General features: G+C 42.1%; 2 protein-coding genes, 2 non-coding genes and 3 pseudogenes across 8 annotated transcripts; 4 read left to right on the top strand and 3 right to left on the bottom strand.

Moving 5' to 3' along the window:
• Positions 1–5,315: 5,315 nt before the first annotated feature.
• LOC134761662 (U6 spliceosomal RNA) lies at positions 5,316–5,422 on the bottom strand. Its single transcript, XR_010140623.1, has one exon. It is a non-coding gene; the product is annotated as a U6 spliceosomal RNA (small nuclear RNA).
• A 3,242-nt stretch (positions 5,423–8,664) lies between these two features.
• Positions 8,665–9,267, top strand: LOC100452500 (dihydrofolate reductase-like; annotated as a pseudogene).
• Positions 9,268–18,522: 9,255 nt separating this feature from the next.
• DKFZP469I0912 (protein) lies at positions 18,523–21,874 on the top strand. Of its 5 annotated transcripts, none has more exons than XM_024249068.3 (8): positions 18,523–18,667; positions 18,797–19,066; positions 19,309–19,584; positions 20,161–20,436; positions 20,541–20,657; positions 21,099–21,131; positions 21,238–21,285; positions 21,451–21,874. In XM_024249068.3, exons 1-7 carry the CDS (start codon positions 18,595–18,597, stop codon positions 21,279–21,281), a joined length of 1,089 nt encoding a protein of 362 aa, XP_024104836.1. In that variant the 5' UTR covers positions 18,523–18,594; the 3' UTR covers positions 21,282–21,285; positions 21,451–21,874. The 5 variants fall into 5 exon arrangements, with proteins under 5 accessions (XP_024104836.1, XP_024104835.1, XP_054414635.1 ...); XM_024249069.3 differs by having other exon boundaries at positions 18,554–18,667; positions 18,909–19,066; XM_024249067.3 differs by having other exon boundaries at positions 21,099–21,285.
• A 46,983-nt stretch (positions 21,875–68,857) lies between these two features.
• LOC129060200 (class I histocompatibility antigen, Non-RT1.A alpha-1 chain-like) lies at positions 68,858–70,722 on the top strand. The gene is made up of 2 exons (XM_063725438.1): positions 68,858–69,141; positions 70,069–70,722. Exons 1-2 carry the CDS (start codon positions 68,968–68,970, stop codon positions 70,144–70,146), a joined length of 252 nt encoding a protein of 83 aa, XP_063581508.1. The 5' UTR covers positions 68,858–68,967; the 3' UTR covers positions 70,147–70,722.
• Positions 70,723–75,074: 4,352 nt separating this feature from the next.
• LOC100438901 (dihydrofolate reductase-like) lies at positions 75,075–136,160 on the top strand (annotated as a pseudogene).
• On the bottom strand, positions 118,588–119,264 carry LOC129060199 (ATP synthase subunit a-like; annotated as a pseudogene).
• On the bottom strand, positions 131,577–131,679 carry LOC112133989 (U6 spliceosomal RNA). Its single transcript, XR_002915584.2, has one exon. It is a non-coding gene; the product is annotated as a U6 spliceosomal RNA (small nuclear RNA).
• Positions 136,161–144,179: the final 8,019 nt, after the last annotated feature.

The following is a 144,179-nucleotide window of genomic DNA, read 5'->3' as shown; positions in this document are numbered from 1 at the left end:
CACTAGCAGGAGGAGAGTGCCCCTTAGAAGCCTGGGGGCCACTGGAGCCCGACTGAGTGTGTGCAACTCCCAAATGGGCTTGGTGCCCATAAATCCAGCACCATTCTGGGCTGCTGACCCACCATTGCATAGTGCACCCCAGCTGAGCCAGCTGTCCTTGGCCCACCAAGCCTCAGACCATGCCCAGCCTAGCTTACTGGGGCACAGGGACACTGGAACAGAATTTTAAGAATGAATGTACTGAATTTGGTAGGGAGGTTTCTTGAATTGTTTCTCTAATCTATTTGGATTTAAAGGCACAAATGACTCTACTTCCATTAGTACAGAGAGTGTGAATACTCAGAATATCACCATTGGATAGACCTAATCAAATACTTATAAGGGTGACTATGTATTTGAGACCTTAGAAGACTTTGTTAAACTAGCTATTATAAGGTGATTAGCTAATTTTTGCCAATTGTGCTGGACAAAATGGGGAAAGAAAAAGATGAACTCAGGGCTGCAAACGTCCAGCTCATGAGTCACATAAATCACCTAAAAGTTTCTATGTTTCCTTTGAATGAAATCCTAATCTCTTGTAGCTGCAGGGCTGAAATTTCTGAAAAATAAACACAGCATCTTATTCTGTGGGTGGCTAAATTACAACACAAAACAAATCCCAAACTTAAAGACTATCTGTTATTTAAGTGAAGGCATTGATTCGGAATGAATGGGATCCTGAAAATCAGAATGGGGACATCTGGGCAGATCCTAATGAAGCTAAAGACACTGAACTCCTGAATTCCTCTGAGAATTACTTGCCAGTTTCTTTCAACCACATTTGGCGAAGTTAATCCAGCTTTCCCTAATGAAAAGGTAATGGTCTTCTCTGAGGTAGTTGCCCTCAAGACCCTGTGATTCTACTCAACATTTACCCCCAACACCCCTCTGTGATTCCAGATCTGTAAATAGCCTTGAGTCCTAGCATGCCCTGAAAGGTGAGGTGGAGTATGTCTGTATGACGATTTAGAGAAGCAATGTGACAATGTGATGAAAATAATTAAAAATGTTTAAAAGTCTGTGTCCTAATGTTTATCACTTGAGTATCCTATGAATTTTCTAAAATTCCAAACATAGAAGAATCTGTCTATATAAAGATGCTTGTTAAAACATTATTTACAACAAGACGAAATGAAAGCAGATGGATCCAAAAGAAGTTGGGTTACGTCTTCTTATCTGAAGTGGGATGTGGCTTGTAAAAGTATGTAAACTTTATTCAGAGCTTATAACATGGGAAACTACTTGTATAATAATACATTCCAAAAGCAACATCCAAGATAACCCTTAACATATTAATGCAACTTTGCAAAATGACAGCATATATAAAAATACATATATAGAAAATAACAAAATGAAACTCAGCACCACTGCACAAGACAGGTCCAGGGACCAACATTTGCACTGCAGTCTACAAAGGTTCAACAATATAATAGCAGTGATTTTTTTAAATAAAGGCCTAGGCGATGTTTCTATCTGTGCATTTTAAAGTCTTCTATGATCAAATACGGTTTCACTTTTCCAATATAAAAACATATATTTTAACATTTAAAATAAAGCATTTGAAGTAAAATAGCAATGAAATGAGGCCAGACAAGGTGGCATGCACCTGTAGTCCAGCAACCCAGGAGGCTGAGGCAGGAACATTGCTGGAGCCCAGAAGTTCAAGGATGTAGGACACTATGATCACAGCTGTGAATAGTCACTGCATTCCAGCCTGGGCAACATAGCAAGACCTTATCTCTATAATAATAATAATAATAATAGTCACAATCTTCTTTCTGCCTCAGGCTAAATCTGCTTTCTCATTTGAACCCAAAGGGCAGAAATGCCTACTGAGTGCTCCACCAGAGAAAAGAAATGAGTTCTTCCTTCACAATCCATGATCCAATTTTTGGTTATAGAGTTCAGCTGAGCAATAAAGGCAACACTAAGAACACCATCAATATATAGATTACGGATTGTCATGTATGTGTTCGTGTATAAATGTGTGTGTCTATATATATATTACATATGTATAATATATATATACAATTAACACTACACCTGAAGGAGGGAGATGGATTCCTCCATTTCATAGATGAAAATCTGAGCCCCTGTGTACTTTGAGGCTTGGTCTGGGTTCACTGAATATCAGCCTTGAGAATTTGGAGACACTCAGCCTCCTGCAGGGCCCATCTAGGCATGAGCCACACCACTGGAGACTCCTCAACAGCAGAAGAGCAGCTGAGACCCAGGAACGCCTACACTTGTAGAGGGTCCATGTCCAGTGGAATACAACTGAAGGGTGGATGAAGGGTAGAGTCTAGCTGCTTCCTTCAGCTGGGGGTGGCAGATGAGTGGGTCAGTCAGCTACCCATGAGGTGTATCAAGTTCTTAGGGTTGTCTTTCATTCCTCTGCTGAGAACTCCATCCTGCACAGACAAAAACCATATATTCACTGGTGAACAGGATCCTTTTTAGAAATGCAAACTTCCCTAACATTAAAGCCAAACATCGTCCCTCCCAGTGCATCATCTTATTTGGATAATCTCCTAACTTCCCCTGAAGTTAGTCCCAGAGTTGCATCTGACCATTTGGATCCAAGACAGAAAGTTATTTTGGGGTTTGGACCTGGCTGATCTTGGACCGTGTTCTGAAAGGAGGCTTTCTACTTGCAGAAGAGCAAGGGTGAGCTCTGAATAAGAAATGAAATCCTGAGGGGAAAAGACAGACGGGCAGATTCCCAAGCAAACCTGGAATATATTTGCCAGCCTCTTTTTTGTTGTGATAAAATACACATAAACACAAAATTTGCCATTGTAACCATTTAAGTGTACAATGCAGTAACATTTAGTAGGTGCACAACATTATGTAGCCATCATCACTAGTAAGTTCCAGAGCATTTTCACCACCCTAGAAGGAAACTCTGTACCCGTTAAGCAGTCACCTTCCACTCTCCCCTGCCACCAGCCCCTGGCACCATTAACCCAGTTTCTGTCTCTCTAGATTTACTTCTTCTGAATATTTTATTAAAACGGAATCATACAATATATGGCCTTTTGTGACTGGCTTCTTTCATTTGACATGTTTTCAAGGTTCATCCAAGTTGTAGCATGTATCAGTACATTATTCTTTTTATGGTCAAGTAATATTCCATTGTAGAATAGACTACATGTTGTTTATCCATTCATCAGTTGATGGGCATTTTCTTTTAAATTAAATAGAGAAAACAAAAGAGGAGTTACAAATTACCACCCCCCAAAAGATACTTGCTTTTCTATTTACCCATGAAGTTACTTTTAACTGTGTACTTTTTTGCTTCAGATGACTTCAAGTTGCCATCTAATGTCCTTTTATTTCAGTGTGAAGCACTCCTTTTAGCATTAATTGTGGAATAGATTTACTAGAGACAAATCCCATCAGCTTTTATTTACCTGTGCATGTCTGAATTTCTCCATTATTTCTGATGGGGAGTTTTGCCAAATATACAACTGTCAGTTGACAGGATTTATTTTTCTTTCTGAACTTTAAGTTTGTCATGCCAGTGTCTTCTGAACTCCATGGTTTCTGAAGAACACTTGGCTGTTAATCTCATGGAGGATCCTTGTACTGGACGAGTCCCTTGTCTTGTTGTTTTCAAGACACTCTGTTTGTCTTTAACTTTTGACAGTTTCATTATAATGTCTCTCAGTGTGGACATCTTTGAATTACTGCTACTTTAAATGTTTCAGTGTGTTGGATACCCAGATTCCTGTTTTTAATAAAATTTCAGAAGTTTGGGGTCATTATTTCTTCAAATACTCTTTCCCTCCCCTTCTTTCTTCTCTATTCTGGAGACTCCCAAAATGCATATGCTTGGTGTGTCTCTCATATCTCTTCTGTTCATTTTTCTTCATATTTTTTTCCCTTCTGCTCCTCAAATGGGCAATTTCAATTGGTGTTTGTTTGTGTTTACTGATTCTTCATTCTGCATACTAAAATCTGCTCTTGAAGCCCTCCAGTGAATTTTCCACTTTGCTTCCTGTATATTTCAGCTCCAGAATTTCCATTTGCTTCCTTTTCACAATTATTTATTGATTTCTGCTATTTAGTGAAACATAGTTCTCCTGATTTTCTTTAGTTATTTGTCCATGATTTCCTTTAGCTCTTTAGCTATGTTTAAGACAGCTGATTTAAAGTCTTCGTCTAATAAGTCAGTCCAGTGCTTGGCCTTCTTCAGGAACAATTTCTTTCCATTGCTTTTCCTGTGAATGAGTCATACTTTCATACATGCATAACTCAAGTTTTTTGAAGTTGAAAACTAGACATTTTTAATATTATAATGTGGCAACTCTGAAAATTACATTTTCTAAACTATTTTTGTATAGACTGTATTCTTTGTTGTGTGTGGTCACTGAAGTCTCCTAGTTGTACATGTGTGGTCTTATTTCTGAGTTCTCTATTCTGTTCCATTGGTCTATGTGTCTGTTTTTGTACCAGTACCATGCTGTTTTGGTTACTGTAGCCTTGTTGTATAGTTTGAAGTGGAGTAGCATGATGCTTCCAGCTTTTTTCTTTTTGCTTAGGATTGTCTTGGCTATACAAGCTCTTTTTGGTTCCATATGAATTTTAAAATAGTTTCTTCTAATTCTGTGAAAAATGCCAATGGTATTTTAATGAGATTAGCATTGAATCTATAAATTACCTTGGGCAGTATGGCCATTGTCACGATATTGATTCTTTCTAACCGTGAGCATGGAGTGTTTTTCCATTTGTTTGTGTTCTCTCTGACTTACTTGAGCAGAGATTTGTAGTTCTCCTTGAAAAGGTCCTTCAATTCCCTTGTGAGCTGTATTCCTAGGCATCTTATTCTGTTTGTAGCAATTGTGAATAGGAGTTTATTCACAATTTGACTCTCTGCTTGTCTATTGTTGGTGTATAGGAATTCTTGTGACTTCTGCACATTGATTTTGTATCCTGAGGCTTTACTGAAGTTGCTTATCAGCTTAAGAAGCTTTTCAGCTGAAACAATGGGGTTTTCTAGATATAGGATCATGTCATTTGCAAACAAAGACAATTTGACTTCCTCTCTTATTATTTGAATATCCTTTCTTTCTCTTACCTGATTGCCCTGGCCAGAACTTCCAATACTATGTTGAACAGGAGTGGTGAGAGAGGGCATCATTGCCTTGTGCTGGTGTTAAGGAGGGATGCTTCCAGCTTTTGCCCATTCAGTATGATACTGGTTGTGAGTTTGTCATGGATGACTTTTATTATTTTGAGGTATGTTCCTTCAATACCTAGTTTATTGAGAGTTTAAAAATATGGAATCCTTCATGAATTTGCATGCCACCCTTTTGCAGGGGCCATGCTGATCTTCTCTGTATCATTCCTATTTTAATATACGTGCTGCCAAAGTGAGTACTGATCACAAGTTCTTAGAAGTGGAGATAACTGAAGAAATGTGGGTGAGATGGAGTGTTGAATTTCATCTGCAGTAATTTCTGCATCTAATAAAATGGGATTATCTCTGTCTTTCATTCTTTAATCAAGTGGTAAAATGCATTACAGATTTAAAGTGTAAATATTCTTGTATTCTGGGGATGAATAACCTGGGCAGGATATTTAATTTGTTTATAGCTCATTGGTGGACACAATCTAGTACTATTTTTCTCAGTATTTTTACCTCTAATTGCTTAGAAGTGATTATCTTATCATGCTTTTCTCTTATGTATTCCCTAGCTGGCTTTAGAATCAATGTCATTTATGCATAAATGATAATGAGTTTACTGGCTTTCTCTATGTTTCCTCATTCTCTTGAATATTACGTGTAAGTTCAGTAACCTTCTTCGAAGTTTTGGTGGAACTTATCTGTAAAACAGTCTGGATACGCCTGAAGGGAAATAAAGTTTTACAACTGTTTTAACTTCTTTACTTGTAGTACGTCCTTCCCATTGACATAATCTTGTTCATAGTTTCAAAATTATTTAAACCTCTACTATATCTTTAGTGGCATATTTATCTACCATAATGTTATTTTATTCTTAATTACCATTGTCTGTTTTATTTCTCTGTCCAAAGAAACAGCTACTTTTAGTGAGCTGGGCCCTTAGCAGTGGTAACTGCCAGGTCAGCCTTGGTGAGTGGCGACTCAATTGCTGTGCCCATGCAGTGTCCATCCAAGCCACTGTGGCCACTTTGTGCAGGGACTCCATGAGCAAGGCCTGTGTGGCTGAGTGGCATCGTCCATCAAGCCATCTCACTCACCTGGTTACAGGGAGCCCCATCCCCTTAAAGACCCTCTGGTGGGCATCCACACAAAACCACTATCTTCACACACTCAGCCTATAGCAACAGGTCTATGCGTACCTCTCTCCTGTACCTCCCAATTTTCCAACTCTATTTTCCTCAAGTTCGTGACTGGCCAGCCAAGCCATGAGCCACTGCCCATGACTCATTCATTCATGCACTACTGGGCATCATTTCACACCCCCCAACTCCCATGGGCTTGTTTGGGTTTGCTTCCTAGTTCCTGGCTCGAGAGCCATTTCCAAAGCTGTTCTGGTGTCAACTCCCAAGCCTACTGCTCTTGTTGTAGATTTTCCTCTTTATATGTATTTATTTCCTGGAATTAAAAACAATTGCACTAATTTTTTCAATCCAGCATTTCCAAGGATGTGCTGTAGGAGCAATTCTTCTTAGCGTAGATAGAATTGCTTCAAAACATCAGCAAAGTATATTTGAGTGAAGGACAACACGCATGGAGAAAGGAGGACAACCCACAAATGGGCAGTGGAGTTTCACAAAGTGAACACTCGGGCAAACAACACCCACATCAAAGTACACCAGTCACAGCCTCCCGGAAACACCTTTGGGTCCTAATCAGTCATAAACCACCCTGCCCACCCTGGAGTAGCCACTCTTGATTTCTAACACAGATGAGTTCTACCAGTTCCAGTTGAATGGCATTATACAGTCACCATCATGCCCCTGGGTCTCATCATCTCACTGTGTGTGGTTGTCGTAGCCTATTCACTCCCATGGCTGTCCAATGCTCCACTTTATAAATAGCTCACGTTTCTTGTCCCTTCACTGTTGATAGACAACTGTGTTGTATCCAGATTTTACACATCATGCTGCTATGAATAATATTTTCATATATTTTGGCACACACATACATGCATTTTTATTGGTTGATAACTAAGAGTGCTATTGCTGGGTCATAGGTGAGTAGATGCTTGGCTTAGTCTCTCGTAAACAAGTTTCTAGTAGTAAACAAACAGTAGAGGAGGGTGAATCTCTTACTTATAAATTATTCAGATAATAAATGAGGAAGGAAAGAGAGACTGAGACTGTAATAACTCTTTTGCAACCCATCATGAATTAACAGATTTAGCCATTGAACAGCAATGGCAATTAACAACACAATAAAACAAAAAACTAATGTGAGGTTCTTCCTCTTGATGGAAGAACACAATACAGCACCATCAAACAAGTACAAGTGAGAAAGAAACCAAGCCTGAATAGAAGCTAACCTCCATAGCCAATTACCAATTTAGAGGCAATACAAATAATAAAAACACATATTAAACAATGTCTTGGGGAGCAGTCAGCAAAATGCACACTATGGGAAGCTCTACCACACAATATAAATTTCAAGAAATAATCTATAGAATAAAAGGGAATAAAAGCATATTTCTAAAGGTAAAACTAAATTATAATTTTGGATGATGAAAGTACAAAATAGAACAAAGAAATTATGATCGTAAAAGTCAGGATGTATTTTTATTTGGGGGAGGAAAGAGTTTATTGCTGAGCTGGGGCAAATGATGGGGCTTCTGGTTTTCTCCGCAAACGTCTATCCCTAGTGGTTAATGGGTGTTTACTTTTTATTCAAGGACACAAATTTTAGACCGTTTCTTTTTCCTTTTGGAGTCCTACATTTTATTTTATGACACAAAAGCTAATGAAAAAATAATTTATAGAGTACGGTTACTGTTTTGCACAAAGCCCTCTCCCCATCTTCCCTCTGAACACCCAGAACAACCAGCAGCCCCAGGACCCCCAGCAGGGGTGACCTCACTTCTAGGTGTGCATGCAGCTCACATCACCAGAGGCAATATGCAGGTCTACTCCTTGACTCCTGGAAGAACCTGATAGGACACAGCTGAGGGGAAGCCTTCCCCGCCGTCTGCAGGCTCTTGGCCATCAGTGTAGAGGGAGCGGGTCCTCACCTCTCCACAGGCGCCTTCACGGCCAGAGCCTCCTCTCTGCATGGGGAGTAAGGCCTGGCCCTTCCCCTGAACACGGTGACAGGGATCTCGCCAAAGGTGGAGATGACACCATTCCTGCCCCACCAACCTCACGCTTCTTTTACTTTACAGGAAAGTTGACTCAGGCTGGTGTTCAGTGAAGAAATCCCAAGTGCATGGAAAAGAGAGGTGGGTCTCAGGGCTGTGCGCGATCTGCAAAAGGAAGCGCATGGACCACCAGGTGACGATGCTGCGCTGCTTCTGCTCCCAGGAGGTGGATGCCCAGGACGAGCTTTGAGGTGGAGAGAGGGATGTCATTGCTCATCCTCCAGGTTCAAAGTAAAAACCTTCCCGCCAATCTTGGTCGCGCGTTCTGGTGTAGCGGGCGGGCTCAGAAGTGCTCATCGCTGCTGTCATGGTTCGTTTGCTAAACTGCATCGTCGCTGTGTCCCAGAACATGGGTAATGGCAAGAACGGGGACCTGCCCGGGCCGCCGCTCAGGAATGAATTTAGGTATTTCCAGAGAATGACACAAACTCTTCAGTAGAAGGTAAACAGAATCTGGTGTTATGTGTAGGAAGACCTCGTTCTCCAAGCCTGAGAAGAATCAACCTTTAATGGATAGAATGAATTTAGTTCTCAGCAGAGAACTCAAGGAACCTCCACAAGGAGCTCACTTTCTTGCCAAAAGTCTGGATGAGATCTTAAAACTTACTAAACAATCAGAATTAGCAAATAGAGTAGACATGATTTGGATAGTTGGTGGCAGTTCTGTTTATAAGGAAGCCATGAATCACCCAAGCCATCTTAAACTATTTGTGACAAGGATTATGCAGGACTTTGAAAGTGACACGTTTTTTCCAGAAATTGATTTGGAGAAATATGACTTCTGCCAGAATACCCAGGTGTTCTCTCTGATGTCCAGGAGGAGAAAGTCATTAAGTACAAATTCGAAGTACATGAGAAGAATGATTAATATGAAGGTGTTTTCTGGTTTAAGTTGTTCCCCCTCCCTCTGGAAAAAAAAGTATATATTTTTACATTAGAAAAAAAAGACTTTTGTTGACTTTAGATCTATGGATAATTATTTCTAAGCAATGTGTTTTTACTCCCCACTAATCTTGAATATATCACATACCATTTATGAAACATTCTTGCTATAACAAAATGCCTCTCCAAGACCCTGACTGAGTCCCCAACACCTGCTACAGTGAGCTGCCATTCCACACCCATCACATATGGGACTCTTGCCAGTCCTTGACATTGTCAGCCTTTTCAAATGTTGGTAGTATTTCTTAAAGATGAAGATGCACATACTCTTCAACTGAGCAGTTTCACTAGTGGGAAATAGCGAAAGCTTCTTACGTGTATACCCAGAGGTTTGCACACAAATGTTGCAGCCTTGTTTGTAACAGTGAAAAATTGAAAACAACCTGGAAGTCCAGTGATGGGAAAATGAATATATTTCTGTCTTTTGGGGAACCCAAAGCAGGTTCCAAGACTGCAATTTCAGTGAAAGCAGTTTATTTGGTAGGTCTTACCAGAAATCATCAAATGAGGTATGGAGAAATGGTACTGAGAAGTTAAGAAAACCAGTTTAAAGTCAGTGAGCAGGTTCTCATTGGTAACAAGCTCCATACTGCTGAGATACAGGGAAACAGAGGGGAGAAAGCTGGAGTATTGATCCCCCACTCCTTGGTTGTCAGCTCCCTGTCCTGTGTGTGGGTGGAACGTACTCCAGCTGCTCTATAGCAAGTCTCAGGTGTTTGCAGCAAGAAGCTGCTGGCATGCGTGGGAACAGTGAATGGCAAACACTTAAAGCAATTCCATGCTTATGTATATAAGCTTTTCATATCTTTTTTTTGACAGTTTCACTCTTGTTACCCTGACAGAGTGCAATGGCGTGACCTCAGCTCACTGCAACCTCTGACTTCCCAAGTTCCAGCAATTCTCCTGCCTCAGGCTCCCAAGTAGCTGGGACTACAGGCGCGCGCCACGATACCCGGCTAATTTTGTGTTTTTGGTGAAGACGGGGTTTCACCATGTTGATCAGGCTGGTCTCGAACTCCTGACCTCAAGTGATCTGCCCGCCTCAGCCTCCCAAAGGGCTAGGATTACAGGCGTGAGCCACCGCACCTGGCAGATCTTTATTCTTTTTATGTAGTTAAAAAGTATAAAGCCACACATGGTTTATTTGAAATATTTTATGTTTTAAAAAAATACAGAAGCAGGAAAACCGATTCTATGTTCAAGTGAGGGATGATGGTAGTTTGAACCAAAGGGTTGCATGTAGTAAGAAACTGTGATTTAAGATATATATATTTTAAAGTTGGAAGTAGCAGGATATTCTGATGGAGTTTGACCTGGGTTTTGGGCCCACTGAGTTTGAGATGCCTTTGAGAAATGAAGGAAGTAGAGAGAGAATAAAAGAAAAACTGGCCAGGCACAGTGGCTCACACCTGTAACACAGTGGCTGAGCATTTTGGGAGGCAGAGACAGGCAGATACCTTGAGATCACCTTGGGCAACATGGTGAAGCCCCATCTCTACAAAAAATACAAAAGTTAGCTGGGCATTTTGGTGCACACCTGTAGTCCCATCTACTCAGGGGGCTGAGATGGAAGGATCAATTGAGGCTGCAAGTTTGAGGCTGCAGTGAGTTGTGATTGTGCCACTGCACTCCAGCCTGGGTGACAGAAGAGACCCTGTCTCAAAAAAGAAGCTGCAAACAATGGAACCATGCCTTCAGAATTCTAGAAAGAAAGTTATTTTCAACTTATAAATCTATATTCAGCCAAATAATCAAGGGTGAAGGTAAAATAATACATTTTTAGGCATGCAAAGACTCAGGGGTTACCTCCATGTACCCTTTGTTGGGAAGCTATTGGAGAAAATACTCCAGCAAAATGAAGGAGTAGACAACGCAGAGAATGACATGGATCCAGCAAATAGGATCCAACACAGGAAATATTCCAGCTATGGAGCTGGCTTTAAAAAGAAACAGTAAAAATATTAATAGGTTAGCTGGGTGGAAAGGCCCATGCCTGTAGTCCAGCTACTCAGGAGGCTAAGCAAGAGGTTGGCTTGAGCCCAAGATTTCCAGACCAGCCTGGCCACCACAGTGAGATTCCCTTCTCTTAAAAATAATAATAGGTTATTGCCAGATTTGGGGCATTTGGAAAGAAGTTCATTGAAGATAAAGCAAAAGTTAGAAAAAAAAAAAAAAGGGGAAGGGTGGTTAGGCAATCATTAATTCTAGGGCAGAAGGAAGTACAGGACAGGAAGTAAGAGCATAATACTCTGTTTTTCTCAAAAATGAGCAATATGTACATACTCATAATGATGTGGTGACTACTTAGTCCCTAAATCTGGTAACTACTTTGGGACAATATGGGGGGAAAAGTGAAGGTAGTGATGGTGTAAGAGCTAAATCCTCATCTGTCATATCAAGAAGTCACTATAGAATGGATAAAATAATCAAGAAATGACTAAGCAGTTATGTGAGGAAAAAAATAGAAGACATTGCTAAAAGAGTTAAAAGTCATTGCTCTGGAGAATTAGGAGGGATGGGGCAGGGGACTGTTAGGATGCATTATAAACTGAAGAGTCTTTTTAAAAATTACATGTATTAATATATGCACCCACTTGAAAAACTAAAAAAATAATAATTTGGAAAAACCCATGAAGGCAACTACCAGGAGGAAAAACTAAGAGAATGAAAAGTGCTTGCCTCTGGAAAGGACAACTGGCAGGACCGTTGTTTTCATTGTAAGACTTTTGGAGCCATTTGATTTTACTTAACCATTTTCATGTATTTCTTTAATAAAAACAACTCTATTATAATGAAAAGTTACACTTGTTCATAGAAAACAAACAAACAAACAAAAAAACCTTCCTGCCCAGCCCATCTCATTCTCCCTGAATCCCCAGTGCTAATGGGGACTGTCTCCTTCTCACCTGCCTGGACTAGGCTTTTTAACACTGGAAAGTGGATGTGATATCTAGTTTCAGCATGTCCTGGTTTATTGTGCTGCCAGTAAAATAAAATCAAAATACACATTGAATAAATAATAAATAAAATAACCCATGGTGAGCAAAGGTTTACAACGTTTGTTGTTGTTGTTGTTTTTTGAGTCAAGATCCCACTCTGTGGTCTGGGCTGGAGTCCAGTGATGCGATCACAGCTCACTACAGACTTGAATCCATGAGCCCAAGGGATCTTCCCATCTCAGCCTCCCCAATACCTGGGAATACAAGGGCCCACCACCGTGCCCAGCTAAGCTTACTTATTTTTATATCTTTTAGAGATGAGGGTCTCACAATGTTGTTCAAGCTGGTCTCCAACTCCTGATCTCAAGCAATCCTCTTGCCGTAGTGTCCTGAATTGCTGGGATTACAGGGGTGAGCTGTCATGCCCAGCTTGTAATGTACTGACACCATCAAGGTTTCCTTCTCCACATGTGGACACAGCAGCAGACGCCCCTTGTCTCTTGGGTCAGGACACTGGGTAGAGTGGAAGAGCAAGGCAACAAAGTCACTGCAGAAAGCGTCCATGTGGAAGAGGTCCAGCAGGGAGGGCCAGCTGTCCCAGGACCACCATATTTAGGGATAACTCCTCTTTCTGGGCAGGACTGTTCTTTGATCACTTTTATATTCACGATAGTTCTGAAATCGTAGGATGATGAGACTCAAGACTGGCTAGGATTTGTTTTCAAAAAACCATCTCCGAGATTTGTTGATCTTTTGAATGGTTTTTGTGTCTCAATTTCCTTCAGAACTTAACTCATTCTTAACATTTCACAGTCTACTTTCAGTTAATAATGTACTAGTGCCCATAAATATAGAAATATTGCAACCATTTATCCTTTACAAAATGTCCATCTTTTATGGTATAGATATTATGTGTAATATATCTATATAGGTTGTAAGTCCCACGATAAAAAACTTTTTCTTATCTTTAAACAGTTCTATGTATATAAAGTAAGAATAAATGAGGGGAGCAAGATAGCCTTTTGCGCTTAGCTCAATATTTACCATTTTTGATCATCTTCATCTTTTTTGATAATCTCATTTTCCACCTGATATCATTTGCCTCTAGTCTGAAGAATTTTCTTTACCAATTGTAATTGTACAGATCTGCTGGTGACAAATTCTCTTAATTTTCTTTTACCTGAAATATCTCATTTGCCTATCCTTGAATGACATCTATGCTGGATATAGAATTCTTAGTTGATCTTTTTGTCTTCCAGCACTTTAAAGATGTTATTCTACTTTCTTTTGTTTCTATGGTTTCTAATAAAAAGTCATTGATCAGGACAAGAGGAACAGAGAAACAAAAACCGGGAAAATAACATGGTAGACGTAAAACTTATCATATCAATAATGACAAAAACCTATATGAATCAACACTCCAATGAAGGGCAGAGATTGTGTGACTTGGTTTAAAAAAACATGGAACCCAACCATATGCTCTTTCCAGACATGAACTTTCTTTTTTTTTTTTAATTTAACTTTTATTTTTAGTTAAGGGGTACATGTGCAGGTTTGTTATATAGGTAAAGTTGTGTCATGGGGTTTTGTTGTACAAATTATTTCTCTACCCATCAGTACCCACCCAAGTATTAAGATTTAGTACCCATTAGCTATTTTTCCTGATCCTCTCCCTCCTCCCACCCTCCGCCCTCAAGTGGACCCCAGTGTGTGTTGTTCCCCTCTGCATGCCCATGTATTCTCATCATTTAGCTCCCACTTATAAGTGAGAACATGTGGTATATAGTTTTCTGTTCCTGCGTTAGTTTGCTAAGAATAATGGCCTCCAACTCCATCTATGTTCCTGCAAAGAACATAATCTCATTCTTTTTTTATGGCTGTATAGTATTCTATGGTGTATATGTGCCACATTTTCTTTATCCAGTCTACCATTGATGGGCATTTAGGTTGATTCCAAGTCTTTGCTATTGTGAATAGTGCTTCAATGAACATATGTGTACATGTAAGTCATGCACTTTCTTTTTTTATTTAATTTATTTTATTTTGCTTTAAGTTCCAGATACATGTGCAGAACGTGCAGGTTTGTTACATATGTATAGTCTGCCATAGTGGTTTGCTGCACCTATTCACCCATCCTCTAAGTTCCCTCCTCTAGCCCCCGACTCCCCAACAGGCCCTGGTGTGTGTTGTTCCCCTCCCTGTGTCCATGTGTTCTCATTGTTCACCTCCCACTTAAGAGTGAGAACATGTGGTGTTAGGTTTTCTGTTCCCATGTTAGTTTGCTGAGGATGACTTTGAGCTTCATCCATGTCCCTGCAAAGGACATGAACTCATTCCTTTTTATGGCTGTGTAGTATTCCATGGTGTATATCTACCACATTTTCTTTACCCAGACTATCATTGATGGGCATGTGGGTTGGTTCCATGTTTTTGCTATTGAAAATAGTGCTGCAATAAACATACGTGTGCATGTGTTTTTATAGTAGAATGATTCATATTCCTTTGGGTATATACCCAGTAATGGGATTGCTGGGTCAAATAGTATTTCTGGTTCTAGATCTTTGAGGAATGGTCACACCATCTTCCATAATGGTTGAACTATTTTACATTCCCACCAACAGTGGAAAAGCATTCCTATTTCTCCACAGCCTCACCAGCATCTATTGTTTCCTCACTTTTTAATAATTGCCATTCTGGCTGGCAGGAGATAGTACATCATTGTGGTTTTGATTTGCTTTTCTCTAATGATCACTGATATTGAGCTTTTTTTCATATGTTTCTTCTTCTGAGAAGTGTCTGTTCATATCTTTGCCAATTTTTGATAGGTCTTTTTTTTTTCTTGTAAATTTGTTTAATTTCCTTGTAAACATACATGTGAGCTCTCATCATTCTTGTTTAAACTCCTAAGAGGCATCCAAACCAGTGCAACATGGCAAGAAAATGAAATAAGAAACCAATAGAAGGACCAGGTATGGTGGCTCATGCCTGTAATCCCTGCATTTTGGGAGGCTGAAGTGGGAGGATCACTTGAGTTCAGGAGTTTGAGTCCAGCCTGATAGTGACACCTCATCTCTACCAAATACAAATAATTTTAAAAGAAAAAAGATCAATAGATAGGAAAGGAAGAAACAAAAGTCTTTGTCACCAACTTAATTGCACATGTAGAAAACACTAGGGAATTCTGAAAAGGTCTCTGGAATTAATCATTGAATTTGCAAAATAGTTCATAAAATATATTTAATAAGTCACTTACATGAACATGAAAAGATAGCAAACTAGTCATCAAAGAAGTGCAAGTTAAAACAACAATGAGAAACCATCACACATCACCCAGAATAGGTAAAGTTAAAAAGATATTTGATAAGTCTAAATACTGTCAAGAATATGGAAAAAATAGGAATGTCTGATATTGCTGGTAGGAATGCGAAAAATGTGGCAATTTGTAAAGCGGTATGGCAATTTCTTATACAGTTACCCATCTATTACCACATGGCCCAGCAATTCCACAAATATGTATTTATCCAAAAGAAATAAAAATGTAAGGCCACACTTGTAAGCAGTTATTTATAGTGGCTTCATTAATAACAAACCCTAGCTGGAGTAATCCACATGTCTATCAACTAGAGAACAGAGAAACCAGTGAATAAACTGGGATTCCAGCAATACTCAGCAGCTGCTCAGCAACAAAAATGAATGAATGGCATCATCTCAAACATCGCTATGCTAAGGGAGAGACCAAACGAAGGACTACATAACATACGATTGCATGTCCATGAAATTCTGGAAATTTCACTATTGCAGTGACAGAAAACAGAGCGGTGGTTGAATGAAGGGAAGGGGTGAGGGTGGGAGGCAAGGATTAAATAGAAAGGGGCAGAAAGAAAAGTTTTTAGGGAAAAGAAACGGTTCTCTACAGCACCACAATTCAGGAGTAACTGGGTGGTGGGAACTAAGGGGAGAGGAGGGCGTGAGGGAAGAGGGCAGAGAGAAGGGCTGGGGAAGCAGGAGGTGAGGAAAAGGAGCAGAGGAAAGGACTCTAAAGCAGTGGAAGAGCCTAGCAGGGGATTCTTTGCATTCGGTGTTTCTCTACTGGGCAGTGTGGTAGTTACACGACTATAAATAATTACCAATATTCACCAAAAAGCGCAGCTAAAACTGGTGAATTTTATTACACATAAATGCCCTAATAAGCAAAAAAAAAAAAAAAAAAAAAAAAAAAAAAAAAAAGGTGGGCGGAGGGGAGGCAAAAATAAAGACATTTTTAGATCATCAAAGCCATAAAATTAATTTCCTAGGGATCCTGTACTACATTTAATTTTAAAGTAAGTGCTTCAGGGTGAAGGAAAATGATACTAGATGGTGACTCAGATATACAGAAAGGAACAATTAACAACAGAAATGATGCACATACACATGTCACATTTAAAAGAAAAAAGATCAATGATAGGAAAGGAAGAAACAAAAGTCTTTCTTTGTCACCAACTTCATTGCATATGTAGAAAACACTAGGGAATTCTGAAAAAGTCTCTGGAATTAATCATTGAATTTGCAAAATTGTTCATAAAATATATTTAATAAGTCACTAGATGAACATGAAAAGATAGCACTCATTTTCTTAATTTCCTGAAGACATATGGCTATTGTCTAAAACAAAAAGTATTACACTGTATCATTGAGTCTATATAATATAGATTGATGTAATATATAAAACAATAATAGTATAATGGTAGGTTAAATGAAACTACACTGTTACAAGTGTCCTTTATTTTGCTGGATGTAGTTTAATATTACCTGAACTTCACCATGAAAAGTCAAGGAATTGGGTTTCAATTCTTACAACAATAAAAAATTAGTGTAAAGAAATATAGCCAAAAGCCACTAGGAGAATTAAAACCATAAACTAAAAAATGTTTATTTGACAAATAAGAAAGTAGTAAAGGAGGAACAGAAACAAAAAGATATGAGACAAATTGAAAACATATAGCAACATGGTAGACCAAAATCCAGCCATAGTAAGTGAAGAAATGACACGAACTTGCTCACATTAGCAGGACTGCTGAGCACTGTGGGGAGAACAGACATGGGCAGGTGGCGAGGGGACAGTGTTAGTGCCACAATTCAGGAGTGACAGAGTAGCGGGGACTAAGGGCAGGGGGGTGTGAGGGATGAGGGGGCAGACAGAAGGGCTGGAGAGGCAGGAGGTGAGGAAAAGGAGCAGCGGAAAGAATTGCAAAGCAGTGGAAGAGCCTAGCAGGGGTTCTTTGCATTCGGTATTTAATACATTTTGTTGGACTTCCTAAAAACTAATTGGCTCCTTATGATTAAAAAAAAAAAAAAACAGTTACAAAAATACCAAGTGTCCAGATAAAATATGCACACCGCTTGGATGTGCAGAGTTCAGGAAAACAGGCAGTGCTTGAGCGCTGGTGAAGAGCATTGGGTCTGCATGGAGCACTCGCAACTCTGAGGTGATGACTACAGGCTCCCAGTTGTAATAGACAGTAACAAACCCTGCTTCTTTATATTCAGGAGATGTTCTGGACTCACACAGGGAAACTCGGGGTAGGGAATGAAGATAATTTTAAATGCAACAACCCAGAGTCACAGATCCATAGTCTGGGAAAGTAAAACTTCTGAGCTTTGAGAGTTTAATTGTAATGCTGTTTTGACACAGGTCTTTTACAAATTGGAATTCTAATCATTCAGAGATTGCCAATATTGCGCTACCTACTGTGTTAATAAACAGAAAGGAAACTGGTCTCCATGAGAATCTCTATGTGGTGCCTTCAGACAAAACTTCACCAGGTTTAGAGAGAAACCCCCTGTTTCTACGCCTCCACTCCCAAGGCGAGCTCACTCTGTGGCATCAAGTTCCCCATGCTCAGTTTCCCTATACAAGAGTCCAAGGGGAGAGGTAAGGAGTGGGAGGCAGGGAGTCCAGTTCAGGGACGGGGATTCCAGGAGGAGAAGTGAAGGGGAAGGGGGTGGGCGCAGCCTGGGGGTCTCTCCCTGGTTTCCACAGACAGATCCTTGTCCAGGACTCAGGCAGTGTGACAAAGAGGCTTGGTGTAGGAGAAGAGGGATCAGGACGAAGTCCCAGGTCCCGGGCGGGGCTCTCAGGGTCTCAGGCTCCGAGGGCCGTGTCTGCATTGGGGAGGCTCAGCGTTGGGGATTCCCCACTCCCCTGAGTTTCACTTCTTCTCCCAACCTGTGTCGGATCCTTCTTCCAGGATACTCGTGACGCGTCCCCACTTCCCACTCCCATTGGGTGTCGCGTGTCTAGAGAAGCCAATCAGTGTCCGAGTTCTAAAGTCCCCACGCACCCACCCGGACTCAGAGTCTCCTCAGACGCCGAGATGCGGGCCATGGCGCCCCGAACCCTCCTCCTGCTGCTCTCGGGGGCCCTGGCCCCGACCGAGACCTGGGCCGGTGAGTGCGGGGTCGGGAGGGAAAGGGCCTCTGCGGAGAGGAGCGAGCGGACCGCAGGCGGGGGCGCAGGACCCGGGGAGCCGCGCCGGGAGGAGGGTCGGGCGGGTCTCAGCCCCTCCTCGCCCCCAGGCTCCCACTCCATGAGGTATTTCAGCACCGCCGTGTCCCGGCCCGGCCGCGGGGAGCCCCGCTTCATCGCAGTGGGCTACGTGGACGACACCCAGTTCGTGCGGTTCGACAGCGACGCCGTGAGTCCGAGGGTGGAGCCGCTGGTGCCATTGATAGAGCAGGAGGGGCCGGAGTATTGGGACCAGGAGACACAGAAAGCCAAGACCCAGGCACAGAATGACCGAGTGAGCCTGCGGAACCTGCGCGGCTACTACAACCAGAGCGAGGACGGTGAGTGACCCCGGCCCGGGGCGCAGGTCACGACCCCTCATCCCCCACGGACGGCCCGGGTCGCCCCGAGTCTCCGGGTCCGAGATCCGCCCCGAGGCCGCGGGACCCGCCCAGACCTTCGACCGGAGAGAGCCCCAGGCGCCTTTACCCGGTTTCATTTTCAGTTGAGGCCAAAATCCCCGCGGGTTGGTCGGGGCGGGGCGGGGCTCGGGGGACTGGGCTGACCGCGGGGACGGGGCCAGGGTCTCACACCTGGCAGAGGATGTATGGCTGCGACGTGGGGCCCGACGGGCGCCTTCTCCGTGGGTATTGCCAGTTCGCCTACGACGGCAAGGATTACATCGCCCTGAACGAGGACCTGAGCTCTTGGACCGCCGCGGACACCGCGGCTCAGATCACCCAGCGCAAGTGGGAGGCGGCCCGTGAGGCGGAGCAGTTGAGAGCCTACCTGGAGGGCCTGTGCGTGGAGTCGCTCCGCAGATACCTGGAGAACGGGAAGGAGACATTGCAGCGCGCGGGTACCAGGGGCAGTGGGGAGCCTTCCCCATCTCCTATAGGTCTCCCGGGATGGCCTCCCACGAGGAGGGGAGGAAAAGGGGATCAGCCCTAGAATGTCGCCCTCCCTTGAATGGAGAATGGCATGAGTTTTCCTGAGTTTCCTCTGAGGGCCCCCTCTGCTCTCTAGGACAATTAAAGGATGACGTCTCTGAGGAAACGGAGGGGAAGACAGTCCCTAGAATACTGATCAGGGGTCCCCTTTGACCCCTGCAGCAGCCTTGGGCACCGTGAATTTTTCTCTCAGGCCTTGTTCTCTGCCTCACACTAAATGCGTTTGAAGGTCTGATTCCAGCTTTTCTGAGTCCCTCGGCCTCCACTCAGGTCAGGACCAGAAGTCGCTATTCCCCCCTCAGAGACTAGAACTCTCCAAGGAATAGGAGATTATCCCAGGTGCCTGTGTCCAGGCTGGTGTCTGGGTTCTGTGCCCCCTTCCCCACCCCAGGTGTCCTGTCCATTCTCAGGGTGGTCACATGGGTGCTGCTGGAGTGTCTCATGAGAGACGCAAAGCGCCTGAATTTTCTGACTCTTCCCATCAGACTGCCCAAAGACACACGTGACCCACCACCCCGTCTCTGAACATGAGACTATCCTGAGATGCTGGGCCCTGGGCTTCTACCCTGCGGAGATCACACTGACCTGGCAGCGGGATGGGGAGGACCAAACTCAGGACACCGAGCTTGTGGAGACCAGGCCAGCAGGAGATGGAACCTTCCAGAAGTGGGCAGCGGTGGTGGTGCCTTCTGGAGAAGAGCAGAGATACACATGCCATGTGCAGCACGAGGGGCTGCCGGAGCCCCTCACCCTGAGATGGGGTAAGGAGGGGGATGAGGGGTCGTGTGTCTTCTCAGGCAAAGCAGGAGCCCTTCTGGAGCCCTTCAGCAGGGTCAGGGCCCCTCATCTTCCCCTCCTTTCCCAGAGCCATCTTCCCAATCTACCATCCCCATCGTGGGCATTGTTGCTGGCCTGGCTGTCCTAGCAGTTGTGGTCATTGGAATTGTGGTCCCCGCTGTGATGTGTAGGAGGAAGAGCTCAGGTAGGGAAGGGGTGAGGGGTGGGGTCTGGGTTTTCTTGTCCCACTGGGGGTTTCAAGCCCCAGGTAGAAGTGTTCCCTGCCTCATTACTGGGAAGCAGCATCCACACAGCGGCTAATCCAGCCTGGGACCCTGTGTGCCAGCACTTACTCTTTTGTGCAGCACATGTGACAATGAAGGACGGATGTATCACCTTGATGATTACGGTGTTGGGGTCCTGATTCCAGCATTCATGAGTCAGGGGAAGGTCCCTGCTAAGGACAGACCTTAGGAGGGCAGTTGGTCCAGGACACACACCTGCTTTCCTCATGTTTCCTGATCCTGTCCTGGGTCTGTAGTCATAGTTCTGGAAATTTCTCTTGGGTCCCAGACTAGGGGGTTCCTCTAAGATCTCATGGCCCTGCTTCCTCCCAGTCCCCTCACAGGACATTTTCTTCCCACAGGTGAGAAAGGAGGGAGCTACTCTCAGGCTGCATGTAAGTGGTGGGGGTGGGAGCGTGGAGGAGCTCACCCACCCCATAATTCCTCCTGTCCCACGTCTCCTGTGGGCTCTGACCGGGTCCTGTTTTTGTTCTGCCCCAGGCAGCGACACTACCCAGGGCTCTGATGTGTCTCTCACGGCTTGAAAAGGTGAGATTCTTGGGGTCTAGAGTGGGCGGGGGATGCGGCAGAGGGGAAAGGCCTGGGTAATGGAGATTCTTTGATTAGGACGTTTCGAGTGTGTGGTGGGCTGTTCAGAGTGTCATCACTTACCATGACTGACTTGAATTTGTTCATGACTGTTGTTTTCTGTAGCCTGAGACAGCTGCCTGTGTGGGACTGAGATGCAGGATTTCTTCACGCCTCCCTTTTGTGACTTCAAGAGACTCTGGCATCTCTTTCTGCGAAGGCATCTGAATGTGTCTGCATCCCTGTTAGCATAATGTGAGGAGGTGAAGAGACAGCCCACTCCCGTGTCCACCGTGACCCCTGTTCCCATGCTGACCTGTGTTTCCTCCCCAGTCATCCTTCCTGTTCCAGAGAGATGGGGCTGGATGTCTCCATCTCTGTCTCAACTTCATGTGCACTGAGCTGCAACTTCTTACTTCCCTACTGAAAATATGAATCTGAATATAAATTTGTTTTCTCAAATATTTGCTATGAGAGGTTGACGGGTTAATTAAATAAGTCAATTCCTAGAATTTCAGAGAGCAATTAAAGACCTGAGAACCTTCCAGAATCCGCATGTTCGCTGTGCTGAGTCTGTTGCAGGTGGGGATGGAGAAGGCTGTGAGGAGGCGAGTGTAGACGGGGCCTGTGCCTAGTTGCTGTTCAGTGCTTCATGAGCTTTATGTTGTCAGTCCTCAGCTGGGTCACCTTCACTGCTCCATTGTCCTTGTCCCTTCAGTGGAAACTTGTGCAGCGGAAGCTGTGACCACAGAGGCTCAGACATCGCCCAGGGCGGCCCCTGCACATGGGGGTCTCTGTGAGTTCTGAGACAAATTTTCAGAGCCATTCACCTCCTGCCCTGCTTCTAGAGCTCCTCTTCTGCTCTGCTCGCCTGCCCTCTCTCCCTGCCCTGGTTCTAGTGATCTTGGTGCTGAATCCAATCCCAACTCATGAATCTATAAAGCAGAGTCTAATTTAGACTTACATTTGTCTGTGAAATTGGACGCATCATCAAGGACTGTTATTTCCTGAAGAGAGAACCTGATTGTGTGCTGCAGTGTGCTGGGCCAGGGGGTATGGGGAGGGGGGTTGCTGTAGAAAAAGGGATGGGGGAGGGAGGGCACACAAGCAGCACTGCTGAGAAAAACATAGGCGGCCTCTATCTCAGTGTGAGGGGACCTTGTGCTGTAGCTGCCACAAAACAGAATTTGGCCTGAGGCTATGTTAATAAAGATACTGCCTTTAGAATAGGAGGTTCTCTACAGTGATCATTCATTCAACTCACCTTTGTCATTGGCCAGACATAGGACAGAATGGTTCTGCATCTGGGGAACACCACTGAAGTTATAATCAGAAAAATCTCTGACCTTTTGTAGCGTATGTTCCAGTGGGAAGAGGCAGATGATAGATTCACTATAACCAGAGTAAGGAAGGAAAGTGCTAGAAGGTGGTAAGTGCTGTGAGGCAGGTGATCCAGGATGTGGGCAGTGGGGACAGGGAAAGTGGCTGTTGTGCTGGGTAGTCAGTGTGTGCCTTGTTGCAAAGGCGACCTCTGAGGAAAGACTGAGGGACATGAGGATGTCTGGGGAAGTTCTTTCCAGGCAGAGAACCTCTAGTCCAAATGCACTATGGCAGGAAGGTGTCTGTGTTCCCAGGAGAGCAAGGAGGCCAGGAGGGCTCGACAGAGAGAAACTGAGGTGAGGTCAGAGGTGTGACCAGAGCAGGTGGGCTTGAGAGGAGTGGGGTTGGATCTGACCTTTGCTCTGAGTGGGATGAAGAGTTAGAGGACAGTTTTGAGCAGAAGAGGGCCATGATTTAACTTCTCTTTTAAAAGGTTCTCTCTGACTGCTGTGCTGAGAACAGAATTGAGAGGTGAGGGATGAGGGAGGCAGAAGGGAAAATAGTAGGAAGCGAGTGCAGTATTCCAGCCTGGAGATGTCGGTTACCTTGACTGGGGTGTGAGCAGGGGAAATAGTGGGACGTGAGGGGATTCTGGATGCATTTGAAGATGGACTCACAGCATTTGCCAATGGATTGTATCTGTGGTGTAAGAAAGACAAATCAAGGACACCCATAGTTGTAAAATGAGTGAGTATAAGGTTGGAGCTGCTGTCAGTGGAGATGGGGAGACTCTGGCAGGAGCATACTGAGGAGGGGACATCACAGGCACTCAGTGGAGGAGATGTCTACTAGGAATGCAGGTGAGGGAGCTGGGGTGGAATTTGGACAGACAACTCCAGAGTTTAGAGGAAAGGAAAAATAGACTGGGCAGGAGAAATAGATTTAGGAGGTCACACCATATAAACGATACTTAAAACCTCAAGCATGGATGAGGGCACCAAGAGAGTGATTGATTGTGGAAAAGAATGAGTGCAAGGACTGAACCCTGGACCTCCAGTTCTAAGGGATGTGATCAGACCACACCCAGAGCAGACTGCACAGTTCTGACCCCAAGTCTAGAGGACACTCAGACAAGGAACTCTCGTGTGCACAGGGATCACCCGGACATGGTGCTGAGATCCAGGAAGTCTGGAGTTGAGCAAGAGATTCTGGATTCATGACAAGGCTGGAGCTCATGTTGCTGGTCTCCAGATCACACTTGGAGAAGCAAGAACACCAGGATCCCACATGTCTGAGCATCAGCCTCGCCTCTAGGGCTTGTTATAGAAACGATTCCTTGGTCTTGTGCATAATACTCTGAGACAGGGGTTCTGGGGAGTGGCCTGAGTATTTTCTAAGCCCCGCCAGCAATCCTGTTGCTCAGACAGATTGGGAACCACAGAGATCAGTGATCAGAGAGTTCCCAAGGTGGGTGGGTGGGTGGGGTGGCTTTTCAAACCCTGTTTAAAAGAGGATTTTTCTCACAGAAAGGAAAGGGAGGATGTATATCATCAGTATGAGATATGATATTCCCTGTTGTTCTCTCCACCATGGGGAAGAGGCCAGGTAGACAATTCAGGATGTGGCTCTCGCACAAAGAACACCTCTGAATGCCGCTCTCTGACACTCGCCCACAGACTCATTTCTCACTCACTTCTTGGAGCAAACTATGGAAACCAAATTTCTGTAATGTACACATAAAGTCGTATCTGGTATTGGGGGTTAGTTTTATTGCGGGGAAGGCCACAGAAGCAGGCTGGAAATTACACATCCAGGAACAGAATCCACAGCCCACCCTGGATCAAGTCCCTCCTAGGAACAACTGCCCCTGCTGCTGAGCACAGACAGCACTGCTCACACCTCTGACACCCTGGTCCTGGACACTGGACCCTGGACCCTGATGTCACTGCTGCACCTGGAAATTGGACATTACTACTGTCACTCAGCCATCTTTACTAAAATGCATTCTGCACAGTCCCAGCCTCTCTGTCAACTCATTCTGGCTCAGAGTCTGGCAGTGATACAGGAGTTAAGAAGAAATTATTTAGACAGGTAGTGAGGGTACGGCAGGCTTTTAATGAAAAGCAGGCTCCAAATTATTTTCTTTTCTAACGAGGAGCAGCCTGTAATATCAAGCTCCAGACATAGACAAGTAAGCTGGAAGCTTGCACAGGTGAATGTCGGCAGCTGTGCCAATAGGAATAGGACGCCTGGGACTGGGCATTTCACAATGGCGGCTCCATCTTCCCTTCTCTTTGCCAGGCACGTTTACAGTAAGGAGCAGACAACATGGTGCCGGCCAAGTGGAAAGCCCATTTGCATAATAGGATGAGGGTGGGGTGAACAGCCTTCCACACGCACTGTGTAAATATCACACCTGGTCCAACCAACCTGTGGGCCCTACATAAATCAGACACCATCTCCTCAAGCCTGCCTGTAAAATCCGATGCACTCCCATTCCAGGCCGGAATTTCCTTTTGGGTGTCCCTGTCTCTCACAAGAAGGAGCTGTTCCCCTTTGTCTTTCTTTTGCCTATTAAACCCTTTGATCCTAACTCACTCCTCGTGTGTCAGTGTCCTTCATCTTCTTGGCGTGAGATGATGAACCCTTAGTATTTACCTGAGACAACGACACCTCTTGAGCAGGTGGCCATCGGACTGGTGGAGCTTAAGACTCATGTCCATGATCAACTGCAGGGGTGACTGGAGTGTTGTCCTCTTCCAGGGAGGGAGGCGGTGTCTGTCTCCTCTCAACATTTTACATGTTGTAAACCAAAAATAAACATCAAAGCCACCCCCTCCTAAACATTTTAATCGACACCCTCAGCCAGGGCGCTCAAAAGTTAACCTTAAAGACTGGCTCAGGCCACCATGGGAAGCAGGCGTTGAGCATGCCTTATTATGCCCTCTTCCCTTTTGGAATTCAGGAAAAGCTGACCAGCATTTACCATCAACACAGACCTTAAGTCTGATCAGAAACGTTTACAATCTATTCTCTCTAAAGCCTGCCACCTGGAGGCGTCATCTGCATGAGAAAATTTTGGACTCCACAACCTCTTATCATAACCCAGACATTCCTTTCTATTGATAATAACTCAACCAATTGCCAATCAGAAAAATTAAAAATCTACTTATAACCCAGAAGCACTATCCCCCACCCTTGCTTGCTTCAAATTGTTCCAACTTTCCGGACCGAACCAATGTATAGCTTAAATGTATTTGATTGATGTCTCATATCTTCCTAAAATGTGTAAAAACAACCTGTGCCCCAATCACCTTGAGCACATGTTCTCAGGGTCTACTGAGGGCTGTGTCATGGGTGTGGTCACTCATTTTTGGCTCAGAATAAATCTCTTCAAATATGTTTCCGAGTTTGACTCTTTTCATCAACAGTGTGGAATTCTGATGTAGTAAGAGGGTTCAAGTGCTGGAGTGTGAGGGGTGGGGAAAGGTGACAAATTTTAGTTCTTGGAACAGTGATCCAGGACAAGAACTTTATCTGGTACCTGGTAGGCACGCAGAGTGGCTGAATGAACCAGTGACTAATAAATAACATATTTCCACCCATTCCCTTGAGGATAGGTTATTACATCAAGTTTTTGTCTATCCCATTTTATAGTCTAGATTATTGGAGTGGCATTCTGTGATGATGAAATGACTATGCAAACATCTTCCCTCAGCATTGTCTTTTAGTAGGATTAAAACACCCAGGTTTGTAAGATAGAGGTTCTGGGTCCACACTGATGGTTTTTGTTTGTTTGTTTGTTTTGGGTTTTTTTGTTTTTTTGAGACGGAGTCTCGCTCTGTCACCCAGGCTGGAGTGCAGTGGCGCCATCTCGGCTCACTGCAAGCTCCACCTCCCGGGTTCACGCCATTCTCCTGCCTCAGCCTCCCGAGTAGCTGGGACTACAGGCGCCCGCCACAACGCCAGGCTAATTTTTTGTATTTTTAGTAGAGACAGGGTTTCACCGTGGTCTCGATCTCCTGACCTTGTGATCCGCCCGCCTCACCCTCCCAAACTGCTGGCATTACAAGTGTAAGCGACCGCGCCCGGCCTCCCAGTGTTTTATATTAATATTTATATTTTCTTGTGTGTGGAAATATTTCTGGGAAGAGAATCTCTAACATTTATTAGTTTTTATGTGACACCCTCAAAGGCCTAAAAAATCCTAACTTCTAGGTTAGAGGTAGGACCACTCCACGTCTAGACAATGAACAGCTGGTAGCAACCTGTGTTTAGGGACATGAAATAAATGCTTTTACTTGTTTATCTTTTCCTCTGGGACCGAAGAAGGTAGAGGTTTACTTGCTTACTCTTACTGTAAGTTTCTCTCTGTGGGATGGTGATGTGGTTTTCCTCCACCCAAATAACTTTCTGATTCTCCAACAGCAGCTGGGAGTCCCACAATTCGACTCAATTCTGACACTAACTACCTGGAGTACGCCTCAGACTCCACAGGTTTACCGGCTCAGTCCTACAAGTCTGTCCTCACTTTAGATGCAAGTCACAAGTATCGGGTCCCAGGTTACCTGCACTTCTGTCTATCATGGCTGCAAAGTCAGGGATTTCTCACCTCCCAAGGTTTGAGAATTCTTAAACTAACTCAAAGAACTCAGGAAGTTGCTATAGCCGTGTAAACCAAAAAAGTCTGAGACAGGTCTCAGTCAGTTTAGAAGTTTATTTTGCCAAGCTGAAGATGCACCTTGGAAACAGAGACACAAATCATTGTAGCATCTGTGGCCCATGCTTTTTCCTACAGGGTTTTGAGGGCTTCAATATTTACATGGGAAAGAGCAGCCAGGAGAGGAAAAAAACAGTCAACTATGCATTCATCTCATGCTCAGTAAATCTGCATTTTACATAAGATAAAGTAAACGTTGGGTAGAAAAGTCAAATATGCGTTTGTCTCTGGGTGAGTGGAAGGATGATTTCTAGTCTTGTCTTTGTCCTGTACCTGTGAAGATAAGCTGTTAATTTACATTGTCAGGGGAAAATTCAACAAAACTCTGTTTTAGAGTAAACATGTTGGGGCCCACAAGGAATTATCTTGTGAGCAGTTTGTGAGGGAGGCCACCTGGGGAGATATGGGGTCTTCTATCTTTGCAGTTATTTGTTTAGGAACAAAAGAAAGGCAGTTTTTCCACCACTCAGTCTCCAGACTTAACTTTTCCCTTCGGTATAGTGAATTTGGAGTCCTGAAATTTTATTTTCCTTTCACACTCAGTACTGCAGTTCTTTATTGTTATAGCTTAAATCCCCACCTTTTTGGCACCTGGGACCGGTTTCATGGAAGACAGTTTTTCCATGGACCACTGGAGGTGGCGGAGGGCAGAGGGAAATGGTTTCGGATGAAACTGCTGTACCTCAGATGATCAGGCATTAGTGCTTCATAAGGAGCATGCAATCTAGATCTCTCGCATGCAGAGTTCACAATAGGGTTCGTGCTTCTAAGAGAATCTAATTCCGCCACTGATCTGACAGGAGGTGGAACTCTGGTGGTCATGCTCAGGCTCTCTCACCCACCGATCACCTCCTGCTGTGCGGTCTGGTTCCTACCAGGCCAGGAACCTGTATCGGTCCGCAGCCCAGGGGTTAGGGACCCCTGGTTTAAATTATGCCACTAGAGCAGAACTCCTGAGACTGGATAACTTATAACAAACAGAAATTTGTTTCGTTCATGGTGTCGAGGATGGGAATTCCCAGATCAAGGGACTGTATCTGGTAGAAAACAAAAGGACAAGAGAGGGTGAGAGGTAGGGGGAAAAGGAAGTCAAACTCACAGCCTCAGGTCCTTTTATGACGAGCCTTAATCCATTAATGAAGGCAGAGCTCTGATGGTCCAATCACCTCTCAAAAGTCCCATTTCTTAAAAATGTTGCATTTGGGATGAAATATCCAACAGATGCTTTTTTGGGGAAACATTCAAATCATAGCAGTCATAAAGGATACAAATAAGCAGCCAGATGAAGAGGTGCACAGGGGAGGCCTGGAAGGGCTCTGAGCATAGGAGCCTCTGTCCCCATGGAGATGGGGTTCGCCATCCTCCCAGCACGTGGACACACGGATGTGCTCAGCAATTGGGAAGCTCTCTGAAATCCAATCTGCAGAGGTTTCTATGGAAATTTCATTGTGGAGGCATGATTAATTAAATCACTGGCCATTGTGTGACTGAACTCAACCTTGAGCCTCTCTTTCCTTCCCAGACTTTAGGGATGGGGCTAACAGTTCCAGTCCTCTAATCACAGCTTCGTGTTTCTGGCAATCAGCCCCCATCCTGAAGCTATCTAGGAGCCCCTCACCCCATAGTCATCTCATTGCCATATTGAAGTCACGTTTATCACTGAGGAGACTGCAAATGTTTTAGAACCTGGTTGTCAGGAAACAGGGAAAAGACCAAATATTTTTATTGGACCACAGATCACACCCTGGTTTTGACCACATTATCTGTTTTTATAAGATTTATTATTTTATTTTAGAGATAATCTCTTCCTCTGTTGCCCAGGGTAGAATGCAGTGGCACAACCATAGCTCACTCTAACCTCGAATTCCTGAACTCAAGTGAGCCTTCTGCCTCAGCCCCCTGAGTAGATAGCATTACAGGTGCACACCACCATGCCCAACTAATTTTTAAATATTTTGTAGGAATGGGTCTCACTATTCTGCCCAGTCTGGTCTCAAACTCCTGGCCCTAAACAATATTCCTACCATTGCCTCCCAAACTGATGGAATTACAAGTGTGAGCCACTGTGCCTGGCCAATCACAGATCTCCTACACCAGAAGAATCATAACAGTGAAAAGATCCTGGCACATTACCACAATCCTCTTTGGTCATTAACAATGATCCCAGTGCAATCCATAAACAGGAATAGTTTCAGCAACATATGGCTGTACCCTTTCAGGCATCTGGTAAAATTGAGCTAAGAGACGATATCATCTCTTGCTTATACCTCTTTCAAGTAGTTCATGTAACATTGGATTTTACTCATTACATAACCCATTTATTCATTCATTTACCCTCAGCTACTATTTCTCCTTCTCTTCATTTATACTAAACATTTATAATTTTGGAAGGAACACTAGGTTCTGCTGCTGTGCTGGCTTAGACTGCAGGGACCAATACTGTTCTAGCAAGTGTCTCCCGTCATCCATTCCAGTTCATAGAGGGTAGGGTTATACAGGTAGAGAACTGGTTGGCTATCTGACCCCAGGCAATACAGCTGCATTCAGTGTTAGCCCCAACTTTGCCAGATGCAGTGAAGGCGCAACCTACTTCTACAGGCCCTTAGGAATTATTACATAATGGACATAAAATATACTTACAGTTTCTTGCTTAGGAATAATTCCTGTTTCTGGACTCTATTTGCATCCCTAGTCCTGGGACCACTGCATCAGGTATGAGAAAAGCAAGTTGAGGTGAATTACAGTCATCATTCCAGTGTCCTCCCACCTTGGGAAGGAACAGATGTAGATCACACCAGCACCTTCCCCTGATCCACCAGGGAAAGAGAGGATACTGTCATGTCAAGTGTGAGCACACTCATGGAGGTGTATAAACCCACCCTCTGTGCTTCTTTCCCCACTCTTACCTTTACACACCCAATTGACTATTTTAATTCTCTATGGAACTCTTCCTCTGAGGAGGATATCTCTCTGACCATTGTTGGAGATTTTGAGCAGGTGCATTTTCTGGTATAAAGAAATATGACTCGGTGGTCCACATGGTTGTAGTACCTCCCATTCAAGTTCTTTTGTAACGCTCGAGCATTTGCATCTGAGATAAAGTAGGGACCTCTCTTAGAAGCCTGCCAGGGCCTCCCAACCTGGAAATAAAGAAAAACCTTCAGTTCCTTCAAGAGAAATTCCAGGCACCTAGCTAGCCCTAAAAAGTAAGTGAGTGACCTTATAAGCAAGAAGGTAATGATAGCTTAAAACAATAGCCAAGGAAGTTAGAGTCACAAGATGTTTGATTCCCTATAGAAACTAAAAATAACATCTTAACATATGTCCCTGAGTTGTTTTTCAGAAACATGGATTCCCACCTAATAGATCCACTGACAGGGAGACCTTATAAAGGGGAAACTGAGGACTGAACTCTGACCGCCATTCTTTGTTCTAAATTTCTTCCTGAGGGGCCTGGAGAGAGTCAAGCCCACAGGCCAGGCTGAACATTCCTGTCTACTGCCCCCAGCTGTGTAAGGAAGCTGTGTAAAGAGGCTTTGCTTCCTTATCTATCACAAATCAGAGAATCTTTAAGTCTACCTAAGACCTGTAAGTGCCCTCATCAGGATAACGGCCACCTTTTAAGGCCAAAGCAGTGTATAACTTCTATGCATTGATTTATGATGTTGCCTGTAACTCTGCTTTCCCGAAATTTGCCCCTGCCTTTAAAAATTCTTGCTTGTGAGCCATCAAAAATGTTGGGTCTTAAGCGTGAGCTGCCCGATTCTCCTTGTTTGGCGCCGTACACATAAATGCCCTCCTTTGTCCTACTACAATCTCAGCGTGGATGGTGGATGTTTGCTTTTACTGCCCCAGGTGAGTGGACACCAGTTCAGTTTGGTAACACACCTACCACCAGCTGAACAAAGCCCACTCCAGGGTGAAGATCTATTCCTGCCAAGACCCATTTGCTGCTTCCTGGGGCTACTCGTATCAGTCTAACTTGCCAGCTATGTATTTTCAAGACCCTCCCATAAAAGAATCTGCCACATAGCCATATGCTATCTTTTTTTTTTTGTTAAAGAAAGCACTTCCTATGTGCATTTTGTGCCTGTGATGTGTGGAATGCAAGATGAATATGTCTTGATTCCACCTATCTCGGCATTGCTACAGCCCCAATGTCTACTTATTTCATGGACTCAGGTGATCACCACAAGCAAACGTGGATTTTTTTTGTTGTTGTTTTTGAGATGTGGTCTTGATATGTTTCCCTGGCTGGCCTCAAATATTGCTCAGGCTAAACTCTAACTCCTGGACTCAAGATATCCTTCTGCTTCAGCCGCTGTCATAGCTGGAATTACAAGTGCATCTGGGAAACACTTGGAGATAAATTCTTGTTGATTTCAATCACCTTTCAAACCTGGAAGGGAGTTATTCTGAGGGGCACTGAACAGCACTGAGGGGACGGTGCTAAACGATTCATGAGAAACTGACCTCATGATCCAACCACCTCCCTCCCTCCAGGCCCCACCTATAATGCTGGGGATCACATCTCGACATGAGATCTGCACAAGAACAACATCCAATCTATACCAGACATCAACAGATCTTACATTAATGAACCCCTCAAATTACCATAGTGATTTCCATAGGACTTGGCTCATATGGGCATTCTTTTCATAGGCAAGTTTTTCATTGCTCTCCTGATTAATTATACGGCCAGGCCATTAGTCCCTCCCTGTAAGTCAGTAAAAACTAAAACGTAGGAGCTTTATCATTGTTCAATTCTTACACCACTGCTAAGAAAACACCATGCAATTAAGTCCACAAGAGCCCTTAAGTTTTTACCTTCTTTGATCAAAGACGCGGACTTCCAAACAGGATGTTGTCCATTCATCTTGCAAATGCTATACACAAACCAACCAGCTGTTTGTGGGTCAGTTGACTGATACTGGAGTTCAAATCCCAGCGCTGTCTGCTACAGAGTTCCATCTTGCTCGAGGAAGGCCAGTGTTTTGCTTAATTTACACCTTCAATTAATTGAATGAAGCCCACCCACATTATAGACATCAATCTACTTTATTCAAAGTCTAGCTATTCATATGTTAATCTCATCCAACAAACATTCTCACAAATCATCCAGAATAATGCTTGACCACCTATCTAGGCACCATGCTTTAGCCAAGATGACCAATAATTTTTTTTATTATTATACTTTAAGTTCTAGGGTACATGTGCACAACGTGCAGGTTTGTTACATATGTACACATGTGCCATGTTGGTGTGTTGCACCCATTAACTCATCATTTACATTAGGTATATCTCCTAATGTTATCCCTTCCCACTGCTCCCACCTCACGATAGGCCCCAGTGTGTGATGTTCCCCACCCTGTGTCCAAGTGTTCTCATTGTTCAATTCCCACCTATGAGTGAGAACATGCAGTGTTTGGTTTTCTGTCCTTGTGATAGTTTGCTGAGAATGATGGTTTCCAGCTTCATCCATGTCCCTACAAAGGACATGAACTCATCCTTTTTTATGGCTGCATAGTATTCCATGGTGTATATGTACCATATTTTCTCAATTCCGTCTAGCATTGATGGACATTTGGGTTGGTTCCAAGTCTTTGCTATTGTGAATACTGCTGCAATAAACATACGTGTGCATGTGTCTTTATAGCAGCATGATTTATAATCCTTTGGGTATATACCCAGTAATGGGATCACTGGGTCAAATGGTATTTCTAGGTCTAGATCCTTGAGGAGTTGCCACACTGTCTTCCACAATGGTTGAACTAGTTTACAGTCCCACCAACAGTGTAAAAGTGTTCCTATTTCTCCACATCCTCTCCAGCACCTGTTGTTTCCTGACTTTTTAATGATTGTCATTCTAACTGGTGTGAGATGGTATCTCATTGTGGTTTTGATTTGCATTTCTCTGATGGCCAGTGATGATGAGCATTTTTTCATGTGTCTGTTGGCTACATAAATGTTTTATTTTGAGAGGTGTAGTTCATATCCTTTGCCCACTTTTTGATGGGGTTGTTTGATTTTTTCTTGTAAATTTGTTTAAGTTCTTTGTAGATTCTGGATATTAGCCCTTTGTCAGATGGGTAGATTGTAAAAATTTTCTCCTATTCTGTAGGTTGCCTCTTCACTCTGATGGTAGTTCTTTTGCGGTGCAGAAGCTCTTTAGTTTAATTAGATCCCATTTGTCAATTTTGGCTTTTGTTGCCATTGCTTTTGGTGTTTTAGTCATGAAGTACTTGCCCATGCCTATGGCCTGAATGGTATTGCCTAGGTTTTCTTCTAGGGTTTTTATGGTTTTAGGGATGACCAATAAAATTAATTATGACATTCTTCAATATAAGAATACTCTGAGGAAATTAGCCTGTGACCCTAATAAAACAAGGAGCAAACAACTGTTTCTAAAAATTTACAACCAAGAGTCAAAAAGCCCTCCCTATAGATTGTTTCTCAAGTTCACTCTGTAATTCTGGGTAAAAAAATACATGTATTTGTTGAAAACCACAGAAGAAGAGAAAATTGAAAAAGCAGAAAGTGAAAAAAATAAGAATAATAATAAAGATGACAGCAGTTATTTCATTGGAAACAATGCAAATGAGGAGACAGATGAGCAACATCTTTAGAGTCCTAAAAGGAAAATGCTGTGAAACTAGATTCTATTCCAGAAAATAATACCTTTTTCAAATATATATGTATAATTTTAATTGACGAATTATAATACATTTGTGAGATATTGTTTGATGTATTGATATATGTATACTGTGTGTAATGATTAAATTAAGCTAACACACCTTGAATATATCTATCAAAAAATAAAGGGATTTTAGGCCAGGCACAGTGGCTCACGCCTGTCATCCCAACACTTTGGGAGGCCGAGGTAGGTAGATCACAAAGTCAGGAGTTCAAGATCAGCCTGACCAACATGGTGAAACCTTGTCTCTACTGAAAATACAAAAATTAGCTAGGCATGGTGGCATGCTCTTGTAATTCCCAGCTACTCAGAAGGCTGAGGCAGGAGAATCACTTGAACATGGGAGGCGGAAGTTGCAGTGAGCCAAGATCACATCATTGCACTCCAGCCTGGGCAATAGAGTGAGACTCTGTCTCAAAAATAAACAAACAAACAAACAAATGGGTTTTAGACATATAGGGAGTGAAAAAATAACCAGCAGACCTAAACTATAATAAATGTTTCAGTCCTCTAGGCAAAAAGAAAATTAAGGGACTAGTTGGCACAGCATTTAATGATGAAGAGACAGCTTCATTTCCCCCTCCCACTGAGACAGAGAACACAGCCCCAGGGCCTGGGAATTCCTCAACTGAATCCACCACCTTGGGCACCTGTGCACTCCTCTTGGGTACCTGAGGTTGGGTGCAATCACCTTAGCTGTCACCTACCTGCAAACACCACCTATGGGCATCCCACCCAGCCTCTCACAGCTGCCGCTAACAATGCACACTGCTTGGGACCCAGAGAAGCAGCCCACCACTGCCACTGCCAAGTTAGCTGCCCAGGAGCCAAAGACCCCACCCACCCACCCAGTCAACCACTGCCACTACTGGCATCCAAGCAAGCCACCTAGAGGCCCAGGAATCAGCCCACCAGTAACCACCAACACAAGTGCCAGTATACACCACCTTGGGGAACAAAGATAGGAACACTTGGCACACCACGGCCACCACTGGAGCCTGAAGACTGTCTCATGTGGCATCCCAGTCCCCAGCACATCTTCACCACAGCCTCACTAATAACCACACCCTAATGCACAGAAGATATCACAGATACCATTAACACTGTCTACAGCCAAAGAAATTATACAGAGACCATAGTACTCTACTATGTACTACACCCAGAATCAAATTCAAAGTACCCCACACAACCACCACCATAGACTCATCTTTAGGAAAAAGTTCTCCACTATGAAACAAAATTCAAAAACAGGAAGAAGTGACTGTTATATCAGATGCAAAAATGTTAATGTTAGGACACAGAAACATGAAAAAGCAAAAAAGAAAAAAAAAGTCCCAAAGGAAGATAATAGATCTTAATCAAAAAGAAATTTTCAAGATTCCAGATAAAGCATTCAAAACATTTATTTTACAGAAGTTCAGTGAGATACAAAAGAATTCTGAAAAAAAATACAAAGAAAACATAAAAATAATTCAGGATATGAATAAGAAGTTTACAAAAGATATAGATTTTAAAAAAACAAACAGAAATTCTGGAATTAAAGTATTCGTGACATGAAATTCCAAATACATTTGAAAGCTTCAACAATATACTAGGTCAGGCAGAAGGAAGAATTCCAAAACTTGAAGACATACATTGTGAAATAATTCAATAAGACAAAGACACACACAAAAAAAGAATGAGAAAAGCCTTTTTGACACTTGGTACAATATAAACAACCAAATATTCAAATTACTGGTATCCTCAAGACCAAAGAGACAAAGAACAGATAAGAAAACCTATTTAATGAAAGAATAGATGAAAAATTCCCAAGTCCAGCAAGTGATTTAGACATTCAGATACAAAATGTTCAACAATTCTGAGAAAAATACAATGCAAAAAGTTCTTCTCCATGGCATATAATCAGACTTTCTATAGTCTAAGGTAAAACGCAAATCCTAAAAATAGCAAGAGAAAAGCGTTTAGTCACTTACAAAGGAAACCCCATCAGACTATCAGCAGATTTCTTTTTCTTTTTTTTCTGTCTTTCTTTTTTTTTTTTTTTGAGACAGAATCTTGCTATGTTGCCAGGCTGGAGTGCAGTGGCGCGATCTCGGTTCACTGCAATCTCGGCTTCCTGGGTTCAGGTGATTCTCCTGCCTCAGCCTCCCAAGTAGCTGGGATGACAGGCACACGTCACCACACCCAGCTAATTTTTCTTTTTTTTGTATTTTTAGTAGAGACGGGATTTCACAATGTTGGCCAGGATGGTCTCGATCTCTTGACCTCATGATTCGCCCACCTCAGCCTCCCAAAGTGCTGGGATTACAAGTGTGGGCCACTGTGCCCAGCTCTAACAGCAGATTTCTTAGCAGAAATCTTACAGGCCAGAAGAGAATAGGATAGTATAATCAAAGTCCTGAAAGAAAAGAACAGCCAAGCCAAAAGTAATAAGCCAAGCCAAGAGTAATAAACCAAACATAATTATTCTTCATAATTGAAAAAGAAATTATCTTTCCAAGACAAGCAAATGCTTAAAGGCTTCATTACCACTAGACAGGGCCTACAGGAAATGCTCAAGAAAGTCCTAAACCTGGAATTGAAAGGACATTTTCAACATTTCCGCATTATCACCATGAAAACATACACAAGCATAAAACTCACTGGTAAAGCAATCACACAAAAGAGGAAGAGAAAGGTCTCAAATGGTCCTACTACAGAAATTCACCAAACCATAATGACAAGCAATAAGAGAAAAAGACAGTAATAAAGGACATATAAAACAACCAGAAAACAACGTGACAGGAACAAAGCTGTTGGGAACAGGCCCCCCAAAATCTGGCCATAAACGGGCCTCAAAACTGGCCATAAACAAAATCTCTGCAGCACTGTCACATGTTCATGATGGCCATGACGCCCATACTGGGAGGTTGTGGGTTTACCAGAATGAAGGCAAGGAACACCTGGCCCACCCAGGGCAGAAAACTGCTTAAAGACATTCTTAAACCACAAACAATAGCTTGAGCGATCTGTGCCTTAAGGACATGCTCCTGCTGCAGATAACTAGCCAAACCCATCCCTTTATTTTGGCCCATCCCTTTGTTTCCCATAAAGAATACTTTTAGTTAATCTATAATCTATAGAAACAATGCTTATCACTGGCTTGAGTTAATAAATACAGGGGTAAATCTCTGTTCGAGGCTGTCAGCTCTGAAGGCTGTGAGACCCCTGATTTCCCACTTCACACCTCTATATTTCTGTGTGTGTGTCTTTAATTCCTCTAGTGCCACTGGGTTAGGGTCTCCCTGACCGAGCTGGTCTCGGCACAAAGCCTCACATATTAATAAAAATCTGGAATGTAAACAGATTAAATTCTCCACTAATAAGATTTAGAATGGCTGAATAGGTAGAAAACATGATCTAACTACATTCTGCTTACAAAAAAACTCACCGGTTATACCACTTCACCACGATCCATAGATACAGAAGGTAAAAGAATGGCAAGAGGTTATCTATGGAAACCGAAAGTGAGCAGGAGTAGCTATACTTATAGCAGATAAAATAAACTGTAAGTCAAGACAATTTTTTAAAAAGATATGGAAGGCCATCACATAATCATAAAGAGATCCTTCCAAGAAGAGAATAGAACAATTCTAAATATATATGCACTAAACACTGGAGCATCTAGACTCATAAAACAAGTATTACTACATCTAACAAGAGAGATAGACTCCAATACAATAATAGTGGAGGACTTCAACATCCAAACCTCAGCATGAGACAGATCATCTACACAGAAAATCAAGAAAGAAACATTGGATTTAAACTGAATTTTACACCAAATAAAGCTAACAGATATTTACAGAGCATTCTATCTAACACTACAGAATATACACTCTTTTCATGAACACATGGAAAATTTTATGGGAGATAGTCTATGTTAAGCCACAAAACAAGTCTCAACAAATTTTCAAAAATTGAAATCATATTAAATATCTTCTCTGGCCACAGTGGAATAAAACTAGAAATATACACCAAGAGAAATGTTGGCAACTAGACCAATACATGGAAACTAAACAACATGCTCCTGAATAACCATTGAGTCAACAGAGAAATTAAGATGTAAATCAAAAAGTTTCTTGAAACAAATGAAAATGGAAACAGAACATACCAAAACCTGTGGGATACAGCTAAACAGGGCTAAAAGGGAGGTTTATAGCAATAAATACCTACCTAAGAAAAGTAGAAACATTACAAATTAACAATGTAACAATGAACCTCAAGAAACTGGAAAAGCAAGAAAAAAACACATCGAAAATTAGCAGAAAAGAAATAATAAAGATCATAGTAGAACTAAATAAAGACTTTTAAAAACCATGTAAATGATTAACAAAATGAAAAGTTTGTTCTTCAAAAACATAAACAAAATTGATAAACCACTAGCTAAACAAACCTAGAAAAAAAGAGAGAAAATTTGTTAAGAATAAAAGTTCCTCTTCAAAGTTTTCCTTTTTGGTTTAGAATGATAAGTGTTAAGAAGATAGTTCCTCTTAGAATCTTCCTTTAAGTTTCCCTCACTCTTCGTATTAACAAATCTTCTATTTTACTAATGACTTTTATTGTGCCCCCAAGGAGTTGTTACATACAGTAAAGAAATAAACACATTCTATGTTCTTGTACTTGAACCAAGGCCTGACTCCTTTGCCCCTAGCCTGCCTGGATCTGCCTGGACATGCCCAGACATGACCCAGCTTGCAGCCTATGCTCTTTCCTTATTTGGAAACATTATTGTCTTCCTGGTTTCCCATAAGCGACCCCCTCCTTTCCCTTGTTCCCCATTGCACCTTTACCTTATTTGGGAAAGTTTAAGTTTTTGGCCAACTGGGATCAGTTTAGATTATGTGGTCCAGTTCCAGCCAATGGAGACAGGACACAATAGTAGAAACAATTTGCGTTAGGAATAAAAACCCCTGCTTTCCTTTGTTCTGGGTGCTCTCATGGCAATCAGGCTTATGGGAAGCACCCTTCTGTGGAAGTAAAAATTGCCTTGCTGAGAAATCCTTTGTTCAAGTGTTTGTTTTCTTTGTGACTCCGAGCTTTATTTCTAACAATTTTCCGGGGGCTTGTCCAGGATTCCCATTCTCCTTTGGGAAGGGGTCTTTGGTCACGCCATCTAGGGGAGGCGCACCCCACTGCCCCACTGTGGTGGCCCCAGGGACGGGAGATTGAGACTACCCATTGTGACGAATAAACCCAGGCTCTCAGCAATGTGGAAGGAGAAGGCCTGCAAGTATCGTGATAACCAGGTAACTCTGTGCACAGATCAAGGTAAAAAAAGTCTCAAAGGCAACAGTATTTCCTTGGTGGTCGCAATATTCTGAAGGTTAAACGGTGTGTAAGGTAACAAGCACTACTGCTGTGCAGAGTGAGTGAGTCCAATCTGTGATTCTGTGGTCACCTCATACAGCTTATGGTGGCCCTCTTGTAGGGATCCTGACATTGGGGTTTATACAGTACTGCTGATGCTAAGGGGAACCTAATTTCCTCTGGGAAAGAAGTCAGAGTGGATGAAGCAAAAGGAGAAGATTGCAAGGAACCTCCAGGGTAGGGGTTAAACCTCCAGGGAAGGATAGGTGAGAAATCTCTAGTTCGAGGGACTGAGCCTAACCAGTATTCAACATGGGAAATACCCTGAGTAAGACAGAAGGTAAAAAGGAAAAGGCAGACAGTGAAATCACCTCTGATAGTCCTTTAGGACTCATGTTAAAATATTGCAAGGATACGAGAGGACTAAACAGAAGAAAAAGCAACAGATGATAAAGTATTATTGTTTCATTTGGACCAAGGAACCTATTCTAAAGCCTTCAGTTTTCTGGCCAAAATTCAGATCAAATGAGGATTGGACTTGCCAGCTTTTAATAGAATATGTAAATAAGAGTCCTGTTTCCCAGGAGGAAATACATTATGCTGTGTGTTGGTGGCAAGGGCCCATCCTCCTTTGTCATCTAAAAACTAAAGGAGACAAGCCAGAAACTACTTCTCATGAAATTAATACACCTTACTCCAAGAACCCCACCAACACATGGGATCCCTTAGACCATCTTCCCCCACCAAACCTTCTTCCCCCAACCAGTAGACCAACATCACCCACCTCCCCCTCCAGTAGATATAACAGTCCCAGACCTTTCCCCTACTCAGATTTTTTTTCCCTCCTTATAACCCTGATTCTTGGGGTCATCACCAGCTTGAATGCCCTCCCTCAGGAAGACTTCAACGTGAGTTAGAACAATGTAAAAAAGATATCTAATACTTCCCTTTTCTCCCTTCTTCTAGGGGTTCGGCTACAAACCTCTTCCCATTGAGGGAAGTGCCTCTAGGAGGAGGGGACATTGGCTTTGTAAATGCTCCCCTGACCAGTTCAGAAGTCCAGAGCTTGAAAAGGGAACTCAAACCACTCTTACACAATCTCTATGGAGTGGCAGGTCAGACTGATCAATGTTTAGGACTCCAGTTGTATACTGGGCTAAGTTAATGTCCATCATAGGCATCCTTTTTTCAGGGGAAGAAAGGAGCTTGATGCATAGGGCCGCTATGACCATTTGGGAGTGTGAGCATCCTCCTGGTCAAAACGTCCCTGCAGCCAAACAGAAATTTCCTACTCAAGATCCCCAGTGGGATACTAACAACATAGCTCATAGGAGGAATATGAGAGACCTGCAAGAAATGATAATAAAAGGAATTAGAGAATCGGTACCCCACACCCAGAATATGACCAAAGCTTTTAATATACAGCAAGGAAAAGATGAGGGGCTTAGGGAATTTTTTAATAGGCTTAAGGAACAAATAAGGAAATATGCTGGTTTAGATGGAGGAGACCCACTTGGACAAGGAATGTTAAAGCTTCACTTTGTCACAAATAGCTGGCCAGACATTACCAAGAAATTACAAAAGATAGAAAATTGGAAGGACTGTCCCATAGAGGAACTCTTAAGGGAAGCCCAAATGGTGTATGTACGAAGGGATGAAGAAAAGCAAAAGGACAAGGCAAAGATTATGCTGTTCTTACAGCAGGGAACTCCCCAATAGACAGCTCAAAGAAATGTCACTGGTAAATCTGTTAGGTACCCGACTGCCAGACCCTATAATGGAGGTAAAGGAATCAAACCAGGGAACAAGGGAATTAAAAGAGGAATAGGGCAAAATAAATGCTTCAAGTGTGGGAAGGAAGGTCACTTTAAAAGAGAATGCCCTGAATGGAAAAAATAAAAAGAAATCACCCCACTTATGATCTTTGAGGAGGAATGGGGGGCCAGGGGCTCTACTCTTTTTACCTTAAGTCCCACCAAGAGCCCTTGATAAATTTAGAGGTGGGACCCAAACCTTTTTAATTGACTCAGGAGCTGCTGATTCCTCAGTTTGTTATCTTCCCCCTGGTGTAACTTGGTCACAAGAAGAACTTTTTATTTCGGGAGCAAAAGGGGATGGGTTTAAAGCAAAAGTCTTAGAGGAAACAAAAATTAAATATCAGAACCACTCAGTAAATATTAAACTTCTGTTAATCCTGGAGGCAGTAAAAAACCTATTAGGAAGAGATTTAATGCTAAAATTAAACCTAGGCCTTTATGTTAATCAAGGAAATCTCCTCTCCTTAAATTTGCTTGCTACTCTAAATGAGGGATACATCCATCCAGATGTATGGTCAAAGGAAGGAAACCGAGGAAAATTATGAATTTCCTCAATCCAAGTTAAATTGAAAAACCTGGGGGAAGCGGTAAAAAGAAAACAATATCCAAGTCCCTTAGAAGCTAAGATCAATTTAAAGCCCATAATAGAAAGCCTTCTCCATGGTGGACTCATTGAACCCTGTATGTCTCCTTATAACACTCCCATACTACCTGTGAAAAAGCCAGATGGGTCATATCGGCTAGTGCAAGATCTTCGATCTATTAACCAAATAGTTCAAACAACTCACCCTGTTGTTCCTAATCCTTATACTATTATTAGTAAAATTCCATACAACCATGAGTGGTTCACAGTAATAGATCTAAAGGATGCCTTCTGGGCTCACCCACTAGCAAAGATAGCCTGTGAATGGGAGGACCCTCACTCTGGTTGAAAATAACAGTAACGATGGACAGTTTTGCCCCAGGGATTTACAGAATCTCCAAATTTGTTTGGTCAAATACTAGAACAGATCATAGAAAAGTTTTACAAACCACCATATATATGCCTGCTCCAATACATGGATAATATCCTTATTTCAGGGGAGGATAGACAAAAAGTAGAAGGATTTTCAATAGTTTTTTTAAAAACAATTTACAACTGGAGGGGTTATGAGTGTCAAAAAAGCAAACTTCGGTTTGTAGAACCTGAAGTCAAGTATTTAGGGCACTTAACCAGTAAGGGCAAATGGAGAATTGGATTTGAATGGATTGAAGGCATCATATCCTTACCTCTGCCTGAGACAAAGAAGGAACTTAGAAAGTTTTTAGGGTTAGTAGGGTATTGTCGCTTATGCATAGACTCTTATGCTTTGGTAACCAAACCTCTATGTAAAAAAAACTTACACAGGATGAATCAGACCCTCTTATATGGTTTTTACCAGAAATACAGCAGATAAAAAAATTAAAAGAGTTACTAGTGACAGCCCATGTTCTAGCCTTACCCTCTTTAGAACTGCCCTTTCATCTTTTCGTTAATGTAGGTAATGAAGTAGCCTTAGGGGTACTTACTCAAACACATGGAGGCCATTGGCAACCCATAGCCTTCTTGTCAAAAATTCTTGACCCAGTAGTCCATGGATGGCCCGAGTGTGTCCAATCAGTGGCAGCAACAGCCTTGCTCATAGAGGAGAGCAGAAAATTAACCCTTGGGGAAATCTTATCATTAGTACTCCTCACCAAGTGAGAACAATTCTCAATCAGAAGGTGGGAAGGTGGCTTACTGATTCAAGAATTTTAAAGTATGAAGCCATCTTGTTAGAAAGAGATGATCTAACCTTAACCACTGATGACTCAATTAATCCAGCTGCTTTCTTAACAGGAAACCCCAACCCACAGACCCCTGATCTTTGCCCAGAGCACAGATGTTTAGATTTAATTAGTTATCAAACAGAAGTTAGACCTGATCTAAATGAAACACCCTTTCAGACTGGGAAACACCTGTTTGTAGATGGTTCCTCCTGAGTAATCAAAAGAAAAAGGCATAACGGGTATTCAATGATAGATGGAGATACCCTCATAGAAATAGATTCTGAAAGGTTACCAAATGACTGGTCTGCACAAACATGTGAGTTGTTCACATTAAATCAGGCCTTAAAATTTCTGCAAATCAAGAAGGAACAATCTATAGAGACTCCAGGTATGCCTTTGGAGTAGTCCATACTTTTGGAAAAATTTGAACTGAGCAGGGCCTCATTAACAGCAAAGGTCAAATTTTAGACCATAGAGACCTAATAATACAAGTACTAGAAAATTTACAGTTGCCAAAAGAAATAGCTGTTGTACATGTCCCAGGGCATCAAAGGAATCCTTCATTTGAAGGCCAGGAAAAAAATCTCACTGACCAAATAGCTAAGCAAGCTGCCTCTTCTCCAGCAGAACCCATTTTTCGACTAACCCCTTGTCTTTCATCTTCAGCTGCACTCCCTATCTTTTCTCAAGCAGATCAGGAAAAACTAAAAAAAATAGGAGCTGAGGAAAACTCAAAGGAAAGTGGGTATTACCAGATGGAAGGGAAATGTTATCCAAACCTCTTATGAGGGAAATATTGTCACAGCTTCATCAAGGATCTCACTGGGGTCCTCAAACCATGTGTGATGCAGTCCTTAGGGTTTATGGGTGCATAGGAATATACACCCTCACCAAGCAAATGGTGGAAAGTTGTATAGTGTGCAGAAAATCTAATAAGCAGACCCTAAAAAGACAACCTCCCAGAGGGAGAAATCCTGGGTTAAGGCCATTTCAAAGTGTCCAAGTTGACTATACTGAAATCCCCCCAATAGGCCGCCTTATGTATTTACCAGTAATAGTAGATCATCTTACCCACTGGGTAGAAGCCATCCCTTTTCCAAGTGCAACAGCCAGTAATGTGGTGAAAGCTCTGTTAGAACATATCATACCCAGGTTTGGAATAACAGAGAACATTGATTCAGATAATGGGACCCAATTTACCGTGCACATTATTAAAGGACTAATCCAAGTATTGGGGACTAAATGGGAATATCATCCTTCCTGGCCTCCACTTCATCAGGGAGAGTAGAAAGAATGAATCAAACTTTAAAGAGTCATCTAACCAAATTAATTTTAGAAACTCGCCTGCCATGGACAAAATCTCTTCCCATTGCTTTACTAAGAATCCAAACTTCCCCTCGGAGGGATCTTGGCCTGTCTCCTTATGAAATGCTTTATGAGTTACCTTATCTAAACACTGCTACTGACCTTCCTATGATCGAAACAAAAGATCAGTTCCTTAGAAATTATGTATTTGGTCTGTCTTCCACTCTTTGTTCCCTCAGGACTCAAGGTCTCCTAGCACAGACTCCACTCCTTGAATTCCTGGCCCACCAACATCAACCCAGAGATCACGTCCTTATCAAAGGCTGAAAAGAGGGAAAGCTTGAGCCTACCTGGGAAGGACCCTATCTGGTGCTCACAACAACTGAAACAGCAGTTCGGACCACTGAAAAAAGGTGGACCCATTATATTCGAGTCAAGAAGGTGTCACCTTCTCCAGAGACATGGACCATTATTTCGTCAACTCCCACCAGAGTAACAATAAAAAGAAAAACTTTATCTATATATTTTTCTTCTTTTCTTTCCCTTAACTGCCCCCATCTCATCATTAATGTAACTAGATCAAGTTTGCCCAAAATTATTACCTTTGATGCTTGTCTAGTCATGCCTTGTGGAAATTTACAGGACTGCCTCAGATAAATATCTTTGTCCCTGTTGGACTTCTTCAGATTGGAAAGATATAGCAAATTCTTGTAAAGATCATGATAACCCCAAAAATAGTAGTTGTATTAACTGGTGGGAATGAGACTCTTGTCCCCTTAAAACAGAGTCCATATGCTATACTTGGTCTAATGTCCTATGGAACACCAAAGGTCCAGGCTGGACTGCTCCCACCAGTCTTTGCCAGTCCTTAAAGTCGTATATCCATTTTACAAAAGGGATTGCCTCTTCTAATTGTCCATATAACCAATGTAATCCTATTCAGCTTACTATTACTATTGCAACGTCCCAAAACTCTTCCCCTTCATTAAGTCGTATTTATGGCATAGGGGCCAACATCTCAGGAAAGGATCATAGGGGAATTTTTGAAATCTGCTTTATTGCCCCTTCCACCTCTCTATCACATCTTCCTCAAACCATCACCCCACCTATATCCAGTGACAAAACCAAAGTAGCTATAGTAGAGGTAAAAGACCTGAGGCAAACTCTAGCCATTGAAACTGGGTCTCAGGATGCAACTGCCTGGCTGGAATGGATTAAATATTCCATCCACAGTCAAAATCAGAGTGATTGTTCTGCTTGGGCACACAGCAAATCAGAGGCCCAAATTGTCCCCTTTCCACTGAGATGGTCTTGTAATAGACCAGATATGGACTGGTTGGTAGCTCTGCTCCAAGACCCCACACCTGGGGTAATAAATCACGTCACTTTCTCTGCTATTCCCTGAGGTCCAGCACCCTGGGAGTCAGCCCCTGAAGGCCATTCAGCCTCCATCTTCTGGGAGCAAATTTGCTTCGTGTCTCTCACAACAGGGATAAAACTTGGCTTTCCTTGGAAACCTGACAGGATGCAGTGAGGTCAAGCACTTCCAAGGGCTAACCCATCAGTCTGCCCTTATCTATCCCCGAGCAGCTGTATGGTGGTATTGTGGTGGACCTTTGTGGGACACTCTGCCAAATAATTGGAGTGGTACTTGCGCTCTAATTCAATTGGCTATCTCTTTCACCCTGGCATTTCATTCACCAAAAAAATTAACAACCAGGCATCGTAGTACAAGAACTGTTCCTGTAAGTCTTTTGATTCCAACGTTTATATAGATGCTATTGGAGTGCCAGATGAATTTAAAGCTTGAAACCAAATAGCTGCAGGATTTAAGTCATTATTCAGGTGGGTGACTATAATAAAAATGTAGATTGGATAGCCGGGCGCAGTGGCTCACGTCTGTAATCCCAGCACTTTGGGAGGCCAAGGCAGGTGGATCATGAGATCAAGAGTTTGAGACCAGCCTGACCAACATAGTGAAACCCTGTCTCTACTAAAAATACAAAAATTAGCTGGGTGTGGTGGCACACACCTGTAATCCCAGCTACTGAGGAGAGTCACTTGAACATGGGAGTCGGAGGTTGCAGTGAGCCGAGATTGCACCACTGCACTGCAGCCTGGGTGACAGACTGAGACTCCATCTCGGAAAAAAAAACTGTAGGTTGGATAAATTATATTTACTACAATCAGCAATGATTCATTAATTGCACAAGGGATGCTATGAGGGAATAGCTGAGCAACTAGGACCCACCAGCCAGATGACTTGGGGAAATAGAACTGCACTTGACATGATACTAGCAGAAAAAGGCAGGGTTTGTGTTACCATTGGAACTCAATGTTGTATTTTTATCCCTAATAATACTGCCCCTGATGGAACTATAACAAAAGCACTTCAAGGTCTTACTGCTTTATCAAATGAACTAGCTAAAAATTCTGGAATAAATGATCCTTTCACTAGCTTAATGGAAAGGTGGTTTGGTAAGCGGAAAGGACTCATGTCCTCAATTCTCACCTCACTGGCTCTCATAATCAGTGTATTTATCCTTGTAGAATGTTGTATTATACCTTGCATTCGTGAATTAGTGCAAAGGCTTATAGAAAAGGCTCTTACCAAAACCCCTTTCAATTCTCCTCCCCCGTACTCAGATGAGTTGTTCCTTCTGACTGATTAAGAAGAGCCACAAAGTCAAGATATGTTAAGCAGATTTGAAGAGGAAGAACTGTAAAATCAAGAGGGGGAAACTGTAAAGAATAAAAGTTCCTCTCCAAAGTTTTCCTTTTTGGTTAAGAATGATAAGTGTTAAGAAGATAGTTCCTCTTAAAATCTTTCTTTACGTTTCCCTTGCTCTTCATACTAACAAATCTTCTAATTTACTAATGACTCTTTATTGTGCTCCAAGTAGTTGTTACATACAGTAAGAAATAAACACATTCTATGTTCTTGTACTTGAACCAAGGCCTAATTCTTAGTCTGCCTGGCTCTGACCAGACACGCCCAGACATGACCCAGCTTGCAGCCTATGTTCTTGCCTTATTTGGCTGTCTCCAGCCAATGGAGACAGGACATAATAGGAGAAACAACTAGCATTAAGAATAAAAACCCCTGCTTTCCCTTGTTCTGGGTGCTCTCATGGCAATCAGGCTTATGGGTAGCACCCTTCTGCAGAAGTAAAAATTGCCTTGCTGAGAAATCCTTTGTTCAAGTGCTCATTTTCTTTGTGACTTCAAGCTTTATTTCTAACAGACTCAAACAAAATCAGAAAAGAAAATAGAAACATTACAACTGATATTGCAAAAATACAAAAGACCATCAGAGACTATTATGAACAATTCTGTACTGACAAACTGGAAAACCTGGAGGAAATGGATAAATTCCTGGAAACAAACAACCTACTAAGATAAAATTAGGAAGAACAGAAAACCTGAAGCCCTAACATACATGAACCATTCTCACAGTGGTTCCAGTGGGCCCCTGACCACCCTGTGATTATTTCCTCAGTGCTGGTTTGCATAATTGAAATAGACCTACTCAGCAACAGGGAAAATCCACAGATCAGTTCCTTTTTTTTAACTTTTATTTTCAGTTCAGGGGTACAAGTGCAGGCTGTTTTACAGGTAATCTTGTGTTGTGGGAATTTGGTACACAGATTATTTAATCACCCAGGTTTTAAGCCTATTACCCGTTAGTTATTTTCCCTGATCCTCTTCTTCCTCCCACCCTCCACCGTCTGAAAGTCCCCAGTGCCCTGTGTGTGCTATTCCCCTCTATGTCTCTATGCATTCTCATCATTTAGCTCCCACTTGTAAGTGAGAACATGCAGTATTTGGTTTTCTGTTTCTGCATTAGTTTGCTAAGGTTAATGGCTTCCAGCTTCATCCATGTCCCTGCAAAGGACATGATCACATTCCTTTTTCTGGCTGCACAGTATTCCATGGTATACATGTATCACATTTTCTTTATCCAGTCTATAATTGATGGACATTTAAGTTGATTCCATATCTTTGCTATTGTGAACAGTGCTGCAATGAACATATGTGTGCCTACGTCTTTACAATAGAATGATTTATATTCCTTTGGGTATAATGGTATTTCTGTCTTTAGGTCTTTGAGAAATCACCACACTGTCTTCCACAATGGCTGACCTAATTTGCACTCCCACCAACAGTGTATAAGTATTCCTTTTTCTCCACAACTTTGCCAGCATCTGCTATTTTTTGACTTTTTAATAATAGCCATTCTGACTGGTGTGAAATGGCATCTCACTGTGGTTTTGATTTGCATTTCTCTAATCATCAATGATGTTGAGCATTTTTCATGTTTGTTGGCTGCATGTATGCCTTCTTTTGAGAAATGTCTGTTTATATGCTTTGCCCACTTTTTAATGGGGTTGTTTTGTTTTTTCTTGTAAATTTGTTTAAGTTCCTTATAGATATTAGACTTTTGTCAGATGCATAGTTTGCAAAAAATTTTCCCCCATTCTGTAGGTTGTTTTCTCTGTTGATAGTTTCTTTTGCTGTGCAGAGCTCTTTAGTTGAATTAGATCCCATTTGACAATTTTTGCTTTTGTTGCACTTGCTTTTGGCATCTTTGTCATGAAATCATTGCCCATGCCTATGGCCTAAATGAGGTATTGCCTAGGTTGTGTTAGAGTTTTTACAGTTTTGGATCTTACATTTAAGTCTTTAATCCATTTTGAGGTGATTTTGGTATATGGCATAAGAAAGGGGTTGGGTTTTAATCTTCTGCATATGGATAGCCAGTTATCCCAGAACTATTTATGAATAGGGAATCCTTTCCCCATTGCTTGTTTTTGTCAGGTTTGTCAAAGATCATAGTTGTAGGTGTGTGGTCTTCTTTCTGGGTTCTCTATTCTGTTCCATTGGTCTATATGTCTATTTTTGTACCAGTACCATGCTGTTTTGGTTACTGTAGCCTTGAAGTATAGTTGAAATCAGGTAGCATACACTGGACATGGTGGCTCATGCCTGTAATCCCAGCACTTTGGGAGGCAGAGGCAGGTGGATCATGAGGTCAGGAGTTTGAGACCAGTCTTGTCAACAAGGTGAAACCCCATCTCTACTAAAGATACAAAAAATTAGCTGGGAGTGGTGGCACGTGCCTGTAATCCCAGCTACTCAGGAGGCTGAGAAAAGGAGAATCACTTGAACCCAGAAGGTAGAGGTTGCAGTGAGCCAGGATCACACCATTGCACCCCAGCCTGGATGACAGGGTGAGCCTCTGTCTCAAAAAAAAAAAAAAAAATCACGTAGTGTAATGCCTCCAGCTTTGTTCCTTTTGTTTAGGATTGCCTTGGCTATTCAGGGTCTTTTTTGGTTCCAGGTGAATTTTAAAATAGTTTTTTCTAGTTCTGTGAAGAATGTCAGTAGTAGTGGCCGGGCGTGGTGGCTCACGACTGTAATCCCAGCACTTTGAGAGGCTGAGGCAGTGGATCAGGAGGCCAGGAGATGGAGACCATCCTGGCTAACAGGGTGAAACCTCATCTCTACTAAAAGTACAAAAAATTAGCCCAGTGTGGTGGCAGGTGCCTGTAGTCCCAGCTACTCAGGAGGCTGAGGCAGGAGAATGGCATGAACCCAGGAGGCGGAGCTTGCAGTGAGCCGAGATCACGCCACTGCACTCCAGCCTGGGTAACAGAGCAATACTCTGTCTCAAAAAAAAAAAAAAAAAAAAAAGAATGTCAGTGGCAGTTTGATAGGAATAGCATTGAATCTATACATTGCTTTGGGCGGTATGGCCATTTTCACAATATAGATTCTTCCTATCCATGAGCATAGAAAGTTTTTCCATTTGTTTGCATCATCTCTGATTTCTTTGAACAGTGGTTTATAGTTCTCCTTGTAGAGACCTTTTACCTCCCAAGTTAGCTGTGTTCCTAGGTATCGTATTCTTTTTGTGGCATTTGTGAATGGGAGTTCATTCCTGATTTGGCTCTCAGTTTGCCTGTTGTTCGTGTGTAGAAATGCTAGTAATTTTCTCACATTGATTTTGTATCCTGAGACTTTGCTGAAGTTGTTTATCAGTTTTTAAGCTTTTGGGCTGAAACTATGGGTTTTTCTATTTACAGAATCATGTAATCTGCAAACAGGAATAGTTTGATTTCCTCTCTTCCTATTTGAATACCCTTTATTTATTTCTCTTGCCTGATTGTCCTGACCAGAACCTCCAATACTATGTTGAATAGGAGTAGTGAGAGAAGGCATCCTTGTCTTCTGTCGGTTTTCAAGGGGAATGCTTCCAGCTTTTGCCCATCGGTATGATGCTCGCTGTGCGTTTCTCGTAATTGGCTTTTATTATTTTGAAGTGTATTCCTTCACTATCTAGTTTATTGAGAGTTTTTTTAAAACATGAATAAATGTTGAATTTTATCAAAAGCCCTTTCTGCATCTACTGAGATAATCATGTGGTTTTTGTCTTTAGTTCTGTTTACATAATGAGGCACATTTATTAATTTACATAGGTTGAACAAACCTTGTATACTGGGAATGAAGTCTACTTGATTGTGGTGGATAAGCTTTTTGATATGCTGCTGGATTTGGCTCACCAGCATTTTGTCAAAGATTTTTGTATCAATGTTCATCAAGAATATTGGCTTGAAGTTTTCTTTTTTGTTGTATCTCTGCCACATTTTGGTATCAGGATGATGCTGGTCTAATAGAATGAGTTAGGGAGAAGTCTCTCCTCCTAAATTTTTTTTTTTTTTTTGGGAACAGTTTCAGTAGTAATAGTACCAGCTCTTCTTTGTACACCTCATAGAATTTGCCTGTCAATCATCTGGTCCTGGGCTTTTTTTGGTTGGTAGGCTGTTTGTTACTGCCTTAATTTCAGAACTCATTATTAGTCTGTTCAGTGATTCAATTTCTTCCTAGTTCAGTCTTGGAGGGGGCAGGTGTATGTGTCCAGGAATTGATCCTTGCCTTCTAAATTTTCTAGTTTATTTGCATAGAGGTGTTCATAATATTTTCTGGTGGTTGCTTGAATTTCTGTGGGGTCAATGGTAATGTCCCTGTTACTGTTTCTAATTGTGTTTATTGGAATCTTCTTTACTAGCCTAGCTAGGGGTCTATTGATTTTATTAATTAAAAAAAAAAAAAAACTAGGCCAGGAGCAGTGGCCTCACACCTGTAATCCCAGCACTTTGGGAGGCTGAAGCAGGCAGATCACCTGAGGTCAGGAGTTCAAGACCAGCCTGACCAACACGGAGAAACCCCATCTCTATTAAAAATACAAAAAAATTAACCGGGTATGGTGACACATGCCTATAATCCCAGCTACTCGAGAGGCTGAGGCAGGAGAATCACTTGAACCCAGGAGGCAGAGGTTACAGTGAGCAGAGATCACGCCACTGCACTCCAGCCTGGGTAACAAGAGTGAAACTCCAACTCAAAAAAAAAAAATTTCTGAATTCGTTGGTCTTTTGAGTGGATTTTCATGTCTCTGCCTCCTTCAGGAGACAATGTCTTTGTTAATTTTTTTTTACTAAGTCTTGTCTTCTGCTAGCTTTGGGATATGTTTGCTCTTTGTTCTCAAATTCTTTCAGTTGTGATTTTAGGTTATTAACTTGAAATCTTTCTAAGTTTTTGATGTGGGCATTTAATGCTATAAATTTCTCTCTTAACACTGCCTTAGCTGTTTTCCAGAGATTCTGGTACATTGTATCTTTGTTCTTATTATCTTCAAAGAACTTCTTGATTTGTGCCTTAATTACATTATTTACCCAAAAGTCATTGAAGAACAGGTTATTCAATTTCTATGTAATTGTATGGTTTGAGTGAATTTCTTAGCCTTTATTTTGAATTTGATTGCACTGTGGTCCAAGAGACTATTTGTTATGATTTCAGTTCTTTTGCATTTGCTGAGTGTTTTACTTCCAATTCTGTGATCAATTTTAAAGTGCCATGTGGCAATGCAAAAAATGTATATTCTGTTGCTTTGGAGTGAAGACTTCTGTAAATATTTATCAGGTCCATTTGATCCAGGGCTGAGTTCAGGTCCTGAATATCTTTGTTAGTTTTCTGTCTTGATGATCTGTCTAATATTGTCAGTGGAGTATTAAAATATCTTACTATTATTGTGTGAGATTCTAAGTCTCTTTGAAGGTCTCTAGGAACCTACTTTATGAATCTAGGTGTTCCTGTATTGGATGCATATATATTTCAGATAGTTAGATCTCCTTGTTGAATTGAACCCTTTACCATTATGTAATGCCCTTCCTTGTCTTTTTTTATCTTTATTGGTTTAACACCTGTTTTTCAGAAACAAGGGTTGCAACCCTGGCTTTTTTTCTGCTTTCCATTTGCTTGGTAGATTTTCTTCCTTCTTTTTATTTTGCGCCTATATGTGTCATTGCATGTGAAATGGGTGTATTGAAGACAGCATACTGATAGGTCTTGGTTCTTTATCCAGCTTGCCACTCTATGTCTTTTAAATGGGGCATTTGGCCCATTTACATTTAAGATTAGTATTGATATGTATGGATTTGATCCTATCATCATGAGGTTAGCTAGTTACTTTGCAGACTTGCTTATGTGGTTGCTTTATTGTCTCACTAGTCTGTGTACTTCATTATGTTTTTGTAATGGGTGGTAACCATCTTTCCATGTTTAGTGCTTCCTTCAGGAGTTCTTGTAATGCACATCTAGTAGTAATGAATTCCCTTGGTATTTGTTTGTCTGAAAACGATCTGATTTCTCCTTTGCTTATGAAGCTTAGTTTGGTTGGATATGAAATTCTGGGTTGGAAACTCTTTTCTTTAAGAATGTTGAATATTGGCCCTCAATCTCTTCTGGCTTGTAGGATTTCCACTGAAAGATCCACTGTTAGTCTGATGGGCTTCCCTTTGTAGGTGATCTGGCCTTTCTCTCTGGATACTCTTCATATTTTTTCTTTCATTTTAACCTTGGAGCATCTGATGATTATTTGTCTTGGGGATGATCTTCTCATGGAGTAACTTACTGGGGTCCTCTGCATTTCTGAATTTGAATGTTGGCCTGTCTAGCTAGGTTGGGGAAGTTTTCATGGATGATATCCTGAAATGTTTTCCAAGTTGGTTCCGTTCTCCCCATCTCTTTCAGGTACACCAATCATTCATACATTTAGTTTCTTTACATAATCCTATGTTTTTCAGATATTTTGTTCATTCCTTTTCATTCTTTTTTCTCTAGTCTTGTCTTCTTGTCTTATTTCAGAAAACCAGTCTTCAAGCACTGAGATTCTTTTCTCCACTTGCTCTATTCTGCTATTAATACTTGTGAGTGCACTATGAAATTCTTATAGTGTGTTTTTCAGTTCTATCAGGTTGGTTATCAGATTCTTTTGCTGATTTCTTCTCATCTTTGTGGGCTTATCTACCCTCAATCTTTGAGGTTGTTGACCTTTGAGTGGATTTTTTTTCTCTTCTTTTGTTTTCTCTTTTAACAGTCTGGCCACTTTTCTGTAGGGCTGTACAGTTTGCTAGGGGCCTGCTACAGTCCCTAGTTGCCTCAGATTTTCCAGTACCTGAAGGTATCACCAGTCGAGGCTATGTAACAGCAAAGATGGCAGTCTGCCCCTTCCTCTGGGAGGTGTGTTCCAGGAAAGTATAGACCTGTTGCCAGCCTGAACACACCTGTAGGAGGTGCCGGAGACCCTGGTTGGGAGGTCTTGCCCAGTCAGGAGGAATAGGATCAGGACCTAGAGGTTTACAAAAGGAGGAATGCTCCCTCAGGAGACACAGAAATGAACCATTGAGCTGGAAGCTAAGACAGTCTCTCAGGCCCTTCAGCTCCTCATGATTCTGAATCAACAAGGAAGGAGTTACTGCACTGTCTGGGGTGATTGGTCCTGGTCATCAGGGGGAATTGGTCTGCTACTACACAATGGCAGTAAATAGGACCATGTCTGGAACACAGGAGGTCTTTTAGAGCATCTCTTAGTCATACTCTGCCCTATAATTAAAGTCAATAAAACCTACAACAACCCAAGTCAGGTAGGACTACTAATGACCCATACCTTTCAGGAATGAAGGTTTGAGTCACCCAAGCAGGAAAAGAAACCTGATTAGCTGACGGACTTGCTGAAAGCAATGGGAATATAGGATGGTTAGTGAAAAACAACAAAAAAAGTATTTATAAATACTAGTTGTGCTGGCACAGTGGCTCATGCCTGTAATCCCAGCACTATGGGAGGCTGAGGCAGGTGGATTGCTTAAGTCTAGGAATGTGAGACCAACCTGAGCAAAATGCTGAAACTCCATCTCTACTGAAAATAAACACAAAAAGTTAGTCAGACTTGATGGTGTGCTTGTAGTCCTAGCTACTTAGGAGGTTGAGGTAGGAGGATCACTTGTGCCCAGGGGGTGGCAGTTGCAGTGAGCTGAGGTAATGCCACTGCATTCCAGCCTGGGCAACAGAACAAGACCCTGTCTCAAATAAATAAGTAAGTAAATAAATAAATAAATAAATAACCAGCTGTAACCATGTGAGCACTTACAGAAATAAAGACAGTAAATGTTATCGGCATTACTTCTTTATGTTTTTATAATGATGTTTATGTCTGTGTGCATGTATCCATACATGTATTGAACAAATACCTTTCTTTTCATCTTTTCCTGATCATCTGTAATAAAACATAAGATGTGCTAACAGTAATTCCCTTTTATTAATGAAAGTTTAACTTTTATTACACATGGTATTTAGGTTACAGTATATCAAAGAGAAGAGTGCATATCATGCATTCAGTTTGAATCTTTTTCTGAGGAAAGGGTTAGTGTGTTTTTAGTTGGATGCAAGCTAATTGTATCATCTTTGGCAAATGTAAGACTTTATAGTTGTTTTTATTTGGAGACGAAGTAAGGTTTAAGGAAAATGTTAATGGGTGCCAAGTTCACAAGCATGGACTGGGATGGTGGGTCTTATGTGTCAATTTTACTAAACCATAGCACCTAGTTATTTAATCAAACTCTAAATTTATATGTTGATACGATGGTGTTTTGCAGTTGTGATTAAAATCTGATGTCAGTTGATTTCATGAAAGGGAAATTACCCTAAAAAATGTGGGTGGGACTTTTTGAATCACTTGAAGGCCTTTGGGCGAAATGTGAGTCTTCCCAGAGAAGAAAAAATTCTGCCTGAAGATGACAGTAGCAACTACACTTTAGGTTTCCAATCTGCCAGCCTGGTCTACAAATTTTAGACTGAAGGCTGCAACATTATGACTTTCCAGCCTGCCAGCCTGCCGAGGTGTAACTTGTGACATCAATAACGTAAAATGAGGGGTGGGAAAAGATGTAAAGAAGCAGAGTTTCATATTGGTTTCGATTCAAGATTGTTATAACTGTATTGTTATATATAATACCACAGTAACCACAAAGAAATATACACAACATATACACAAAAGAAAATGAGAAGGCAATTAAAACATATCACTAGAAAAAAATCGACTAAATGAAAAATGACTAAAAACAAAAGAAGGTTGGAATGAAGGAGATGAGGGACAAAACAGCTATAAGACATGCATAAAACCAACATCACAGTTACAGAAGTAAATCCTTCCTGATCAGTAATTACTTTAAATGTAAATGTAAATGGATTAAACTCCCCAATCAGAATTCAGAGATTATCACAATGGATAGAATAAAAAGAATCTGGCTGGGTACGGTGGCTCACACTTTTAATCCCAGCACTTTGGGAGACCGTGGCGGGCAGATCACGAGATCAGGAGTTCGAGACCAGCCTGGTCAACATGATGAAACCCCATCTCTACTAAAAATAGAAAAAAAATAGCCGGGTGTAGTGGCAGGTGCCTGTAATCTCAGTTACAAGGGAGGCTAAGGCAGGAGAATTGCTGGAACCGGGGAGGCAGAGGTTTCAGTGTTTCAGTGAGCCAAGATCGTACCACTGCACTCCAGCCTGGGCAACAGAGTGAGAGTCCGTCTCAAAAAAAAAAAAAAAAATCTCACTTTGGATCTAATGACACACAGAAGTTGAAATTGGAAGGATAGGGAAGGATATTCATGAAAATAGTAATTAAGTATTTTTAATGATCTCTCATAGGGTTTTATGTGTTGGCTGGGCTCAGATGATGGCCTGGGAGTGTTACATGATCCAGGGATTGAAATGGAAGGGACCAGACACAGGCAGGATGGTTAACAGCAGTGCCCAGACTGACACAGCCACACTTCTGCCATATTTTATTGGGTAACGCAGATATCAGATCTGCTCATGTTTAAGGGGATGGAGAGAACTTACTTCTTGATGAGGGAGTGGTGGATCAAACTAAAGAAAACAAAGTGTGATGGAAAATACTTCTGCAGCCATCTTTGGAAAATACATGCAATCCAAAACATCCTATCTGCCAGAAAGGAAAAACGCCATCACGCCTTACCCCTCCAGTCTAAGCCTTGTGATTCTATAGTATCCTGGGGAAGGATCATGTCTTAGGAAGCAGGTGGGGAGTCGAAGCTCTAAATAAAGCCCCATCTACAGCCACAATTTCACTTTGTTTTGATGAAATTTTGTGTCATTTTCGATAAAATGGGTGCTCACAAATCTCTCTTCAGGGATCTCTCCAGTGGCGGGGATGATATGCTTCCTTCTCCACAGTTCTACTTTATAGATAAGTGGATCTAGATCTCAGTTTCAGTTATTTAAAACACCAGAGACTTGGATGCATGCATGTCACAAAAAGGTGAAAGAATGCTCCTGTCACTTTCCCTTCTCTCACTCACTGCTCCCTGAACAAGAACCTGCTCTACCCTGACCTTTTGAATGGGGAGGAGGATCGCACTCCTGCCTAACCTTCAAGTTTCCAGAGATAAACCTGCTGCCCAAACAGCATGGTTCATTATAAAGACCAAACCCTACACCAAGAGCTCTTCCCTTATCCACCATAGCAGAAACTGAATCCCATGGAAAGGCCCAGAAAATTCTGGCTCAAAAGGACCAACGTCACGTCCCTTCCACCAAAATGAAGCCAACATATTCATCACAATATGGGGTATTGATGAGGATATCAAAATGATTACCAAAAAAATTTGACAAATATGTTCTTTTTATTATGTCAACTTTTTTTGTCCTCCAAATATAAAGAAAATAAGCCTGCACAGCAGGAGAAGTTGTTCCCCTGGGAGAGCATCCTCTTTCCAGTTGAAAATCTGGTACTGGAATCACTAGAATGGAGGAAGGCTTTCTGGTATGACACAGCACCGGGTCTTGGGGCAGCCAGAATTAGGCAGGGCTCACCCTCTGGGTGACACCAACTTTTGGCTCTCCGTGTTTTTGTTCTCATTGCAAGAACAAAACTTCAGAGTATCAAGAGCCAAAGAGATTTCCTCTATTTTATTCTTTAGAAAATGCAATCTCAAGGATAATCAGACTGTTACGGGCTAAATTGTATCCCCCTGAAATTGGCATGTTGATGTCCTAACCCCTAGTACCTGAGAGAGTGACTGCATTTGGAGAGGTCTTTAAGGAGGTCATTAAAGTAAAATGAGGTCATATGAGTGTGCCCTAATTCAATGTGACTAATGTCCTTACAAAAAGAGAAGATTAGACACAGACAGATACAGAGGAATCACCATGTGAAAACACAGAGAGAATACATCTACAAGCCAAGGAAAAAAGCGTTAGAAGAAATCAGCACTGCCGACACCATGATCTTGAGCTTCCAGCCTCCAGAACTGTGAGACAATGAATTTCTGTTGTTTAAGTCACACAGCATGTGGTACTTTGTTATGGCAGCTGTAGCAAATTAAAACAAACATATTATATTGCCCAATGGAGAGTTTTACCTGACTCCACTCTGGCTCCAATTTGATTAAGGTCTATATGCTCTGGGACCTCTCCAGCTCCTCATGAGAAATGACAAAGAATGCCATATCCAGCTCCTGGGGTCCCTGATGGCAGTAAGAGGCAGCTCCTAATGGGAGGAGCTTTGAGGTGACCAAGGCCTCATAGACTTCTTCACTGTTGGGCCACTTGGCTTCAGTCCCCTGACCACAATGGATCCATGGGCCTGGATTCACCTCTGACATTCGTGTCTTTTTTTTCTTGGACTTCCACAAGTGGTCTCTGGTAGAGATGGAGGGAAAGGACACAAGGATTCAAAATCCTGACTACCCTGGTGGCCCCCCCTCACTTCCACTCAGAGACAACACGGCCATTTCTCTAAACTCCTGAGGACACGACCAACATAAGTAACGGAGCACGGGGAGGTGCCTTGAACAGAGCTCCATGGAAGGGTGGCTGGTGGCCTCTAGACCCTTTGTCTATATGTGCTGGGCTTCCTTAGTATGAAATGTCCCAGCGACAGCCACATTCTATGCTTGGATCCTCAAACCAAAGTGTGTGAGGGTCTTAGCCCTGGCCAAATGAGCACTGAATTCAAGAGAGACCAGGAAGCCTTCTGAATATTGGGACACTTTACTCCTGAATCCTGAATCCTGGATCCTGGAAGTTGGCTTCTGGCCAGGGAGGCAGGTGTCATTATATCTGGGCTGCCTCTGTGAGGCCTCTTTTCCCTCTGCCTTTCACATCTTTCTACCCCCGTTAGTCCCAGAACAGATAGAAACATTCTGCCTTCTTAGATGCCTCTTGCTACAAATTTCAATGCCATTTGATTGAATTAATAAATGAAAGCAACTTTAATACAAGACGAGGTTTAAAGAGTGGTATTTGACATGGGTTTAGAATGAATAATGGATCAAGTAATGAATTTTGAGAAAATTCATGTAAAATTTATTTTTAACCATTTTATTAACTTGACTGTGGAATTAATAAATGATTCCAAATTAATACAAAAAAGTGCAATTACAAACATGTGAATGCACAGAAGTGTGAATGAGGGGCAATGCACACAAGAAAAAAGGTGTGTACCAGAAGAAATTCTTCATTCCAGGTTTTTACTGATCCCTCTGGTCAAGATGGGCTAAAAGTCCAAAAATCTGCTTTCCTCACATGGTCAAATGATTCAGCATAAAATACAACTGACTGAACACAATTATCAATGCTTTGAATATATTAGAAAAAAATCAATAAGGAAAAATAATCCTACCATCACTAAGATTTTAAGTTATAATAAAATAAAGCCCAGAAATGTATTGTTTGTTCCCAATTCCAGTGATTATAGGATTGCAGTGTTTGGCTTTCAAAAGACCATTTAAAACAACTCAGGGAAGTTTTCTTAACAAACTCTATAGCAGGACCACAGCTAAACCTATGAGCAGTAGTAGAAGTAAACAACGACACTGTCTTTAAAATTTTGGTTTTTTTTTTAAATTTGTTATTATTATACTTTAGGTTTTAGGGTACATGTGCACAATGTGCAGGTTAGTTACATATGTATACATGTGCCATGCTGGTGCACTGCACCCACTAACTCGTCATCTAGCATTAGGTATATCTCCCAATGCCATCCCTCCCCCCTCCCCCCACCCCACAACAGTCCCCAGAGTGTGATGATCCCCTTCCTGTGTCCATGTGTTCTCATTGTTCAATTCCCACCTATGAGTGAGAATATGCGGTGTTTGGTTTTTTGTTCTTGCGATAGTTTACTGAGAATGATGATTTCCAATTTCATCCATGTCCCTACAAAGGACATGAAGTCATCATTTTTTATGGCTGCATAGTATTCCATTCAGGACATAGGCATGGGCAAGGACTTCATGTCTAAAACACCAAAAGCAATGGCAACAAAAGCCAAAATTGACAAATGAGATCTAATTAAACTAAAGAGCTTCTGCACAGCAAAAGAAACTACCATCAGAGTGAACAGGCAACCTACACAATGGGAGAAAATTTTCGCAACCTACTCATCTGACAAAGGGCTAATATCCAGAATCTACAATGAACTCAAACAAATTTACAAGAAAAAAACAAACAACCCCATCAAAAAGTGGGCGAAGGACATGAACAGACACTTCTCAAAAGAAGACAGTTATGCAGCCAAAAAACACATGAAAAAATGCTCAACATCACTGGCCATCAGAGAAATGCAAATCAAAACCACAATGAGATACCATCTCACACCAGTTAGAATGGCGATCATTAAAAAGTCAGGAAACAACAGGTGCTGGAGAGGATGTGGAGAAATAGGAACACTTTTACACTGTTGGTGGGACTGTAAACTAGTTCAACCCTTGTGGAAGTCAGTGTGGCGATTCCTCAGGGATCTAGAACTAGAAATTCCATTTGACCCAGCCATCCCATTACTGGGTATATACCCAAAGGACTATAAATCATGCTGCTATAAAGACACATGCACACGTATGTTTATTGCGGCACTATTTATAATAGCAAGGACTTGGAACCAACCCAAATGTCCAACAATGATAGATTGGATTAAGAAGATGTGGCACATAAAATTTCATTTTGAAAAACATGTTTGAAAGTGGCTGACTGGCTCCTAATTTAACCACTACCATTTGAAGTCATATGTTAGATTGGCAAAGTCATCATAATTTTTATGTATTTTATTTTTGTAATGCAAGTGCTTCACTCTGCTATCTGATAAAAGAAAATATCAAGCCAGGCATGGTGATGCATGCCTTGTAGTCCCAGCTACTCAAGAGCCTGAGGCAGGAGGTTCCTTCAGCCCAGGAGTTCAAGGCTGCAGCAAGCTATGAGGGTGCCACTGAACTCCAGCCTGGGCAACAGAGAATACAATTTTAATGTAAAATTTTAGTGTTAGGAGTTCAACCTTGAACTGATTCTGTGAGATCCTATTTGAGAGAAGATGTTGTGTACAATGAAGTTTGGGGAATATCAACAAGAGGTAAATGCCTACCTTGTTTCTAATTTACAAACTAAAAGGTAATTCCATAAACTTTTAATGCTAAGCTAAATCATTGTAGAATGAATGACAAAAAAATTATCCTACAAAACATAACCAGTTGCAGATATATTTGAACATTAATTAGAAAAAAGATGAATGAAAGACATGTTTTAGGAATAAAAACTACAGAAGAACTGTAGAAGCTTATCACGCCCTTGGCTGGAGTTACGCAAAGTTACTACTCATCCATAAATTGGGATTAGCATGGTGGCTGCTTCTTAAAGTTGGTACAAGGATTAAATGTGTTTTAATGCATCAAAAGCATCTAGAAAAGTGCCTGAGACATAGTGAGTGCTAAAGTCTCTCTAAGTAAATAAAAAATATGTAATAGTGATGCTAAATTCAAGATCCTGATCCTCTGTACACACCCAATGTGTTCAAAATTCTGTTCATCTTCCCTTCCACATTCACAGTGAAATGTTTCTGATTAATTTAATGGGCTGTGTGAGGTGTTCATCATCTTTTACATTAAACTTGGTACATTGTACAACACTCTTACATTGTAGTAATTTACCAAGCTAACACGGGCTTACCTTGTTTTTAATCCTTTTCACACACAGCATAGAATTATATTGCTATATTTTTAAATTTCAGATGATTTGAAAAATATTTACACTATAGTAGCCAAACAGTAATAATTATAAGCAACTTGGATAAAACATTTGAAATTAGAGAACTATATTTAGAATACATTTCTCACCTTACAGAAAAATTTCCTATTGAAAACCCCTTTATTGCGCATACAACTAAGAATTCAGCATATTTTTCTATACCCAGAGAGAACAGAGATAAACAGGGTCCTTTCGTGTGGTTTGGGTATTTTATTAGATGCTGAGTTCAAGAAAGTCTTACCCCTGAGAAGCTGAAATTCCATTTTTCTTTGAAATGGGGTCTTTTCAAAGTTAGTAACAATGAAGCTGTCATTCACACGATGGATGGCTGAACCAAAAGACAGAGACAGCGCATGCTGCATTTTGTTTTTGTAATGTTGCCTTGTCCACAAGGCACTATTTACACTTAAATCAATTAAAATTATATTAATTTTAAAAGTCGGTTTTCCCAGTTTCTCACTTGTACTAGCCACATTTCAAATACTCAGAATTCATGGGTGGCTGGTGACTGACATAATGAACAGCACAGATATAGGCATTCCATCACTACAGAAGGGAACTGGACAGCAGTGTGCCAGTGTTTTAAGGACAGAATCCTGAGTAGAATTATAGGATGATGACAATTCCGAGTTCCCATTCCAATTCATGGTCTCTTCTCTGATGAGTGGTGTAGGGGGAAACCCATCTCTTTTGTGAATAAAGGTTAATTTTTCCAACTACAGATAAATAATTAGCATTACTTTTTTTTTAACCAGTTTTACACTGTTAAGTTACAACCAAAAGTGAAGGACTTGAATTACATTTACATTTTAACACATGGTTTTAAAGGGAAGATCCGTGTGAAAAAGAAAAAAACTCAGAAAAAAACCCCAGAAGTTTTCATACCAATTCCCATAGCAATAACAATCCCTTTTCTGTCATTAGAGTTCATCCTCATTCTGATTTCATAGTAATCCTGTTCATGTCTTTCTTTAAAGCTTTACCCCATGCATACATTTCTAAAACAACATAGGTTATCTCAAACTTTATATAAATTTTGAATTTTTCATACAAATGGAATCATGCTGTGTATATTCTTACAAGACTTCATTTTAGATCAAATGTATGTTTGCTAAGTTTTTATAGGTGTCTGTAGAGTATTCATGTTTATTATTTGTAACATTTCATTGAATAAATAAATCATATATTAAATTAACCCTTCTCTCGTTTATGGTCATTTCATTTGTTGTCAGATTTTTAAAATTACAAGCAATGCTGTTACAAGCCTTCTAGCACTAGTATGTTGGCACAATGGGCACATATCTGTCAAAATTATACACCTAGGAGTGGAGTTACTGGTATATGTGTATGATATCCCACTCAAAGAGATGATGCCACACTGCTAGATAAAGTGGCTGTGGCAAGCGGTGTGTGGTAGATCTTGATGGTCTGTATTCTCACCAGTGTTTGGAAAACTCAATGATTTTAACATAGAAATTCTAGTGGATTTTTAAAAATATCTTATTATGTTTTCTTCATTAAACTTTATTGAGATATAAATCACATACCACTCACCCATCTAAAGTATACAATTCAATGATTTTTCACATATTCAGAGTTTTAAATCTGCATATTTAATTTTAGAACATTTTCATCATCCCAAGATAATCCACGGCTTTATAATATGTCTCTCTATACAGTGAAGTAAATCCATAAATTTTGAGTTTTCACTTCAAGAGTGTTTTTTCTATCATTGGCAACTTTCCTAGCTTGACAGGCACTTTTCCAAGTACCTTTAAAAATTTTATTTTTAATAGAGATTTCATTCAGTAATCAGATTTGGAGAGCACTGACAAATTTTGCCACACTGAGACTTATAATACATGAACATGTAATGTTTATTTATTAAATACTCTTAAATAAAGTATTGCTGGTTTTACTTGTGCATCTTTTAGTAGATTTATTCCAAAGATCTTGAAATATTGTGCTAGTGTTCACAGTATCTCTTTCTTTGTTGAATTTCAGTGTTGGTTGTGGTATGTATAAATATAAATAATTTTATATAGTTTTAATTCAATGACTTTGCTTAAAGCTTTTATTAATTCAGGTAGTTGATATATTCTGTTGCCTGATTGCACTAGCTAGGAAATCCAGTGTAATTTTGAGTGCAATGGAGAGGGCAGGTCTGCTGGTATCTTCTCTGTGCCCTCCTGATCCACGCTCCATGTACCCTCCCTGCTCCGTGTCCCGGACACTGTGCTGCATGGCCTGCTGGACCACAAAAGGCAACCTTGCTGTCTGGCTTTTATTTGGGATCAGCTAAATGGGAGCATCATCATGGAGAGAGTGATGAGGAGCACTGGTTGGAGGGATTTCTCCCCATAGCTTTCAGTATTGACATAGGGAGAAATGAGACATGATTGGCCTGGATTCATTAATGTGGGACCTTCACCCAGTATCTTAGATTAAATGTGTTATTTTGAACACCTAAGAGTGATGTTAATAGTCAGCCAGGTTAGCTAATTAAAACCCGAATTCAACTGTGGCCTAGCACAGTGTTTCTCAAATTTGACTGCCCTTTCCATCACGTGGGAGATTTTAAATAGCCCCAGGTCTAGATCAACACGTAAAACCAGTGAAATCTAATTCATCAAAAGTAGGATCCTGGAAACAGTATTGTTCCTAAAACTCTCCAGGTTTGACTCCAATCAGCAGCCAAGTTAAAAACTAGTAGCTCAAAGCAGTGGTTCTCAATATTTGGTATGTATCAAAATCATCTGGGAATTGTAGCAAAACTACACAGGCCCAGATATTATTCTAATTTAACAGGCTAGAGCCTTGAGTTTATTAAAACAAATCATCTCTCCAGATTTTGCTATATGCAACAGTTTGTGAAAACCAGTAGCCTATATCAACAGAATCCCTATCACAGGCAAACTGCAGAGGAAAGTGTCTGAACACAGCTCAGAGAGACGGAAAAGTGGGAATGTATCCATTATGTGCAAACTACTTAACATCTCCTAACCACATCTCCCGGGAGGGCTGAGAGGATGCCCCCTCTCACCAAGGCATTAAGGTGCCACGTGACACATACAGGTATAAAAACTGCTAGGTCTGCTGAACAGTCACCAACCTTGAGTCCTGGGTATTCAGAAATTCTTATCCAGTAGCTACACCAGTTGATATGTCAGAGCCCCTCAAATAAGCAGAAGGCTAGTGCCCTTGAGAAAGGACCCTATAATTCACTCCGAGATATATTCTTTTTACAGGCCTTTCCCAGAGGAACTTTTAGTCATTTATCGCTGTCCACTGGGGAATGGAAAACCCCAAATAATCTGGGAGCTCAAGTTTAATGTCTCTAATCCTGTCAAAGGTTACCCTGGGGTTAATACTTAGTTGTAACCTGCATAAAAATCTTTCCCTACACTAAAGTGATGAAGATATTCTACTATATTATTGTAAAGAGATGAGTACAATCACATTTTTTTACAAGAGATGAGTACAATTGCATTGTTCCATATAGATAACCAATTGTTCCTAAATTATTTTCTAAATCCTTTTCCTTTACCCACTGATCTGTAACGTTGCCTCTGCTTTACATACGTTCAGGGCTTTCTATTCTATTCCAAAGTTCTAGTTTACTACCCCTGTCTCAACATTCTGACTCTCTTAATTAAAATAACTCTAACATAAGTCTTAATATCTGCTAAGGAAATTCTCTCTGCTTTGTATTCTTACTTAGAGTGTCGTAGCTACTTTTTATCTTTCATATTTTGATATAAGGCTTAAAATTGGCTTCCTATGTGTCACAAAAATGATTGATAAACATTGGATTGAGATGTATTTGAGTTCTTAGAGTACTGTAGGAAATTAATGTCATTATTATATTGAATCATCCAAGCCAGGATCCTGGTAAATTGATTCAGTTAATTCACTGTCTTCTTTAATTACTGTCTTCTATTATTACTCAGTAGGGTTTTTTAAATATCCCAATTGATATCTTGTATAGAATTTGTTAGGTTTAGTTTTAGAAGTTTATATGTACGCACTTTTGCTGAATCAATTTTTTTAAATTTTCATTTTTTATCTGTGCAAAACAGCTCTATAATTTCCTCTACCTACCAAGCAAAAATATCTTATTAACTTCTGGATCATGAGGTCAGGAGATCGAGAACATCCTGGCTAACATGGTGAAACCCTGTCTCTACTAAAAATACAAAACATTAGCTGGGCATGGTGGTGGGTGCCTGTAGTCCCAGCTACTGGGGAGGCTGAGGCAGGAGAATGGCGTAAGTAAACCTGGGAGGCGGAGCTTGCAGTGAGCCGAGATCGCGCCACTGCACTCCAGCCTGGGCGACAGAGCGAGACTCTGTCTCAAAAAAAAAAAAAAAAAAAAATATATATATATATATATATATATACACATATATATCTTATTAACTTCAAGAGTGTTCTAATCATTTGTATTTTCTGCATTCAGCATATTACCATTTGCAAATTATGAGTTCTGTTCCTTCTTTTCAAACCTTTTTATGTGTATTTCTTTTCCTCTTTATGACACTGGGAAGATCCTCAATTACAATTTTTAATAAGAGCAGTGAAAACTGCTGGACCACTCAAACAAAAATTGAGCTGCCACTCCTGAGAACTGACTGTGTTGCTCTTATGGGTCAGCCCTTTGGGTCCCATCCTAATCCCAGGGATTTACAGTGCCACATATGCACCCTCAGCCTTTAGATGTAGCCTTTATCCACCTAGCCCTCCAAGGTCTCAGACACTGCCCAGAGCAGCCAACATCACCCAAGACAAAAGCAGCCCTGCAGCTCAACTTGCTCTTCTACATTTCTGCCTTCTCCTTGTTCCTGGCCTGGAAAATCTTTGCTGCTTGGTTAGCCCCTTCATACTTTCCACCAGATTTTTCCAATATGTACTCTTTTCCCACTTGTCCAGTAGTACTCAATGGGAGGGATGATCCAAATTACATAATTAATAATTGCTCAAAACTAAAGTACAAAGTACAATTTTTATGTCAATGTCACATGCCAAGAGAGAAAATGCATAGGTATCAGTAGTGACTACTGAAGCATGTGTAACTTAGAGGTAATAAAAACAAAAATGTTAGGTAATATCTATCTATTTCAGATTAAAATCTATATCAATAAATTCAAACTTCTAGGAAAAATATCTGCATATGTAATATATGACTGTGACTCCGATAGACAAACGTGGGAATATAGTATGAAGATACTTCTCATCATCTTCACCCTATGAGGCAGTCAGTGTGAAATGAGAACCAGTGATTTGAAATGTGTTGCAAGACTACGAAAAGCACTAGAGCAAGTTCTACACAAATAAAGCAATCTCCTCATAAATGACACTGGCCTTATCTGTGAGATGCACGTCCTTATCAAAATGGAGTTAATTCTAGGTAGGTGATCTTGTTTAAATAACATGGACTCTGACTCACTAGCTGGTCCACCATCGGTTTTTCCCTTTACTAAAAGGGAGGCCCCACACTGAGCCAGCATTTCCCAACAGGAGGTCTCTTGCTGACATCAGCTTCCAACAGGGTAAATTTTCATGGGAACCCAAAGAGAAGAGGAAGAGCTCAAGAAAAAGGGCCTAAAGAAATGACAAGAATGATAACATTTTACACTTCGATTGTGCTATGTGTCAAATAGTGGTCTTAGCAATTTAAAAATGCCAATTCATTTTATTCTGACTACACATCCACGGCTTGTGCCTGTTATTTTTCCCTTTCACAGTTAATGCCATAGGAATGAAGATCACACAAAAGTAGGGATGGAGCCGGGTTTGCACCCAGACAATTCTGCCCCAGGGCCATGCTCACACCACTGCACTTTTCCAGAATGTGAGGGTGGGCGGAGAGTCCAGCTCAGGGAGAGAGATTGGAGTGAGAAAAGAAGGAGAGTGGGCTGACTGGATCACTATGATGGTCTGGATCCACGATTCCAGGAGAGAAAGACAAGGATTATGTCATTCAGGGAAAATATCCAGATAGGACGCCCTTATCAGTTGGTCTCGGGTTCTAGAGAAGCCATCAGAATCAGTGGAGGAGGAGCTTCATAAAGTGGGAGATCTCCAGGATCCTTCCTGGACTCCAAGACACCCAGAGAAGCCGGATCCTGGGTCCCGGAACCCCCTTCCTGCTCCTCTGTGGGTCCTGACCTTGTGGAGAACTGGGCTGGTGAGAACATCAGGATGAACTGGGCTGGGGAGGCAAGAGGGAAAGGGCGGCTTGGAGGGCTTAGCAGCTCCTCTCGCGGCGCCTCCGCCCCGGGCTGAGGTCTGCAGATTCCTCAGGTCACTTCTCCCAGAGCCGCCGCCCCACGCACCCTCCCCCGGTTCCCGTCCCTCTGTCCCCTCCCCAGCTCCCCCCACACAGTAAGAAGCTCCCAAGTGAGCGGCTCCGGTACCGGGCGGGACGTGGGAGGGAGCCCGGGAGGCTGTGTCCCCGCGGGGAGTCAGGGCGAGGGCGTCCGGGAGAGAGGGGGCGAGTGGGGACCCGAGGGGAGCGGGGCGGGGTCCCAGGCTCCCTGCGCCTCTCCCACCCGCAATGTGCCGGTTCCCGGAGCCCAGGCCCGCACCCTGGGTACTTGAAGGCCGCCGGGCTCCGCTTTCACCACGTGAGCCCTGAGTTCCTCAGCAGCGCCTTCGTGGGCGGCACGCGATTCCTGAGCTTCCACAGCCGCGGCGAGAATCAGAGCGTGAAGCCGCGGGCGCCGCGGGTGGAGAAGATGGGACAGGGCTGTGGGCGCCCTGAGGAAAGTTCTCGAAGACCGCAGGGAATGTGTTACTGAGGGGCCTGAGGTTCCTGGGCCGGTAGCACCACCAGGGTCAGCCGGTGAGTGACCTCAGACTCCAGGCACAGGTGTCCCCCGCCCCGATCCCAGAGTGATGGGCCCGGGTCTCCCAGGGATGGGGGGCGGGGCCTCAGCTGATCCCTCCCAGGTGGGGAAGGGCTGGGGACATTTTGCTCCAGGTTTCTCCTTCAATCTGGATCATGACTGACTTGTTCTCTGACCAATGACAGAGGGAGGAAGGAGCTGGGGTGGGCGGGGCGACCTCCCTCCCCTCCCCGGCCCCGCCTCCGGCTCGCCCTGGGGCAGGTCCAGGGCACCGCACCTGCAGATGCTGCTGCCTGGCTGGGTGGTGGCTCCGGACAGGAGCTTCCTCGGAGGACACTTTAAGTCCGCCTACGACAAGGAGATTTCATGTCCCTGAACGAGGACCTGCAGACCTGGACAGCGGTTCAAAGAGCAGCTTGGAGGATCCAGCGCACTTCGGAGAGGTTCTGGACCGGGGAGGCCACAAGGGAAGCCCCGATGTGTCACTGCACTAGATGGCTGCTCAGACACCTGGAGCATGGCAAGGAGATGATGTTGCCGGTAGGTACTGGGGTCCTCCGGGCCCCACGTCAGGACCTCTCGGAGCTGGAATTATGTTCCTTGGAGGCATCCATGTTTGAGGAAAGAGGAGACCGAACAGTCTCCTTCTCCTCCTCCTCCTCTTCCTCCTCTTCCTCCTCATCCTCCTCCGCATTTCTACTGCGGGGTTGGGGATTCTGGTCCAGGCTCCTGAGGCTCTCCCATGGATGGGTGGGGAGGGAGGACAGAGAAGGAGTGCAGGGAGGTAAATAGGAAAGGACAGTAGTTACCCTTGTCAACAATGATGTACTTGGGTCCAGCTTCACCGGGAATCTTTTTCTTTCCTGGTCCTCTGTGCCCAACAATTACATATAATCTTTAACCCAACCAGAAGATAAAACACCAGGAAACGGAATCAGCAGAGACACAGTGGATGAAAGTACCACGAAGGACTGCTAGGTTCTAATAGAAAGTAGCAGTTGTGAGTATCAAAAGTTATAAACCTTTTTGCAAATCACAAAAGAAACAGACTTTTTTTTGTTTTGTTTTTTTGAGACGGAGTCTCTCTCTGTCGCCCAGGCTGGAGTGCAGTGGCGAGATCTCAGCTCACTGCAAGCTCCGCCTCCCAGGTTCACGCCATTTTCGTGCCTCAGCCTCCGGAGTAGCTGGGACTACAGGCGCCCGCCACTACGCCCAGCTAATTTTTTGTATTTTTAGTAGAGACGGGGTTTCACTGTGTTAGCCAGGATGGTCTCGATCTGCTGACCTCATGATCCGGCCGCCTCGGCCTCCCAGAGTGCTGGGATTACAGGCGTGAGCCACCGCGCCCGGCCGAAACAGACATTTTAAGACTGAAAAGTGGTATCACCAATGTTAGAACCAAAAAATTGGACTTGAGGGTGCCTCACCCGAGGGGGTTGAGTTAAACTCTGTTCCTGTTCCTTCTAGAGCCCCGTGGAGATTCCTGCTGTGCAGCAAAGCCTGGGAGGGGCCCCTGGCTGTGGCAGGCAGGCTGAGACGTCATAGGTGAGATATGAGGAAGGGGACCTGGTGGACTCCCGGAGGCCTGGTACCCAGGGAAGGCCAGTTCCTAGGGCTGCCTCTGGACTCCAGAACCTTGATCTAAAGTCAGATTTTCCCGCTCCTCCATGAGCTTCCAGGAGCAGGGCCACATGGGGCTCAGAAAGTCCCACAGTGCCTGAAGTGGGTCTGTCTCTTGTCGGACAAAAATTCTCAGGTCTTTCTCTTTCAGATTCTTAAATTTCTTAAAAGAGATTGAATTGGAATTACCCAGGCCCCAAACTGAATCAAGGAATTGGGAGTGTGTGATGTGCGTGTGTCTGTCTGTGCACATGTGGATGTATAAACAGGTATGGGCATCTGTGTGTATGTGTGTGTTTATAAGTGCGTATATGTATGTATCTGTACATATTTATGTATATAAGTAGTTATGGGTATGTATGTGTGTGTGTGTGTGTTACTCTGTGACTTCCTCATACTTGGCACCACCCTGGGCTTTTCCTGGTTGCCCCCCACACCATAGGTTGTAAGGGACAGATCAGTGCTCCACCTGCAGGCACAGAACGGGGGGTCAGGATAAGTGTTGGGGAGAGTTGGTTTCATCACACCTGGAATAAGGAAACAAGACCTAAATGGATGGGTCCCACTCTTTTACAGAATTGTACCTTAAAAAAAGAGTCAGTCACGTTCCTAAGGGATTACATGAATTAAATCATTTAAACCTCACAAGAGCCCTATGACCTAGAGACAGCTATCAGCCCCATTTTACAGACAAGGAAACTGAGGTCACTAGGAAGTTTAGTAACTGTCAATGGGCTGACTCATGACTCTAAGGAGACAGTCTGACTGCTGAGCCCAAGTAACCGCTCTGTCATACTCACCCTCACACCCATCTACTGGCTCCCTGTGGGTCACCTCCTCCTGTGGGCTCTGACCAGCTTCCCTTTCTTCTCCAGGCACAGAGACTGGACCGAAGTGTATTGCATTTGCCACAGTCCTGACTAGGGAGTCATGGGGTTGAAGTGACCCATAGGCTGATGGAGTGTGCTTCCTGGATGCAGGGGAAAGGGAGATTTATATCTGCCCTGGAGGGAGTCAGTGGTGTTTGCATCATGGCATATGAGGTGCACTGTCTAGAATGCTGAAGGATAAAGACCAGCAGGGGCCATGCAGAGTCTATTTATCACTGTTTTACTTCACAGCCTGCATGGGCCTGAGAGCAGTGGGGTATTCACTCATCTCCTTACAATCCCTACTGGTTCCTGACCTCTCTTCTTCCAACTGGTAATACCTGCACTCAAGGTTGAACCATGAGGAGGAGTCTACCCACACCCCAGACCACCGGCACTTCCTCTTCTCTGCCTGCCACTCCCTAGTGGGGCCTCCTGGATGGTGTGAGAGGAGAGCGACGGGGATAGTAAGAGAACTTGACATTTACAATGGTAAAGAGAAAGTGGGATGTCAACCTATGAGAAAGATAAGGGCTGCCATAGGGAAGGGGATGAGAGAAGTTCTAACTGTCCCCAAGGGTCACTTAATTCAGTGAAAGCTGTGGGAGGTTTTTCAGTTAGCTATTCCTATGTAAGGAATTGCCACAAACTTAGCAGCTTACAACAACACACATGTATTATCCAACATTTCTACGGGTCAGGAATCCAGACACAGCTATGCAGTTTTCTCACATGATTTTCATCAGAGTGCCATGGCTGGGTCTTATCTGGAGGCTGAACTGGGGAAGGATCCACTTCCAAGCTCAAGCAATTGTTGGCAGGATTCATTCCTCCATGTCTGTTAGACTGACAGCCTCAGTTCCTTACTGGCTGGTGGCCAGAGGCTGACTTCAGCTCCTTGCCACACAGGCCTTTCTGCTTCATCAACACTTGGAAACAAGGCAGAAGACAGAGTCATCGAGTAATACAGAAGTGGGGCTGTCATATGACCTCATCGCAGAAGTGACATCATTTTTGCCACTTTCTAATAGTTAGAAGCAAGTTTAGGTCCCACTGGTTCTCAGCTGGATGAGATGCCAAGAGACAGGATCACGGGGCATCATCTTAGGGTCTCTACGCAGAGGCTGGACCATGACTGAACAAGATCATTACAAACCCGGGTCCTGGACTGGGCCAGATGATCTGCAGAGCTGAGCTGTGTTTATGAAATCAAAGCCCTGGAAACAAAAATCAAGAGATGCCCACTGGAAAGGCTGGTCTTGCATTCTGTGTGAAAGCTAAGATGGCGTTCTCTCCAAATGTTTTTCTCTATTACTTTTCAAGCCTCCTGCATCTGTAAAGAAGCAACACCACTAAACCTATCTGTTTTGTTTTCATTCGAGTGTCATACTGTTAGGCACATCTCCTTTCACTATTTCTTCAAGCTTGTTTTCATGCAGAATCCCACAAACTTCTGGTAATTACACTTCGTTGATTTCTTTGCCTTCACTCAGTTTATTTTTTAGTGATTTTATTTCTCTTGTATGGATAAATTAGTCCATTTAATTAGGGAATTTGTGTCTTCTAAAGAAACCGTTCTATTATTTTTTGGACCATATGGGTAAGATCCTCTTGTCAAGCCTCAGCTCACTTCCCACATGGGCACAAGACAAAATTACTGGGGGTCCTGGAAAGTCGGGGATTGGCATAGTTCTTAAGCAGGATCAGACATGTAAGTCACAAAGATGTAAGGCATATATCTTTGATTTCCTTATGACCCTGATGACAGCATACCTGGCACTCAATACCTGTCTGTAGAGGTGAACTCAACTCAACTCCTCCCTGATCACTCAATACCATGTGAGCCCAAGCGCCTCTTATGTCATGGGCCAAATTCCCTTGTTTTATGTCATTTTTCCAGATGGGGTGCTGTTCATATGGGGACCTTTCTCCTTTTCCACCTCATTTTCCATGTGTGAAACACTGGGTCTTGATCACTCAGATCTCTCAGGGTCCTTTCTACCCTTTCCTCCATCCTAATATTTTCCCTACAGTTCCAGCCAGGGTTTCCCCGAACCTCTTCTTCTCCATGTATCCAGTCTAGCATCTCTCAGTTCATTCTTCACACTTAAACCAGAGTGATTCTTCTGGAATGCAGATCTGACCAAGATTCTTCCTGACTTCAGTGCTGCCAGTGCTGCACATTGTCCTCGGATAAAAGCCAAGGTTCTCCCCAACCCCACAAGCCTTAGTCATTGAACCTGCTCACTGCTCCAAGCTAGCTTTTTGCCCCTGTGCTCCTTTCTCTCTAATCTCTACCCTGAACTGCTGACAGTTCCCCCAGACTCCCTGTGTGCTCTTTCTTCTGAGCCTTTGTTTGTGATACTGATTCCCTAAAAGATTTCTCCTGCCATTCACCTGGATTAACTGTGTTCCACATCCAGTTCTCTGTTTAGACATTGCATCCTTTTGGAAGCAGTTTTCCCGTACTAATTATAGTAGCCTGCATTTACCTGTTTTTTTAGTCCCCTTGTGGAATCTTTGATGTTTGACTCACTGAGGCCTAGGAGAGCCTGACACATAGTAACTGCCTAATAAATATTTGCTAAATAAATGTGGGGTTCACCATGAGGTACCACCTTGTACATGCAAGAATGGCATTAATTTGGCTGGGCGCAGTGGCTCAAGCCTGTAATCCAGCATTTTGGGAGGCCAAGGCAGGCAGATCACAAGGTCAGAAGATCCAGACCGTCCTGGCTAACATGGTGAAACCCTGTCACTACCAAAAATACAAAAAATTATCCGGGCGTGGTGGCACGCGCCTGTAGTCCCAGCTACTTGGGAAGCTGAGGCAGGAGAATTGCTTGAACCTGGGAGGTAGAGGTTACAGTGAGCTGAGATTGTGCCACTGCACTCCAGCCTGGGAGACAGAGCAAGACTCTGTCTCAAAAAAAAAAAAAGAAAAAAATGGCATTAATTAAAAAGTGAAAAAACAATAGATGTTGGCGTGGATGTGGTGAAGAGAGAACACTTTTACACTGCTCGTGGTGAGAATGTAAATTAGTACTAGCACTATGGAAAACAGTATGGAGATTCCTTAAAGAACTAAAACTAGATCTACCATTTGATCCAGCAATCCCACTACTGGGTATCTACCCAAAGGAAAATAAGTCATTATATGAAAAAGACACATGTACACGCACATTTATAGCAACACAATTCACAATTGCAAAGATATGGAACCAATCTAAGTGCCCACTGACCAACCAGTGGCTAAAGAAAGTGTGGTGTATATACACTATGGAATACTACTCAGCCATAAAAAGGAATGAAATAATGTCTTATACAGCAACTTGGATGGAGCTGGAGGCCATTATTCTAAGTGAAGTAACTCAGGAATGGAAAAACCAAATAATGTTCTTACTTATAAATGAGAGCTAAGCTATGAGGACACAAAAACATACAAAATGACAGAATGGACTCTAGGGGCTTGTTGGTGGAGGTTGGGAATAGGGTGAGGGATAAAAGGCAACACTGGGTACAGAGTACACTGCTCGGGTGACGGTGCCCCAAAATCTCAGAATTCACTGCTAAAGAACTCACACACATAACCAAAAACTACCTGTCCCCCAAAAACTATTGAATAAATTTTAATAAATGTGGGGTTGATTTGTAATTTAAAATTTATTTTGAATGTCCAATACAAGAACAAGATTTAAAAGATTATAATAATAAAAATGTGTATAGTGTGCAAAGCAAATTTCCTCCTCCACCCCATCCACAATTCTTCCAAATTCCTTGCCTGGACACAACCACTGTTACCAGTTTCAGCAAGAAATTAAGACAGAAATTAAAGTTCTGCTCCTCATAATAATCAGGATCAATTATCCCTGCTTATACAGTAATCCCTCCTTTTCCCAACAGCCTCCTAGCATGAGGAATCCAAATTGAACAGGTAACAAACACACCCTTAAACGTAATGTAACTTGTACTCTGTTCCATGGTAGGAACTTCCTTCTCTGGGATCTCAAACTCCTAGATCAGCTGAGTACATCGAGGGGATGGGAAGCACCAACACCCCACGTGGATTACTGGAAGTGCTGGTGAGTATAGTCATTCCTTCTTCCACCTCTGGTGGTTAGAGACTTACTCTGCCTGTTGGAGACTTGGCACCATATAACAGCTGCTGGCATAACCTTAGTGTATGCTTCATCCTGAAGGACATTACCCATCCTGATAGGATGTGATCTTCAAGATAAAACTCAGCTACACCCTCAAGAGACCATTCCACTGCTCTATCAGCTGGCAGGGTGTGTGGTGCAGTATGGGGTAGAACCAGGAGATCTCATGGTCGTGTGCCTACTACCAGACAGCCTTTGCTGTAAAGTAGGTCCCTTAGTCTGGGGCAATGTTATGTGGGTCCCCTATTAGGAGATCATACATATGTGAGCCTTTAGGTAATGTTTCTGAGTGTGGCACTTTGGGAAGAAAGAACACACTCATACCGCTAATAGAAGGCAACCTAAATCTGACAGAACCCCTGCCTTTTTCATTGTGAAAAAGTAAGAATAGAATCAATTTGCCATCAAATTGCTCATTGGCCTCCATAAGCGAAGGTAATCTGTTGGAGTTTATTTATTGCTGGAAGGTAGGTTGTGACAATAACCATGTCAGTCATGCTGAAGGGAGCCCAAGCCTTGGGACCCACCCACAGTGCGTCTCTGCCACCATAGATACTGCTTTCAAGAGCCTGTTTCATGAGCACTGGGATGGTTAAGGACAGAGGCTGGCTGATGTGTACCAAATGATTCATCCTGTACACGTGGTTGTTTAGACTACTTGTATAGAGGGTAATTTTTGCTGAGTATTAACATCTGATACAAAAGATCCAAGCACTTTGTATCTACTGTATGCCTCTTTCCAGATATTCCTGTTCCTGATCTTCCTATCTTGCTCCTTCCAGGCCCCAGACCCGCTATTTAAACCATTTGCCTTTGCCTATGAGTCTGTGCATATTCTCATCTCAGGCCACTTCTGTCTACACAAAGTGGGTGAATCAGAGCCCCACCTGCCTATTGGCAGGACCCTCTTCAACGCTGTCTCTGCTCATTCCTGAGTTGCCCACACTGCAGACCCACTCTACTGCTGCCTCACACCAACACACTAAGCTGGCATGTTTATGAAGAAGCTCAGAATTTTCTTCTTAAGTCAGCTGGTCATAGAAACTACCCATAAGGTCATTGGTGAGAGTCGAGGTCAAGGCAAATTTCCAGCGGTGTGAGGTGACATGGGGTCTGAGCAAGGTCTTTATGTAATTAACATCAGTACTCAGAACATACATACTTTAACCCAGGGGTCAGCCAGTGGTTTCAGTAAAGGCCCAGATGGTTTCCCTTTGCTGTGTGTGTGTTCATTCCCCTCTCTGAAGCTATGTGTAACCCCATAGGGATCACAGGGGTTCCCATCAACCACAGCCAGCTACATCCACAGAAGCCTTGATCCTTGTTAGCAGATGGGAGAGGGTGGCTTGGAGGATTGAAATCCCTACTTCATAAGACTCTGGATACTTACACAGTTACTTCCTCCTGTGCTTCTACATGAATCTCAGCACTGTGTTTGGGACACTGTCTGCACTCTTATTCTTCATGCAATTCTGTTTGCTCCTCAGATGGCCGCTTTTCCTTTGAAGCTCAACAGTGGCCATCACGTACTTGGGCTGAGGGTTACTGGTTAACTCTGTGGGATTCTGGGATCAGTTCCTTCCCTTTCTTAGCCATCCCTGTGCTTTACAAAACTTAGCTTCACAATTATACTCATCTCTCTCTGTGTGCACCTCTAAGAAATTACTGATAAAACACTTGAGTTTTTTTGAAATTACAAAAATATATACAAGAAAATGTTTATGGGGCCAATTGATTATCACGGAAAAGCGTAAACTTTCCTGTTTTCTGCCTCTCATTAGATTTTATCCCCCAAAATTGAACTCATTTCAAACTTCTGGCTTAACTAGGAGTTGCTGTAGCCAGCCTATTCTAGACAGCATCCTGTAAGCCCCCGGGATTGGCGGACACAAGACCACTTTTTCCATTCATATATGTGGTTCCATTCTGGCCAGATCAGTGGACTTCCAGTGCCCTTCTTGAGTCATACTGAGGTAAATTACTCAGACCACGAACTCACATTTTTAAATAAATAAAATAGCAGCATAGTTAAGAATTTATTTATCCCGTTACTGGGTATATACCCAAAGGATTATAAATCATTCTACTATAAAGACACATGCACACATGTGTTCACTGCAGCACTATTTACAATAGCAAAGACTTGGAACCAATCCAAATGCCCATCAATGATAGATGGGATAAAGAAAATGTGGCACATATACACCATGGAATGTTATGCAGCCATCAAAAAGAATGAGTTCATGTCCTTTGCAGAGACATGGATGAAGCTGGAAACAATCATTCTCAGCAAACTAACACAGAAACAGAAAACCAAACACCACATGTTCTCACTTATACTCAGGAGTTGAACAATGAGAACATGTGGACACACGTAGGGAAACATCACATACCGGGGTCTGTCGGGGGATGGGGGCAAGGGGAGGGATAGCATTAGGAGAAATACCTAATGCATGCAGGGCTTTAAACCTAGATGACGGGTTGATGGATGCAGCAAACCACAATGGCACATGTGTACCTATATAATGAACCTGTACATTCTGCACATGTATCCCAGAACTTAAAAGTATAATTAAAAAAAAAAGAATTTGTTTCATTTGTATAGTCCATTAAATTTTTTGGACGTTTTTTAAACGTGCACTTTTCATAGTTTTTGATACATCCTAGCTCCAATAAATAACTTGCTAAAATTACTAAATCTCATAGATATGCCAATGGTTTGCATCATCTTATGGCACATTTGCTTGTCAAACTGAGATCAGCCAGTCCACCTTCATTCACTGTTAGTAACTCATGTGTTGCATTGTTAAAAACCCAGTATCACCTCATCTCCCCTCTAGCATCTTCTCTGCAGAGGAGAAGCCATCCTGCGGCCCAGGAGAGATGGTGGGACAGGCCTGTACCCATCAGTGGTGGCTGCAGGTAGAGGAGCAGGCAGATGTCAGGTTCTCAATGGCTTCCCCGCTAGGCTAGAGACCCACCTGCTTTGCTTGTGCGGACTAAGATGACTGATAAGAGCTTTCTCATAGGTTCTGCAGAATACAGCAATCTCACAGCAGGATTCTGAGAACCTCCCATCCATGCTTCAAGCTGAAGTCTTCAGTGTCTGCTTCCCTGACCTCCCTACTGTAGCTTCCAGGAGCTCCAATGGTGACTGGTATTATTATAGTATCCTGCTACCGCTATAACAAACTACCACAACTATGTGGCTTAAAACAACACAAATGTATTCTCTTATAGTTCTGGAGGTAAGAAGTCAAAAATGGGTCACTACGGGCTAAAATTAACATGTCGTCAGAGCTGCATTTCTTCTGAGGCTGTAAAGGAAAATCTGTTTCCTCACCCTTTCCAGTTCCTTGGGGCTGCCTGCATTCTTTAGCTTGTGGTCTCTTCCTCCATCTTCCAAGTCAGCAGTCACATCACTTTGACCTCTGATTCTGTTGTCATAGCTCTAACTCTAATGCTGCTCTCTACTCCTTTCACTTATAAGGACTATTGTGATTACATTGAACCTGCCCAGATAATCTAGGATAATCTTCCCATCTCAAGAGCCTCAGCTTAATCACATCTGAAAAGTTCCTTTTGCCCTATTTTTATAAGTTCCAGGGATTAGGACACAGACATATTTAGGAGACCATTATTCTGCCTGTCACATGACTTCACCAATATTTGCTACCCGTGGTTTCCAAACATTAGTGTGTGCTCTTATTTCTATTTATTCCTGAAATACCAGAGTGAGTCTGTTTTTCTGAAAACAGCTCACTAAGGCCCAGAGGAGCTCAAAAATTTTCTGTCTGTTGTCTCAAAGTCTCCAAATTGTACTGATTCTTCAATGTGCAATGGCTGTAAATTCTGACTCCCCAAGAGGTTTTCACAGTATTCATGTCCACTTCCTTCATCAGTCGTCTTCTTGTCTTATATCTCCATGTTTACATTTTTCTTCTCCTACCACTGTAGTTCTGCCTTGATTCTTCAGCCATGGCCTTCCTTTTACATGCATGTGCTTCAGCCAGTTCTCTAGGAAGACATTCCAGACAGCTCATTATCATTTGTTACTATGTTTATTTGACTGCAGAGCTTTCAAGAGTTGTAACTTTCTATTTTTAAAATTTTAGTGTAAAAATAATTCATGCTCACAGTAGGAAATGAAACAATCAAAACATGCATAAATATACTTTTGAATCTCTCCTGTCACTAAATCCAAACCCACTTAACTAAGGTGATTACTGTTGTATCATCTGACTCTCTGCATGTCTACTTTCTTCACTTGCGGGCAAACCATAGTGAGTGTTTTTATCTGGTAGCTTATGTTGAGCTGTAATAACTGTAAATTTTATATGTAATTTAATCATTTTCAGGACAACTTGAGATGTAATTTAAATAGTATAAAATCCACACATTCAAAATATACAATTCAGTGGTTTTTAGAATATTCACAGTTGTGCCTCCATTACCACAATCAATTACAGATCCTTTTATCTCCTCCCAGCCCTGCAGAAAAATCCATATCCAAACCCCAGCCCTAAGAAACTACCAACCTATGTTTTAGCTCTACAGATTGACCTATTCTGAACATTTTATGTAATGAAATTATACAACATGTGGCGTTTTGTGTCTGTCTTCTTTTACTTACCAGAACGTTTTCAAAGTTTGTGTGGGTCGTAGCTTGTATCAGTACTTCACATCTTTTTCATTGCTTAATTATATTCCATTGTATGGATATATCACAATTTGTTTATTTATTAATTGGTGACGTTTTGGTCCTTCTCATTTGGATTATGATTAATAATGCTGCTATAAACATGGCATATGAGTTTTTATGTGAACTTATGTTTTCATTTGTCTTGGGTATACTGTATACATAGGAGGGGATTGCTGGGTCATGTAATAACTTAATGTTCAACAATTTGAGCTACTGCTAGCCTGCTTTCTAAAGGGGCTATGTCTCTTAAATCCCCATCAGCAAAGTGTGAGTGTTCTAGTATCTCCACATTCTCATCAACACTGATTATTATCTTTTTAATTATAGCCTTTCTAGTGGGTGGGAAATAGTATCTCATTTTTGGGTTGATGTGCATTTCCCTGATGGTTAATGGTGTTGAACATGTTTCTATGTGCTTATGGGTCTTTTGTATATTATTTGTCTTATTATTATTATTTTATTATTTATTGTGTATTATTATCTTATTATTACCAATACTATTATATTGAGTTACAACCATTCTTTATATATTCTAGATACAAGTCCTTTCCTTGCCAGATATAAGATTTGCAAAAATTTTCTCCCATTCAATGAGTTTCTTTTCACTTTCTTGGTGGTGTCCTTAGACTCACACATTTTTAATTTTGATGATGTTCGATTTATCTTTTATTTTCTCTTTTTGCTTGTGCCTTTGGTATCATTTAAGATCAGGTATTTTTACCTAATCCAGACTCATGAAGATTTATGCTTATGTTTTCTTCTAAGAGTTTTCTAATGTTAAGTCTCACATTTAGGTCTTTGATACACTTTGAGGTTATTTTTATATGTCATGTGAAGCAGGGATCCAGCTTTATTCTTTTACTTACGGATAGCCTGTTGTCTCAGCACTACTTGATGAAAGGATAATTTCTTCCCCCCACTGAATTATATTTGTACTGTTTTCTAAAACCAGTTAACCATAGAAGTGAAGAGTATTGCTGGGCCCTGAATTTTGCTCCGACTTCATTCTTTTTAGTGTTGTTGTAAGTTGTATTTTTTAATAACATTTGTATTAATGCATTGATGCTCTATAGAAGCACACTCGATTTTTGTATTTTGATCTTGTAGCCTAGCAATGTGCTAAACTCATTTAGTATTAGTGGTTTAGTAGTTGCTAAACTCATTTTTAGTGAATTCTTTTGTATTTCTATATATACATTTTATCATCTGCAATTGAGATAGTTTTACCTCTTGCTTTTTAATCTAGATGACTTTTAATTCATCTTATTGCTCACTGTAGCTTTTGAAAAATTACGTTGTATTCACAGTGCTCTACCATTTGATATTTTTATTTCTATTATATCATGAACATCCTTTGAATTTCACAGAAAAAATGGTTTAACTCATCATTTTAATGCTGTTCAATAGTATCCTATATGCACCTACTCCCCTGGGGTAAATATTTAGGTGGTTTCATTTATTTGTCACTCACTCTACAGACATCTATACACACATATTCTCACAGCTATCCCAGAGTTTTCTGGTTTCCCATAGCATCAGTGGTTAAACTCACGATCTGTCTGACCAGCTAGACACACTGACTGACTGACAATTCCATTGCTACTGTGTATAATTTAACATCAACAACTACATTTGGAACTCAGATCATCTAGGCCCAGCTACACTTAATCTTTCCTAGTCTCAGAGATTCCCTCTCTGCCTGTTAATTTCTCTATCCCTGAAACTACCCTTGTACTCCAGCCCAAGCGGTTTCCTAGCCCAATAGTCCTGGATCTGCCACTTGCTATCTAGAAGATATCATCTGCAGAAGGTACGTAAGGAATTTATCTCCATTCACTTTATATTTAGTTATCAAATCTCCATGTAGCTCAGGTAGATCGAGCTGCAAACATTCTCGTGTTTAGTAATTTAGCCACTGAGCACACCATCATTGCTCTTTTCATACCTTAGTCCTACTCAAAGATTAAAGTGACAGCTTCCCACTTATGATAAAAAAGTATAAAACATTCTGAGGGACCTGTAAACTATAAAGCTAAAATATCAGCTTCTGCATGCAACATATATGTCAAATTCTATGTCCAATACTCTTCTCATTTTTAGAATTAATTCTGCAAACTTGAAGATTGAGCTTTTTATGAACTGATTGGCATCTGCTGTGCTCACCAGATTATTCCCACTTGACTGAGAGGATGGTGGCAGCAAGAGCTCCTTCCTTTCAGAGGCTTTTAAAAATGCTTATTGGGAAGAATGTACCACATAAGGCATTTAACTAATGAAACCACAGATATAACCACTGGCAAAAAAATCAAACAAACATTTCTTTAACTGCCCTGTACCTGGTACATTCTCTGCCTCCTGCTAAGGAAGTATCTCCTCTCCCTTCACTTCACAGACTGGAATTTTCCAAATTCCTAGTCTCAACAAGACAAACTGTATTTTGAAATCACTGTTTTCCAAGAATACCCGGAGTATTACCATGACTCCAGAAGATACCTTCAACCAAGACTCATAATCTGACTGTATGAAACCTTCAGATAAGGTATTGGGAACTTCTGTAAAATTGTAGCTGGGCTGTGATTAGAGAATTTTCACAATATCAACAAATCTTACAAAAGAGCTGCTGATCCAACAGGTCCTCAGAGATCCTGTGTGGGAACCAGAAGGTATTCTGTGAAAAATGACAATAAGAATAACCATAATAACAATAATGGCTGCATTTAAAAGGCTCTTGCTGTATTTCAGGCACTGGTTTTCGTACCTACATGGATTATTTTGTTCAATATTTATCACAACCATATGGGAAGGATGTTATTATCCACAATAAATAAATGAAATCTGTAAACTGTAACTTGTTCAAGAAAATTAGGTACAGAGATGTTAAGTTACTTGCCCAAAGTTCCATAATTTTGAAGATATGAGGCTAGAATTCAGTTCCAGGCCATTTTACACTAGATCTACTGCTTTAGCCACTGTATGATTGTACCAAGACTGACCTAAAGCTACTTCCCCTTCCCCAACAGGTTCTTTTATGACAGTAAGTATAAAATACAGGGCTAATGAAGTATTGGGTGCAGAGAGGGGTTGGAAAGAATGCGGTATTTCAGACTATGCTTACTATGATTAAAAATCACAATTCCATGGTGACTAGAGTTTATCTTAAACTTTCCTCGCTGGCATTCCATTGCATCCAGTTGAGAGAACACTCTAGCTCCCTACATCCCAGAACATGTAGATCTGTCCGTGGTTCTGAAAGACACACTGGCAGGTCCCGCCAACTACGTGAATAGCATTCATATTGTGGAAAACTGCCCACTAGTAAAAATGTACAGTTGAATTTGTACATTCGTTACTTACAAGGTTGAAGAACCTGAAGTACTGAACAATCCAACAATAACTTGGAAAGATACCATAGAAAGACCCGCAGAATATTCTTTTTATATGCATTATACTGAAATGTACAAAACAAAACCAGAATAGGACACATTATGAGTGAGAAGTTTATCTTGAAATTTTAATCAGAATACGAAGAAAAGAAATCCAGCACTAGACTTGGAAAAAGATAAAATAATTTGTATTTCAATTAAGAATATTTATAGATTCTCAATATATACACTATCAATATATACACTATCCTTTTAAACCTCAATTTATATTTTTATGTTTTTTTCTTTCACATCATACTTTCTACCTGGGATATCTTTTTGTGACTAAAGTACATTCTTTAGAACTTCCTGTACCTTACTAGATGTGTTTGTATTAAATTGTTTGTCTTCAAAATTCATTGAGATTTAAATTTTATGATTATATTTTCATGCTTAAGTGTTATGTGTTTGTCTCTTCAAATTTTTCTGAAGGTTGTTTATAGTTTCTTATTCACTAAATATATTTAACAATCTGTTCTTTAATCATAGCCCATTTAGCAATTTTATATCCTATATGATTATTCTGATTTCTCAGTTATATGATTGTATGATTCTGCTGTCTGTTGTATTTTCTTGTTCTTTCACGGTGCTTTGTCTCTTATGAACATTGTTCTCTGTTGTTGCTCTTAACTGTGAAGTGCTCCTTTTGCTGGTGTAATGATTTTTTGGAATTTTCAGAGTGCCAATGACAGTACAAGTTTTCCAGAGAAGTTTTGCTTGATTTTCCAAGGTTCCTTGGAGTCTGCACTACTTTAAAATAAATTCATGGCTTGATGATTTTCAGGGAGTGTGAACTCGGGCTGCAAATCCACTTCTCTTTAATCTCAGGAGAAGGTTTTGCCCCCCTCCACTCAGCACCAAGGTGACTTTCTGGGGAGACCTTCAAGCATGGATGTTTTCCTTCTACTGAGGAACTGGCTTTAAGGAACCTGGTAAAATGGGGAGAACACTCTATTAAATTTCCCACTCTGAGTGCTACCTGAACTTTGTCTTCTATTCCAAATACCTTAGGAGGCCATGAAAACTAAAGCTTAATTATCCTACATTAAGTAAATAAGCTCAGCAAAAAAGTAAATGCAGAATTCCTTGATTTAGGATTCGACAATTTTTATTAAAGTGTAAGCCTCTGAATGCTCCTACATTGTGTTTTATTTTTTCACCATCCATTTTTGTTAGCATGAGGGTAGATATGTTTACCTAAATGTGCCGTGTGAGTGGTTCAAATCTCCTCCCTAACACTCCTTATCACAAACCTTCCCATCGTATTCCTTTGAAGTCACTGACTATCTAAGCAAACTACTAGCTACTGCTGTGCATTGATTAGGACCCAACAGTAAGACGTTTCTCCTTTTGGTAAACTGGACTTCCAGATGGTCTAATTGAACATCTTCTCACTGGAAGTATTTTTATTTCCATTACTCTTAATGATGATTCCTGAAAGAGACTCTAATGCCCTGACAGTTAACTCTGGGGTATCCAAGCATATTCACATTTTTTTCCTCTACAGTCAATTGTCCATAGGGAACCACTCAAGACCTCAACAATGAGACAAGGGAGAGTGGACTCTCCAGTGGTGATAAGAATATGAGGAGTACAGTACAAATTATTAGGCAACTTACCTGGCCTTATGGGACCTGCTAAAGTCCGATGCTGTATATACCATTTCCCTTTGCAGACTGAGGGCTGGTGAGCATGAGTGACCACATAGAACTCAGGTGGTAATGGGCATCTCAAGTCACTCGGTCATTTTCTCTATCATGATCATAGAATTCAGAATCTACCAGGGCCCAGTAGTAAGCCAGAAGCTATTATTCAAATTGAGAAAAAGAATGGAACTTTTTCCCCAAAGCCTGAAACTTGGGCAATGAGTCCTATGACTGCCACACACACACACACACACACACACACACATACACAGACACACTCAACAATATCCAAATAAGCATTTAGGGTCAAATGGCAGATATGCTTGACTTTTGCCGGATCAAAATGACATTTCCATTTATTATGGAATGTTTCTGTACTTGTACTAGCTCATAGGATTTTGGATTAGAGAAATGCCCTTGCAGGATATGAAGTCGTACTTTTTCATTGGTGAAATCATCTGTCCTCATTAGAGTTTAATAATATCAGTGCAGTTATTTCTCAAAGAGCTTGTACTCCTTAGAGTTGGTGGAATTCCTCAAGTTAAAAAGACCAGGGCCTCAATAATGGGAGGTCTCATTGCCGATAGCTACAACCGGCTGTAGTATTTATTAAAAACATGTGAGTGCATGGTTTGGGGAAAGAATCAAGAACAAAAGCAGTGCTTGTTTTGCACTTCACTGAACCACTTCCGTGGCCTCCATTCAACTTTAGCTGCAGTTTTGGTGACTTGATTCACAGACTGTCGGAAAGTTATGAGCTATGGAATGTGCTCTCTCCAGTACTAAAGAGTCCAGTCATACGTAGGGTGTCCTTCTTTATCATTGTGGGTTGTATAAAGTCAGTGATTCCCAGAGAAACTTGGGATCACAGATGCCAGGCCTAATCTTCTTTTATTATTCATTCAATCTTTATTTTTTCAAACAATGGTCTCACTCTCTTGCCCAGGCTGGAGTCCAATGGTACGAACACAACTCACTGCAGCCTCGACCGCCCCAGGCTTAGGTGATCCTCCCACTTCAGCCTTCCAAGTAGCTGGGACTACAGCTGTGTGCCACCGCACCTGGCTAATTTTTGTGTTTTTTGTAGAGATGGGTTTTTGTCATGTTACCCAGGCTTGTCTTGAACTCCTGGGCTCAAGCAATCCATCCACCTTGGCCTCCCGAAGTTGTGGGATTACAGACATGAGCCACTGCACCCAGCCCTAATCTTATTTTAATTTTAGAAATCTAACTTCACAGTTTCTGATGCCTGGATCCATATTTGTCTCAGAAGATTGAATTGTGGACTGTGACCTTCTCTCCCAAAAGTCTCTTTCAGGGTAGAACTTCTGGTTATAGCAACATGAAGAGATAGACCAGCAAGTTTTCCTCCAATAGAAATGTGAAAACTTGACTAAATAGTAAAATAAACATTTGAAGTCACTGGAAAATTAACAAAGACAAGCAATATGTGATAAGAGCTTTCATGTTAAAGACATCTTCTGTCTTAGGTAAGGACTGCAAGTTGGTGGCCTTTCCTTCTTACCTATGAGTGCTCTACGGCCTCCCAGCAGATAACTGCAGCCCTAATGGCTCAATGTGGGCAGTTTATAGAGTTCAGAGCCCAAATCAGCTAGAAATTCAAATGAGCATGTTGGAAGAGAGCTGCAGAAGAGTTGAGATCAACAATGTGAATGCAAATTATGCTCATCCTTGGTTGAACACTAGACTCTGCATGGGTGTGGGCCACTCAGGGGTATCTGGTGAAAAATCAGAAAGAAACTAGAGGGAGGTCTACCTTCCAAAGAGATAAATGATCCTGGTGAGACCTGCAAGTCTGTAGTAACATGGACTGAGTGCATTTGCCAACCTGCACAGAGCTCAGGTAGAAGAAAGCAAAAATCTTACTGGCTTGAGGGGTGAAAGGGCAGGATTTGAGGCCAACAGAACAATTGGAAATTCAAAGAGAATTCCAGAAACAAAGCAACCACAATGAAGTTGAATCACAAAATCTGAGTATAAATGACTCAAATACTTGGTCAACCTCTAAATTGCAAAGATGCAGGACCCACATCCAGAAACCCGCGGTGAAACTACATAAGATACTAAGTGGGAATTCTCAAATAGAAAAAAAAGAAAATGAAAGTATTCTGGATGAGGTCCACAGAAGTTTTGAGATGGCAGAACAAAGAACAAGTCCATGACTGTGAATATAAATCTCTAGAATGTGCTCAATCCAAAAATCAAAAAAGATTGAAATAAGATTAAAGAAGACAATGAAGAAAACCTCATAAACCCATTGCAGAATACAAAGCAGGTGACCAGACATGCAAGTGGACCCTCAAAAGAAGATCGAGACACAGGATCAGAAAAAATATTTGAGAAAATAATAGTTGAAAGGTTTCCAAATTTGGTGGAGAATTTTAACTCATATCTAAGACATTCAACAAATGAAAGCAAAATAACTGCATAGAAAATTACAAATAGGGTGGCCAAGGCCTTGGCCTGGCCTGAGGCAACTTAGCTATCCCCAGGGATGTGTGTTCTGGTATGGAATAAGATCAGGGAGCTACCGGTGCAATCTCTGCCTCTACACCAGGGGGACTGGTCATTTTAATTTCGATTGCAGTTACTGCTGATATCTGAACCAAAGTGGTGATGCTTCCTGAGGGAAATGTCTGAAGCCATTAGTCAATTAGACCATTATGAGCCATGCCTCCAATGAAGAGGAACATCTAATCCTAGCATTTGCAGCAGGGAGCTCTGCCTGAAGGGATTACAGTGACATGAAAGTGTAGCCAACAGCACTCTTGTCACTATTTCACACCAGTTAAGCAATCTGAGCGTACATGCTAAAGACATATTTGGTGAGCTAATTAAGGAGGCTAACGACTTCCACATTAGATCAAATTCTCTTCCAATTTGTTGTCTCATGGTCAAAGTCACTCAGCTGGATTCAGCAGTGGAAGAGGTGTCACCACAGGATATCAACATGGAGAAAGTTCTCAAAAGTTCCCCAGCCCAAGACCAGCAAGCAGTTTCAAAGAGCAGAATTTCGACTCCTGCTGCTGACATTTACAATCAGAGTGATTGACCACCTCCCCTGAGTAGCCTGAGAGCACACGGAGATGATAAAGACAGGCTGAAGTTCTATACTTATCCTTCCCATTTCTTTGACCTCTGGAAAGAAGAAATGCTTCAGGACACAGAAGACAAGAGGAAAGACAAAAGGCATCAAAAGTAGCCAAACCACATAGATGGCACCACTCATGTTGTGAAAAAGATCAGAAAAGTCAGAAACAAGCACCATGAGTGCAATATGATGGCATATGACAAAGAACTTAGACCCAACAACAGGTTGTCTCAGTGTGTACCATGGAGCATCCTCCAAGAATCTCTGTTCCCAGACAGCAGGTCCCATACAATGGATGTTAGGGATGCTCTTATCTAGCTACTCCAAACCATTCTCATGACCCTTCCTAGGCAGCTGAAGATGCATCTCCACATGGGCCCACAAACCAGGCCCCTGAGCTTGAGTGCCACCCCTCCTCTGCCTCAGTGAGGCACATGGCCCTATATGGACCTCAAGAGCGGCCCCCACTTCGCTGCCCTACACCAGCTGTGTCCCAATCCTGTGCACTCATGGCTCCGGGAGACTACAGGATGCTCCCAGCACAGGTGCTTGAATATTACAACCCATAAGGACCTCTTTCTCTTCCCTGTTTTTCAGTACAAACTGCCTTTGCTGCCCTCTGCAAATCCTCCTGCCGCTTCCTTCCTCATATCAGTTGGCTCCACACACTTACCCTCCTCCTCATCCTCCCTCCACTGGCCCCTGGGTCCAGCCTTCCCTCCTCCAGCCACACACTTTTCTCACCAGGCCTCTTGGCTCAGTTCTTTTTTGTCTTCCCCATGCATTCGCCCCCTCACCACCACCAGTAGCTGAGGCAAAGTGTCAGGAACCGGCACCGCCACCAGAAAGTGATATTAGAAGTCATCTTTTGCTTCTATTGGAATGGGGATTTGGCTGGAAACGGTGCAGGATCTGTGTGAGCAAGAGGCCAAGAGTGAGCCCCTTGGGAAGGACAAGGCCACAACCCTGTCAAATACATTGCAGTGGAGGAGAACAGGGATTCTGAGGGAGACTCAGAGTGACAAAAACAACTGGCCCAACCAAGGCAGTGCTGGGGCTAGCTCTATGCAACAGGTGGGTAGCTGGTACCAGGCTGGGTGACAGCCAGGAGACCATATGCTAAGAATGTACTGAAGATTTCAAGTGGTCTCAGCACTCAACGGTATTATAATCCTGTAGCTGAGCACCTTTTGTATTAATGATGTGATATTGCTTCTGCACATCCAAAAATTCTGGGTTTTCTCAGTATTTACTGTGTAACACTGAAATGCCATTAAACATAGAATATCATGCTGCACATGAGGAAATATGCTGTAACTATTACATTATCCGGAAAATAGTGTTTTGCTTTCCTGTAGGTCATGAAAGTACTTAGTGTAGTTTGAGTTTACTCTTATCGATCACTACAATTCTGCAGATGTGCTGTGTGATGCTGCCTGGCCCTAGGTCTTTGAAGATTAATGAATGTGTTTCAGGTGGATATCTTCAGATGAGTAGTTGATATTGTTTTACTGTTTTGGGGTGTTTTATGAGTTTGAAAAGCTGTTGGTTCTAGAGGGAAAGGTTTAACAAATAAGGGGAATCCAGTATTTCTGCTTTCATTTTCTTGGCGTGGTATCCTCTGCGTGAATTTGAATGCTGAGTTGAATAGTTTTATTGCCTTAGTACACACTTGTCAAATGTAAAGTTGGAAGGACCTTTTTCAGGAAGGGTTTCCTGTGAACATTCACTTAGTAAATGCTTGTGGATGATTCTTGTAAGAGGTCTCAGTGCTTAGCAGTAATGAAAATGAAGAACAAGGTCCTTTCACCTTCAGGGGACTTTGGGGATGACACTCAAAATATTTGCCAGGCCTTACAGCTTGGACATCAACCAGCAGGAGCAGAGGTGAGTGGTCCCGGAGCTGGGCAGCTCTGGGCAGAGCAGCTGCATGTGGGCCCTGGGTGCTAAGCGGTCCTGCTCATTGTATGTCCTGGAAGAGCTGTGTTCTAAGGGAGGCCACAGGAGTTCTTAGCTCCTCACTGTGTGACAGACTGTGCTTCAGAGGGCACTGTGCTCCACTTGGTCTTATTGAAAGTTTACATTGAGGGGAAAGTTGATATTGACAGCTGTTCACTCTTCATGTGCTGTGTTCAGATTACAGATGAATCTATGAGCTGGGCCTTATCCTAGAAACACACGGTTCTCTTCCCTCATGTTGCTGTTGGCACATCAAATGTTAGTAAGTATCTCTCAAGATTACCTTGATAGACCCATAGCTGTAGAAGAGCACTTTGTTCTCACCCCTGCCCTTCCCATTATTCTTGCACTGTGGTCATGCCAGAGACACATGGGGTTTATTTTCCTGGCTAAGGCAAACTGTTGGGAAATGCAAGAATGAGAGCTTCTATTTTGTAATTCTGGATGAAGAATAACCGCTTGTTTAGAACAAATACAAGTCCCAGGCTTTGATTATAGTTATGACTTCAAAAATATGCTAAGACCATTTACTTACTGAGGAGATCTTACCTACTTATAGTATTTCAAATTGATTGCAGTCATTAGTGACTTTCAGTTACGATGAAGGGAAGAATTTGAGCTGAATGCAGTGTTGTCTGAGGTGACGATAGGAGTGGAAATGGGATGGTAACTAATGGATTTTTATTAATGAGTTCCGAGAAAATCAACCAGCCCCCACAAGCCACAACTCTGTGTCTCTGGGTGACACCTGGCTGACTTGAGGCGGTCATCATATAATACACATCACGTAAATTTTAGTCACATGGAATTTGAAACTCTGAAAACCCAATGTCTGCAGCTCCCTTTCCAGACTATGCTTGTGCTAGTTTATCTGATCTCCTCAGCTGTACCAGCTGCTGTGGCACAAGCTTCTTTAGCTTCTCTTTTTAGAGCTAGTTAGTATTTGGCTGTCGCTATAATTTTCTTGAATATAAGTAAACGTTATTTATAAACTTTTAAATTCCTCTCTTTAATTTTTCTCTCTCTTCTTTTAATGTAGAGGCCAACTACGCTGGCATTATTCTTAGGACTTTTACCATTTTGAAAGTCTTACTTTGTCTTTATTATAATAATTTGTCTTTTTGATACTTTTGTGTTAGGAGTTGCCTGTTATCATCCTAGAACTTATATTTGTTAATTCTTCTTTGTTTTTTTTTTAATGACTCTGCTCAGGATGGAGAGAGCACATTAAAGCTGCTATTTATGTCTGATTACTCTTATTTCTATCTTATTATAATAAAATTAGTGGCGCTTTTCTCATAAGTATTCATGAGTTTATTATTAGTTATTCTTCAGTAGTTTAATCAATACGTTATTTTTAATGTGAGTCTATGACTAGTAAAAAAGCTTTGTCCTGTTGTGTTCCACAACCTTAAAAGAATGGAAAATGACTAAAATTCAGTTTAGATTGTTTTAAAGTATTGTTCCAGCAAATTAAACTTAATCTAAAATTTAAATCTAGACCCTTTCTAATATGGCTTTTAAGAAATGTTTGGTCTTCATTTTTCAAAATAATTTATCAAAACTGATAGACTGGAATAAGAAAATGTGACCCGTATACACCATGGAATACTATGCAGCCATAAAAAAGGATGAGTTAATGTCCTTTGTAGGGACATGGATGAAGCTGGAAACCATCATTCTCAGCAAACTATCGCAAGGACAAAAAACCAAACACCACATGTTCTCATTCATAGATGGGAATTGAACAATGGACACAGGAAGGGGAACATCACACACCGGGATCTGTCATGGGGTGGGGGGAGTGGGGGATAGCATTAGGAGATATACCTAATGTAAATGACGAGTTAATGGGTGTAGCACACCAACATGGCACATGTATACATATGTAACAAACCTGCACGTTGTGCACATGTACCCTAGAACTTAAAGTAAAATAAAAAGGAGAAAAGAAAAATTTATCAAAACAAATAGACAACAACATCTGCAAGCATATTTCATTTCTATATATTTCATGTTTAAATTATAGTTATAAATTACAAGGTTATTATTTTAAACTCTCTCCAGTTTTATTTCATAAGCCTATGCTATGAGAAGAAAAGGTTATAAGAAATTATACCTTTTATAATTATAAATTATAATTGTCTATGTTATGAGAAAAAGTATTATAAAAATTATTACAGTATAAATGTAACTAATATAAATATAAATTACAATTAAGTCTATGCTATGAGAATAAAAACTTACCATTTCACATAATCTTTTTTTCCTAATAGCATAGACTTAGCCAAAGGGGATGAAAAGATTACTTAGTATCACACATTAGCTACACAAACATGATGTTGTTGGCAAAAGGTAAATGATGTTGCATTATTAATTCGAAACCATAAGATTTGGTGCACTTTTATCTTGTTTACTAAGGGACACGATCAGAAAATTGACATTTTTCTTCTAGAAAGTTTGTAGGACTTCAAAATCTTTTCTCAGCACAAAGTAGCTAGGTTTTGAAAGTTTTATCATGATTTAAAAGTGAAATACATGATATGTTTTAATTCATTAAAGACTAGTGGAAATGTATCAGTCAGAGTAGCAAGTAATTTTTAAATATAAATCAGAGTATCTGTCATCTTGCAGGGTTACCATGCTGTTGTAAGTTGAATCTAAAGTGGTATTTAAAAAAAAAAAAAACAACTCCTGTTACACAATGTGTATCTCTTTGTATATCTCACTATACAGTATGTACAGGTAACATCTAAATAAAATTATGCTTTTAATCCTTACAAAAAGGGGTTAAAGAAAGAAAATCCCACCAGCACATAGGAGCCAGCTGGCTGGGCTCTTGTTTAACACTCCAAGCAATACCTGCAAATGGGGATTCCTCCTAGGGAGCCTGCAGCCTGTCAGCAGGGCTCAAGAGTTTGTGAACAGCAAAATCCAGCATGGGAAGGAGGCTATGCTCATCAAGCCCACTTGTTCCCACAGGAGGTTTCAAGTGTCTTCTGTGAATCGCCTTTCAAGCAAGGGTTTCTGGCATTTGTTGAAAACTCAGCCACCAGTACTGCAAGATTTAAGATTATTTACAACAGTTCACAGGAACAAGAATGATACCTCAGTTCATTTATCAGTAAAGATTGCATAGAGGGATGCAGTGATCTAACAACTATGCAACAGTGGGGAACTGTGGACATGGCCAAAGCAGACTGGAGCTCTGCGGTAATTACAGAGCTGGCCCCAAGCTGATGTCCTCCCTGATGTCATCACTAACAATGACAGCACTTCCCGGTGAGTGAATATGGGGCAAAACAGCTTTTCCTTATTTTGGCTCAGGATTAAAATGTGGACCAACTTGTCCCTAACCATAGGGCCAAGAAGGTTGATGGATCCCTTTAGTTTGCCTCTGACTTGGCCCCTTGGGTTCCAGATCGTGACACATTCTGACTTAGAATTCAGTCACTGACACAAGAAATGTTATTTCTCTTTGGAGCATTTTTATTACTAACCATTCTCCATGTGCCTGCACTCCTCTATCTGTAAACCAGTGTTCCTCAGTCACATTTATCCAGACCCCCATGATGAATCTATGGTTGGCTTACTGCTATTGCCCATGAGCCAGAATTATTTTGCTGAGCTTCCCTTTACAGAGTTTGTATTATGACATCAACGAATATTTTGAATGTGCCTTTTCAAACCACATGCATCTCCCCCCATCACCATCTTTATCCCACGCCATCCCATCTTGAGAATCACTGCTGTGAACCAGTGTTTAACCTTCACACCTCACAGATTTCTTAGGAAACTTTCAACAATTCCTTCAGTGGTGCAAGGCCCTGAAAATATGGCAGTCAAAGTAGTCCTAAACAGTGTGTATTGATGTGATTAAACTACCAGCAAAATTATAACAAAATGTAAAACATTATCATAGAAAACCTACAGACTCCTCCCCCAAGAGTCTGATATTCAAGAGATGCGATGAATTCCCTTACCTAAATGTGGCCTGGACTTAGTGGCTCAGTTTCTTCTAATGAATGAAAGAAAGCAGAAGTTACAATCAGCAACTTCAGAGGTGAGGGCATAAATGCACTGTGATTTACTACTTAGTCTACTTCTGTCTTCGATCACTTATTCTGGGTTTTATAATAATTTCATTGGACAATTCACTTGCCTTGTTGAATGGTCAGTCAGCTAAGGAAACATCCACATGGAAAGAACCAGAATTTCTGCCAACAGCCGCATGAATGAGCACTGAATAGGATCCTTTCATGCCAATCAAGCCTTCCATTTTGGGCTGACATCTTGATTGCAACCTTCTGAGAGATCCTGAGCTAGACCTGCCCTCTTAAGCCACTCAAGGATCCCTGGTCCACAGAAAATGCGAGAGATAATACATTTTTATTGTTTTCAGCTAGGTTTTTGGAGTAATTTCTTTAACGTCAACAGATAACAAATGCATGGGGACCAACAATGCAATCAGTGCTAACTTCTCATTAGAAACAATAGAGGCCAGAAGACGTTGGAATGATATATTCAAAGTCTGATATAAAAGGGGCTAAACAAGAATTCAATGAAACTGTGATTTCAAATGCATGTGATTATAAAAATTATTGATGTTATCTTTAGAAATACTTTAAAACTTTTCTAATAAGTAGTTTTAAAAATTATTTTTATAGTAGTTGCCCTAGGGATTATAATCCTTAACTCATTCTCTAAATTTCATAGTCCACTTTTAGTTAATAATGCATATCATTAACTAGGCCAGGTGTGGTGGCTCATGCTTGTAACCCCAGGACTTTGGGAGGCCAAGGTGGGCAGATCATAAGGTCAGGAGTTCGAGACCAGCCTGGCCAATGTGGTGAAACCCCGTCTCTACTAAAAATACAAAAATTAGCCGAGTGTGGTGACAGGCGCCTGTGATCTCAGCTACTTGGGAGGCTGAGGCAGAATTGCTTGAACCTGGGAGGTGGAGGTTGCAGTGAGCCAAGATTGTGCCACTGTGCTCCAGCCTGGGTGACAGAGCAAGACTCCGTCTCGAAAAAATAGTAATAATAATAATAATGTATATTAGTAACTAAACCTTCTATACAATGTTTATCCTTTATGCTGTAGATATTATATGTAATATATCTACATAGGTTATAAGCTCCACAAGAACATTTTATTCATTTATTTTACCTTTAAAATGTTATATGTATATAAAGTAAGAGGAAATGGGGAGAAAGATAGCTTTTTTCATTTAACCAGGTATTTTTAATTGATTTTTAAATTTTTGTGGGTACATAGTAGGTATGTATATTTGCAAGGTACATGAGATGTTTCGATACAGTAATGCTGTGGTTCCTGCAACCTCATAGGGGTACCACGTTGATGGTCTTGGACAAGATCTGGGAGAATACGCTGGATTACCAGGCAGACACTCTTGTTCTCTTCCCTTAATTTCTCTCAAACAATTAGAGTCTCTCTCCGTCTGTCCTGAGCCACCTAACATTGTGGACAGAGTGACACAAGCACTCCTTTGGCCACCACCTGTATGACTGTGCTGGGTCAGACCTGAAGCCCGCACAGCACTGGGTCTCACCAAGGCCTACTCTAACCATTCCTTGGCTACTGGCTATGTTCACTCAAGGCCCTGGAGCTCTGCAATCAGCTGATGGCAAAGCCAGCTAGGCCTGTGTATTTCCCTGCAGGATTCCAAGGTCCCCCAGGCCCTGGGTGCATCCAGAGTTGCCATCGAGGAATCAGGGATTAGCCAAAAGCATTAGAAGTCTACCTGGTGTGGTATTGTACTGTGGCTGAGCTGCCAATCAAACCACAAGACACAATTTTTTCCCACTCTTCCCTCTCCTTTCCAAAGGCAGAGGACTCTTACCCTACAGCCACTGCCAGTACGGGCCACAAGAAGTTCCGCCAGACTACTGCCAGTGTTTCATTAAAGGCCCAAGGTCTCTTAAGTCAGCTTGTCATGAATGCTGCCTAGCCTGGGATTCACCCTTCAGGGCAATGGGCTCCCCTCTGGCCCAGGGCAGGTCCAGAAATGCCATCCAAAAGGGAAATCCTAAAATTGGGGACCCCAAGAATGCACTTGGTGCTCTACCCCGCTGTGACCGTGCTGATACCTAAGGCACAAGACAAAGTTCCCTTTATTTTCCCTCTGCTTTTCTGAAGCAGGAGGAGTTTTGCCCCATGGCCACCATAGCTGGTAATGTGCTGAGTCTCACCAGAAGTCAACAAGTATCAGAGGCTCACCCAAGACCCTCGACATAGTACGTGGGTATTGCTGCTGGCAATTCTGGGCCTAAGGGCTCTACAGTTACATGTAAAGAATGCTGCTAGTACTAGGTCCTTTTCTTCAAGGCAGCAGGTTACCTTCTGGCCCAGGGTGTGTCTAGAAATGCCATCTAGGAGCTAGGGCCTAGAATGGGGGCCTCATGACTTACTGGTGCCCTATCCTGCTGTAACTGAGCTGGTATCCAAGACGCAAGACAAAGTCCTCCCCACTGTTTTCTCTCTTCTCCTCAAGTGGAAGAAAGAGGTCATCTCTTTGGAGCCACGAGCTGCACAGCCTGGGTTGATGGAAGGGGTGATGTCAGCATTCCCTTGGCTGCCCCAGCTGGTGTCTTACTTGGTCACATACTCCCCCAGTCCACTCTCTCTGGGCCTAGTTCAGCACTAGGACTCACCTAAGACTTGCAGTCCTTATGGCCTAGATTGCCTTTCAAGTTCACGTAGAGACACAGAGCACCATAATGCTTAGTGGTGAGGTTTGCAGGAGCTCAAGTTCTGACTGCTGGTATTGGAGATTCCCTTGTGGCTAGGGTTGGTTTAAATGTTCCGTCTGTAGGTGGACATCGGATGAATTTGGTCCAGGTTTTCTTTCGCTCCAACAAGACCGCACTGAGTTCAATGCCTCACATTTGCTGTGTTCTCCCTCCCCTAGTGCCCAGAGATGCTATCTGCACCAGGCCACTGCTGCCTAGGGGTGGAGGAGGAGTGGCATTAGTGATTCCAGACTTTTTTCTATCTTTTCAGTGCCTCTTTTAGTGAAATGAAGTTAAGACCAGGTACTATAAGTGCTCACCTGATTCTGGATTCTCATAAAAGCGTTTTTTTCTGTGTTCATAGTTGTTAAATTGGTGATCTTGTGGGAAGGATGATTGGTGGGTGGTCTTTGGAGGGGATGATTGATGGAGCCCCTATTTTGCCATATTGCTTTGCCTCCCCATCTGCCATTTTTGATGATCTTCATCTTTTCAGGTAATCTCATTTTCCCCTTGGTCTAAATAGCCTTTAGCATGAGGAATTTCCTTTACTACTTCTTATTGTGGAAGTCAGCTGGTGACAAATTCTCTTAGTTTCCTTTTTTTTTTTTTTTTTGAGACAGGGTCTTGCTCTTTTACCCAGGTTGGAGCCCAGTGGCCCAATCCTACCTCACAGCAGCCTGGAACTCTTGGGCTCAAGTGATCCTTCCATCTCAGCCTCCTGAGTAGCTAGGACTACAGGTGCATGCCACCACACCTGGCTAATTAAAAAAAAATGTAGAAACAGGTTGTCATTGTGTTTTCCAGGCTGGTCTCAAACTCCTGGCCTCAAGTGATCTTCCTAACGTGGCCTCCCAAAGCACTGAAATTACAGGTATGAGCAACCATGCCAGGTGTAATAATCATCTTTTACCTGAAATATTTATTTATTTTGCTTTTATCTTAAAGAACATTTTTACTGGACACAGAATTCTTAGTTGACTTTTTCTTCTTCCAGCACTTTAAAGATGTTGTTCCACTTTCTCTTGTTTCTATGTATTCTGATAAGAAGTCATTGGTCAGCACAAGAGGAACAGAGAAACAAAAATGGAGAAAATAATAGAAGTCCTAAAATCTGTGATAGAAATAATGACAAAAACCTTTATAGATCAACACTCCAATGAAAGGACAGAAACTGTCTAACTAGGTTAAAGAAACAGAATGCAAACATATGGTATTTTGAGGACATGCACTTTCAATATAAAGGCACTGGTATTGTTTGGCTCTGCGTCCCCACCCAAATCTCATCTGGTGTTGTAATCCCCTTGTTTCAGCGGAGGGACCTGGTGGGAGGTGATTGGATCATGGGGGGTGATTTCCCCCATGCTGGTCTCATAATAGTGAGTGAATTCTCACAAGGTCGGATGGGTTAAAAGTTTGGCACTTCCTGCCACCTCCCTCCTGCTGCCAAGTAAGATACGCCTTGCTTCCCCTTCACCTTCTGCCATGATTGTAACTTCCCTGAGAGCAACCCCCCCACCGCCATGTGGAATGGTGAGCTAATTAAACCTCTTTGCTTTATAAATTGCCCAGTCTCATGTAGTTCTTTCCAGCAGTGTGAAAACACACTAATGCAGGCACACGTAAGTCTAAGTCGAATGAAAATGGATGGAAAAAGCAATGTCATGCAAACAGTAAGCATAAGGAGGTTGAAAGAGTTATATTACTACCAGTAAAAAAGACATTTTCAAATGAAATGTATTACCAGAGATTAAAAAGAGACATAATAACAAAAGGGTCAATTCAACAAAAAGACATGCAATCAGAAATGGGCCCAATAGCTTAACTTCAGAGTTCATGAAAAAAATTGACAAAATTACAGAGAGAAATGGAGAATTCTATGAGCATGATTAGACATTAAAACTTTCTCTTTACCAACAAATTTAAAAACTGTAGAAAATTCCAGCAAAGACCTAGAAAAACAAAAAGCATTAGCCATATAGCCTTTATTGATTTATATACATATGAACATCAATGAAAAAATACATATTGTCTCAAGTATGAATGATACATTGACCAAGAGAAACTGTATTTCAGGCCATAAAACAATACATTTGAAAATACTGAAATCGTACAAGATATATTTTCCAACCATATGGAAAGACATTAGAAATCAGTAACAATAAGATAATCCTGGGGACTGAATGTTTTTGCCATCCCCTAAATTCACATATTGAAACCTAATCCCCAATGTGATGGTGTTTGGAGGTGGGGCCTTTAGGAGGTGATTAAGTCGTGAGGGCAGAGCCCTTATTGGTGAGATTAGTCCCCTTATAAAAGGGACCTCATTGAGCTCCTTTACCTCTTCCACCAAGGACACCAAGAAAAGACCCATCTGTGAGTCAGGAAACACCCTGCATCACACACTCACTCTGCCATTGTCTTGACCTTGGACTTCCCAGGCTCTGGAATTGTGATAAATAGATTTCTGTTGTTTATAAGCCACACAGACTATGGTATTCTGTTACAACAGCCCAGATGGACTAAGACAGATGATCGTAAATCTACCAAATATTTGGAAATTAAATATCAAAATTCTAAATGACAATTTTGTCAAAGAAGAAATCACAAGAGAAATTAGGAAGTCCTCTAAACTGAAGGATATTAAAGTACAATAAATCAAAATCTATGGGATGCAGCTGAAGTAATAGAGAAAAACTGATATTTTTAAGGTTTCAAATTAGTAACTTGGCTTCTGCCATAAAAAAAGGAACAAATTAAACCAAAGCATGCAGAGGAAGGAAATAATAATGAAACAGAAGTCAATGAATCAGAAAGATAAATAAAATTAATAAATCCAAAAGTTGGTTGTATGGGAAAATAATCAGCAAAGTTTATAAACCCCTAGCTAGATTGATCAAGGCAAAAAGACACAAATTAACAATATCAGGAAGAAAAGAACATCAGTGCACAGTCTTCAGGTCCTGAAAAGAAATATTAATAATTTCATGCCAATACGTTTGACAACCAAATGAACAATTTCCTTGAGAGAGAAAACCATGAAAATTGACCCAAGAAGAAATAGAATATGTGACCAGCATATATGAATTGTAAAAGTTGAATTTGTAATTGAAATCCTTCCCATAGAGGAAACTCCAGGTCCAGAAGGCTTCAGTGATGAATTGTATGGAACATATAGTTGAGAAATAAGATCAATTTTACACACACCATTTTAGAAATTAAAGGAGGCAACCATTTTCAACTCAATTTATGAGGCAAACATTACCCAGATTAAAAAAAGAAGAAGAAAACCCAGACAACAAAATCACAAGAAAAAAGAATCAAGAACAACTATTTTTTTAATTTTTAATTTTATTTATTTATTATTATTATACTTTAGGTTTTAGGGTACATGTGCGCAATGTGCAGGTTAGTTACATATGTATACATGTGCCATGCTGGTGCACTGCACCCACTAACTCGTCATCTAGCATTAGGTATATCTCCCAATGCTATCCCTCCCCCCTCCCCCCACCCCACAATAGTCCCCAGAGTGTGATGATCCCCTTCCTGTGTCCATATGTTCTCATTGCTCAATTCGCACCTATGAGTGAGAATATGCGGTATTTGGTTTTTTGAAGAACAACTATTTCTCTTGAACACAGACCTCAAATTCTGTGCAAAAAGTTATTAAATTCAAATAAACATAAAAAGAACAATATGTCATGCCAGATTGGTTTTTTATGGGAAAGTGTTTGGTTCAACACCTGCAAATTAAATAATACAGCTCACTCAATTAATATAATAAAAAAACAGGCTGGGTGTAGTGGCTCACGCCTGTAATCTCAACACTTTGGGAGGCCGAGGTCAGCGGGTCACTTGAGGTCAGGAGTTCGAGACCAGCCTGGCCAACATGGCAAAATCCCGTCTCTACTAAAAATACTAAATTAGCCTGGCATGGTGGCGGGCACCTATAATCCCAGCTACTCAGGAGGTTGAGGCAAGAGAATCTCTTGAACCCAAGAGGCGGAGGTTGCAGTGAGCCAACATCACGCCACTGCACTCCAGCCTGGGTGACACATTGAGATCCTGTCTCAAAAAAAACCTTTTTTGTTTTGAGACAAGGTCTCACTCTGTTACCAAGGCTGAGTGCAATGGCACACTCATAGCTAACTGCAGCCTCGAACTCCCAGATTCAAGCAATCTTCCTGGCTGTCGCAGCCGTCTGTGCAAGTGCCAGAACAGACACCAGCAGCTCCATCCTCGCAACGCCACCACCACTGCAGGTGCGAGCATTGCACAGGAACACCACAGCCCCCACTCCTGGTGGTACCCCACACCAGCCGATGCATCTGCACCCCGCTGTGCTGCCTCAGCTGCTGGTGTGTAACACCTGAAACTAAAATAAACAGTAAATAAATGAATAAATACCATTAAAAAAATTTTAAAAAGGTATCAAATGAAGATGCCAAAAGTCAAGTGCAACAAAAACAAAAACTGACAAATGGGACCTAATTAAAGAGCTTCTGCACAGCAAAATAAACCATCAACAGAATAAACAGTCAGCCTACAGAATGGGAGAAAATATTACAAACTATGCATCTGACAAAGGTCAAATATCCAGAATCTATAAGGAATGTAAAGACATTAACAAGCAGAAAACAAGCAATCCCATTAAAAAGTAGGCAAAAAACATAGACAAACACTTTTCAAAAGAAGACGTACACAGGGCCAACAAGCATATGAAAAGATGACCGACATCACTAATCACTACAGAAATATGAACCCAAACCACAATGAGATACCATCTCACACAGTCAGAATGGATATTATTACAAATTCAAAAAATTACAGATGCTGGCAAGGTTGCAGGGAAAAGGGAACGCTTAAAGACTGCTGCTGGGAATGTAAATTAATTAGTTGGGCCATTATGGAAAGAAGTTTGGTGATTTTTCAAAGAACTTAGAACTACCATTTGACCCAGCAATCCCTTTATTGGGTCTATCCCCAAAGGAATATAAAATATTCTACCATAAAGACACATGCACGTTTATGTTCATTGCAGCGCTATTCAGAGTATCAAAGACATGGAATCAACCTAAATGCTCATCAATGGTAGACTGGATAAGGAAAACGTGGTACATATACACCATGGAATACTACACATCCATAAAAAAGAACAAGGTCGTGTCCTTTGCAGCAACATGGATGAAGCTAGAGACCATTATCCTGAGAACTACCACAGGAACAGAAAACCAAACACCACGAGTTCTCGCTTATAAGTGGGAGCTCAACAGTGAGTACACATGGACTCAAAGAAGGGAACAGCAGACACCAGGGCCTACTCGAGGGTGGAGGATGGGAGAAGAGTGAGGATTAAAAAACTTCCTATCAAGTACCATGCTTCTAATCTGTATTGTGAAATAATCTGTACACCAAACCCCCATGACATGCAATTTAAATATATAACAGGCCTGCACATGTACCACGGAACCTAAAAGGTAAAAAATAATAATGAAAAATAGATGCAGCACTCATTTGTGACAAAATGTGTCAGTAAATAGGAATTGTAGGCAAGTTCTTCAATTTGATAAAGGGCTTCTATGTAAAACCTACAACTCACATGATATTTTATGATGAAAATTGATTACTCTCTACCTAAGACCAGGAAAGCAGCAAAGATATTGTCCTGGACGTCCTGGCCAGAGCATTAAGCCAAGAAAAAGAAATGAAAGACTTATAAATGAAAGAGAAGTAAAGTGTCCTAGTTTGCAGGTGACAATATTATGCAAGTGGAAAGTATTAAGGCAAATAAAATTTCTAGAAGTAATAAGTGAATTTATCAGAATTGTAGGGTACAATTCCTATACAAAAGTAAAGCATCTATAAGTAATGTAAAATCAGAATAATGAAAAATTTAAAAATCCACTTATAAAACAATGATTAAAGTAATACCATGTTCAGGCATCAGTTTTTTAATAGAGTGTCTGATTTCTACACTAAGATCTACATGGCACCACCGACAGAAAGTAAAGATGATCGAAATAAACAGAGAAGTAGTGTATGCAAGAACTGGAATCTCCAATGTTATTAATTCTCCAAGATTGAGTTATTAAATTAAGTGCAATTTGAATTAAAACACCGGTGAACTTTAAAAGAAATGTTTAAAGAAATTGGCAAACTGAAGCTACCATTTCTATGGAAATAAAAATAACTTTGAAGAGCCAAAATAATTTAAAATGAAGAAATTTGGAGGATGCATATTGGGTGATTTCAATATTTACTATAATCTCTAGTAATAAAAAGCAGTGTGATATTGGCATAAAATAGGCATAAATCAATGGAATACAATAAAGAGTACCTGAATAGAACCACACAGACACGTCTGATCTTAACCCTGACCTAGGGTAGGGGCGCCCTCTTATATTCAGACGCCTGTCCTGCTGCCGGGAGCCCAGGGAGACCCAGGGGAGGTCTTGGCTGAGCATGTGAGATGGGAGCTCAGGGCCACCATCCTTAGCCCTGTGGCCACTGCGGGGCGCCGCCGCGCTGCTCTCAGATTCTCTGAGCAGAAGAGAGGGCCCGGCGCGGTGGCTCGCGCCTGTAATCCCAGCACTTTGGGAGGCAGAGGCGGGCGGATCACGAGGTCAGGAGATCGAGACGATCCTGGCTAACACGGTGAAACCCCATCTCTACCAAAAATAGAAAAAATTAGCCGGGCGTGGTGGCGGGCGCCTGTAGTCCCAGCTACTTGGGAGGCTGAGGCAGGAGAATGGCGCGAACCCGGGAGGCGGAGCTTGCTGTGAGCCGAGATCGCGCCTCTGCACTCCAGTCTGGGGGACAGAGCGAAACTCCATCTCAAAATAAAAAAAAATAAAAAAAAAACGAAGAGAGTAGCGGGGCTGTAAGTCAGGCAGAGATGGCTGACTCGGGGCTGAGCATCGGTGGGGGTGAAGGAGCCTCTGAGCAGCAAGGGACCCCACAACGGTGAGAGGAGAGGGAAGCTCTGGAGCCTTGTGCCGTCCCTGAGGTTTCTGTCTCCTTCCTGCATCCCCTCTCTCCAGCCCTTCATAACAACACTCTGGAAAACCGAAAAGAAGAAACATTTTCTTCTACTCCTTCTTTCTTTTCGTGCTCCTTCTTCATGTAAGAACAATAACACGGGCATAACTGCTTTCCAGGAAGGATGCATGAGACTTGGTAACGTACTCATTTATGGCAGAGGACATGTGGTCTGGGGAGGAAGGAAAATTTCCCCTGTAATACCTTTGGAATGTTTTGAGGAATCTTTTCAAAACATGTTACGTGAAAAAATCCCTTTCATTGGCATGGCCCTCTCCAGTGACCGCCCAGGTTACCCAGATGTGGCTGTGCAATGGGGCCAGGCTGAGGTCCTCCATGGCGTGGTTCATCCAGCACGCCCAGGTGTCCACACCTCAGAACCTCTGCACAGCTGCTCCCCTGCCTGGAAGCTCATCTCCAGGGCTCCCTTCCACCCTGACATTCTCTTCATTCTCCTCATTCCCACCACAGCCCGTCCCTGCACTGCCCACTTCATGTGGCATCGTGGCATCTCCCATCCCCTCTGACCCCACCCTGCTTTGTTTTTGTTCACAATCCTTTTACTAACATTTAAGAATTATTTACTTATGTATCTATTTTGAGAGACCAGGTTGTGCTCTGTCACCTAGGCTGGAGTGCAGTAGTGCAGTCTTGGCTCACTTTAGCCTCAAACTCTTAGGCTCAAGTGATCCTCCCACCTCAGCCTCCCAAGAAGATGAGGACTACAGGCGTGTGCCACCACACTCAACTAGTTTGTATTTCTTTTTGGTACACATGGAGTCTTGCTATGTTTCCCAGGCTGGTCTCAAACTCCTGGCCTCAAGGGGTCCTCCCACTTCAGCCTCCCAAAGTGCTGGAATTACAGGTATGAGCCACTGTGCACAGCTACAAATGTACTCATTTTAATTGCTGATAGTCTCCTCTAGAATACAAGCTTCATGAGGACAAGGACAGTGATTTTGATTGTTCACAGCTGTATTTCCCTTGCCTTGAATAGTGCCTAATTGTTACTTTAAATATACTAGTTGAGTGAATAAATGAATGAATGCGTGCATAGACTCACACACCAACACACTCAGACACAAAGATGCTGCCACACATATTGACATGTTCTTACTTGGATACTCTCTACACAATGACACAATCACACAGAAAATACACACAACTGACACATTCTCACACACATGCTCTTGAATGCTCTTAAAGCTTAATATTCTTTTTTTTCTTTACTCTATTTTTAATTTTTTTGAGACAAGGTCTCACTCTGTCACCGAGGCAGTGGCATGATCATAGCTCACTATAACCTTGAACCCCTAAGCTTAAGCAATCCTCCACCTCAGCTTCCCAAGCAGCTAGAACCACAGGTATACCCGCCACCAGATTCAATTAACTGTTTAGTATTTTGTAGAGATGGGGTCTTCCTATGTTTCCCAGGCTGCTCTTGAATTCCTGGCCTAAAGTGATCCTCCCACCTCAGCCTCTCAAAGCTGTGGGATTACGGGCATGAGCCACCTCATCTGGTCTTGAAGCTTAATTTCCATTCCACATGATGTTGTGAACATTTCTCATGTGATTATGTATTATTACCTTTAATTTTTTCTCCAAATAATTACACAAAATTGCAAAGAGTCTGAAAGTTTGAAAGAATACAATGGTCACCATAGATCTAATTATTTCCTTTGTGTACGTAATAAATTATATTCCTATAATTTTTGCTGAAACATCTGACAATCACTTGCCAACGTCATGACCCTCATTCCTAAATACTTCAGTACTCATCTCCTAAAAAATAACATTTCTCCAACGATAATACTATTATTGCACTGAAGAGAGTTACTACAATTCCCTAATATTACGAAATTTCCAAGTAATGTAAAATTGTCTTAATAATTTCCCAAACGTCTTTCTTGTGGAGGTGAGCAGAGCTCAGGAGCTCCAGCCCTCTCTGAGGTTTCTGTTTTCCCTGCAACTTCTCTCTCCAGCCCATTGAGAGCAACATTTGGGGAAACTGAAAAGTAGAAACATTTTCTTCTTCTTTCCATTGCTCAGGTTTTTTAAAACTCCCATTTACTCAGTTTTCTTTTATTTGGAAACAACACCTGCATGTCCACATAGTATTCTAAGGTGTGGACATGCATATTGGCATTATCAAATCTGAGCACAGCTCCCCTGGGCCTCAGTCTCTTCAGCAGGACAGAAGAGGGCCCCTGTGCTGGGGTCACACGTAGGACCCAGAAGTGACACCACCTGCAGAAGGTGTCAGGGTAGACATGAGACCTGGAATGATCTCACTTCTCTTCCTCACGTTCAAGAGTCAATCTTCTAAGAATCCCCCTGCCTCAGGTACTCCATTCTGTCATCAGGGGGTCAAGAAAGGTACAGACAGCACTAAGACCCAACCACTCCACCATCCTCACCTCCATGGACAGAGCCCAGGTGAGAGCCGCCCCTGCTCCTTCTCCTTTGTCTCCCACAGCTTCAGCGCCATCATCTGCCTCGAGTCCACCAGGACTGAGCTCCTCATGCCGTTTCCCTGTTTGTGTCGGTCACACTGGGCCCCCCAAACACCCTGCATTGGCATCTCAAAATGCTCTGCACACCCCTCTTCTGTCCCCTTCATCCTCCCTCCCAACTCTAGAAATCTTCCCACTGCACCCCCTGGAATTCTCAGCCCTTGATCAGGAAAACCTCCACATCCTCTCTCAGAATGTTCCTGCGCCTTGCAGCTCCAGCAGGAACCTGGGTTTCCCAGAGGACACAGACCCTTCGGAAGTCCTCCCACATGGGGACTTTCCCCAGGGACTTGTACCTTTGCACTCACTTCTCATTGTGGTTTTGAGACCTTTCTGCCTCCCTCCTCCTTAACCTCCCTAAGCTGTCATCAGATTAGGGCCCCACTCCCCTCCTTGTAGCCATTCCCTGTGGGCCCCAGGCCGTTCCTCTCAATCCTGACTTGTAGCTCCTGGTTCAATGGCTCGCTCTCCAGCAGTGCTGTCTCCTTGATCTTGATGACTTCAACAAATGTAGGTATGGTAGGCTGAGTAATGGTCCCCAAAAGAGTCCAGTCTCCATCCTTAGAACCTGTGAACAGGTTGCATTGCACAGCAAAAGGGACATTACTCATGTAACGAAGATTAAGGACCTTAAAAGAGGGAGATTGTCCTGGACTATTTGCATGGGCCCAATCAAAGCACATGAGCCATTAAAAGCAGAGAACCTGCTCTGACTGGAGTCAGAGATGTTGCAGAAGAGGGAGGAAGAGGAGACATAGGAGAGGAAGTCAGAAGTTCCAAGCAGGGGCATTGGATGTGCCACAGGGGCCACGTGTAAGGATGCAAGAGAAGGCTCTAGGAGCTAAGTGTTGCTCTCAAATGACAGCCAGAAAAGAAACAGTGACCTCAGTCCTATCTGCAAGGAAGTGAATTCAGACAAGAGCCTGAATAAACTTGGGAGTGGATTTTTCCCCAGAGTCTCCAGGAAGGAACACAGACCTGCCCATACCTTGATCTTAGCCCCATGAGACTGTCTGGACTTGCAACCCACATGATTGTGACGTGATAAAGAGGTGTTGTTTAAAGCCACTTGGCTTGTGGTATTTTTTTTTTTTTTTTTTTTTTTGAGACGGAGTCTCACTCTGTCACCCAGGCTGGAGTGCAGTGGTGTGATCTCAGCTCACTGCAAGTTCCGCCTCCCAGATTCACACCATTCTCCCACCTCAGCCTCCCGAGTAGCTGAGACTACAGGCACCCGCCACCATGCCCGGCTATTTTTTTTTTTTTTTTTTTTTTTTTTTTTGTATTTTTAGTAGAGACGGGGTTTCACCATGTTAGCCAGGATGGTCTCGATCTCCTGACCTTGTGATCCACCCGCCTCAGCCTCCCAAAGTGCTGGGATTACAGGCGTGAGCCACCACGCCCGACCTGCTTGTGGTAATTTTATGACAGCAATAGACACTCATACAGCAGAGAGGATGCCCTCACTCCCTGGCATCTGAGATCCTAAACCTCCTCTCCTCCATGACCTTCTCCTCTGCTGCACCTGGACCCTGTGCCCTTGTCATCTAGGCATCATCATGGCCAAGAACCCCAGCCCTTAAATACTCTCAATCTCACACTTCCCACTCTCTGACCATCTTCCCACTTATCCCCTTGCAGGGTGGCCACAGGCTCTGAGGATACAGATACTATCATTTTATCATATGCTGTAATTTGATATCAGCAAATAATTCATTCTCTATGTACCTGCTTTTCAGGCTTGGTGTCCACCCTGTAGTACATCAATTCCAGCAATCCTTTGACCACCCCCCCAGCACCCGCTACCCCGGGATTCCCAATCTAGTGATCCTGGCATCTACTCATTGTCCCTCAGCCTTGGGTGTTCTCTCCTCCCTCCTCACCTATTTTGAATTCTGTGGTAAATAATTTCCATCCGTCCCTTGCCTTTCCCTTGCATTGTCACACTTGCTTGGCAAAGCTACACAGCTGGTGGATTCCACCTCTGCCTATGCTGCACCTGCCCCCATGAGCTGCAGGAGGCTGGAGAGCAGCACACAGCATGCTGACTGTTCTCTCTACTTTAACGACCCAAACCTCATGGGGAGCCACGGCCAGCAATCACCCTCTCCCTGCATGGTTCACCCTCCGTCTCCTCCTGGCCTGGGTGACAATTACACACCTTCTCTCTGTGCTCACACATCCAACCCTCCTTCCCCATTCTTACTTCAGCTGATGACCTTGCTTCCTACCTCACTGAGAGAAATGAACACATTAGAAGACAATTTCACAGATTCCACCATTATCAGCTCATGCATTTACAGCCGCGCCACTTGATGGCCCTTCCACCACATAGACAGTTGTTGTAGGTTAACCTACTCCCAGCCAGAGCCACTTCCTCTGCCGGTGTCCAAACCGCATCCTGTCTCATCTACTTAAAGTTATTAATTCATCAGTCCATTCTTTTTTTCTCTTTCGTCATCATCATTTTTCTCTTTCCACTGGACCACTGTGGCAGTCACAGGAATGCACATCTGAGGCCCTCAGCTAGAGGAAGTGTAACTGATGATGGTCTCAGCTATTCCAGCCTGAAGCCTATCGCCACATTTGCTCTGAAACCATGTTCCCATGAGCTTCTTCCAGCCAATGGCTGAGAATAGCAGGGAAGCTAAGGCGGGACCTTTCCTCCACTGAAGGCTGACTGAGCTTCAGGGCTCCCTGATCCCCTTACTGAACTTCCCTTAGCTTGCACTGGGTCTGGGGTGCTTCCACCTGACTCTCCCTCCCTCTCTCCTTCACTGGGGTTTAGATTTGCATCACCCTCTGATGGCTTTCCCAGTGTTTTTTGTTCTCCTCCCCAATTTCTCTCACAAGCATTTCCCCTAATAAATTCTTGCACATCTAATACTATATTAGGGTCCTCTCCTCTGGGGACCCTAACTAACAAGACTGGTATCAGGAGTGCTCCAAGAACACAGGCAAAGGCATGGGGATTTGGGATGAGCTCACCCACTGCCTGGCTGGCCAAGAAGATGCCATCTGGGTTGGTGGAGGACACAGAAAGTGCATAGCACAAGGTGCAGCCGAGCAACTGTGGATCTGCCCAGTGCTGACCTGAGAAGATGGCCTGGTTAGGGGAAGCTCTGGCAGGTGTGATGATAGAAGCCTCTGCACAATAACGACAGGGTGAGAGGGAAACCTACAAAGACAGTGGAGTTGGCTGGTTACTACTCAGCTATGTTGATGTCCTATAAAAGGAGAATGAGAATCTGAGGGTTGTTAACAGCAGTCACTGGCTATGTGTGCGAGCCTCTACAGTGTCTCATGGACACTCCTTTATCTCCTATACAGGAAGGGCAGATAGCATAGAATAGCAGCTGAAGACATCATTGTGAGGGTCACAGCACTCAAGAGATGTTTGACACTCAGTCAAGGCACGCCTGTTGTGGGAAAGTCAGGGCCCTGCTGGAGAAACCTGAGATTATGCAAATTGGAACAGGGTTATCCGATGGGTGCCCTCCGGGACCCTCTGGGCATGCAGAGGAGGCTCGCCTTTCTCTAGTAATGGTTCCCACTTCCTATGCTGGAAGATGCTGCAGAAGCCTCACCCCTATGATGCCGCAGGAATCCCACTCAGGAGCTTTGCGGGAACTAGCCAGCATGTCCTTGTAGGAACACACAGAGCACTTCTGGGATTGGAATTTGAGTGTGTTTGATCAAGGGGTCAGAATGTCAGGCTGGATGAATAAAAATCCTTTGGCTTAAAGGCACTTTCTCAGGACATGGGTTTATCAAGGACTCCAGGGCATGAGGCACACTCACTGCTGGGTGGCTCTGTGTAGACTGGAAAAAATAATGCCCAACTCTCAACAAGTTAGCCACGACTTAGTTGCCCTGGAACATGCAGAGGATGAAATAAGAAGGCTGAGGAAAGTCGAGGTGTAGATGAAGCCACTATGTGAGGCCAGAGGCCCACCAGGGTCATGCCCCACCAGAAGGCCCAGAGGGCACACCTTGTACCAGAGCCCTCATGAATATGCTGGTGAGAGAGACCTGCATGAATAAGAAGTGTCAGGGTTCTGTCCTCTGTAGGATAGGGATGATGATAGGTAACGTGGTCTCAGAGTTGGGCTAGTTACTATCTGTTGGGAGGGTGTGGCCCCGAAGAGATAGAGATCAAGTGGTGGCAGTGACCTGCAAAAGTCAGAGGTCACAGTTACCATGACAACCCCAACAGAGCAGCCAAGGTGGTGCTTGACCTGCAGGGAGTGTGGGGAAGGTTAACAGAGGGCAGTGTCCCAGGGTCAGAACAGAAGAGCAGCCAGTAAGGGCACTGCTTGATATCTATGAAAAGAAAGCAAGAATTGAGGAGCAGCAGGCTGAGGGTGGTTGATACAATACAAAATCATAATCCATTCTCAATACCCAGACCTCAGCCAACTTTCAGACTCAGATTCCAGTGACAGAGGAGGAGTCCATATCTGTAGGAGCATGGAAGTATATGCTGGGTGAATTCCCTAGCTCTTCTGTAAAGGAACCTACAGCCATTTACTCAGGAGACTGTATGCCAGGAAAGAGAAATAGGCAGAATTTGGGGGAGTATTGTCATTGGGTGTGAGCTAACATTGATGCCCAGATTCCCACAGTACCATCATGTCCCATCACAGAGGGGCTTCCAGAAGCCAGGACACATTATAGCTCATAATCCCATAGACCCAGCCCTGTTTAGTTCCTGATTTCATGAGTGCCTAATTGGCCTTGATGCACTGGCAGCTGGAGTGACCCCCACACTGGATCCCCCGCCTGTGGAGTAAGGACTCTTATAGGGCTGAAGGCCAAAGGGAAACCTCTGAAACTGCCCCCATCTTATCTGAATCAGAAGTGGTATTACATCCCAGGGCAGGTCTTTGGAGGTTATTGCAGGTATTGTGGGGGCAGCACCACCGTTAGAGAGCTGTAGGAGGTGGTGTAGTGCTGGAGTTGCCTTTTATCTCTGTGTATTCTGTCATTGCAGAAGCCTGATGGGGCCTAAAGAATGAACAGGATTACTTCAGACTTGACCAAGTAGCAGTCTTGATTGCAGCTGCCATGCTGGCTGGATATCACTGCTAGCAGAGGTTAATAAGGCTGCAGGCAAATGGTGTGCAGCTGTGGATGTGCTGAGTGCATTCCTTTCCAATTAGAAAGTGGATATGGAGTTATTCACATTCATACCACATTTACTTATAGTTTTCCTGAGAGCTATTATAACTCTCCTGTCATCTGTAACATAGTCTTAAGAGATGCCGGACATTCTACAGAATATTAAATCTGTTCATTTCATTGGCAACATCATAGATTGGGATGGATGAGAAAGAAGGTGGAAAGTATGCTGGAGGCCTTGGTAAAACACATGCACCCCAGAAAGAGGAGGATAAATCTTACAGAACTTCAGGAGCGGCCACTGCAGTGAAATTTTATGGGTCTGGTGGCTAGGGGCATGCACAGATATTTCTTCCAAGTGAAAACAAAACAAAACAAAACACAACAGAAAAAAAAAAAAACCCGTTGCATCTTTCATCCTCACTGAAAAAAAAAAAAAAAGAAGCGGACTACTGGTGAATCTCTTCGGGTTCTGACAACACCACATTCCATATCTAGATATATCATTTTGGCTACATTTTTGGTGACATAGGAGGATGCCAGCTTCAAGTGGGGCCTACACAAAAAAGGACACTGTAGCAGATCCAGGTTGTGGTCAGGCAGTCACCATCCCTCAGTCCCCTTGGTGCTGGAGATGGCAGGGCTGGGGAAAGATGCAGGATGGAGCTGAACTGAGCGTCAGTGGGAAAGTCACAGTGGAGGGCCTGGGATTCTGGAGTAAGATCATGTCATCCACAGCAGAGACACATGCCCGCTTCTAGAAGCAACATTAGTGTTGCTGGCCCTGATCAGATACAATTATTGACCTTGGGACACCAAGAACCATGTGATTCCAAGTGCTTGTACGAATTGGCTTCTGTGTGATCTAGACAGTCATAGATTGGACAGGCCCAACAGTGTCCATCATGAGATGGAAATGGCCCATGTGGATTGAGCCTGAACCCCAAGTTAACACCCCATCCACGCAGAAAATACCTGCCCATGAAATGGTAGTGAACAACCAAGCAGACAAATGGAAGTTAGCCAGCCTTCACTGGGGGCCAACTCAGACCTGGCAGGATGGGCGCATGCATGCAGCAACCACACTAGCTCGCTTCACGTGCCCATCATGCCAGGTCATTCAACCGCCTTGGCAGGTGCAAGTCAGTGCTGCTGGACCCATAGATAGCCTCATATTTGGAGGCTACAACGGGCCCAGCACAGCACTGACTCCCACCAACCAAGGCTGGTCTAGCTGCTGCTGCCTCTGAATATCCAACTTGTCAGGATTAGAGGCCCGTGATAGGCCTTGATGAGCCCTGCTAGGGCACTATTTCTTTAGGTGATCAAATAGCCACTAAGTGACACATTGACCACATTGAGCCTCATCATGGAAGGGCCAGAGGTTCATTCTCTCAGGGATAGGCTTGTTTTTCCCTATTCTCAGACTCTCAGCCAGCACCACTATCCAGGAGCTGCTGACATTCCTGATCCACAGGTTTGGAATCACTCTCAGCACAGTGTCTTCCTGGGGGACCCACCCCACAGGGAAATGCAAGTAGGTGCGGCATGGGCCATGACCAGGGGATCCACTGATCCTATCACCATCTGCACCATGCAGGGACTGCCGGCCACACAGAACACTGGACAGGCCTTCAACAGGCACAACTCAGAACCAGCTTGGAGGAAACACTGAAGAATGGGTGCCATCTTTCAGGACACAGTGCATTTATTGAATCAGAGACATCACTACGGTGCCGTATTCTCAGTAGGAAGAAACTTGGGTTCAGAATCCAAGGGATGGAAGAGGGCGTGGCTCCATATCCCATCCCTTATATTCACCCACTGTGGAATTTGCACTTCTCATCTTCCAAATCTGGGTTTTGTAGTATAGGAGGTCCTGGTTTTCCACAGGGAGGCACTTGGACAAGGGGACAAACAAGAGCCCATTGAGCTACACATTACAGTTGCTTCCAGGGAATTCTGGACAGTATGGGCCCAGAGAGAAGCAGAGGAGAAGAGCACTCCTGTCCTCTCCAGGCAGGGGTGATGGACCCTGATCCCCAGGACGAGGCAGGGCTGCTGATACACAGTAAGGGCAGGAGGAGTTTGTGTGGAACCCACAGATTCACTTGAGGGCCTCCTTGTTCCCCCTGTCCCATTGTAAATGTGAACAGAATCGTCCAACAACCCAGTCTGAGAGAGTTTGATTTCCATAGGCCCAGACCCCTCAAGAGGAAGGTTTGAGCCACTCTCCCAGGTAATTTCCCAAGGCCTCACTCTTGTGCTTTGACATCCTAAGCAGCATTGGTGCAGAGGCCCTGTTTCTCATAGACTGTTCCCAGCCACTGACAGGTAACAGCAGGGACACCAAGGCAGACCATTCCTGGGCAACAGGGACTCCTCTGTCAGCCATCTGTGGCTGGAGGACTCCCCCATGGCCTTGCTCAACTCTTCTTAGATTGCCTGTGGTCTGGGATGCGTCCAACAAACCTTCTTTCCATTTGTCCAGCACTGGAGTCAGCCTTGCCTCTGGACCTGCCACTTTTCCCAGGGTTCTCTGGCTCCCTCCCCATATTCTCTGATAGGCGTGTCCCCCAAAAAACTTTGTGAGAGGCCGTGAGCCAGAAGCACTCGAGGAAATCTCTCCCAGATTCCTGACCACTGGAAACTGTGGAAGATGATAAGTATTTGTTGTTTTGGGCTGCTAAGCTTTACGTGATTTATTATATAGCAATAGACAAATAACAGAGCTTCAAAAGCGAGAATGAATTATTGCACTTTCATTTTTATTTGCTCTAAATTAAGTAAAAGATATCCAATGTTATTTGGTTTTAAGATTTCAGAATTTCCATGTCTCAATAGGATGTACTTTATTACCATTCACAACAATCTATTTATTTGAACTTCAGTATCCTACTGTGACCCAATTAAACACAAAAGGAAGATCCTGACTATGCGAGGATGATGCAGTGATGGCCTCCACATAACCACCCCTGGTGATTCACCTTCCCTGGTTACTCAATCAACACTACTGTAGGTGCTACTGTTATGGAATTCTGCAGATATAAGTAAGGTCCCAAGTCAGTTGACTTTAAGACCATGATTATCCTGGCTTGGACTGTCCTAATCAGGTGAGCTTTTAAAACAACTTTGTTCTTCCTCAGAAAAGAGGTTCAGAATGTGAGCGAGATTCAATGTGAGGGGTTTCCTCCACTGTGAGCTTTGAAAATGGAGGGGCCATGTGGCAAAGGATACTGGTGGGCTCCAGGAATTGGGAGCAGCTCCACCCCACGTCCACCTGACAGCTGCAGGGAACAAGGACTACAATCCTACAACTGCCTGAAACTGAATTCTGCCACCAATCTCTATACAAGCTTGAAGGAGGACCGTTGAGGCTCTCATGAGTTGGAGTATCAGAGGAATCATGCTGTAGCTAAAATAAAGCCAATGTCACCAATGCGATTATATAAGATTTCTTGAAGGGCTGCTGTGTTAGCATCTGCTCGGCCATGTCATCAGCCAATTAGTAGAGAAGATATAATTTCTACACCCTCACATCCAATGAAAAGTTAGAAAAGGTTGTTAGCGGTAACTAGGGTTAATATTGTGGTGAGAAAGATGAGTAGATATTTAAAAAACTAATTAACGTTCGGATCTGAGTTTATATACCATAATGACAATTCTATAATAGATCAAGTGAAAATAGTGCTACTGGAATAAACATTGTGGAGAAGTAGTCTAGTTTGAAGCTTAATGAGAGGTCTGGGGTTCGGATTGTCATTCAGTATCAGTTTGAGATGATAGCTTCCTGGTCTGTGCACATAAATATTGTTGTAGGAAGGAGGCTAGTGGTGAAAGTGCATGTGATAGCTGTTTTTATGTAATATGGTTACGAGTTCTTCTTGCGAGGGTTGATGAAGGTGATAATAATTGGTGAGGTTAAGGAGATTAAGGTTATTATAGTAACGGAAAAATGCATGATTATTACTTTTATTTTGACTTGCACCAATATTTTTGGTTCCTAAGACCGATGGATTACTCTTATCTTCTAAAAGTTGAGAAAGCCATGTTGCTAGGCATGGGGGCATGAGTTAGCAGTTCTTGCATACTTTCTCGCTAAATAAGAAGTTGTGGACTTCTGTTATTAGATCCACAATCTAACATTTTGATTAAACTATATTTACAGGGAGTGAATCCTAAAGTAATTTTAGGATTTAGAGATAGTAGGAGAATGGGTGAAAGGTGTGTAAATATTAGTGTATTTTCTCATGTAAAGGAGGGTTTAATGTTGTTAATATAGTATGTAAGTGCCCCTCGTCGTGTTGTGACAAGTATATAGAGGGAAGAAAGGGCTGTGATTAATATATTAAGTCCTATAAGCATGATAGTGATGTTTGATCAGGAGAATGAAGCCATTGTTACAAGGAGCTTTCCCACTAGTTTAATAGTGGGGGGTAGGGCAAGGTTGGCGAGGTTTGCGGTAAGTCATCGAAAGGCTATTAGTGGAAGTTGTTCTTGAAGTCCTCGAGACAGTAATATGATCCGGCTGTGGATTCGCTCATAGTTTGAATTTGCTAGGCAGAATAGTAAGGACGAAGTAAGTCCATGAGCAATTATAAGGATAACTGCACCGGTAAAACTTCAGGGGGTTTAAATGAGGATAGCTACAACAACAAGTGCCATGTGGCTTATGGAGCAATATGCAGTGAGTGACTTTAGATCAGTTTGTCATAGACAGATGGAGCTTGTTATAACTATACCTCATAGGGATAATATTAGGAAAGGGTAGGCTATGTATTCTGTCAGAGGGCTGAGAATAAGGGTAAATCGTATTATGCCATAGCTGCCTAATTTTAGGAGCACTGCTCTGAGTACTATTGAGCTGGCAATAGGGGCTTCTACATGGGCCTTGGGGAGTCATAGGTGAAGCTGTATAGGTGTATTTTTACTATGAAAGCCATTATACATGCCAATCATATGAGATAGTTGGATCAGGAGATTGATAGTTCTTGAGTGGTGAATGTTAATACTATTATGCTCAGTGAGCCTAGGGTATTTTGGGTAAAAATAAGTATAATAAGTAGGAGAAGGGATCCCACTAGTGTGTAAAATAAGAAATATGTGCCTGCATTGAGGCATTCTGGTTGGTTACCTCATCGGGTGATAATAATTAAGGTAGGGATAAGTGTAGCTTCAAAGAGGATATAAAACATAATTAGTTCTGTGGCTGTAAAGGCTATGATTAGAAAAGTTTGTAGGGAAATCAATATGGAAGCATAAAGTTTTTTCTGTAGGGGTGATTCATTGAAGAGGTAATACTGGCTTGCTATAATTATGCGAGGTAGCAGTCAGGTGATTAAAATTAGAAGGGGTGATGTTAGCGGATCAGAGGAGAAAGTTAATGAGAAGTTGAACAGATTGTCATTGAATTGGTGAAAGAATAATAGGGCAATGAAGCTAGGCTATGGGTAGTTACAGTGATTCAGACTGTATGATTCTTAGAGAGTCATGTCATTGATAGTAGTATAATTGTGGGAATAATTATTTTTGACATTGAAGTAAATTTAGTTCATGTACATAGTCCAAGCCATATGTATTGGAAATTGAAACTAGTAAAGCAAGGCCTACCACCATTCGCAGGCAATAAATACTAGTAGAGTAATGGGTATAATATTTGCTAGGGTGAAGTGTATGTTTAAAGCTATAAGGATATTTATGATGAATAATGATAATATTATTCCTTCTAGGCATAGTAGGGATGACATCAGGTGGGATTGATAGATTAGTACCCCCAGAAGTGATATAGTAAATGCTAATACAGTGTTTATGTAAATAGAGGGCATTTGGTAAGTATGACTATCATAATCTAATGAGTCAAAATCATTTATTTTTGGCTTAAACTACTTATCAATTCAGCTCAGTCTAATCCTTTTTGAGTTCATTCATAAGTCAACCCTAGGAGTAAAATGATAACTAGCAAAAGGGATGTACTGATTATTAGTGACAGGTTGGTCGTTTGAAGGGCTCATGGTAGGGGTAATAGTAGGGCGATTTCTAAGTCAAATAGGAGAAATGTGATGGTTACTAGAAAGAATTTTATGGAGAAGGGAATGCGGGCGGAGGATAGTGGGTCAAATCTGCATTCGCAGGGGTTGGATTTTTCTACATAAATATTAAGTTGTGGGAGCCAGAATGTAATGGTTATTAGTAACAGGGCTAATAGGGTATTGATTACTAGGGCTCATGTTAGGTTAATTACTCTTTTTCAGATGCTATGTAAACTAACTGATTGGAAGTCAATGGTACTGTTTATACTAAAAGAGTGACATCCTCATCAGTAAATAGAAATATACAGAAATAGTCATACTACATGGACACAGTGTCAGTATCAGGCGGCATCTTCAAAGCCAAAGTGGTGATTAGATGAAAGTGATATTTTAATTGGCAGAGAAGGCAGATAGTGAGGAATGTTGACCCAATAATTACATGAAGTCCACGAAAGCCTGTAGCTGTAAAAAATGTTGAACCATAAATTCCATCAGAGATAGCAAAGGGGTCTTCGAGGTATTCTGAGACTCGTAGGAGGGTGAAGTAAATACTTAGTAAAATTGTAACAAGTAGTGCTTGAATTACATGTTTTCGATTACTTGAGCTCAAGTAATTGAAACTCTTGATGCAAGCAACAAGGATGTATTCAGGAGAGGTACTTCTAGGGGGTTGGGGGGGAAATGCCTGTTGGGGGACGATGTCCTCCTAATTCTGGAGTAGGGGCTAAACTAGAGTGGTAGAATGCTCGAAAGAACTCAGAGAGGAAGAATACTTCTGAAATAATAAATAGGACTATTCCGTATCGGAGGCCTTTTTGAACGGTTGTTGTGTGGTGGCTTTGAAATGCACTCTCTCGGATAATGTCACGTCGTCATTGGTATACAGTTAGTGTATTAGTTAGTAGGCCTAGGGTTAAAAGAGTAGTAGATTTAAAGTGATCATACAGCTAGGCCGGATGTCATTAGGAGGGCTGAGAGAGCTCCTGTCAATGGTCAAGAGCTGGGTTTGACTAAATGATAGGCTTGTGTTTGGTGGGTCATTATGTATTGTCATGTAAATAAAGGCTCACTAAAAGTGTAAAGATATAGGCTTGGATAAGGGCTACAGCAAATTCGAGGGTGGTTAATAGAATTATGAAGGCGACTGAAGCTGTGGGAAGGTTAATAGTTGATAGTACTAGCGTGGTTCCTCCAACTAAGCGCATGAGTAAGTGACCGGCTGTAATGTTGGCTGTTAGACACACAGCTAGTGCTATTGGTTGAATAAATAAACTAATGGTTTCGATGATTACTAGTATAGGAATAAATAGTATGGGTGTGCCTTGTGGTAGGAAGTGAGCTAAGGAGTTTTTAGTTTTAAAGCAGAAGCCTGTGATTACTGTACGTGCTCACAAGGGGATTGCTATAGCTAGATTTATTGATAGTCAGGTGGTTGGCATAAATGAGTGGGGTAGGAGTCCAAGGAGATTGGTTGAGGTAATAAAGAGAATTAGAGATATCAGCATAAGGGATCAGGTTCATCCTTTAATATTATGTATGACTGTTATTTGTTTTAGGATAAAACAAGTATTCAATCATTGTTGAATAGAAATTAATCAGTTATTGATTAGATAGCTAGAGGTTGGAAATAGTGTGGAGGGGAACAGAATGATTGGTGCTGCTGCGGGTAAACTAGGATTGTTGGGGCAATAAATGAAGTGAACAGATTTCCATTCATTTTAATTCTCAAGGGTGGTTATGTTTTTGTATTTTAATTATTTTTGGTGCAGTGGGTATATGATAAGTGATATTTGATACTTTTAGTTGAATAATAGAGAATAGAGTTATGATCACTGATATGATAATAATAGGTCATGTGTAAGTATCTAGTTGAGGCATTCACTGTAGAGAGGTATGATTTCTCTCCGTCCTTAACTTAAAAGGTTAATGCTGGGGTAGCTTTACAATGATATTATAGAGCTGATACAGATCAAGTTTTGAAAGTTTTTAATGGAACTAACTCTAGAACAATAGGTACAAAACTGTGATTAGACCCACAAATTTCTGAGCACTGTCCGTAGTAGAGGCCTGGTCGTGTAGCGGTTAAGGTAAATTGGTTTAGGTGTCCAGGGATCGCATCTGTTTTTAAACCCAATGAGGGGATAGTTCATGAGTGTAGGACGTCTTCAGATGAAATTAGTATGCAGATGGGAATTTCTATTGAGAGAATTGTTCAGTTACCGACTTTGAGGCGTCGAGGTTCTCCTGGTTTTAAGTCTGTTGTTGGGAGTATATAAGAATCAAAGCTTAATTCTTCATAATCTGTATATTTGTAGCTTCAATCCATTGATGCCCAATTGTTTTAATGGTAAGAGAAGGGTTATTGATTTTGTCTGTTATATATAGGATGTGTAGAGATGGGAGGGGGATTAAGATTAAGATGATGGCAGGCAAGACAGTTCAGATGGTTTCTATTTCTTGGGCATCTATGATGCTAGGATTAGTCAGTTTTTTGTGAGTAGTAGAGAAATAATGTACAGAACTAAGGAACTGATTAGAAAAATAATTATAAGGGTGTGGTCTTGGAAGGTAAGTAGTTCTTCTGTAATAGGGGATGTGGCATCTTGAAGGCCTTAATTGAGCTGGATGGGCCATTAAGATATATAGGGTTTAACCTATAACTTAACTTTGACAAAGTTATGAAATAATTTTACTAATATCTTATCGAAAAAGTCATAAAGGTTATTGGATTGGCCTGAAACCAGTTTTGGGGTGTTCAATTCCTTCCTTTTTCGTTTAGGTTTTCATGTAGGCTGCTTCTTCGAATAGGGTGGGGGACAGCCATATAGTCATTCTAGGTTGGTAGATGGTTGTTCAATTACTAGAACTTTTCATTTTGAAGTGAAGGCTTCTCAGGTCATGAAAATTATTGGTATTACTGCTGTCGGGGAAATAAATGAGCCTATGGATGAGATAATATTTCATGTGGTATATGGGTCGGGATAATCGGAGTAGCGTTGAGACATGCCAGATAGGTCAAGGAAATGCTGTGGGGAAAAAAGTTAAATTAACGCCTATAAATACAATAGCAAAATGAGCTTTAGCATAGGCTTGATTGAGTGTATAGCCTGAAAATAAAGGGAATCAGTGAATAAAGCCCCCTACAATAGCAAATACGACTCCTATTGATGAGATGTAATGGAAGTGGGCTACAACATAATATGTATCATGTAATACAATATCCAATGATGAGTTGGCTAGTACAATGCTGGTCAAGCCTCCTACTGTAAAAAGGAAAATAAACCCTAAGGCTCAGAGCATTGCGGGGATCACTTGGTATTGCTGCTGTAAAATGTAGCTAGTCAGCTAAAAAGTTTGACGCCAGTGGGAATAGCAATAATTTTAGTAACAGAGGTGAAGTAGGCTCATGTATCTACATCTACATCTATTCCTACTGTAAATATGTGGCCCATACGATAAACCCTAAGAAACCGATTGATATTATAGCTCACACCATGCCCATATATCCAAATGGTTCTTTTTTTCCAGAACCACTGGATATGGGAAATTATCCCAAAGCCTGGTAGGATGAGGATGCAGACTTCAGGGTGACCAAAGAATCAGAATAAGTGTTTATATAAGATAGGATCACCTCCACCAGCTGGGTTGAAGAAGGTAATGTTAAGATTGCCATCAGTCAACAATATAGTAATGCTGGTGGCTAAGACTGGGAGAGAAAGGAGTAGGAGAACTGCTGTGATTAGGACTGATCAGACAAAGAGGCAGGTGTGATATTGGGACATGGCTGGGGGTTTTATATTAATAATTGTGGTAATAAAGTTGATGGCTCCTAAAATAGAAGAAATGCCTGCCTGGTGGAGTGAGAAGATAGTTAAGTCTATGGAGGCTCCTGCGCCAGCTTCTACTATGGCGGACGCAAGTAGCAATAGAAAAGAGGGTAGAAGGAGTCAGAAACTCTTATTATTTATATGGGGAAATGCTATATCAGGGGTGCCAATTATCAGAGGGTATAATCAATTGCTAAATCCCCCAATTATAATTGGTATTACTATGAAAAAATTATGACAAATGCGTGGGCTGTGACGATGACATTATAAATTTGGTCATCTCTTAGTAGAGTACCTGGTTAACCCAGTTCAGCCCGAATAAGGAGACTTAAAGCTGTACCCACTACCCCTGCTCATGCACCAAATAATAGACATAATGTCCCGATATCTTTGTGGTTGGTTGAGAACAGTCAACGGTTGGCGAACATAAGTGAAGCAAGAAAAAAAGGTAAAATGGCTGAGTAACGCATTAGACTGTAAATCTAACGACGGAAGTCAAAAAAGCTTCCTTTTACCAGTCCCCAGGTGATTTTCATGTTGAATTGTAAATTCAAAGAAGCAGCTTCAATCCTGCTGGGGCTTCTCCCGCCTTTTTTTCCAGCAGCAAGAGAAGTAGATTGATTTGTAACAGTAGCTTTTTCTGGATTCATCCCCTACAAGGTGAGCTGGAAAACTGCAACCATCACCGAAACTTGAAAATACTGGAAGTAGCCAGTATATTTCTTCATGGCCAAAGATCTGTCTTCAATTTTCACTGTTGAACTGTTTTTTTTTCAACCAACCAGCAGTAGTAGCTGAAAAGAGAGAGGGCACTGAAGAACTTTGCAGGCACAAAGAAAACGAAAAGTATATGGAGCTTTGCTGTGTATCTGTCAGTTCGTTCTACTCCACTAGAACATAGCATTCTCAGGACTTGATGTCCTCCAGGGGCCCCAGCTGAGGGCAGTGAGCCCCTGAGAGTGACCTGGACTCCCCTCTTGGAGTGTAATCGCACAGCCACAGCATCAGCATATGGAGTTGTCCTGCACTTCTGGAACTGTCTCTCTTGGTCCTGGTGGCTACTGTGACATTGTCCTTCCTTCCATTTTCCTTTCTGAAGGGGGCCAGCTGCTCCACACCTGTGGGTATTTCTCGTCAGGTGGGACGAGAGACTGAGAAAAGAAATAAGACACAGAGACAAAGAGAAAGAACAGTGGGCCCAGGGGACTGGTGCTCGGCACATGGAGGACCCACACCGGCACCGGTCTCTGAGTTCCCTCAGTATTTATTGATTACTATTTTCACTATCTCAGCAAGAGGTATACGTCAGGAGAGCAGGGTGATAGTGGAGAGAAGGTCAGCAAGAAAACATGTGAGCAAAGGAATCTGTGTCACAAATAAGTTCAAGGGAAGGTATTATGCCTGGATATGCACGCAGGCCAGATTTATGGTTCTCTCCACCCAAACATCTCAGTGGGGTAAAGAATAACAGAGCAGCATTGCTGCCAACATGTCTCACCTCCCGCCACAGGGCGGTTTTTCTCCTGTCTTAGAATTGAACAAATGTACAATCGGATTTTATACCAAGACATTCCATTCCCAGGGGCAGATAGGAGACAGAGGCCTTCCTCTTATCTCAACTGCAAGAGGCTTTCCTCTTTTACTAATCCCCCTCAGCACAGACCCTTCACAGGTGTCGGGCTGGGGGACGGTCAGGTCTTTCCCATCCCATGAGGCCATATTTCAGGCTATCACATGGGGAGAAACCTTGGACAATACTCGGCTTATCACATGGGGAAAAACCTTGGACAATACCCGGCTTTCGATGGCAGAGGTCCCTGCGGCTTTCCGCAGTGCGTTGTGCCCCTGGTTACTCAAGAATGGAGAATGGCGATGACTTTTACCAAGCATACTGCCTTTAAACATTTTGTTAACAAGGCACATCCTGCACAGCCCTAGATCCCTTAAGCCTTGATTCCATACAACACTGTGAGCTCAAGGTTGGGGCAAAGTTACAGATTAACAGCATCTCAGGACAAAGCAACTGTTCAGGGTACAGGTCAAAATGAAGTTTCTTATGTCTTCCTTTTCTACATAGACAGAGTAACAGTCTGATCTCTCTTTTCCCTACACTTTCTTCCTCCGTCTTGTTGCTAGGGATAACTTTGACCCTGCAGGCACATGTCCTGAAGAGCTGAAGATGACACATCCTGGCTGGCATCCTCCCTGGTTGGCCTTGGGTCACTGTCTAAGTGCTGCCTGTGGCAGAAGGTTCTGGGAATGAGTGGCACTGCCTCATGGAGCTGTCCCTGTGGGAGTGGCCCGCAGGTGTTTGTACCTGTGGCATTTTCACAACTCTTTTGAAGACTCAAGAATGTACTGTGGGAGGAGAGCAGGTCTGGGTCCTCACCTGTGTCCCCCATCTGCTCATCCAGGTGGCTGTGGGGCTGACGTCGGAAATGAGAAACACTGCCCTTTCACAAGGCACTACTCAGTTTTTCTCTTCTGGAAGGTGGCAGCACAATGCCCTAAAGTAAAACAAATGATTCTAACAGAAATACCTGAGCTTTTCAATGTGAATGAACAGGGCCTTCCACCCTCTGGCAACTGTGTATTTTTCCTTAAGATTTAACACACACACAGAAAAAAAAAAAAGTTGTGGGGGAAAGCAGGAGAAGGTGTGCTGACTGTGATGCAGGGAGCTGGGACCCTGGCCCTGTGCAGGTAAGTTGCCAGGTGCTTCTGGGGAGGTCACCGCCATCTGGGCTTTGGCAGCCTTCCTGATGATGCAGTCTGTCCCAGTGGCTCACCAGAAGCCACAGTGCCCAGATTAGTTTTGTGTTGATAGAAAAATTTTAAACTATTATGTTACATAATTTTATGCTTTTTGAAGAGCAAATAAGTCTCTCTGACTAAGTTGCTCCTCATGGCAATCTCTCTGATGTGCTTGAAGACGGCCAGATCTGTGGGGTTCCCACTCTCAGTGAATACTTGTGCTTCCCTGCGGGGTCTATTTTCAGGGGTCTTTGCCTGTTGGTTGCCCCTGACTGCTGACCTCATGCCTTCTGGTGGAAGCCATGCTCTTCCTTGCTCACTGAGGGTTGGAAAACAGGAAAATTACGGTCAATGAGGATGGGCGGTAACATTTGCTCTGTGTGGCACTGTCATCACCCGCACTTGAAGGTGAAGCCGTGCTGCAGAAGGTACAAAACGTGGCCCCATCCCTTGGCTGCCAAGTGGCCTAGTGGCAATGTGAGCCCAAGTGGATGACACTGTGACACAGGACAGGGTGGATTCAAGGGCCCCTTCCCACTTCAGAGATTGACCGCAGGGCTGGGGCGATCCAGGGCTGAGAGGAACCTGGAGTTATGCCGGGGTGGGGCTGGGCAACAGCCTGGAGAGAGCCTCCACCTGTCCTCACAGGGCCTGGGAGAGACATAATGAGGAGGGGGCACCTGCCCCTCCACTATGCCTCACCATTGTCCCCCAGCCACACTGGCATCCCTGGTGTCCACCAGGCACTTTTCACACGTCTCCTCCTTAACCTTCAGAACCTCTCCATGAGGTCAGTGTTGGGTTTGCATTTCTGGAGTTGAGGGAAGACTTTGAGCCTGGGAGACTCCACAGAGACAGATCCACACTCTATGACTGACACCACAGTTGAGCCCCAGCAACTCGGACTTCAGAGCCCAGAGTGTTCTGAGCTCTGAGTTTCTCTGGGCTGGTGGTGCCCTGTGCCAGCTGCTCTGAGGCAGCCGTGTGCTTGCTGGTCCTACAGGATTCCCCACCTGAAACCAGAAGCAGATCAAGATTTCCCAAATTGTCTCTAGCCCTGAATGGGTGACATCTCCACTGTTTTAATGAGGCAATAATCACAGCTACCACTTCTGTGGTGGGTGTTGTAGTGTGCGAGGCATCTTTCTGGGTACTTGGCATATGTGAACACACACATTTACAATGGAAGCTCGTGAGGCACAGAGAGGTTAAGTGACTTGGTCAAGGTCACACAGCAGTAAGTAGTGGAGGTGGAATTTGAGCTGAGACAATCTGCTCAAGGGCTCAGACCCTCACTGCTGGCATCATGCCAGATACAGTGAGATGACTGGAGGTGGGAAGAAGCTGGGGTGTGTTGGTTACACAGAGTACACATTGCCTTTGTAGTAAGCTGGAGCCTGTGGCCACCCAAAGGTGGATTTGTGCATTAGCCGAGGACAGGTTTCTAATGTGCCAGATGAGGTGAGTAGGAGATTATGCCCCTGTGTCTTCAGCCTTGTCCTCCCCATCTTTGTCATCTCCTGAGGCTGGAGCATCTGTCATGTGCACACTTAGTGGCACCGCTCATGCTAGGTGAGTCGCTGCAGCTGCAGGCCCCCAGGGTCCTCGTGAGAAGCAGTCAGCACCTGCAACTGCTGGGGCTCCACCAGGATGCATTTTAGGACACCAGCTCTGCACCATCCTTGACCCAGACAGTGGGCCCCATGAGACCACCTCCATCCAAGCAGGGAGCAGCTCAGCCCTGCGGTGTCCCTAATGCCAAAGAACAACTGCTCCTGGTTTCGAGACCTCAGCGGGAGGCTGCAGCAGGCCTTGAGTGAGGGAGGATCAGCTCCCAGAGCCTGGGGTCCTGCCAGACAATATTCAAACCAGGGGCTGGCAAATAATCCCCCAAAGGGCCTGGGGCAACATTTTCAACTTTGCCAACCAGTCTCTGTCTCAAAGACTTAACTCTGCCCTTGTAGCATGAAGCAGCCTTCCATAGACATCCTGCCGGTCTCCCCCAGACACGTTGCTTCCAGTCCTAGGGGATCTGAAGTAGTGCCTGAATGGTCACAGCCATGCAAAGCACTAGGGTGCAGGCCAGGGTGTCTGTGGCAGGGGCTGGGGCTGCAGTTTCTCAGGCAGCATGCACAGGCATGCTGCTCCCCACAGCTTAGCTTGGCACTAGCAGGAGGAGAGTGCCCCTTAGAAGCCTGGGGGCCACTGGAGAGCGACTGAGTGTGTGCAACTCCCAAATGGGCTTGGTGCCCATAAATCCAGCACCATTCTGGGCTGCTGACCCACCAGTGCATAGTGCACCCCAGCTGAGCCAGCTGTCCTTGGCTCACCAGGCCTCAGACCATGCCCAGCCCAGCTTACCGGGGCACAGGGACACTGGAACAGAATTTTAAGAATGAGTGTACTGAATCTGGGGTGAGGGGGGCGGTTCTTGAATTGTTTCTCTAATCTATTTGGATTTAAAGGCACAAATGACTCTATTTCCAGTAGTACAGAGAGTGTGAATACACATAATATCACCATTGGATAGACCTAATCAAATACTTATAAGATCTGGGTGGCCATGTATTTGAGACCTTAGAAGACTTTGTTAAACTAGCTATTATAAGGTGATTGGCTGATTTTTGCCAATTGTGCTGGACAAAATGGGGAAAGAAAAAGATGAACTCAGGCCTGCAAACTTCTAGCTCATGAGCCACATAAATCACCTAAAAGTTTCTATGTTTCCTTTGAATGAAATCCTAATCTCCAGGGCTGAAATTTCTGAAATTTCTGAAAAATAAATGCAGAGTCTCATCCTGCGAGTGGCTAAATTACAACACAAAACAAATCCCAAACTCAAAGAATATATGTTATTTAAGTGAAGGCATTGATTGGGAATAAATGGGATCCTGAAAATCAGGATGGGGACATCTGGGCAGATCCTGATGAAGCTAAAGACACTGAACTCCTGAATTCCTCTGAGAATTATTTGCCAGTTACATTCAACCACATTTGGCAAAGTTAATCCAGCTTTGCCTAACGTAGAGGTAATGGTCTTCTCTGAGGTAGCTGCCCTCAAGACTCTGTGATTCCACTCAACATTTACCCCCAACACCCCTCTGTAATTCCAGATGCGTAAATAGCCTTGAGTCCTAGGAAGTCCTGAAGGGTGTGGTGGAATATGTCAGTATGATGATTTAGAGAAGCAATGTGACAATGTGATGAAAATAATTAAAAATGTTTAAAATTCTGTGACCTAATATTTATCATTTGAGTAGTCTATGAATTTTTTAAATTCCAAACATAGAAGAATCTGTCTATATAAAGATGCTTGTCAAAACATTATTTACAACAAGACAAAATGAAAGCAGATGGATCCAAAAGAAGTTGGGTTACATCTTCTTATCTGAAGTGGGATACGGCTTGTAAAAGTGTATAAACTTTATGCAGAGCATGGGAAACTACTTGTATAATAATACATTCAAAAAGCAGCATCCAAGATAACCCATAACATATGAATGCAACTTTGTAAAATGACAGCATATGTAAAAATATATATATAGAAAATAATAAAATGAAAATCAGCACCACTGCACAAGACAGCTCCAGAGACCACCATTTGCGCTGCAGTCTACAAAGTTTCAACAATATAATAGCAGTGATTTTTTAAAGAAAGGCCTAGGTGATGTTTCTATCTGTCTGTGCTTTTAAAGTCTTCTGTGATCAAATAGGGTTTCACTTTTCCAATATAAAAACATATATTTTAACATTTAAAATAAAACATTTGAAGTAAAATAACAATGAAATGAGGCCAGACATGGTGGCATGCACCCGTAGTCCCTGCTACCCAGGAGGCTGAGGCAGGAACATTGATAGAGCCCAGAAGTTCAAGGATGTAGTACACTATGATTACAGCTGTGAATAGTTACTGCACTCCAGCTTGGGCAACATAGCAAGACCTTATCTCTATTATAATAATAATAATAGTTACAGTCTTCTTTCTGCTTCAGGCTAAAGCTACTTTCTCATTTGAACCCAAAGGGCAGAAATGCCTACTGAGTGCTCCACCAGAGAAAAGAAATGAGTTCTTCCTTCACAATCCACGATCCAATTTTTGGTTATAGAGTTCAGCTGAGCAATAAAGGCAACACTAAGAACACCATCAGTATATAGATTACTGATTGTCATGTATGTGTTCATGTATAAATGTGTGTCTATATATATAATATATATTTATTTACTTATATATAATTACCACTACACCTGAAAGAGGGAGATGGATTCTTCCATTTCATAGATGAAAATCTGAGCCCCTGTGAACTTTGAGGCTTGGTCTGGGTTCACTGAATGTCAGCCTTGAGAATTAGGAGACAGACTCCTGCAGAGCCCACCTAGGCATGTGCCACACCAGTGGAGACTCCTCAACAGCAGGAAGAGCAACTGAGACCCAGGAACGCCCACACTTGTAGAGGAATTAACTGAAGGATGGGCGAAGGGTAGAGTCTAGCTACTTCCTTCAGCTGGGGGTGGCAGATGGGTGGGTCAGTCAGCTACCCATGAAGAGTATCATGTTCCTAGGGCTGTCTTTCATTCCTCTGCTGACAACTCCATCCTGCACAGACAAAAACCATATATTCACTGGTGAGCAGGATCCTTTTTAGAAATGCAAACATAACCTCCCTAACATTAAAGCCAAACATTGTCCCTCCCAGTGAACCATCTTATTTGGAGAATCTCCTAACGTTCCCTGAAGTTAGCCCCAGAGTTGCATCTGAGCATTTGATCCAAGACAGAAACTAATTTTGGGGTTTGGACCTGGCTGATATTGGACCGTTTTCTGAAAGGAGACTTTCTACTTGCAGAAGAGCAAGGGTGAGCTCTGAATAGGAGATGAAATCCTGACGGGAAAAGACAGATGGGCAGATTCCCAAGCAAACTTGGAATATATTTGCCAGCCTCTTTTTTGTTGTGATAAAATACACACAAACACAAAATTTGCCATTGTAACCATTTAAGTGTACAATGCAGTAACATTTAGTAGGTGCACAACATTATGTAGCCATCATCACTAGTAAGTTCCAGAGCATTTTCACCACCCTAGAAGGAAACTCTGTACCCGTTAAGCAGCCACCTTCCACTCTGCCCTGCCACCAGCCCCTGGCACCATTAACCCAGTTTCTGTCTCTCTAGATTTTCTTCTTCTGAATATTTTATTAAAATGGAGTCATACAATATATGGCCTTTTGTGACTGGTTTCTTTCATTTGACATGTTTTCAAGGTTCATCCAAGTTGTAGCATGTATCAGTACATTATTCCTTTTATGGTCAAATAATATTCCGTTGCAGAATAGACTATATGTTGTTTATCTGTTCGTCAGTTGATGGGCATTTTCTTTTAAATTAAATAGAGAAAACAGAAGGGGAGTTACAAATTACCACCCCCAAAAAAATACTTGGTTTTCTATTTACCTATGAAGTTACTTTTAGCTGTGTACTTCTTTGCTTCATATGACTTCAAGATGCTACCTAATGTCCTTTTATTTCACTGTGGAGCACTCCTTTTAGCATTAATTGTAGAATAGGTTTACTAGAGACAAATGCCATCAGCTTTTATTTACCTGTGCATGTCTGAATTTCTCCATTATTTCTGATGGAGAGTTCTGCCAAATATACAACTGTCAGTTGACAGGCCTTCTTTTTCTCCAGGCTTTTTTTTTCTTTCTGAACTTTATGTTTGTCATGCCAATGTCTTCTGAACTCCACGGTTTCTGAAGAATACTTGGTGGTTAATCTTATGGAGGATCTTTATACTTGATGAGTCCCTTCTCTTGTTTTCAAGGCGCTCTGTTTGTCTTTAACTTTTGACAGTTTCATTATAATGTCTCTCAGTGTGAACATCTTTGAATTACTGCTACTTTAAATGTTTCAGTGTGTTGGATACTCAGATTCCTGTTTTTAATAAAATTTCAGAAGTTTGGGGTCATTATTTCCTCAAATACTCTTTCTCCCCCCTTCTTTCTTCTCTCTTTTGGGGACTCTCAAAATGCATATACTTGATGTTGTCTCTCAGATCTCTTCTGTTCATTTTTCTGCATACTTTTTCCCTTCTGCTACTCAAATGGGTAATTTCAATTGGCCTATGTTCGCATTTACTGATTCTTCATTCTGCATGGTAAAAGCAGCTCTTGAAGCCCTCCAGTGAATTTTCCATTTTGCTTCCCGTACATTTCAGCTCCAGAATTTCCATTTGCTTCCTTTTCACAATTATTTGTTGATTTCTGCTATTTAGTGAAATATACTTCTCCTGATTTTCTTTAGTTATTTTTTAGCTCTTTGACTATGTTTAAGAGAGCTGATTTAAAGTCTTTGTCTAGTAAATCAGTTCAGTGCTTGGCCTTCTTCAGGAACAATTTCTTTCCATTGCTTTTCCTGTGAATGAGTCACTCATGATTTCTGAAGTTGAAAACTAGACATTTTTAATATTATAATGCAGTAACTCTGAAAATTACATTTTCTAAACTATTTTTGTATAGACTGTATGCTTTATTGTGTGTGGTCACTGAAGTCTCCTAGTTGTAGATGTGTGGTCTTATTTCTGAGTTCTCTATTCTATTCCATTGGTCTATGTATCTGTTTTTGTACCAGTACCATGCTGTTTTGGTTACTGTAGCCTTGTAGGATAGTTTGAAGTCAAGTAGCATGGTGCCTCCAGCTTTGTTCTTTTTGCTTAGGACTATCTTGGCTATACAAGCTCTTTTTGGTTCCATATGAATTTTAAAATAGTTTCTTCTAATTCTGTGAAAAGTGTCAATGGTAGTTTAATGAGAATAGCATTGAATCTATAAATTACTTTGGGCAGTATGGCCATTTTCACGATATTGATTCTATCCATGAGCATAGAGTGTTTTTCCATTTGTTTGTGTTCTCTCTGATTTACTTGAGCAGCGGTTTGCAGTTCTCCTTGAAGAGGTCCTTCAATTCCCTTGTGAGCTGTATTCCTGGGCATCTTATTCTGTTTGTAGCAATTGTGAATAGGAGTTTATTCACGATTTGACTCTCTGCTTGTCTATTGTTGGTGTATAGGAATGCTTATGACTTCTGCACATTGATTTTGTATCCTGAGACTTTACTGAAGTTGCTTATCAGCTTAAGAAGCTTTTCAGCTGAAATAATGGGGTTTTCTAGATATAGGATCATGTCATTTGCAAACAAAGACAATTTGACTTCCTCTCTTCCTATCTGATTATGCTTTCTTTCTCTTACCTGATTGTCCTGGCCAGAACTTCCACTACTATGTTGAATAGGAGTGGTGAGAGAGGGCATCCTTGCCTTGTGCTGGTGTTACAGGGGAATGCTTCCAGCTTTTGCCCATTCAGTATGATACTGGTTGTGTCTGTCATAGATGACTTTTATTATTTTGGGGTATGTTCCTTCAATACCTAACTCTCAAACTTTATTGAGAGTTAAAAAATATAGAATGCTTCATGAATTTGCATGTCTTGTGCAGGGACCATGCTGATCTTCTCTGTATCGTTCCTATTTTAATATATGTGCTGCCAAAGCGAGTACTGATCACAAGTTCTTAGAAGTGGAGATAACTGAAGAAATGTGGGTGAGATGGATTGTTGAATTTCCATCTGCAGTAATTTCTGCATCTAATAAAATGTGATTATCTCTATCTTTCATTCTTTAATTAAGTGGTAAAATGCATTACAGATTTAAAGTTTAAATATTCTTGTATTCTGGGGATGAATAACCCGGGCAAGATATTTAATTTGTTTATAGCTCATTGGTGGGCAAAGTCTACTACTATTTTTCTCAGCATTTTTACGTCTAATTGCTTAGAAGTGATTATCCTATCATGCTTTTCTCTTATGTATTCCCTAGCTGGCTTTAGAATCAATGTTTTTTATGCATAAATAATAATGAGTTTACTGGCTTTCTCTATGTTTCCTCATTCTCTTGAATATTATGTATAAGTTCAGTAACCTTCTTCGAAGTTTTGGTAGAACTTATCTGTAAAACAGTCTGGATATGCTCGAAGGGAAATAAAGTTTTACAAACGTTTTAACTTCTTTACTTGTAGTAAGTTCTTCCCATTGACATAATCTTGTTCATAGTCTCAAAATTATTTAAACCTCTACTATATCTTTAGTGGCATATTTATCTATCATAATGTTATTTTATTCTTTTTTTTTGAGACAGAGTTTCGCTCTTGTTGCCCAGGCTGGAGTGCAATGGCACGATCTCAGCTCACTGCAACCTCCGCCTCCTGGGTTCAAGCGATTCTCCTGCCTCAGCCTCCCCAGTAGCTGGGATTACAGGCATGTGCCACCACGCCCGGCTAATTTTTTATTTTTAGTAGAGACGGGGTTTCTCCATGTTGATCAGGCTGGTCTACGAACTCCCAACCTCAGGTGATCCACCCGCCTTGGCCTCCCAAAGTGCTGGGATTACAGACATGAGCCACCATGCCCAGCCTGTTATTTTATTCTTAATTACCATTGCCTGTTTTATTTATCTGTCCAAAGAAACATTTGCTTTTGGTGGGCTGGGCCCTCATCAGTGGCAGCTGCCAGGTCAGGCTTGGTGAGTGGCAACTCAATTGCTGTGCCCTTGCAGTGTCCATTCCAGCCACCGTGGCCACTTTGTGCAAGGACTCCATGAGCAAGCCCTGTGTGGCTGAGTGGCACCATGCATCAAGCCATCTCGCCCACCTGGTTACAGGGAGCCCCATCCCCTTAAAGACCCTCTGGTAGGCAGCCACACACAACCACTATCGTCACACACTCGGCCTATAGCAAGAGGTCTATGCGTACCTCTCTCCTCTACCTCCCAATTTTCCAACTCTATTTTCCCCAAGTTTGTGACTGGCCAGCCAAGCCATGAGCCACTGCCCATGACTTGTTCATTCATGCACTACTGGGCATCATTTCACACCCCCCAACTCCCATGGGTTTGTCCGGGTTTGATTCCTAGTTCCTGTCTCGAGAGCCATTTCTAAAGCTGTTCTGGTGTCAACTCCCAAGCCTACTGCTCTTGTTGTAGATTTTCCTCTTAATATGTATTTATTTCCTGGAATTAAAAACAATTGCACTAATTTTTTCAATCCAGCATTTCCAAGGATGTGCTGTAGGAGCGATTCTTCTTAGCATAGATAGAATTGCTTCAAAACATCAGCAAAGTATATTTGAGTGAAGGACAACACGCATGGAGAAAGGAGGACAATCCACAAATGGGCAGTGGAGTTTCACATAGTGAACACTTGGGTAAACAACACCCACATCAAAGTACACCAATCACAGCCTCCCAGAAAGACCTCTGGATCTTACTCAGTCATAAACCACCCTCCCCAACCCTAGCCACTCTTGATTTCTAACACAGATGAGTTCTGCCAGTTCCAGTTGAATGGCATTATACAGTCACCATCATGCCTCTGGGTCTCATCTTCTCGCTGTGTGTGGTCATAGCCTATTCACTCCCATGGCTGTCCAATGCTCCACTTTATAAATAGCTCACATTTCTTGTCCGTTCACTGTTGATAACAATTGTGTTGTATCCAGATTTTACAAATCATGCTGCTATGAATAATATGTTCATATATTTTGGCACACACATACATACATTTCTATTGGTTGGTAACTAAGAGTGTTATTGCTGGGTCATAGGTGAGTAGATGCTTGGCTTAGTCTCTTAAAAACCAAGTTTCTGGTAGTAAACAAACAGTAGAGGGGGGTGAATCTCTTACTTATAAATTATTCAGATAATAAATGAGGAAGGAATGAGAGATTGAGACCATAATAACTCTTTTGCAACCCATCATGAATTAACAGATTTAGCCATTGAACAGCAATGGTAATTAACAACACAATAAAAGAAAAAACTAATGTGAGGTTCTTCCTCTTGATGGAAGAACACAATACAGCACCATCAAACAAGTACAAGTGAGAAAGAAATCAAGCCTGAATATAAGCTAACCTCCATAGCCAATTACCAATTTAGAAGCAATACAGATAATAGAAATACATATTAAACTATGGCTTGGGGAGCAGTCAGCAAAATGCACACTATGGGAAGCTCTACCACACAATATGAATTTCAAGGAAGAATCTTTAGAATAAAAGAAAACAAAATCATATTTCTAAAGGTAAAACTAAATTATGATTTTGGATGATAAAAATATAAAATGGAACAAAGAAATGATGATCATAAAAGTCAGGATGTTATTTTTATTTGGGGAGGAAAGAGTTTATTGCTGAGCTGGGGCAAATGATGGGGCTTCTGGTTTGCTCCGCAAACGTCTATCCCTGGTGGTCAATGGGTGTTAACTTTTTATTCAAGGACACAAATTTTAGACCGTTTTCTTTTCCCTTTTGCAGTCCTAGATTTTATTTTGTGACACAAAGGCTAATGAAAAGATAATTAATAGAGTATGGTTACTGTTTTGCACAAAGCCCCCTCCCCATCTTCCCTCTGAGCACCCAGAACAACCAGCAGCCCCAGGACCCCCAGCAGGGGTGACCTCACTTCTAGGTGTGCATGCAGCTGATATCACCAGAGGCAACATGCAGGTCTACTCCTTGACTCCTGGAAGAACCTGATAGGACACAGCTGAGGGGAAGCCTTCCCCGCCGTCTGCAGGCTCTTGGCCATCAGTGCAGAGGGAGCGGGTCCTCACCTCTCCACAGGCGCCTTCACGGCCAGAGCCTCCTCTCTGCATGGGGAGTAAGGTCTGGCCCTTTCCCTGAACACGGTGACAGGGATCTCTCCAAAGGTGGAGATGACACCATTCCTCCCCCACCAACGTCACGCTTCTTTTGCTTTACAGGAAAGTTGACGCAGGCTGGTGTCCAGTGAAGAATTCCCTGGTGCTTAGGAAGGAGAGGTGGATCTCAAGGCTGTGCGTGGTCTGCAAAAGGAAGCGCATGGACCACCAGGGGGAGCTGCTGCGCTGCTTCTGCTCCCAGGAGGTGGATGCCCAGGAGGAGCTTTGAGGTGGACACAGGGATGTCATTGCTCATCCTCCAGGTTCGAAGTAAAAACCTTCCGGCCAATCTTGGCCGCGCGTTCTGGTGTAGCCAGCAGGCTCGGAGGTGCTCACCCCTGCTGTCATGGTTCGTTTGCTAAACTGCATCGTCGCTGTGTCCCAGAACGTGGGCATTGGCAAGAACAGGGACCTGCCCTGGCCGCCGCTCAGGAATGAACTTAGGTATTTCCAGAGAACGACACAAACTCTTCAGTAGAAGGTAAACAGAATCTGGTGATTATGTGTAGGGAAACCTGGTTCTGATTCCTGAGAGAATCGACCTTTAAAGGATAGAATTAATTTAGTAATCAGCAGAGAACTCAAGGAACCTCCACAAGGAGCTCATTTTCTTGCCAGAAGTCTGGATGAGATCTTTAAACTTACTGAACAACCAGAATTAGCAAATAAAGTAGACATGATTTGGATAGTTGGTGGCAGTTCTGTTTATAAGGAAGCCATGAATCACCCAAGCCATCTTAAACTATTTGTGACAGGGATCATGCAAGACTTTGAAAGTGACACATTTTTTCCAGAAACTGATTTGGAGAAATATAAACTTCTGCCAGAATATCCGGGGGTTCTCTCAGATGTCCAGGAGGAAAAAGGCATTAAGTACAAATTTGAAGTATATGAGAAGAATGATTAATATGAAGGTGTTTTCTGGTTTATTTTAAGTTGTTCCCCCTCCCTCTGGAAAAAAAAAGTATGTATTTTTTCATTAGAAAAAAAGACTTTTGTTGACTTTAGATGTATGGATAATTATTTCTAAGCAACATGTTTTTATTCCCTGCTAATCTTGACTATATCAGGTACCACTTATGAAACATTCTTGCTATAACTAAGTGCCTCTCCAAGACCCTGACTGAGTCCTCAGCACCTGCTACAGTGAGCTGCCATTCCACATCCATTGCATATGGGACTCTTGCCAGTCCTTGACATTGTCAGGCTTTTCAAATATTGGTAGTATTTATTAAAGATGAAGATGCACATACCCTCCAACTGAGCAGTTTCACTAGTGGGAAATACCAAAAGCTTCTTACGTGTGTACGCAGAGGTTTGCACACAAATGTTGCAGCCTTGTTTGTAACAGTGAAAAATTGAAAACAACCTGGAAGTCTAGTGATGGGAAAATGAATATATTTCTGTCTTTTGGGGAACCCAAAGCAGGTTCCAAGACTGCAATTTCAGTGAAAGCAGTTTATTTGCTAGGTCTTACCAGAAAACATCAATTGAGGTATGGAGAAATAGAACTGAGAAGGTAAGAAAACCAGTTTAAAGTCAGTGAGCAGTTTCTCATTGGTAACAAGCTCCATACTGCTGAGATACGGGGAAACAGAGGGGAGAAAGCTGGAGTATTGATCCCCCACTCCTTGGTTGTCAGCTCCCTGTCCTGTGTGTGGGTGGAACGTACTCCAGCTGCTCTATAGCAAGTCCCAGGTGTTTGCAGTAAGAAGCTGCTGGCATACATGTGAACAGTGAATGGCAAACACTTAAAGCAATTCCATGTTTAAGTATAAAAGCTTTTCATATATATTTTTTTTTTGACAGAGTTTTGCTCTTGTTACCCTGACAGAGTGCAATGGCGTGACCTCAGCTCGCTGCAACCTCCGACTTCCTGGGTTCAAGCGATTCTCCTGCCTCAGGCTCCCAAGTAGCTGGGACTACAGGTGCGCGCCACGACGCCCAGCTAATTTTTTGTTTTAGTGAAGACGGGGTTTCACCAGGTTGGTCAGGCAGGTCTCGAACTCCTGACCTCAAGTGATCCACCCGCCTCGGCCTCCCAAAGTGCTGGGATTACAGGCGTGAGCCACCGCACCTGGCAGATCTTTATTCTTTTTATGTAGATAAAAAGTATAAAGCCACACATGGTTTATTTGAAATATTTTATGTTTTAAAAAAATACAGAAGCAGGAAAACCAATTCTAAGTTCAAGTGAGGGATGATGGTAGTTTGAACCAAAGGGTTGCATGTAGTAAGAAACTGTGATTTAAGATATATTTTAAAGTTGGAAGTAGCAGGATATTCCGATGGAGTTTGACCTTGGTTTTGGGCCCACTGAGTTTGAGATGCCTTTGAGAAATGAATGAAGTAAAGAGAGAATAAAAGAAAAACTGGCCAGGCACAGTGGCTCACACCTGTAACACAGTGGCTGAGCATTTTGGGAGGCAGAGACAGGCAGATACCTTGAGATCACCTTGGGCAACATGGTGAAGCCCCATCTCTACAAAAAATACAAAAGTTAGCTGGGCAGTTTGGTGCACACCTATAGTCCCATCTACTCAGGGGGCTGAGATGGAAGGATCAATTGAGGCTGCGAGTTCGAGGCTGCAGTGAGTTGTGATTGTGCCACTGCACTCCAGCCTGGGTGACAGAAGAGACCTTGTCTCGAAAAAGAAGCTGAAAACAATGGAACCATGCCTTCAGAATTCTAGAAAGAAAGTTATTTCCAACTTATAAATCTATATTCAGCCAAATAATCAAGGGTGAAGGTAAAATAATACATTTTTAGCCAAGCAAAGACTCAGGGGTTACCTCCATGTACCCTTTGTTGGGAAGCTATTGAGAAAATACTCCAGCAAAATGAAGGAGTAGACAAAGCAGAGAATGACATGGATCCAGGAAATAGGATCCAACACAGGAAATATTCCAGCTATGGAGCTGGCTTTAAAAAGAAACAGTAAAAATATTAATAGGTTAGCTGGGTGGAAAGGCCCATGCCTGTAGTCCAGCTACTCAGGAGGCTAAGCAAGAGGTTGGCTTGAGCCCAAGATTTCCAGACCAGCCTGGCCACCATAGTGAGAGTCCCTTCTCTTAAAAATAATAATAGGTTATTGCCAGATTTGGGGCATTTGGAAAGAAGTTCATTGAAGACAAAGCAAAAATGAAAAAAACAAGGGGGAAGGGTGTTTAGGCAATCATTAATTCTAGGGCACAAGGAAGTACAGGAGGAAGTAAGAGCATAATACTCTTTTTCTCAACAGTGAGCAATATGTACATACTCATAATGATGTGGTGACTACTTAGTCCCTAAATCTGGTAACTACTTTGGGACAATATGGGGGGAAAAGTGAAGGTAGTGATGGTGTAAGAGCTAAATCCTCATCTGTCATGTCAAGAAATCACTATAGAATGTATAAAATAATCAAGAAATGACTAAGTAGTTATGCGACGAAAAAAATAGAAGACATTGCTAAAAGAGTTAAAAGTCATTGCTCTGGAGAATTAGGAGGGATGGGGCAGGGGACTGTTAGGATGCATTATAAACTGAAGAGTCTTTTTAAAAATTACATGTATTAATATATGCACCCACTTGAAAAACTAAAAAAATAATAATTTGGAAAAACCCATGAAGGTAACTACCAGGAGGAAAAACTAAGAGAATGAAAAGTGCTTGCCTCTGGAAAGGACAACTGGCAGGACTGTTGTTTTCATTGTAAGACTTTTGGAGCCATTTGATTTTACTTAACCATTTTCATGTATTTCTTTAATAAAAACAACTCTATCATAATGAAAAGTTACACTTGTTCATAGAAAACAAACAAACAAACAAAAAAACCTTCCTGCCCAGCCCATCTCATTCTCCCTGAATCCTCAGCGCTAATGAGGACTGTCTCCTTCTCACCTGCCTGGACTGGGCTTTTTAACACTGGAAAGTGGATGTGATTTCTAGTTTCAGCATGTCCTGGTTTATTGTGCTGCCAGTAAAAGAAAATCAAAATACACATTGAATAAATAATAAATAAAATAACCCATGGTGAGCAAAGGTTTACAATGTTTGTTGTTGTTGTTGTTGTTGTTTGAGTCAAGATCCCACTCTGTGGTCTGGGCTGGAGTCTAGTGATGTGATCACAGCTCACTACAGACTTGAATCCATGAGCTCAAGGGATCGTCCCATCTCAGCCTCCCCAATACCTGGGAATACAAGGGCCCACCACCACGCCCAGCTAAGTTTACTTATTTTTATTTATTTTAGAGACGAGGGTCTCACAATGTTGTTCAAACTGGTCTCCAACTCCTGATCTCAAGCAATCCTCTTGCCTTAGTGTCCTGAATTGCTGGGATTACAGGGGTGAGCTGTCATGCCCAGCTTGTAATGTACTGACACCATCAAGGTTTCCTTCTCCACATGTGGACACAGCAGCAGACGCCCCTTGTCTCTTGGGTCAGGACACTGGGTAGAGTGGAAGAGCAAGACAACAAAGTCCCTGCAGAAAGCGCCCACGTGGAAGAGGTCCAGCAGGGGAGGGCCAGCTGTCCTAGGGCCACCATATTTAGGGATAACTCCTCTTTCTGGGCAGGCCTGTTCTTTGATTACTTTTGTATTCGCGATAGTTCTGAAATTGTAGGATGATGAGACACAAGACTGGCTAGGATTTGTTTTCAAAAAACCATCTCCAAGATTTGTTGATCTTTTGAATGGTTTTTAGTGTTGCAATTTCCTTCAGAAATTAACTTATTCTTAACATTTCACAGTCTACTTTCAGTTAATAATGTACTAGTGCCCATAAATATAGAAATATTGCAACCATTTATCCTCTATAAAATGTCCATCTTTTATGGTATAGATATTATATGTAATATATCTATATAGCTTGTAAGTCCCACGATAAAAAACTTTTTCTTATCTTTAAACAGTTCTATGTATATAAAGTAAGAATAAATGAGGGGAGCAAGATAGCCTTTTGCACTTAGCTCAATATTTACCATTTTTGATCATCTTCATCTTTTCTGATAATTTTATTTTCCACCTGGTATCATTTGCCTTTAGTCTGAAGAATTTTCTTTACCAATTGTTATTGTACAGATCTGCTGGTGATAAATTCTCTTAATTTTCTTTTACCTGAAATAGCTCCTTATTTGCCTATCCTTGAAGGACATCTATGCTGGATATAGAATTCTTAGTTGACCTTTTTGTCTTCCAGCACTTTAAAGATGTTATTCTACTTTCTTTTGTTTCTATGGTTTCTAATAAGAAGTCATTGTTCAGGACAAGAGGAACTGAGCAACAAAAACTGGGGAAATAACGTGGTAGACCTAGAACTTGTCATATCAATAATGACAAAAACCTATATGAATCAACACTCTAACGAAGGGCAGAGATTGTGTGACATGGTTTAAAAAACTCAGAACCCAACCACATGCTCTTTCCAGACATGCACTTTCTTTGTTTTTTTTTTAATTTAACTTTTGTTTTTAGTTAAGGGGTACATGTGCAGGTTTGTTATATAGGTAAACTTGTGTCATGGGGTTTTGTTGTACAAATTATTTCTCTACCCATCAGTACCCACCCAAGTATTAAGATTTAGTACCCATTAGCTATTTTTCCTGATCCTCTCCCTCCTCCCACCCTCCGCCCTCAAGTGGACCCCAGTGTGTGTTGTTCCCCTCTGCATGCCCATGTATTCTCATCATTTAGCTCCCACTTATAAGTGAGAACATGTGATATATAGTTTTCTGTTCCTGCGTTAGTTTGCTAAGAAGAAGGGCCTCCAACTCCATCCATGTTCCTGCAAAGGACATAATCTCATTCTTTTTTTATGGCTGTATAGTATTCTATGGTGTATATGTGCCACATTTTCTTTATCCAGTCTACCATTGATGGGCATTTAGGTTGATTCCAAGTCTTTGCTATTGTGAATAGTGCTTCAATGAACATATGTGTACATGTAAGGCACACACTTTCTTTTTTTATTTAATTTATTTTATTTTACTTTAAGTTCCAGGATACATGTGCAGAATGTGCAGGTATACATACGTATACATATGTATAGACTATACATACGTATAGTCTGCCATGGTGGTTTGCTGCACCTATTCACCTGTCCTCTAAGTTCCCTCCCCTCGCCCCTGGCTCCCCAACAGGCCCTGGTGTGTGTTGCTCCTCTCACTGTGTCCATGTGTTCTCATTGTTCAACTCCCACTTAGGAGTGAGAACATGCAGTGTTAGGTTTTCTGTTTCCATGTTAGTTTGCTGAGGATGGTGACTTCCAGCTTCATCCATGTTTCTGCAAGGACATGAACTCATTCCCTTTTATGGCTGTGTAGTATTCCATGGTGTACATCTATCACATTTTCTTTGCCCAGACTATCATTGATGGGCATGTGGGTTGGTTCCATGTCTTTGCTATTGAAAATAGTGCTTCAATAAACATACCTGTGCATGTGTCTTTATAGTAGAATGATTCCTATTCCTTTGGGTGTATACCCAGTAATGGGATTGCTGGGTCAAATAGTATTTCTGGTTCTAGATATTTGAGGAATGGTTCATCCTCCATAATGGTTGAACTATTTTACAGTACCACCAACAGTGGAAAAGCATTCCTATTTCTCCACAGTCTCACCAGCATCTATTGTTTCTTCACTTTTTAATAATTGCCATTCTGACTGGCAGGAGATAGTACATCTTTATGGTTTTGATTTGCTTTTCTCTAATGATCATTGATATTGAGCTTTTTTTCATATGTTTCTTTTTCTGAGAAGTGTCTGTTCATATGCTTTGCCAATTTTTGATGGGGCTGTTTTTTTTTTCCTGTAAATTTGTTTAAGTTCCTTGTAAACATACATGTGAGCTCTCATTGTTCTTGTTTAAACACCTAAGAGGCATCCAAACCAGTGCAACATGGCAAGAAAATGAAATAAGAAACAAATAGAAGGACCAGGCATGGTGGCTTATGCCTGTAATCCCTGCATTTTGGGAGGCTGAAGTGGGAGGATCACTTGAGTTCAGGAGTTTGAGACCAGCCTGATAGTGAAAACTCATCTCTACCAAATACAAATAATTTTAAAAGAAAAAAGATCAATAGATAGGAAAGGAAGAAACAAAAGTCTTTCTTTGTCACCAACTTCATTGCATATGTAGAAAACACTAGGGAATTCTGAAAAAGTCCCTGGAATTAATCATTGAATTTGCAAAATAGTTCATAAAATAAATGTAATAAGTCGCTTAGATGAACATGAAAAGATAGCAAACAATACTAGTCATCAAAGAAGTGCAAGTTAAAACCACAATGAGAAACCATCACACATCACCTAGAATAGGTGAATTCAAAAAGACATATGATAAGTCTAAATACTGTCAAGAATATGGAAAAAATAGGAATGTCTGATATTGCTGGTAGGAATGCAAAAAATGTGGCAGCCAATTTGTAAAGCGGTATGGCAATTTCTTATACAGTTACCCATCTATTACCACATGGCCCAGCAATTCCACAAATACATATTTATTCAAAAGAAATAAAAACATAAGGCCACACTTGTAAGCAGTTATTTATAGTGGCTTCATTAATAACAGACCCTAGCTGGAGTAATCCACATGTCAATCAACTAGAGAACAGAGAAACCAGTGAATAAACTGGGATTCCAGGAATATTCAGCAGCTGCTCAGCAACAAAAATGAATGAATGGCATCATCTCAAACATCGTTATGCTAAGGGAGAGACCAAACGAAGGACTACATAACATACGATTGCATGTCCATGAAATTCTGGAAATTTCACTATCGCAGTGACAGAAAACAGAGCGGTGGTTGAATGAAGGGAAGGGGTGAGGGTGGGAGGCAAGGATTAAATAGAAAGGGGCAGAAAGAAAAGTTTTTAGGGAAAAGAAACGGTTCTCTACAGCGCCACAATCAGCAGTGACTGGGTGGTGGGAACTAAGGAGAGAGGAAGGTGTGAGGGAAGAGGGCAGAGAGAAGGGCTGGGGAAGCAGGAGGTAGGAAAAGGAGCAGGGGAAAGGACTCTAAGGCAGTGGAGGAGCCTAGCAGGGGGTTCTTTGCATTCGGTGTTTCTCTACTGGGCAGTGTGGTAGTTACACGACTATAAATAATTACCAATATTCACCAAAAAGCACAGCTAAAACTGGTGAATTTTATTACACGTAAATGCGCTAATAAGCCAAAAAAAAAAAAAAAAAAAAAAAAAAGGCGGGGAGGGGAGTGGAGGCAAAAATAAAGACATTTTTAGATCATTAAAATCACAAAATTCATTTCCTAGGGGTCCTGTACTACATTTAATTTTAAAGGAAGTTCTTCAGGGTGAAGGGAAATGATACTAGATGGTGACCCAGATATAGAGAAAGGAACAATTAACAACAGAAATGATGCACATACACGTGTCACATTCACACTCATTTTCTTAATTTCCTGAAGACATATGGCTACTTGTTTAAAACAAAAAGTATTACACTGTATCATTGAGTTTATAATATAGATTGTGTAATATATAAAACAATAACAGCATAGTGGTAGGTTAAATGAAACTACACTGTTACAAGTGTCCTTTATTTTGCTGGATGCAGCTTAATATTACCTGAACTTCACCATGAAAAGTCAAGGAATCGGGTTCCATTCTTACAACAATAAAAAATTAGTGTAAAGAAATATAGCCAAAAGCCACTAGGAGAATTAAAAACATAAACTAAAAAATGTTTATTTGACACATAAGAAGGTAGCAAAGGAGGAACAGAAACAAAAACATACGAGACAAATTGAAAACATAGCAAAATGGTAGACCAAAATCCTACCATTGTAAGTGAAGAAATGACACGACCTTGTTCACATTAGCAGGACTGCTGAGCACTGTGGGGAGAACAGACATGGGCAAGAGGTGAGGGACAGTGTTAGTGCCACAATTCAGGAATGACAGGGTAGCAGGGACTAAGCTGGGGGGTGGGGGTGTGAGGGATGAGAGGGGCAGACAGAAGGGCTGGAGAAGCAGGCGGTGAGGAAAAGGAGCAGAGGAAAGAATTCTAAAGCAGTGGAAGAGCCTAGCAGGGGGTTCTTTGCATTCGGTATTTAATACATTTTGTTGGACTTCCTAAAAACTAATTGGCTCCTTATGATTAAAAAAAAGAGTTACAAAAATACCAAGTGTCCAGATAAAATATGCACACTGCTTAGATGTGCAGAGTTCAGGAAAACAGGCAGTGCTTGAGCGTCGGTGAAGAGCATTGGGACTGCATGGAGCACTCGCAACTTTGAGGTGATGACTACAGGCTCCCGGTTGCAACAAACAGTAACAAACCCTGCTTCTTTGTATTCAGGAGA

This window comes from Pongo abelii, chromosome 5, assembly GCF_028885655.2.
Source record: "Pongo abelii isolate AG06213 chromosome 5, NHGRI_mPonAbe1-v2.0_pri, whole genome shotgun sequence".
NCBI classification, from domain to species: Eukaryota; Metazoa; Chordata; class Mammalia; order Primates; family Hominidae; genus Pongo; species Pongo abelii.
This window is presented reverse-complemented; position numbering and strand designations above follow the sequence as displayed.

What these genes read in the sequence shown, in the direction of transcription:
- DKFZP469I0912 (XM_024249066.3), top strand. Translation starts at nt 18,595, where the DNA reads ATGCGGGCCATGGCGCCCCGAACCCTCCTCCTGCTGCTCTCGGGGGCC. An exon ending in CTACAACCAGAGCGAGGACG is followed by an intron (nt 19,067 to 19,308) that starts GTGAGTGACCCC and finishes GGACGGGGCCAG; the next exon opens with GGTCTCACACCTGGCAGAGG. An exon ending in GTGTAGGAGGAAGAGCTCAG is followed by an intron (nt 20,658 to 21,098) that starts GTAGGGAAGGGG and finishes TTCTTCCCACAG; the next exon opens with GTGAGAAAGGAGGGAGCTAC.
- LOC129060200 (XM_063725438.1), top strand. Translation starts at nt 68,968, where the DNA reads ATGTCCCTGAACGAGGACCTGCAGACCTGGACAGCGGTTCAAAGAGCA. An exon ending in GCAAGGAGATGATGTTGCCG is followed by an intron (nt 69,142 to 70,068) that starts GTAGGTACTGGG and finishes TGTTCCTTCTAG; the next exon opens with AGCCCCGTGGAGATTCCTGC.